The 101,825-nt window shown below is 42.9% G+C and overlaps 2 protein-coding genes and 1 pseudogene across 3 annotated transcripts; 1 reads left to right on the forward strand and 2 right to left on the reverse strand.

The window, feature by feature from the left end:
• The first annotated feature begins 4,435 nt into the window (after positions 1-4,435).
• Positions 4,436-46,564, forward strand: LOC135523989 (ETS translocation variant 4-like). 2 transcript variants are annotated; one of them, XM_064951061.1, is made up of 12 exons: positions 4,436-4,702; positions 5,417-5,507; positions 5,751-5,798; positions 13,348-13,401; positions 28,625-28,754; positions 30,658-30,858; positions 33,011-33,408; positions 35,731-35,799; positions 36,853-36,900; positions 40,684-40,856; positions 45,427-45,528; positions 45,785-46,564. In XM_064951061.1, exons 1-12 carry the CDS (start codon positions 4,646-4,648, stop codon positions 46,010-46,012), a joined length of 1,599 nt encoding a protein of 532 aa, XP_064807133.1. In that variant the 5' UTR covers positions 4,436-4,645; the 3' UTR covers positions 46,013-46,564. The 2 variants fall into 2 exon arrangements, with proteins under 2 accessions (XP_064807133.1, XP_064807134.1); XM_064951062.1 differs by lacking the exon at positions 13,348-13,401.
• A 2,523-nt stretch (positions 46,565-49,087) lies between these two features.
• Positions 49,088-78,750, reverse strand: LOC135523988 (ATP-dependent RNA helicase DHX8-like; annotated as a pseudogene).
• Positions 78,751-79,120: 370 nt separating this feature from the next.
• LOC135523991 (ATP-dependent RNA helicase DHX8) lies at positions 79,121-99,589 on the reverse strand. Its single transcript, XM_064951063.1, has 22 exons — positions 99,421-99,589; positions 95,206-95,291; positions 93,180-93,252; positions 91,597-91,688; positions 91,376-91,479; positions 90,926-91,282; positions 90,670-90,814; positions 86,464-86,667; positions 86,288-86,375; positions 83,796-83,893; positions 83,536-83,683; positions 83,024-83,205; positions 82,716-82,910; positions 82,429-82,614; positions 82,122-82,332; positions 81,624-81,946; positions 81,347-81,502; positions 81,081-81,218; positions 80,861-80,989; positions 80,452-80,648; positions 80,163-80,342; positions 79,121-80,027 (listed from the first exon to the last, which is right to left on the reverse strand). The coding sequence occupies exons 1-22, from the start codon at positions 99,527-99,529 to the stop codon at positions 79,808-79,810; spliced, it is 3,621 nt and encodes a 1,206-aa protein (XP_064807135.1). The 5' UTR covers positions 99,530-99,589; the 3' UTR covers positions 79,121-79,807.
• Between the last annotated feature and the right edge of the window lie 2,236 nt (positions 99,590-101,825).

Genomic DNA, 101,825 nt, shown 5'->3' on the forward strand with positions numbered 1-101,825 from the left:
GTTTATGCTTGAGTTATTTTCAGGTGAGCATTGTTTGCTGTTCAGGAGGATGGAGGAAGTCCTGAAATGAATGGAGATGCCATTGGCCCAGAGGAGGGCAAGGCAGCCTGGCACAAAAAGGATGTGTGATAAGTCCATGCCCAAATGTGTAGAGTGTATTTTTAGTAGCTATTTCACTGGAAACGTTTGTTTAGCGCACACACACACACAGAAAGACACACACGCGCACGCATGCACACACATACACTCCCTCTCTCACGCACACACACTCGCCCTGCACCTCTTTTCACACGGCAACTGTTTGGACTGGGAATCATCTTCCAGTTGACATGGCATGTGAGAGCAAGCTGCTCTTCCTCGAACGCCCGTCCCTATTGCAAACAGCCAGGGCTGCCTGTCTTGTCTGGCCTCTGCCCTTTGCCTGAGAGAGTATGTCCTGTTTGTTTTAATGGCCCAGAGATGCACCCTCTATGGATGAGAAACATGGATGTCATGCACGGGTCAATGAAATGAATGGACACCCTCATGGGCATTAATGTATTATATTACAGTGTTTAACAATCACTTTGGCACTAATTTCAGAACATTGTGATCATTTTTCAAAACTCTAGACACAAAACTCAAAACATCACTTGTAACACAGGCTGTCCAATGTTCAACACTTTGCATTGTGCTTTCATATCGTTAAAGAAACCTTGCACTTGCAGAATCATTGGTTCAAATAACTCATTTATCATGAAATACCATAGGAACATTCATTTAGATCACCCACACACAAGATCGTACAATCATTAAATATTGTATGTGATATATGTATGTGATACATGTTTCATTATGCTACTAGACTTAAATACATCACTGTAAAAGGACTAGTAGAGAGAATACTACAGACACAGTGGAATCATTGAACAAAATATGAAATTTATTGATGAAATACAATAAAATCACAACATGAATCAAAGCAAAAATAATTAGCTACAAAAAAAGAAAAAACAGAGGTCAACTGCAGTGTTCCTCTCCTGGCGTATTGTAAAAAGCAAAACAAAAGATTGATTACTGTACTTCTATATTTCCATCAACCCTGTGTTGTGGATTTGGCCACAGGTTCTCATCCACATCACCATGGATGTTTTCATTAGCCAAGAATCTTCGGGCGAATCCAGGCCTGGCACTGGTCTGCTGTGATGTCATTGCATGCGTCATCCATGGCCTGGAGAAGGGTGGCTTGTTTGTGAGGGCGCCTACCTTCCACCTCCATGTGGAAAAAAATTCCTCAATCGGGTTAATTAAGGAAAGGAGAGTATGGGGGTACAGGGTGGTAAATTGTGGATGGGCCTGAAACCAGGCTTGCACCATTTGAGCATGGTGGAACCTGACATTATGTGTGCAGAAGGGCATCTCTTAACGTACAACACTGTGAATAATTCAGGTTGTTGTGGAGGCAAAAGGGGGGTCCTACCCAGTACTAGATAGGTGTACCTAAAAAAGTGGCCGGTGAGTGTACAGTAATGTCAAATCTGAAAACATGGTCGGGAAAAGTGGTACATGGGACCATAAAAACTGTTTCTGATAGAGAATGATGATGAAATATTACATCCATAGATAATGAAGTCCACGGTAATTGATGTCAATGGATCTCGTTATCCTGAAACTTTCATGATCTAAACATGGAATATTGTTTGTCAGTTTCCGAAAAGCTATGCATTAAGAGTAACGCAACAGTTACTTATCATTTTGAGCAGTTGGATCAATTGATCGTTAGATCATTGTAATGAAATGAATAGACAGTCATTTCAGATATAATGTGTGAATTGCATTTTGAAATGGTAGTACTTTGATTTTAAGTTGTTTCATTTTGAACAGGTGATTTTAGTTCAATGAACAAATGATCTTAGTTTTATGTGTATTGTATCCAAGCAATTGGAAAAAGTGTTAGAGTTTTGAAAAATGTGCATTTTGATCATTGGTTGTGAGTTTTGTGTCTATAGTTTTGAAAAAGGACATCAACGTTCCGAAATTAGTGACAAAGTGATTGTAAAAAACTGTAAGCATTCTAAATGTAGCGTTAGAAATGTGTCACAATTTGGGGGAATGAAGATTAAAGAATGACAACTACATGGTTTATAAATTGTAAATGTTTAGTGTCAATTTAGGAATTATGAACATAGAATTCAGCGATATTATGGTTATTGTTACACAGTAACATAATACAATACTCTTTGAGATATGATCAAGGACAAGAGGATGTATATGGGGGTGGGAGGTGGGGTATTGGCAGAGATCTCTTGAGTTGCACACATGGTTTAGTTCTGGCATGGTCTGGTCTGGCATGGCTCGACTCTGGTATGGGAACTCATTAGATTCCCAGTGGGGATAATGGTATGTCCCGCCATGGAGCCACCGACTTGACCCAGGGCAAGCTGTCTCATAGACACAATAAAAACACATAGCCTGGCATTGCTCAAATGAATAAAATATTTGGTTGAAAATAAAATGAGCTGTAAAAATAACAGTTGCACAAGCACATCATTTCAGGACATAATCCAAATCAAATCCAACTTTATTCGTCACATGCACCGAATACAACAAGTGTAGACTTTACCGTGAAATGCTTACTTATCAATGTTCTATATCTCAATATGAGTGAGCATTTTATAAAATACTGGTGTGGTTGTGTTCTATGTTGTATTAAAAACAGCATCCCTTCTACAGAACGCTTTAAAGAGCCTCCTTTCGCTCTCTGTGGACTCTACTTAACCCTGCTGACACACATTGAGGTTTGCCTCAGACAAGCATACATGGCTATTGGTAAATGTTTTGGAAATGAGATAGACTATATGAGTACTTTTAAGATAATGAAACATATCCATTAGTTTGGGAAATGAACTACCACTATTAGCCACAGAAAGCTTTTTTTATACCACCCCCCCCCCCCTTTCATTTTCATTTTAGAGTGCATGTGGTAGAATTGAATTGAATAGAATATTTGTTTTCAAATGCATCATAAAACATAATAACACGATAGTGATATGTTCCTTCCAACTCGGTATGATGTTTGTTTAAACGCAATCTGTGACATTTCGTGGCATTTTTTTCAAAAGGTGTTCCAGATAGCTGACCTCTGACTCAGTCAGTGAGCAAAGTAATTTCTCGTTGTACATTACATACTGTAAAACGTGATATGTAGCCTAGTCATTAAAAGTGAGGAGAAGAAGTGTAAGAAGATAAACAAATTAACTTATTTGACAATGTCTGGGCAGGAGGAACATTCAAGCTCGGGCAGATTTTTATGAATGGAAGTTTTTTCCCAACTTTACCTCTTTTTTTTGTGAATGAAAAACAACAGGACTTTCTAGTATAAAGGCTCTCTGAGTCCCAAGCTCTGATTGGCTGCCACTCCTCTAACTCCACCCATGGTTGCTAGGGACCTGGACAGCCTCATAGCCGATTGGTTTAAAGAGGGAACCTAGTTTTAATTCAGAAATCAGGTCATTCATTAGGACAAAAGTAGAAATTCAACCCAATCACCTAAGTCATTTGGCGAGAGCAAGCGTCTGAAAGCAAGTCTATGTCGTCCAAATCAACACTCAAGTCTGGAAAGTAATCGACAACACCCTTGATTTTGGGGGCATTTCCGAGCCAACCTGATAATACACGCTTCAAGCTTCTAGTTTGATTATAGAGCAAGAGTTATTTAGTTAAGCCTGTTAAGTCGAGACCCGACATTTGTTTTTTATTCTTCGCATTATCCACAGTTCCATTTCCTCTTGCGTCGTTCGTGTAAATATAAAGTATAAGCTACTTTTTTTTTGTAAAAAAATACTATTTTTTGTAAGTGCATGGTCCTATAAAAATCCAATTACAAATGAAAATTCAACATTATTATGTAACACTTTATTTGGATAGTCCATCTGTAGATGCTCTACAGACTATCTACATTCTATCAGTAACATTTCAACTAAATATCTACTAACCCTAATCCTAGCTCTGAACATAACCTTAACCTTTATACTAACCCTTATTCCAAACCTAACCCTAACCGTAACCTTATAGCAAGCAGTTGCTTGTCAACTGATAGGTTGTTGATAGTATGATCCAAACTATCCAAATAAAGTGTGACCCATTATTTCCATAAATCCTATATAAGCCATTTATAAACAACAAATAACATTTTATAACTATAAGAGCAAAGAAGAGGCACATTGAATAGGCTTACTTTTGTGCGGTATCTGACGACTGTGCGAGATCTATCACGAACCAGCAGTAAAGGGTTTTTGTCTAGAAGGGATACAGCTTTTGTAAAAAAAATGTATTCGGAGAACTGGGTTAAGGTTATGAAAAGGCTTAGGGTTAACTAAAATACCCCCCCCCCCCCCCCCCCAAAACACTTTCGATGGCAATTTGACAAAGTTGTATTACATCTAGAGATGGCCGTTGTAAAGGGGGCAGCAGCTCCCTGAGTAAAAGCTCGCCATCGCTTCCCTCTGCATTTTATGTGAATGGAGCTCATTATGTATGCAGCTTTCTCGCAGCTTTCTCGCAGCTCCATTCACAACTATCGCTCCTCTTGTCCCTCTTCCCTCTCTCCCTGCAGGCTGCGTGGATCTCATTCAACTCAGCCTAAATGACCACAAACGGTTAACGGATGGATTATAAAATGGATGGATATTTGGACCAGCAAGTGCCTTACACTTTAGCAAATGTACGTATGGATAAAGTAATGTATTTGTAAATGCTGTGCTCAGTTTTTAGGACTTGGCTACCGGGCTTTCTCTCTGATCGCCCTTTGCATGAGATTTGGCTGAAGCAATTGTGTGCGCGAAGAAAACTGTTTTCATTCGCTTCTAAACTATCAAAAGTTCTGCATAATTGTTTTACTACATAAACTAAATGAAAGCTTTTATTTTACACTGTTCATTAACACATTGCTTGTCTCTAGACAGGACATGTTAACAGTGTCCCCTAGCAAATGGGTTAACAATTTGAGAGGGCAAATGGAACTGTAGAGCGCGTTTGTGTTGCAACACTGTTGCAGTTTACGGTGACAAGCTGCGTTGGTATTCTGTTGTGGTTGTATTGGGTTGATAATAGTTTATATGAGAGTAATTCTCAATGGTATTTGTAGGGACAATATTTGTTCATTCTGGAATGAAAACAAAAAAGAAAAACCCCAAAAGTTACAACTCTATAATAATAATTAGGATACAACTACTAATAAAAAGTAGAATTATATCATTTTAATATCCTTTAGATAATGTAATATGTGATTATTTTAGTATTGATTGCCATATTGACTAATTACCTAAACCAATTAGTGACCGAGGGAATGTTCTAGGTAGCCTATGACATCAAAGGTAGGCTACATGTCATGTTTGTGTGTATTTCCCACTTCTGTAATATTTCTGATGCTTTGCAGAAGTCACAAGGACATGGGCCCCTAAATAGACTGTTGATGGCTGCAAAAAGGAAATACATGGACACGGAATTACCCCCTCAGGAATCTGAAGGTAAAGTTAGAGCTCCAAAGGCGGCTCTCAATGTCCCCTTTAGGTGACACAAGTTTACCTCGTCAATGGTCTGCTTACCAAAGCATCATACAGATGTATGGCTCCTATTTATGGATTGATAAACATGACTTAACTTGCCTAAACTTGATCTAGCCGACATGACCAGACCATCTTGTGAGTGAATGCTCTTTGATCTTGTCGTTCTGTGGTAATCATGTCGTTTTCTTCTGCTTCTTCTTTCAGACCTCTTTCAGGATTTAAGCCAACTTCAGGAGACATGGCTCACAGAAGGTGAGACTGCCTGCAGCATTTACTTAAATTCTTCTTTTTTTTTTGATTAATTGCTATGTTTCAGTGAGAGTGGCAATGATAAATCATATCGCAACAGAGACTAGGGAAAGGTCAACAATATTTGAATGTGTTAGATAGTTATGTTTAAATATGCATGTGATCTGTTGAACATTAGTGATATTGATATCCTGGAGGACCACCCTTGGTCAGATATATTAATATGGAAATGATCCATTACAAAAGGAGTCTGTTGACATAGCTGTGAGTGTGTTTGATCTCAATTTCTCAGTTGATGACTGCTAGGTTGATGAGAACACATACCACCACCAATCAGTAATTAAATCCCTACAGACTTATTAATAAAGAGTGGGACTGAAAGAATGTACAGTATGATAATTACAATTAATCTGACTATTAGTCATGTGCAGGGGCACAACTTTGGTTTTAGAAGTGGGGGGATGTTTTTTTACGAGTTACAATTTTTTTGTTTTTTTTTCTAGTCGAATAAACACTCCAGTCGGATAACATAAGCACTGTTGCCTCGTTTTATATCACATGCCAATGCTAAAACTGGGGGAGACAAAAATGTAATTCCAGAATGTGGGGGGGGCCCGTCCCCGGTGAAATTTTCACCCCTGGTCATCTGTACCAAATATTTAGTTGACATCAGGAAAGGCCAATTTTACTTTACTGTGGTGGTATTCAAACTTTTTCAGCACAATGTTTTCGACCAGAATATTTGGGGACACCATTTTTTGGACAGGAATGTCTCGCAACCCCACCCCACCCAAATCTTACACAAACTTAAAATCGGTCAATTTCAATTTAATTGCATTTTCATCTCTTATCATAATGAAAATAAACCAATAAATACTCAATAAAATAATATTTTTTTAAATTATCTTTTTGAAAAACGTTTTTATATTGTCCCATTCAATAATCTGTACTCTTAATTTTTTGTTCCCCAAAAAATTGAAATAAAATATTATTATTTACCCACTAGGGGTCGTAACCCCGACTTTGAATACCACAGCTTTAGTGAGTGTCAGACACACAGTACACAGGGTTGAGTAGCAAAACGTAGTTTCCGTGAAAATGTAGGCAAACGTAAAAACGCAGACAGTAAAACAATGACCTTTTCACTTTAAGAGGTGAAGAAAGGCTCGAGGAGTTAAACATTATGTTGCAATACACATGGTCATTAGTGATATGTTTACGACAGAAACATTTCCTTGGTGAACATAGACAGGACATGATAAGCTGTAAACATTCCCTATTTGTGTCCTTGCGTGCCAATAATCCCAGCCAATGCAAACAAACAGCATGTTAGGCCCTTGTCACTAAAAGCACATAGCGATGAAATGGACCCAGGCAGGCATCATCAATTGTCAGCAGTGTGGAGTTTAAAGGTACAATATGATGTGCGCTCTAAAGAAGCAAGTATATGTTAGGACGGGACACCAACACTAAGGAATGACTCACGCATGTTTGGTAAATCTGGGGCCCAGAAGTGGAAGGGCAATATGTAACACTTAATCAACCTCTAAACAAGAAATGAAACCTGCTACAAAATGCCTGCCATCTTGAACCAGCCAAATTGATATCCTGTGATTTGTAGCAGACCTGGGTCAAATATACATGTATGTCAAATGCTTTCAAATACTTGTGCTTCGGTTGATTTTATTTGCATAATGGAGCCAATAGAAAAGTCCCAAAAGTGCAAACTCCAAGCTGAATCAAGTGCACCTCAAATCCTTTCAGACCCGAGACTGGTTTACATTATACATAATGTACATAACAAAACAACCAGATAACTTATGTAACATTATTTTGTTTGGCTCGAGAGGGTATCTTATTGCCTTGAATGAAAAGCAAAAAGCTCATCTCCATACCTACATGTACAGGAGTCTTGAATTGCCAGTGCTGTGTTCATTGTAAAAGAGTAGTGGGTACACTAGTGATTACATGGGAGGTGCTTCCAGACTGTTGTTGTGAGGAAAGGGGATTTCTAAAGTTATGCATTTTTTGCATGACTATCCCTAGACACAGCTTATCTGCTTATCTTGAAGTAACCATTTTTTTTTCATGGTAGAGGACAGTTCACAGTAGCATCCTTAGTATTGACCATGAGTCACACAAGATCAAAATCTATAACCAGATCCTGTGAGAAGTATTATCGACACAAACTACTTTAAGGAAGTTGTTGTGGATGCTTGAGTTGAGCTATACCTTTTTCACACTACTGAGCCGAGCTGTACTGTATTGGTCCGGTTACGCATCCACCATAATTGCTGGAACTGTGCTGGAAAGGCCAATGTGAAAAGAAAATACCCGAGCCAACACAGTACCGTTCGGGTCGGCACGCTAGCGTGAAAAGGGTTCAAGTCAATGAAATGGGCCTCGACTCTTATGAAAAATGATTGTTTATGATGCCCAGCAAACAATGCTCTCTTTGTATCTCGGCCTCGGGCACCTAATTCTCATGCAGCGTCAAACTGGCAAGTTCACACCACCACGCTCCACAGACAAAGACAGAGCCAGCACCAATAAAAGCGACAACAATGAGAACCATCCCAAAGTCTGATCCCTTTGACGGACATTCTATTTGTAGTTAGTCAACCATAAAGGTAACATCCATAGCAGAGCAGTAGATATGGTGTTCTGTTGTACTGCATCAACAGATTGCCAAGAGGAGGACTTGCTGGGCCATAGAGAGAATGAAAAAGCCCAAGCTGCCTGGGTGGAAGTCAGTGGCGTAACTATCGGTGTTATTTAACCCTAAATAGTAGCTTGTTTTTGAACGGTTCTGGCAGAACTCCTCTGTCTTGTTGCATTAATTAGAGGCCTATCATTGTGACTGATTGTGGTTGCAAGGGATTCACCCGCATTGTAAAAACTCGCTAGCTGGAGGGAGTTTTCTGCTGGAGAGTGTGGAAGAAATAAAGGAGACGGGAAGGTTGCGAGAGGGAGGGAGAGAGAGAGAGTTCAGGTTCTTATCACATCTTGTCATTGGCGTTTATGACAGAGTTCTATGCTCCTCCCAGGATCTCCCATTGAGGAAAAAAAAGTAATTCAAGGTGCCTGAAATAAATAACAAAACATTTAAAAGGACATTTGTCTTTGCTCATATAAACACATTTTCTGTCTTGTGCTGACTTGCATCTCAAAGCCTTTGACGAGGGTGTTCCTGGAAGCAAATCGGATACACACACGCACACACACACACACACACACACACACACACACACACACACACACACACACACACACACACACACACACACACACACACACACACACACACACACACACACACACACACACACACACACACACACACACACACACACACTCCCTCTGTCTCCCTAAGCACAGGGTTGTGCTCTTGTCTACGAGCCAGTCGCACTGACGCTCAGATATCCTTAATGTTTTCTTTCTTCTCTTCCCTTTCTGAGCTCGATCCAACGTGTTCCATTTTAGACATGTTGAAACGGGTGGAAATGATTTATTGTTTGATCTGGTGGACTAAATATTGGCCTCTGCTCTTTCTCATAAAGCAACTTTATCCTTCTCCTTAGGGCAAAAGTTAAAAGGAGTAATAGTATTACTGTATAGGAACAGGACACAGCATTATATAAGAAATCAATGTCATTTATCTGAACATGCTCCAAGACGCCATCATCCGGTTTCCTCCTCACAGGAAGCGGGGCAGAAATACGTGAAAGTGGATTTGAATTTCCTATTTCCTCTTTTCGCTCCGTTTTCCCTGCTTTGTTTTGTGGACTGTTAGCTGAAGTGAGAGAGGGGGCCTTTTGGCTAGGTTTGGCTCTTTAACTTGGCTGGGTGATGTCACAGGCGCTGGCACTTACTAACTTTCTCTTTGTGGGTTCTATGATGTTGCCCTTGCTCTGTGTTTGAAGAAAAAAGGGTTCTATGAAGTTGCCCTAGCTTTTTTTCCTTAAACAAAGCTGCTTTCCATAAACAAAGTGTTAAGTAAATTTGGTTATGCCACATTTGAGTTTCAATTTGAGAGACTTTTTAATGTTAGTAAATGAAACTTCAGATTTGGTTTCCTATAATACTATACTCTTTCACCTTCCTTATTCTCATTATTTTAAACCATTTTAGAGTGGAGAGGGGACATGTGCTTCCCATGTGGTGGCATTTTGTTTTCGTTCGTAAACCATCAACTTTTCCTATGAATTGACGTGTACCATTACGTAAGTGCAAGACCAAAGCAATTAAAAGGCTTATGAAAAAGCAGGAACCTTTCAAATTGGACTCGTGCCTGTTGTAAAGGTTTCCAGACTGGCTGCAGGCGAGGTTTAGGCCATTCAGCCACGGGTAGCGATTCAGATGCCAGTGTGCTCATGGCTCACTGGGTAAATTTGACCTTTTCACCCATTGGGACATTGGCAGTCCACTAATCTGGACTTCCTAACCTGTTTGTGTGGTTCAAAGTCCAGTGCTTGGGAGGACAATTGATATTGGAAATGTATTTGGATCTGAACATCTCAGCAAACAGAAAAGTACAATACTATCAAGCCCTGTTGCACCCATACATAATGGGCTGGTTTTACAAAACGACTGCGACAATTCAGTCAGATACGGCCTAGATGGTAGGATAAGGTTAATTTGACTATAATTTCAGTAATAATTTTGTAAATTGAACTGACTGCAAGTTAAAATCAAGTATGAATACATTAATATTTATTTCACCAGGTCCAGTGTTTCTGTAAATGTTGAACATTTTTAATGTTTTTATGACAGAATAATTCAACAAAACATCACTCATTCATGCTAGTGGCCTTGTGACCAAGATCTAAATAGTGCTAACCTAAACTTGCCCTCAGCTCCCCCTACTTCTCTCTCAGTTCCTCATCCTCCTACCACCTCTAGCTTGACCTTAAGAACAATATCTCAAAGGCTTCAAAGCAGGTGACGAATTCCAGAACACTTCACTAGCCGCAGAGCATCTAGATTGACCAAGAATGTCCTCTAGCTCCACTAGAGTGGGTAGGGTGTAAGACCGACAGAAGACATCTGATTTCCTTCCTTGTTTAAAAAGCTGTTTAGTCTGTCTGTGCTCTGTGATGGAAAGTACACAGACACAAGTAAACAACATGCACACATTTTACATGCCACTGACGTCTTGTCACAATTCACATCAATGAGGGCAAAAAATATCTCTGTGGATATTTGGCCAGGATTTACCAAGAGAATACGATTCCAACTGAATGTCTTGAAATGGGATCCATGGGTGGAGGAAAGGAAGGCAGCTCCACCTCTGTACTGATCCATTAATCACCACTTTGGTTCGATAGCTAGTCTGCGTGAGTGACAGTAACCCTGTCTCCGCTGTAAGTGCACCTCTTAAGGTCTTAAATCACCCTGTGCTGCCATCGTTAGGCCTCATGTCAGAGCCGGTGGCATGTGTTCATGGATGCCAAGGGAAGTCAGCCCCCCCCCCAATAAAATAATAATAATTTATCTTTATTAATTTTCCTTCAATTGGCAAGAGGCTGACTCTATCTCACCGGAGAAAGCATCCGAGCAAGCGAAACAGCACTCCTCTGTCTCTGTATGTGTAAGGCATCTATCTGATCCTGACTGGTCAAAAGAGTATACATTATTGCCACCCGTAGCATTTAATGCAAGGGAAGCCAGCGAGCATTTGGCCACCCTTGATCATTTTAAAATAAAATAATAGCCAGTTGAGTTGAATTGAGTGAGCTCAACTGTGAATGGTCCTAGCGCACCAAAATAAAATTGTGAAAGGAAGCCAGTTTGGATTTGGCTTCCCTCAAATCCCATCACATCGAGAGCAATACGTCATTGACAGAAACAACTTGAATTGTTGCATCTGGTGGCTAGCTACTTAGCTAGCTAAAATGGTCCCTCTCCTAAATTAGCCATGGATGGTGATAGGGACTTGGACTTGTGGTTTTACTTAATTCTCCCAGTGGCCAATGATTATAACGACAAATCTGATCCAACCATAAATTCATACATTGTGCCCCTAGCCTGAGAGGATGGAAGTTCAATATGTAGCTAGATGTAGAAGCTAATGTTTACTAGCTAACGTTGCCCATAAAAAGGAAGTTAGGCTAGCTAGAGCGAGCAAGCATTTTAGGCAGGTAGCCCAGGACAAAAAAAATAAAAATTGTACTGTATAACAGAATCATAGACGGTTTCGTCAACATGAAAGAGAGGAGGATGGAATTGGCATTTCTCTACAAATAGGGTGAGTTAACATGTTTTCTCTACTTGCACGCACACACACACACACACACAGACACACAGAAATCATAACCATGGACAGCCACATCTTATTTAGCTTAAGTTGATTGGACAAAATTGTTTTTGGTATCTTTTAGTTGTCAATGTATTAGACTAAGCATAGGTGATTAGAGGATATTGAAATATTGAAGTTGAAATAGTGCTGGAATAGTGGAGGCGGCTCTTGTTTTCTTTGCGACTTATTGTAACTCTCCGCGGTTCTAAATCAATAGTTGTTTAAAAGTCCAAAAATGTCGGAAACATTAACTTTCTTGACCATTCTGTAGGTCATGTAATGGTTTGTTACATGCAATATGCTTTGTGGACTTCACCAGAAAGAGTTTGCTCTCCGGTTTTGTGATGAAATTAAGGTGTGGTTGAATTTATTCTGCCACCATGTCTTCTTAGCTTTTAGGCTTATATATCACTGTAGCAAAGCATGTGAACTAACAGGTTATAGAGCAAACAACACAATTATCACAACACATAGGCTGTAATATGGCTTTTTTCTGGCTTGGCTTCGCCAGTTATTTTACCCACGCACCGCTACTGGTCAGGGCATCGTCCTTCATACCAAAATGAGTTATCAGAAGGGACCCAGAGTTTTTCCTGGTCAGGTCATGAGGTCAGGAAGAACTCCTGACACTAATTGAGGTCAGAACAAAAATTAGACACAGTCAATAGTCACAGTAACGATGCTTGACTGCGGTCAAGGCATAACTGAGGTTAAACCCTTCCAAGGCGCAGCTCGAAAAGTTAACAAATAAATCAGTGTTTGCACCATCAAGACGTTAAATGCCACATGAAATGAGGAGAGCGAGGTAGCATGTAGCTGTGACTGAGTCCAACAGCTAAGCTTCATTCCCCCCTTGACTATGTGGTATTGATCTGTCGCTCATGGAAAAGTGCTGGCTGGACCCAGGCAGTGACTCAGGTGTCATGGCCAAGGAAAGAGTCTGACGAGGCCCAGCACCATGACCGCCAAGGACCATTGGCAGGTTGAGCTGAGCTTCCACACTGGCAAAGCTGCTGGACAGCATGAAGCACTAAGACTGGCTCAGTTAATGGAGAGATGTAGCTAGCATCAGACAGGCTAAGCGTGCATGCTAACGTAGTGCTCACTCGCCTAGAAAGGCTAGCATAGCAGGCTAGCATAGTGCTCACTCTCTCTAGATAAATTGACAGACCGACCACCAAGGCTAGCAAGGCTAGCTACATTATGCTCAACCCATGACATGACTAACGGTTTCTCTTTCTTTTCTGATTTCAGCTCAAGTTCCTGACAGTGATGAGCAGTTTGTTCCTGATTTCCACTCCGAAAACTGTAAGAAAAAAATGCATGTGTCACTGCTAAGAATTCTGTGTGTGTGCGTGAGGGAGAGAGAGAGAAACTGAGATACGGGGTCAGCGTTGAGATGTTAAACTGTTCAAGGCTTGGGCGGAGCTACTGTACTTGTCAAAGTTACGGTAATCTTTGCCTGTGAAACAAAGCATTTCCAAGACACATACTTAATACGACCTACTCATCATGGGTGAATTTGGATGCTACTATTGTCCTCCTCCATCCATTTGCATAGTTATGAAAGCTGAATGGATCGGCCCAGGAAACCAGTAAAAGATCATTCAGAGTCAAGGTACAAAGATTCCCTTTTGTGTATGTCTGAGGTGTAAGCGGGGAAAGCAAATTCCCGTACTACACAATTACGTGGCTAGTATTTGAATGGGTTTCCCTTTTTGTTGTGTGTCTAGACAATGGGGATTCAGGATCTGTAGGGGAGTGTGCGCTTTACAAACAGCGTCCTCCGTGCCCTTTTCATTTAAAGCCATTCATAGAGGTAGGCCCTTTTTACATTGACGAAAGTTGGAGATTCTCGAGAGGAGATTCTCGAGAGGTATCATAATAAATTGTGAGACAGCTGTGCAACCAGAGACTCTGGGTTTGCGCCCAGGCTCTGTCGTAACCGGCCGCAACCGGGAGGTCTGTGGGGCTACACACAATTAGCCTAGCGGGAGGGGTTGGCCAGTAGGGATGTCCTTGTCTCATCGTGCACCAGCGACTCCTGTGGCGGGCCGGGCACAGTGCGCGCTAAACCAAGGTGGCCAGGTGCACGGTGTTTCCTCCGACACATTGGTGCGGCTGGCTTCCGGGTTGGATGCGTGCTGTGTTAAGAAGCAGTGCGGCTTGGTTGGGTTGTGTATCGGAGGACGCATGACTTTCAACCTTCGTCTCTCCCGAGTCCATACGGGAGTTGTAGAGATGAGACAAGATAGTAGCTACTAAAAACAATTGGATACCACAAAATTGGGGAGAAAACGGGGTAAAATTCCCATAAAAAAATAATAATAATAAATTGTGAGAATATATACTTATTAATAATGGAATTAAAAGCTGTGAATTGCTCACATCTCGACCGCTAGCTACCTTCAGGGGTATCGCACAAGCAGGGCAGTGTAAACAGAATTGTCTCATTGAGTCAAGCACTCCTACAGTAAAAATCATAATTGCAGAACAATGTTTTTGGAACAGCTGAAATGCATAGACATTTTCCTTATATTTGAGACTTGTATTATTGAGTTTTTACCTGAAATTGCAGTAACATCCTGTTATATTCTACATTTGTAGCCGCAGCTTTAAGAAAAGTAATCTCAACAGTGTACTCCCCCTTGCTTGGCTACCCTGCACTGAGCCACTTTCCAGGCAGGAAGCCATTTGATCTAGCTATGCAAGCAAGACCTGATCAGCTCCCGAGGAAATGATCAATGTTTTAGTCGCAATTTGTGTTTACCTCATATAATGACTTGGTGTTGATCAAATGAAGCCTGATTTGTTCTAAGGCAGGGTTATTCAACCATGGGGTCCACAAAAAAAATGTTTTTATGAATATCGATAGCAACAACAGAATAAACAAATGTAGAATTACATACATACAGCAGAAAACCAGAATATCTTCTTTCTACTGATGTGAACTTTTTTTCTTAACTCCTAATATTGAGCAAATTACACGGAGTTTCTACTGTCGTTGGTATTAAACTTACTGGAATATCTGACATAGGCTTTGAAAAACCACCCATGAACATGCTACCACTGCTGCAAGTGCTGCTGGTAAGCTTTCTTGACTTGGACATAAATGTTTGCCAACACATGGCCAAATTTCTTGTTTAACCAGCTAAACAGCTGCTCTTAGCAAAACCAGGTTTGGAGTTACCTTTCTAGCTAATAGGCTATGTTAAAGTTTACACTTCCTCTTCCAATTATAATGTGGGGAGGTCAGAACAATAAAAAAATATATATATGTTCCAAATCTATTAATTTTTAAATGTTGATTACCTCTCTCCTTGTCATTATCATTCTCACCTGAGGACAAGATGTGAAAATGATTTTTTGCAAACATATGATGGGGGACCCTGGGTCGCGGTTTTGCCTGGGGTGTGGGGTTCCCTGGGCAAGAGAAGGTTGAAGACCCCAGTTTTAAGGGAACTTTAATACGCTGATATTGTCATGTAGAACTAAGAGCTAGCAATCTAGCTATGGTTCAGCATTCAGCTAACTGGCTAACGTTAGTAGCTAGCTATTATGATGTAGATAGCTAATGAGAATACAGAAATTATTTTGTTTAGCTTGCTTCCTAGCAAGCTCTATACAATACTATGAATGACACTGTATGATAATGCTACTGTATTTTATATTCGTATGAGACAGGTAAACGTTCATGTTTGATATGCTAACATTACTAGCTAGTGGTAGCTTAGCTAACTGTGCTATTGTCTTATGTGCTAGGTACATTTAATGTGTGTATGAACAAGAAAATAAACCCTTTAATTGTCTGCACATGCTTGTGAATTGTTGCATTATTCAAGAGAGTAATATGCTCTGGTTGCATTATTGAAGAGTGTAATATGCCAGGGTTGCATTATTTAAGAGTGTAGCTAATATGTTTTAACTAAATGAAAAGTTGCTTGCATTGTTGAATAGTTTGCATGCTTACTGGCTAGTGTCTACTGTGATATTTATGGTAAATTTTAAGCTAAAAAGCAAGAATGTCACATTGCCAGCCATGTTGAAAGGTAAAGCAAGGATGTAATGTAAATTGAAAAATCTAAATACACTACATAGCCAGAAATATGTGGACACCCGCTCTTCGAACATCTCATTCGAAAATCATGGGCATTAATATGGTGTTGGTCCCCCCCCCTTTCTGCTATAACAGTCTCCACTCTTCTGGGAAGACTTTCCACTAGATGTTGGAACATTGCTGCAGGGACCTGCTTCCATTCAGCCACAAGAGCATTAGTGAGGTCGGGCACTGATGTTGGGCGATTAGGCCTGGCTCACTGTTGCTCTTCCAATTCATCCCAAAGGTATTCAATGGTGTGGAGGTCAGGGCTCAGTGCAGGCCAGTCAAGTCCTTCCACACCGACCTCAACAAACTAATTCTGTATGGACCTTGCTTTGTGCACGGGGGCATTGTCATTCTGAAACAGGAAAGGGCCTTCCCCAAACTGTTGCCACAAAGTTGGAAGTACAGAATTCATCTAGAATGGCTTTGTATGCTGTAGCGTTTCCCTCTACTGGAACTAAGAGTCCTAACCCGGACCATGAAAAAGAGCCCCAGATCATTATTCCTCCCCCACCAAACTTTAGTTGGCACTATGCATTTAACTACTTTGCGGCTGAGCCGTTGTTGCTCCTAGACGTTTCCAATTCAAAATAACAGCATTTACTGTTGACCGGGGCAGCTCTTTCAGGGCAGAAATTTGACTAACTGACTTGTTGGAAATGTGGCATCCTATGACTGTGCCACGTTGAAAGTCACTGAGCTCTTCAGTATGGACCATACTACTGCCAATGTTTGTCTATGGAGATTGTATGGCTGTGTGATTTTATACACCTATCAGGACCGGGTGTGGCTGAAATAGCCGAATCCACTGATTTGAAGGGGTGTCCACATGTTTTTGGCCATGTAGTGTATCTTCACCAGTCTCCTCAGACTCTCTTCCAATTTTTGTCAATTTGAATAGGCCCTTATGGGTGAGTCCGTTCAAAATGATGACGAAGAGGACATTGGTATATTTAACAGAATTTGTTTTTGCAGAATTAACATAGCAATTTCAATGGATAAAGTCTCAATTAAACATGTTTTGAACATAATTTAAACCTGAAAATAAGTCAGAAGTTGTATAGTGTGAAACTTAGCAACGGAGTTCCCCCTGGCCCTGCTCAAAACCCATTAGCCCCAGTGACACATGCCCAGTGAAACATATTGTTCCTGTCTGTGGAACAACAATGAGGAGGAGGAAGTGGTGATGAACCCTAGGGCACGCAAGGGTCATGTCTACTTAACCTTAGGCTAACCCAGCCAATCACTGCCAGCTTGCTGCCCATGGTTGACCCTGGTATGATCCGTAGGGTCATTGGGGATTCACTTTGACAGGCAGCTCACTTATATGCAGTAGTCTGAGCAGAGATGGGCTCAGGTTGACAGACAGCACTCCTGCTAGCTCCTGCTGTTCGTACTCAATGGCCAGAACACTCTTTTGGGCTTCTCTATTCAACATGACGTGATGGGAAGCTCCAAGTAGACAGGCTGCCATTGACATAAAGATAGATAGATTCTTCTACGTGTTTGTGGTTGCGACTTGTAGTGAGTCTATTGAAGCTCCCTGCGGGTTAAATGAATGCCTTGTCTGTTCCCATACCCGGTTATGCATTATTCCATTGAACTCATCACTCTTCAGCCTTGTAATATAGTTCTAAACAGGTGAGTCAGATGTTATGGTAACTCAGAGTACAGGGCGCAAAGCTGGCAAACAAAGTCCTAACGTTTTCTGGAGGCCGTATTGAAAAGGCGCCACAGCAAATCAAAAGTTGTTTTCTGAGTCGGGTTGTTACTGTATGGGTGTGGAAGATAGAGGGAAAGGGAGCGAGAATGACAGAGAGAGCGAAAAGGAGAGAGCGAGAGGGATGAAGAGAGTAAAAACAGAGCGCCAGGCTTTGGGACACTGGAATGCTAGATGAAGGAGATGGGAAGAGGGGGGGACAATAAGTTATTGTGCAATACCTGCACATCTGGTAAATCTATCTGTTCCCTTCTCCCTCAATAACAGATAACAAGCATGCTCTGTCTGCAGAATTCCACTGAGGGAAGGTTATGTAAACACATGTCCTTTACCTCTGAATTATACTGTGTATTTGATGGAAATTGACCTTCAAGCTTTAATACAATACATGTGTGTTCCTTAACATATGATTCACTGAATAGCGTTATGAAATTAAGTAAATTCGAAAGACGGGGATGACTTTCAGCGATAAAGTGATACCTAAAAGGGAGGAGGTATGTTGACTTTTGGGGGCTTGACAAATCCCCCTATCTGATCTGTAATGAGGCTGTTGGATACTGACAGGCCCATTTGTTTTCAATGTATCTGGCTGCAGGGAGGGAACTCAGTCGATTGTCAAACAAATCTTCCACACACTGACTGTTTACCTAGTTTCTACATTTGAAGGTTTTTAGAATTGTCAAAGAGAGAATAAATAAGCCATTGATAAATGTGTTGTTACTGAAATACAAATTGTATGGCAAGCAAGAGTTCTTTGGGTTCCATTAGATGGAGAGCAGCCCAACAGACACATCCCATTCATACATTTTCTCCTGAGTGTAAGAGGAAGCGTGTCTCCCCCTCTCCCCATTCATAAAAAAAGTGCTACAGTACTACGTTACCCCCTTTGTGACCCCCCTCTCTACGAGTGGATTCTCTGACCCCTCCCTCTTCCTGCCTCTGTACAAACTAAGCTGAGTTTTAAATCTGGACACCCCTAACTACCCCCCTCCCTCTCTCTCTCTCTCCTTTCCTCCCTTCTACCCTCTCTCTTTCTCTACACATTGAGTGTTCCAAGATGTGAGCTGATCCAGTCATTTCGGGGCTGTGTGGGCCGATTGTTTAGTTTTGGGCCTTGTAGTAATTATATAGGAAGTTGTGGCTGTAGATGCCGTTCCAGTCTTTTAGAGAGAAAAGGGGAAACAGAGAGAGAGAACGGAAAGAGAAAGAGAGAGATAGGGAGTGCAGTTGAGTGCGAACGCTCACAGCAGTTTGTCTCATCGGTAGGAAGCATTCTGCCTCGACATTCATTTTCAACCTTCTCTCTTGTTTGTGTTGTTGTGTTCCCGTGCTCACTCATTCGTTCAGAGCTGGCCCAATCAGTCCCCATTTGATGCAGTGGGAGAGTAAATTGGTGAGTCTCTCCCTCTGCTCTCTCTCCACTCAAACGAAAATAAATATGCATCCCAGTGTTCTCAACTTTCCAAAATACAGCTGCTATGCAACAAGTCTGCAAAAACATCCAGGTGACTGCCAGATATGCATGGATACCATTCGCCCCGGGAGGACGATTCCTCTTCAATGTGTATGCGTCCATGCGTGCGTGTGGTTATACGAGTGAATAGGTCATTTCTCTCTACAAACACACATGCATCCTGCCCACCTACACATGGTACGCACACACACATACACACTACGCACACACACATACACACTACGCACACACACATACACACTCTGCACACACTTCAGCCCCACAGTTTTATGAATGGGCTGGTTGTGAGAGACTGGCTGAAGCAGCACATTGGGTCAAGGAGAGGGAATCTCAATTCATGAATTGGAGGGCCGTTATTCTACGACTAACACTACAAAAAGAGAGGGAGAACAATGCTTTATCTCTTTACATTTGGTTTCTGCTAATGTAATCCCTTAAATATATTTTCCAAGAAGTGTCTTATGTCTTCTCGATGTAGGGATTTGAAAGAATCAATAGTTGTTTTCCCTCTTGTAATGCACACACTAGCATAATACTTTTGCCACATAATACTCACTAAAAACTCACTAAAGGCTTTTATGGATGGAGTAAATGTTGATTCAGACCAGTCCTGCAGACCAGGGACTGTATATGTAGAGATTTGAGCCAGCTCTAGCGGAGTGTCAGCTCAACCTTCTGAATGGGCAGTAGTGTGTTTTTTATTACAGAAGGGGGAGGGGGGGGTGCATGTACGGGGAGAGAAAGGGGGGACTCGAGGAACTGCTGTGCTTTAACGTTCTCCGCAGCTGGAATGTTTTCTCTTTCTAAGGTGAGAGCAGGGGAGAACAAGGAGGAGCAGATACAGGCAGGCATGAGGCCTAAAAATAACAGGTCAGTTAGTTCCATGTTGAGCAATAATACATGACTGAAGAGAAACAAGGAGGGCACGTCAGCAAACCACACATGGCATCACAAAATAGCACTAGCGTTAATTGGTGATGCCATAGTTTTTGCCAAGGCAGGCAACTAGAACTATGCCTCTATTTTCTCTTCTTGACTGAGTCAGTCATACCTGGGTCCTGTTCAATAGGTAGAAAACGCTTTGAAAAGAAGTGAAACTGGGACCTGCACCTGAACTTAAGAACACCAGTAAGAACACAGATCTTCTATGTGTCTTACTAAACATGACCCTGGTTTGCTCATTGTTTACAACCGCCACATGTGACTTTAAGACGGGATGGCTGATGGCTGAGGCTGTGGTCTTGCTATAGTGACTTGCTGACAGAGGACAGGACGTGTGTGTGGAGTGAACCTAGTAGCGCTGTATTGATCCTAAAGATTCCCCAGACGGGGGAGGAAGAGTGGGAGGCGGAGGGATAGATGAAAGGATAAAGTGTGGATAAATCAGGAAAGGGGAGAGAGAGAGGAAGAGAGATAGAGGAAGAAGTAGAGAGATTTAAGGGAGCGATAGGGCGAGAGGATCTGTGGACGTGGCATGTGCTCTGATAATTACAGGGAGGTGTCCGGCCAGGCTTTCTACTAGGACTTGATGGGAACAGTGCAGCACGTGTTATATATCTCCAGTCAAGATAAGCCTGGTCTGCCCCCATATCTCCTCCCCTCCCCATCCCCTCCCTCACTTCAGCACTAGACGGATATCAGCCAGGTCACTGGGAGCTCATTATATCATTTCGGTAATGGCAGGGGGGGGCGGGAATCGATTGGCACATTAAACATTAAGAGGGGGCAGCTATATTGGGGACTGAGGGATCGAGAGTGAAGAGTCAATATTGTGCCACATTAATCACACCCCTTGCTTTCTGCGATGGAACGTCCCGCTCGCTGCCCATGTCCTGGGATGGGGATGTATTGTATTGTGTCCACTAAACAGCAATGGGGGAGAAAGATTTATAGACGGTTCAATGGCCATTCATAAAATACCACCGCAACACACTGGGGATGAAATGGACAATGGATGAAGTGTGATTAATCTAAATGTTTAAAGAGATACAGGTCATGTTTTTTTGTCAATAGGAAGGCAATGGCCAACTTTGATTCAACTTAGATTTCGGTGTAGCCGCGTAAACTTTGATTCTGTATCACTGTACATGTTGTTATTTACCATGCTATTATCCACAACACGTCCTGTTGTCAGTGCTAATCGCTATTAGGTTCATTCATCGAGAAGTGGGGGAAGTAGGTTAAGGGATCATTCTGGTGGAAGAGCTGCCTTTTTCTAAATCCTGTGTCCACTCCTCCTTGTCTTGACCACAGGATGGACATGACAGTCACATGCACACACACATTCTGATTCACGGTACCGTCTCTTCACTAGCTACTCCTGAACTGTTCTAGTTTCTCATGCAGGTCCTACAGTCATATTGTCCTAAGGATATGTACAGTATGCTACAGTCATTGGTGGGTGACATCATTTCATTTACAATATTAAGCACGCAGGATATGAAAAAGGAATTTCCACGGTCAAAAAAGGCAACCTGACAAAATGTTAAAATGATCTAGAAGTAAGAAGTGAAACTTGATGATGATTGAACGTGTGACACTCCATACTCTGGTCACATGAACTGGGTTTCGTTCAAGTCCGCCACATCCTCTTACCCAAAACAACATCAAGCTACACCCAATAATATGAAACCAAAATACATCGAACACTTCCGTTTCTCTTAAAGCGTCTTGATATCTCTCACATAGTTAATCGGTTTTGAAGCCAACAAAGGGAGAGAAAGGGACCTGCCACTTCGCTTTACCTTCCAGTTGCTTCCTGTTGATACTTCAGGACTGTCCATCTATCGTGTCAGGCTCATTTGGCAGGTATCTGACAACAATACTTTAAATATTCAAGGAAGTCAAGTCGTAAAAACAATATCTGATCAGAATGGGGGACCCGTAAATCAGATAGGAGAAACAAATGGTTAAATGGACCAAGCGTTGGTTTTTAAAGATGCCGAGTTGTCAGTTTGCCCATGGCTCTCTCTGCTCTTTCTGATTGTGCATTGACCTGAGAAGCACACATGTCCAGCACATGTTTCCATGTGCCAGTGGAGTAGCTGCTGGATTGTCTCTCTAGTCTCTCTAATGATGTGGAACACATTGAATCGTCGTCGTTGACTCGCCATCCCACTGGATTTTCCACTGATGCACTATTACACTGAACAAAAATATAAACTCAACATGTAAAGTGTTGGTCCCAGGTTTCATGAGCTGAAATAAAAGATCCCAGAAATGTTCCATACGCACAAATTTCTCTCAAATGTTGGACACAAATTTGTTTACATCCTGTTAGTGAGCATTTCTCCTTTGCCCAGATAATCCATCCACCTGACAGGTGTGGCATATCAAGAAGCTGATTAAACAACATGATCATTACACAGATGCACCTTGTTCTGGGGACAATAACAGGCCAATCTGAAATGTGCAGTTTTGTCACACAACACAATGACACAGATATTTCAAGTTTTGAGGGAGAGTGCAATTGGCATGCTGACCGCAGGAATGTCCACGAGAGCTGTTGCCAGAAAACTGAATGCTGATTTCTCTACCATAAGCCACTTCCAATGTCGTTTTAGAGAATTTGTCAGTACGTCCAACAGGTCTCACAACCGCAGACAACGTGTATGGCATTGTGTGGGTGAGAGGTTTGGCGATGTCAGCTTTGTGAACAGAGTGCCCCATGGTGGCGGTGGGGTCATAGTATGGGCAGGCATAAGCTACGGACAATGAACACAATTGCATCTTATCGATGGCAATTTGAATGCTTAGAGATACCGTGACGAGATACTGAGGCCCATTGTCGTGCCATTCATCCTCTGCCATCACCACATGTTTCAGCTTGATAATGCACAGCCCCATGTTGCAAGGATCTGTACACAAATCCTGGAAGCTGAAAATGTCCAAGTTCTTCCATGGTCTGCATACTCACCAGACCTATTGAGCATGTTTAGGATGCTCTGGATTGATGTGTACAACAGTATGTTCCACTTCCGCCAGTATCGACCAACTTCACACAGCTATTGAAGAGGAGTGTGACAACAATCCACAGGCCACAATCAACAGCCTGATCAACTCTACGCAAAGTAAATGTGTTGCGCTGAATGAGACAAATGGTAGTCACACAAGATATGACTGATTTTCTGACCCACAAACCTATTTTTTTTTTTTGGGTATCTGTGACCAATAGATGTTTATCTGTATTCCCAGTCATATGCAATCCATAGATTAGGGCCTAATGAATGTATTTCAATTGACTGATTTACTTATATAAACTGTATCTCAGTCAAATCTTTGAAATTGTTGCATGTTGCGATTATATTTTTGTTCAGTATACAGTATACATTATACATTATACTTTCAATGTGTGGGCCAACATACTTGGAATTAAAATGTCAGCGTTTAAATTTCACCTAAATGTTTACAGTGAGTGAAATTGAGTGCCATTATTCTGTACTTGATAGGGTTGAAAGTTACAGCAGTGGCAACAAGCCCAGTTGAAAGTAAGAATCACTTCAACAAAAAAGGTGCCAGAATTAGGTGTAGGTGAAGCAGCATATGTTGATATATTTTGACCTTTGCCATCATAACATATTGTTGAGCCAGTCCACGAAGTCAGAGAGAAGAATGCTATATAACATATCTCAGAAATCCATTTAGTTCCTTTCAAAACCTTTAGAGCCATTGTGATATTATAATCCTTGTTGTTTTTATTGATCTGTCATCGTTGGGATCAATTGGCCAGTGGGGGACCAGGTCTCTCTCTCTCTCGGGCTTTTTAGAAAGAGTCATGCACTAATGCAAGAAATTACATATCATTAACATTCAAGGAAAAGTCCTGTGACAGTTGAAATACACCTACATTCATTCTCATGGTTTACTGCCATAGCAGTAGTTTGCAATACAATTCACCCTATTTGACATTGACCCCTCCCCCACCTCGCGGGCCAAACATTTTAGTGCTCCCCCCTCTTGACGGTGAAAATACAAATGTTTTAAAAGTAATTTCCTGCAATTCTACACATTTTACCATGACTTATACCATGTTAATTATATTTAGGTGAGAGGGACTAACCAAATCAATAGTGGCTCCCTAGAGGTCAGGGCCCCTGGGCATGTGACCAGTTGGTATTCAGCCATGATTGCAGCAAGTTTAGATAGCTGGCTAGACTAATTTACCAATCTAAAAATTGTTAGCTAAAATGGCTAATTGAGTGACTTCCAGTGACTGGCATTGCTGACTACTGGTGCACAACCAAATGTCGAACTTGTGTATTCTACTATTCTAACTCTCAACAGTAAGTTGAGTTTTGGGGGGGGGGCCCAAGCCGCCTGGGGACCTAAGTGACCGCTTATGTCGCTTGTGCCTGGAATCGGCCCTGAACCAGAATGTTAAGTCACTGGGAAGCTCACTGGCTGGCTGGCGGGTACAGAAGCTGTCACGGCCTGCAGACTTCCAGAGACTTCCCATCCTAGAGATAAACACCCCAATGTAAAGTTCTCCAGATCCTCTCTCACTTCAGGTTTAAATTCCCCTAGAGGAGAACCTTTAATGGTAGGAAATGCTCTGTATAAAATAAACGGAGAAGTTTACAGGGGAGGGGAGTTTCCTACCTGGCATTCAATCCTGGCTGCCACTTGTTTGATCATTGCCATTAGCTACTAAGTTATGATTGGAATCCTGAACAAACTCAAGATCACAAGAGGATAGTGAGACGAGATAGATACCCTATTTCTTTTATTCTTTCTTGATTCTTTACGTTTTCAACTTGATGATGCAACACTCTGAACCCTGAATTCCTCTTTGCGTTACACAATGTAGTAGCATGGCTATGACAAGGTATTTCTTTAGCACTTCTTGTCTTAAGCCTCAGAGCTATGTCCCATTTCAGACGAGCTGCGGGCGGCTCCTCAGTCCTGAGGAGTTCCTACTAGTACCCCCATGTGTTCCAGCTGAGCACCCTTTTGTGAGGGCGGGGAGGGGGTGTGGTGGAGTGTTGAAGGGGTTGGAGGTCTCCGGTCCTGACATTTTGTTTGTGGTGGGTGTTGACTGAATAGTGCCCCCCTTCCATAATAATCCCGCCACTTCCTGAAGCACTCAACCATGACCATCACCTTTCACCCTGCATCCTCCCCCAAGGCTTCACCATTTACATATGTAAAGTCCTCCTGCTCCTCCCTCCTCCCCCCACCCCAACCTACAGGGGTAGTCAGAATGAGAGTGAATGGTGAGACACGAAGAGAAAGCATAAATCGAAAGATTGGAAGAAAAAAAAACAAATCAGAAAGAGGAGGAAACATAAGATGAAAAAACGTTCAACTTTCGCCACAAGAAGAACGCTTTCCACATGCCCTGTAGCCCGACTCCGTTTATGTTGTGGGGAGAATAAGACAAGCGCATCAGCAATGAACGTCTCTAAGGTTACCGACCCCCAACACCCATTCCAAATATTAAGAGAGGACACACGCATCCCCTCTCTGCTTTAACACAGGGTACCTTATGTGTACAGTATCTGTCCAGAAAGATCTGAACACTTCTCTAGGCCATTATACAGTACATTACGTTTAAGTTCACCACACCCCCTTAGAAAAAAACTCCTTGAAGTAAAATATGAGGATCTTGGAGAAAAAGTGATGCAACTACTAACAGGGCTGGAGAGAGAGAAACCGGAGCTTGTAAACTGGGGTCAAATGTCCCAAAATGAAACCTGCAGGGAAGGGCAATGCTGTCCAAACTGTTTATATGACTGCCACTACTTTATAAACTTTGGCGGCAAATTTGATATAATTTGAACTGGATTAACCTCAATAATGTACGTTTTTTCCAAGATTTGTAAAACCGTCATTTGTTAAACCGTTTTGAAACCGCACATTTTAGGAATCAACCTTTTTCTATTTGAAATAAATCATAATTTTTCTGTCGTGTCATTAATTTAAGATACTCTTTGGAGAGGTCGAGTTTCAGAAGTTTTCTGAAAATGGGCAGGGACTCTGCTGTCCTAGCTTCAGGGGGAAGCTGGTGCCACCATTGCGCTGCCAGGCCAGAGAAGGTATCAAATACAACTGAAACAATTCATATGCTCGAATTTTGGGGTATTTCTATAAGCATCAAGGGATGGAGACTAATCCAATGTCTCCCATCCTTTGATCCTGGGCTTGATAAATCATTTGATTCATTAGGGCTTCGTTAACGGGGAAGTCAGCCAACTTCTGGTAATTGAGGAAGCGTGCCAGACAACAACAGCAGCAATCACACACACTCACAGCCATCCCGTGCTCATTTACAAGAGTAATTAATATTGTAGATCCTGACAGACAAATCTCCACCAATTCACTATTGAACAGTGCTGTGCTTCATTCTCAAACAGTGACCCATGCTCTTGGCTCGATGCTGTTCAGAGCAGTATGCAGGTTCTGAAATTAAACATGTTCTGAAGCTGTCCTCAGAAGTGGGGCCACATCAAAAGGCAATATGTCTGCCAATTATATTAGCTGCTCTACTTGGGCTGCATTGTGGCTGGACTTGTTTATAGTACACACTACACACCATGGATTGTTTGCCATTCATAAGTGTGGCACAAAGTGAGAGGGTCAATATGTGAGACAAACACATCCCACACTCTCATAGACGTATTCGAAAGTCAGTCAGTCATGTGCCGCCCTGGGTATAAAGAGAAGTGAAGAGAGCAGAGGGATTTGGAGTGCTGCAATCTTAATGTGTCTGTGTGGGAAATCTGGGTAAATACTTTCTAATCCTTTCTGATCGCACTCTAAAGCCAACACTTCCTCACCTGCCCGGGTTTGTCAAGGAGGGGAGACTAAAATAATAGGATTCCCTCTGTTCTACATGCTGTCTGCCTGCCTGTCTTTCTGTCTTTCTGTCTGTCTGCCTGCCTGTCTTTCTGTCTTTCTGTCTGTCTGCCTGCCTGTCTTTCTTTCTGTCTGTCTGTCTGCCTGTCTTTTTGTCTTTCTGTCTGTCTGCCTGCCTGTCTTTTTATCTTTCTTTCTGTCAGTCTGCCTGCCTGTCTTTCTTTCTTTCTGTCTGTCTGCCTGCCAGTCTTTTTGTCTTTCTTTCTGTCTGTCTGCCTGCCTGCCTTGCTGTGTGTCACATTCTCTCTTTCTCAGTCTCTTTCATTCTGTCTACATTTCTCCCCGATTGTCTCGTTATTTTGGCCTCTCTCCATTCCTCTCTAGCCTTCTATTCTACTGTGTTGCTCTCTTTGAATAGCTGTAGAAGTTCCTTTCGCAGCCTTTTACAGTCAGTCGCTGCATTTTTCTCCTCCCTTTTTGTGAATGGGATACAGACAGTACATAATTACCTGGTCTCGGGTTTCAGCAGGGCCTGTTCTGTCAGCACCACACCCACTGCAGTCACACACAGTGCGCACGCACACACACACACACACACACACACACACACACACACACACACGCACACACACACAGGCCTCACCAGCTGGAAGTGCACAGCTGCTGCTGTTTACCCTCTCAGGGCCAGAAAAACATCCTGTGCTGTACAGTCGGTGAAAACCTCCCCTCACATAATAAACACATTCTCGGCACAGTTTGAAGCCCCACTTTTGGTGATTTGTGTGGCCTTTTAGACAAAGGTCCCCACCAAGAGAGGAGCTTGATAGACAGTAGACATCTTAGGTGGAGTTTGGATTGGACACGAAAAAAAATATAGACTGTGCAGAAACAGCTCAGAATGTTTGCAAATGAAGAACTAAACCAAGACAAAACATTGTATCTAGCCATTTCCCTTTGGAAAAGAAAGTTCTTAACTGAAATACCAAAAATGATATAACATTGTCTGCCAAGGAAATATAGAATGTATTATGTCTCAGTCAAACATCATGCTGACCAAAGTTATACATTGCCTTTTGCTCATCTAAAGACAGTGTCTTGGCCAGTGTCGTTGTTTAGGTTTGGCTTGACTTTGTGTTGGTACATAGGATGTTATGGCTGGTGTTGTGTCTGGAGGAGAGGACAGAAAGTGGGCGAGGACACCAACGGCTTCCAAATGAACTGCGGGAATGTGTGTACGCACATGTTATACGTGTGTTTAGATGTGTCTGTCTGCATCCCTTGTTTTCAATTGACTGTCACTTGAGTGTTCTGGCTCGTATTAGAGATTCCTGTGTGGATCAGAAGTATTTGCTTAGCCTTTGAGCTTGACAACACCACAGAGGGGAAAAGAAAATGATCCATGTGCGCCAACCTCCTTTTCGGGTCTCTGTTTCTTCTACAGCAGTGGCATTCCACAGCCCGCCAGTCACCATCAAGAAGGAACCACAGAGCCCAGGTTCCGACCCCAGCCAATCCTGTAGCCACAAGCAGACCTTCACCTACCCCAATGGAGAGCAGTGCCCTTACGCCAGGTACCCATGTCAGCACAACGGTGGCAAGAAAAAGTATGTGAACCCTTTGGAATGATCTGGATTTCTGCATAAATTTGTCATAAAATTTGATCTGATCTTCATCCAAGTCACAACAACAGACAAACACAGTGTGCATAAACTAATAACACACAAATTATTATATTTTTCTTGTCTATTAATGAATACATAATTTAAACATTCACAGTGTAGGTTGGGCTAATGACTTAGGCTAATGACTTTTACAAAAGCTAATTGGAGTCAGGAGTCAGCTAACTTGGAGTCCAATCAATGAGACGAGATTGGAGATGTTGGTTAGAGCTGCCCTGCCCTATAAAAAACACTCACAACATTTGAGTTTGGCATTCACAAGAAGCATTGCCTCAAGTGAACCATGCCTCGAACAAAAGAGAACTCAGAAGACCTAAGATGAAGAATTGTTGACTTACATAAAGCTGGAAAGGGTTACAAAAGTATCTATAAAAGACTTAATGTTCATAAGTCCACGGTAAGACAAATTGTCTATAAATTGAGAAAGTTCAGCGCTGTTGCTACTCTCCCTAGGAGTGGCTTCAAGACCACAGAGCAGAATTCTCAATGAGGTTAAGTAGAATCCTAGAGTGTCAGCTAAAAGGAGTTACAGAAATCCCTGGAACATGCTAACATCTCTGTTGATGAGTCTAGGATACGTAAAACACTAAATAAGAATGGTGTTCATAGGAGAACACCATGGAAGAAGCCACTGCTGTCCAAAAAAACTATTGCTGCACATCTGAAGTTCGCAAAAGAGCACCTGGATGTTCCACAGCGCTACTGGCAACATATTCTGTGGACAGATGAAATTACAGTTGAGTTGTTTGGAAGGAAGGAACACACAACACTATGTGTGGAGTAAAAAAGGCACAGCACACCAACATCAAAACCTCATCCCAACAGTAAAGTATGGTGGAGGGACTATCATGGTTTAGGGCTGCAGGGCCTGGACAGCTTGCTATCATCGACAGAAAAAAAGAATTTCTAAATTTATCAAGACATTTTGCAGGTGAATGTAAGGCTATCTGTCTGCCAATTGAAGCTCAACAGAAGCTGTGTGATGCAACAGGACACTGCCTCAAAACATAGAAGTAAATCAACAACAGAATGGCTTCAACAGAAGAACATGTGCCTTCTGGAGTGGCCCAGTCAGAGTCCTAACCGCAACCTGATTTAAAATGCTGTGGCATGACCTCGAGAGCGGTTCACACGAGACATCCTAAGAATATTGCTGAACTGAAACAGTTTTGTAAAGATGAATGGTCCAAAATTCCTCCTGATTGTTGTACAGGTCTGATCCGCAACTACAGAAAACATTTGGTTGAGTTTATTGCTGCCAAAGGAGGGTCAACCAGTTATTAAATCCAAGGGCTCACATACTTTTCCCACCCTGCACTGTAAATGTTTAAATGATGTACTCAATATAGACAAGAAAAATAAAATAATGTGTGTGTTATTAGTTTAAGCATACTATGTTTGTCTATTGTTGTGACTTAGATGAAGATCAGATCAAATTTGATGACCAATTTATGCAAAAATCCAGGTAATTCCAAAGGTTTCACATAGTTTGTCTTGCCACTGTATAGTACACAGGTAATTATGGCCCGTTTACAAACATTTTAGAGTTAGACGGTCCATAGCAAGTCAATAGTCATCCAATTCCAGTCAATTATCAGGCATAAGTCAGTGCGGCAAAGAGAGTGACCGCAAGCTATTGACCACAACGCCAGTATCTACAAAACAGCCATCCTCCATAAGCCCAGTTTGGCTTACTGACCTGTATTATTAATGCTAGGGACTACTACTGATGCCATGGTAGTGCTCATAAACCACATTGGGATTCATAAACCATGTTTGTGTGTGTTTTTTCCAGTGCCTACGAGCAGAAGAGGGCTCCAGGACCAAATAAGAGCTCCTGCACCCAAGGGACACCCATGTCCCCCATGCAGCACCATTACTCCCCCAAGCAAGTCGGAGGCGCTGGTGGAAGGCCTGACAACATGGCCTACAACATGAACCACCCTGCTGCCTCCCAGCCACTGCCCAGCCACAACAACTACCCCATGAACACCAGGTATTACCCCCTGTACTGTACGAAATATTTAAACTTGTGCCACAAAAAGTGCATGCCTTTGGTGGGTGACAATGTGCTTTGGTGGGTAATAATGTCCTTTTGACGCGGATGCTACAAGACTGTTTTGCGAGCTACCATCATCCAATGGCATTGAGGAGAATACCACCTCAGTCATCGGCTTCATCAATAAGTGCAATGACAACGCCGTCCCCACAGTGACCATACGTACATATCCCAACCAGAAGCCATGGATTACAGGCAACATCCGCATCGAGCTAAAGGCTAGAGCAGCCGATTTCAAGGAGCAGGACACTAATCCAGACGCTTATAAGAAATCCCGCTAGGCCCTCAGACAAACCATCAAACAGGCAAAGCATCAATGCAGGATTAAGATTGAATCATAAACTTTTGCAGACTACAAAGGGAAACCAAGCCGCGAGCTGCCAGAGACGCGAGCCTACCAGATGAGTTAAATACCTTTTATGCTAGATTCAATGCTAGCAACACTAAAGTATGCATGAGAGCACCAGCTGTTCCGGACAACTGTGTGATAACGCTCTCGGTAGCCGATGTGAGCAATACCTTTAATAAACAGGTCAACATTCACAAAACCGCAGGGCCAGATGGATTACCAAGCATGCATGGACCAACTGGCAAGTGTCTTCACTGCCATGTTCAACCTCTCCCTGACTGAGTCTGTAATACCAGCATGTTTCAAGCAGACCACCATAGTCCCTGTGCCCAAGGTAGCGAAGGTAACCTGCCTAAATGATTACCGCCCTGAAGCACTCACATCATCTCTCACATCAACAGCATTATCCCAGATACACTAGACCCACTCCAATTCGCATACCTCCCTAACAGATCCATAGATGACGCAATCTTAATCACACTCCACACTGGCCTTTCCCACCTGGAAAAAAGGAACACCTATGTGAGAATGCTTTTCATTGACTACAGCTCAGCGTTCAACACAAACCCCTTAGCTTAGTGCCCACAAACTCATCACTAAGCTAAGGACCCTGGGACTAAACACCTTCCTCTGCAACTGGATTCAGGGCTCCCTGACGGGCCACCCCCAGGTGGTAAGGGTAGGCAACAACACATCTGCCACACTAATCCTCAATACTGGTGCCGCTCAGGGGTGTGTGCTTAGTCCCCTCCTGTACTCCCTGTTCACCCACGACTGCGTCGCCAAACACAACTCCAACACTATCATTAAGTTTGCTAATGACACAACCGTGGTAGCCTGATTACCGACAGCGATGAGACAGCCTATAGGGAGGATGTCAGAGACCTGGCAGTGTGGTGCCAGGACAACAACCACTCTCAATATGAGCAAGACCAATGAGCTGATCGTGGACTGCAGGAAAAGGCGGGCCGAACAAGCCCCCATTAACATCGACGGGGTTTTAGTGGAGCGAGTCGAGAGTTTCAAGTTCCTTAGTGTCCACATCACCAGTGAACTATCATGCCCCAAACACACCAAGACAGCTCGTGGTTGAGTTTCCCCCTCAGGAGAATAAAAAGTTTTGGCATGGGTTCCAGATCCTCAAAAAGTTCTACAGCTGTACCATCGAGAGCATCCGGACCAGTTGCATCACCGCCTGGTATGGCAACTGCTCGGCATCTGACCGTAAGGCGCTACAGAGGGTAGTGTGTACGGCCCAGTACATCACTGGGGCCAAGTTTCCTGCCATCCAGGACCTATAATCTAGGCAGTGTCATGGAAAGACCAAAAAATGGTCAAAGCCATAAGACTGCTGAACAATTAATCAAATGGCCACCCAGACTATTTACATTGACCCCCCACCCACACATTTGTGTTTACACTACTGCTACTCACTGTTTATTACCTATGCATAGTCACTTTACCCCTACCTACATGTACAAATTACTTTGACTAACCTGTACCTCCGCACATTGACTCGGTACTGGTACCCCCTGTATATAGCCTCGTTATTGTTATTTTATTGTGTTACTTTTTAATTATTTTTTACTTTAGCTTATTTGGTAAATATTTTCTTAACTCTTTCTTGAACTACATTGTTGGTTAAGGGCTTGTAAGTAAGCATTTTATATGGCGCATGTGACAAATAAAGTTTGATTTGATACTGATAGTTTTTCATTGCCCTCTCTTCCCTTCACTCAGTTCCAGGTATCAGGCCCCCTCAGCAGACATGAGCCCCCAAGGGTTCCCCCCCCAAGGGCAGGCCTTCCAGCGAATGCACGCTGCCCCAGCCGGAGGTGGTGGCGGTGGAGGAGGAGGTGGAGGACCGGGTGGAGGTGGTGGTGGTGGCAGGGGTGGCTACCATCGGCAGCACTCAGAACCCTGTCTGCCCTACCTGCAGCAGAGCTTCAAGCAGGAGTATCTGGACCCTCTGTATGAGAGGGCAGCCCACATGGCAGGACAAGGACACGGGCCTGGGCCAGGGCATGGATCAAGGCACCTACCTCACCAACCCCAAAACTCCCACCCCCATCCTCACAGGTTCCCCCCTGCCCACATGATGGTGAAGCAGGAGCCAACTGACTACACCTATGAGCCTGGTGAGTCATTCAATCATGGTGGGCCCGAGAGCAGAATGACAGAGATACAGTATGAGAATGTTTTGAATGGCAGCAATCTCTTTAGTATAAATAGTCTATCTATAATGAATAGATAATGGGTTTTTTTGGAGAGAAGCTAATCTCTAATGGAAGTCACTGAGCATCATTCCTCCCTGACAAATCACAACACACCGAACACTGTAAAACATACCCAAACTAATCCTATGTCACTCAAAAGAACATGTAGGCCTTCTGTAGGACGTAGGACGTATACAACCCAATTACCTACGCATTGAAATGTTATGTACATATTGCTTTGTGGCTTTTGCTCTCGGTCCTACAAAAGTTCCTTTGAGCCAACCTGTGTATGGCTAACCTTAGAACAAAATGTCCAAAAGCAGACACTTCTATATCTACAACAGACCATTCCCTACCCCCTCCCTACCTCCAAACTCCTCCTTTCAACTCCCTGACACTTTGCAAAAAAGGTATCGACTCGTCTGTAATTCTGTTTTTTCCCCTCCTTTACACTCCTCCCCACTCCCTCTCGCCGCTCGCTCGTCTCACCGAAAGGAAGGCAGAGGAATTTCATTGAGAAAATGGAGGGCACTGGAAAGACTAGAGTCCCCAGTGGAGCACTCTGGGGTGTTGGGTTGCAACAGCGGCTTTCTTTCTGCAGGCAGATGAACTCATAATGGAAAAATGAGCGTGGCCGCAGTAACCCGAACCTCTCACTGGCTGGGATGTGGAGGGGAGGGGGAAGGAGAGGGTGGGGGTAGCTATGGGCCTTGGCAACAACAAACTGAGAACCAGCCCTACCACCACAGCACAGCCCCAAAGCCCTGACGGTTCCCTTTAAGCAGTGCTAGGATGCAAACACAAGGGCTGGAAATGCAATACGGTGTATAAGCGACATGCGGCATGGATGTTGTGCATATAAGTGACAGTCAACTGGGAGCAGAGCTGTCTTTGTTGTGTTTCCCTTGGGTCTTATGGGCACAGTGGACAAACACAGCTACAAAGTGAGCCTCCCAGCGCTGAAACCAGAATACATCTCAATACAATAAGACCGACGATCTAAATTCTTTAGACTTTTTTATGTTTTGATAGAAGCCGGATAGTGCTCAGAAAGTTCAACTTGGTGCTTGAAGGAATCTGACAGAAAAAAAGGACATCTGTGGATAAACTGGACTCTGTTGGTAGGAGGAGGAGTTGAGGGGGCTGGTGGGCCTGCCTGAGTGTTGTGCCACAAATAAGAGCTGGCCAGCTATTTTGCCTGTTCAGAAATTCTATCACAAGGACCTCATAGTCCTAATATGACCAAATCAAATCAAAATGATAGATAAGTGCGCCACTAGGCCTTAGGCAGTTATGTGGTTCAGGCTTGCGAATAAAGTCTTTTTATCATTTACATTTCCGTTTCGTAAAATAATGTGTGCCTACTAAAGCTAGCTACACCAGCCAGCACACAATTGACACTGGTGCTATCGCCCCAAATCTCCCCATCACTGGCTGGCAGGGATATTATTTACAGTGTGATAGAGTGCTGGCCCGGGAATGAAGAGTCTGATTTCCCCCAGTGACATCTTATCAGAGCCACGGCACTGCAACTGAATTCCCCAGGAGTGAGTCACCAAACTCACCACACTGCTGAGGTGCAGGAGACTAGAGCTTTACCCACTTTTGCCTGCTCTTGCCCTTCGGCCACTCATACAAACAAACACACCGATGCATGCGCATGCACTCACTCACACAGGCACTCATTTACTATACTGTATATGAGATGAGACCAGGTCGTCACCAACCGGACCACAACCATTAGCAACAAGGAGAAACATCCACCACCCACCGGATGAGAGAGGTTTTCAATTTATACAACTTCCGGAAATAGAAATGTGATTAAACGATTTGATTAGGGATTGATAGACATACAAAGATCTCATCCATTTGCGGTGTGGCTGGTTATCAGGTTGTGTCCAGTTACTGACCTGGGTATTACTAATGCCAGGTGGATGGGCAGAGTGCCGACACCGCAGACTCACCATTCTCTACCACTGTACTACACTATACTGCTGCTCCCCACTAGGTGCTTACTCATGGCCTAAAAATGCTTTCGAGGACAAGTGATATTATGACAAATTAAGGTTTTGTCTTTGCAGGGCTAGAGGCGATCAAACCAAAAATATGCACATTAATACTCTCTCTCTCTCCCTGTGGATATTGGCCTGGTATTTATAACCTGAGGAAGAAAACCAATCTGTACATTGAAAAAGTTCACACTGCATTGAGCAATAGGTGTATACTTGTGTCTCTGTCCTATAGACGTGCCTGGATGTCCTTCAATGTACCACCACAACGAGGGGTACCCCAACCCACAGCACAACAATGAAGGTAAGCAAAAACTCTGGTAACTAGGTTATACGAATTATGACTTGTCAGAAGCACATATAAACCCTTCATAGATACTTCATAGACACGTATGACTAATGTTATAATGCATTATGGGGCGGCAGGGTAGCCTAGTGGTTAGAGCGTTGGACTAGTAACCGCAAGGTTGTAAATTCAAACCCCCGAGCTGACAAGGTACAAATCTGTCGTTCTGCCCTGAACAGGCAGTTAACCCAGTGTTCCTAGGCCGTCATTGAAAATAAGAATTTGTTCTTAACTGACTTGCCTAGTAAAATAAAATGTACAAAAAAAATTAGGATTGCAGCATGTTTTTTTTACATTCATGCCTTATTACCAAAAGTCTGTGCCCTCGGTTCATTGCACTGTACCGAATCTCACTCTCCCATTTTTTATTTATTTAAATGAGGCCTTGCTACTGGCTGTAGCATTGCGGTCATAGGCTAACCGGCCCAGTGTCCGTATTTCCATTGGCTAACCAGAGGTGTCGCTATGTTTCCATTGGCAGAGGCTCTTGCCCCTTTTCCTGCCTCAGGGATCTCTGAATAAACATTTCTACTGGAAAAAGCCTGTGTATTCTTCCTTGAGAAAAGAAAAACACTCCTCCTCTTCACTCCCTTTGTTTGTCACACCATTCTAGTTATTGTCCAGGATCATTTCTTAAACAAGTGAGAACTCAGGAACTGCCCTTGAACAGCCATTCCCAAGACAGACTGTGTTACTAAGTATCATCAGAGTATTAAACACTTCAAATGAAATATGAAAACAAAAGGAAGAAGGAAGATGGGGTCCTTTTGAGATATTTACATGAAGGAATCCTCCCCTTCTCACTAAGTACTCTACTCATTTGTGTTGAAGTGGATAAGCACATCCAATAAAGAGTGTTCTCTTCTCAACCACTTCAACATGTGTCATGGGCGAATTCACCGTTTTCATACTCATTCATTTTGCCACAATGTGATTCAAGATTTTGCATACAAGTTAAAGCCACACAGGACAACTTGAGAAACTAATTATAACACCTATCTTGTTTTACAGGCTATCTCTTTGAAAACGACTCCTGCGTCGTTCCGGAGAAATTTGAAGGTGAGCCTTACAACCTGCTATCGACCGTCCTGGAGTCAGCTCAAGACACAGAGCCTAAAACTTGCCCACTCCAATCCACTTCAATAGGTGTCACTGAGATCAGATAATGGTTATGGGTGATGGCACTGAGGGTGTCCACTGTCCGTTCTCCATAGGAGAGGAACAGAATCCATTCAATCACATCACGTGTCTCTCCGTTTGGTATCAGCACACTATAAGTGCCAATCGTATCAGATAGAGTGTCGCTGACTGAACAATAAGCTTTAGAGGTTTTTTTTTTGCGTGACAGGTTCTTGGTTGGAGCTGAGTTAGCGGGTTTTGTTTCCCCGTGCGTGAGGTAGGGACCAGGCTCCTGTGTCATGGAGAGCAAGGTGACAGTCGGTTTCCCATTGTGCGCTGGGGGTGATTGACGTGAGGGGAGAGCCTGAGGGCTACTGCACAGGTTGAACCGGCGAAACACACTGTGTTAGAGCACCATTTACTTACAGCGGCTTGCCCCAAGTTCCCACACATACGGTGCTTATCCAATTAGACTTACCCCCACACCAGTGGGTCACCACTGTTTTATGTTAATGGTGCCTCTAGTGTTACTGCGTTTCCATCAGGAGTGTGACACTTTTTTATTTAGTTTATTTAACCAGGCAAGTCAGTAAAGAACACTTTCTTATTTACAATGATGGCCTACCAAAAGGCCTCCTGCGGGGATGGGGGGGGGCTGGGATTAAAAATATATATATATACAATATAAATATAAGACGAAACAACACTACATAAAGAGAGACCTAAGACAACAACACAACAACACAGCAAGCAGCAACACAAGACAACACAGCATGGTAGCAACACAACATGGTAGCAGCACAAAACATGCAGCAAACATTATTGGGCACAGTCAACAGCACAGATGTCAATAAGGTAGAGACAACAATACATCACACAAAGCAGCCACAACTGTCAGTAAGAGTGTCCATGATTCAGTCTTTGAATGAAGAGATTGAGATAAAACTGTCCAGTTTGAGTGTTAGTTGCAGCTCATTCCAGTCGCTAGCGAACTGAAAAGATGAGCAACCCAGTGTGTGCTTCGGGGACCTTTAACGAATGTGATGGCAGAACGGGTGTTGTACAGTGGGGCAAAAAATTCTTTAGTCAGCCACCAATTGTGCAAGTTCTCCCACTTAAAAAGATGAGAGAGGCCTGTAATTTTCATCATAGGTACACTTCAAATATATCAGACAAAATTAGAAAAAAAATCCAGAAAATCACATTGTAGGATTTTTACTGAATTTATTTGGAAATTATGGTGGGAAATAAGTATTTGGTCACCTACAAACAAGCAAGTTTTCTGGCTCTCACAGACCTGTAACAACTTCTTTAAGAGGTTCCTCTGTCCTCCACTCGTTACCTGTATTAATGGCACCTGTTTGAACTTGTTATCAGTATAAAAGACACCTGTCCACAACCTCAAACAGTCACACTCCAAACTCCACTATGGCCAAGACCAAAGAGCTGTCAAAGGACACCAGTGTCAGGACCCGGTTACGAACCTGGGTCTCCGGAGTGAGAAACAGTCACTTAACCAACTGAGCCACGAATAGTCAGCAGAACCCAGAAGATGAGGCAGACACAGCAGTACTTAAGACGGTGTATTTAATAAAGTAAAAAGGAGAAGTCCTTAAATACAAAAATGGCAAATCCAAAAGGTGGTAGGAATAGCACAAAAAAGCCTCAAGAGACACTCAAAAACAAAAACAGAATTCCACAAGAGCATCCACCGGAATCGACAGGAAAACACAGAACACTAGGGCTGGGTGCTAACATACAAACACAGAGCACAGAACTGAGGGAAACTAAGGGTTTAAATACAATCAGGGAAAACGAGGTACAGGTGCAAATAATAATGGGGAACAAGGGAAAAAACACAAGGTCAAAAAGCACAATGGGGGCATCTAGTGACCAAAACCCGGAACAACCCTGGCCAAATCCTGACAACCAGAAACAAAATTGTAGACCTGCACCAGGCTGTGAAGACTGAATCTGCAATAGGTAAGCAGCTTGGTTTGAAGAAATCAACTGTGGGAGCAATTATTAGGAAATGGAAGACATACAAGACCACTGATAATCTCCCTCGATCTGGGGCTCCACACAAGATCTCACCCTGTGGGGTCAAAATGATCACAAGAACGGTGAGCAAAAATCCCAGAACCACACGGGGGGACCTAGTGAATGACCTGCAGAGAGCTGGGACCAAAGTAACAAAGCCGACCATCAGCAAGGGCATTGAAGATGAAACATGGCTGGGTCTTTCAGCATGACAATGATCCCAAACACACCGCCCAACGAAGGAGTGGCTTCGTAAGAAGCATTTCAAGGTCTTGGAGTGGCCTAACCAGTCTCCAGATCTCAACCCCATAGAAAATCTTTGGAGGGAGTTGAAAGTCCGTGTTGCCCAGCAACAGCCACAAAACATCACTGCTCTGGAGGAGATCTGCATGGAGGAATTGGCCAAAATACCAGCAACAGTTTGTGAAAACCTTGTGAAGACTTACAGAAAACGTTTGATCTCTGTCATTGCCAACAAAGGGTATATAACAAAGTATTGAGATAAACTTTTGTTATTGACCAAATACATATTTTTCCCCATAATTTGCAAATAAATTCACAAAAAATCATACAAATGTGATTTTCTGGATTTTTTTTCTCATTTTGTCTGTCATAGTTGAAGTGTACCTATGATGAAAATTACAGGCCTCTCTCATCTTTTTAAGTGGGAGAACTTGCACAATTGGTGGCTGACTAAATACTTTTTTGCCCCACTGTATGTGGAGGATGAGGGCTGCAGTAGATATCTCAGATAGGGGGGAGTGAGGCCTAAGAGGGTTTTATAAATAAGCATCAACCAGTGGGTCTTGCAACGGGTATACAGAGATGACCAGTTCACAGAGCAGTATAGAGTGCAGTGATGTGTCCTATAAGGAGCATTGGTGGCAAACTAAAGACTCGCGGCGAGCAGAAGCAAGGTGTTAAATAAAGTTCACAGTTAGCCGCTGCTATGTAAATGAAAGCTGAAAAGTACCCAGGGCCTTCCCTTGAAGTTAAAGCAGATCCGCCGGATCCGTGACCCAGTGAGACACGGGTACCGGACCGCATAGATGGAAACCCCCCCAAAAATAAGATAATTTTGGGTAAAACACTGGGGTAAATCCTCAGTGGAAATGCACCATCACCCTGACCATCAAGATAATCAACTCTCCCTCACATGGTTGCAGTTACTACAGTGTCTTAAGCATGGGGCGGCAGTGTAGCCGGCAGTGTAGCCGGCAGTGTAGCCGGCAATGTAGCCGGCAATGTAGCCGGCAATGTAGCCGGCAATGTAGCCGGCAATGTAGCCGGCAATGTAGCCGGCAATGTAGCCGGCAATGTAGCCTAGTAACCGAAAGGTTGCAAGTTCAAATCCCCGAGCTGACAAGGTACAAAATCTGTCGTTCTGCCCCTGAACAGGCAGTTAACCCACTGTTCCTAGGCCGTCATTGAAAATAAGAATTTGTTCTTAACTGACTTGCCTAGTAAAATAAAGGTAAAATAAAAAAATGTCAAGACAGCCATTGATTGGACTCAACCCAAAATGACAGTCTTATCCATATCCTATTAGTAATGGGAAACAAGCTTTGCCCACATTACCATGCTTGTTAGTAGAGGTCTTATGTCAATGGTAGCTGCCTATTTCCTTAAACCAGCCTGAGCCTACAGCCTAGTCCAACCTCCGGTGTCCCTATTCCTCTCCAGGTGAGGTGAAGCAGGAGGGGGGCAGCGTGTTCCGTGATGGGGCTCCCTACCAGCGCCGGGGATCCCTGCAGCTCTGGCAGTTCCTGGTGGCCCTGCTGGATGACCCGGGAAACGCGCACTTCATCGCCTGGACCGGCCGCGGCATGGAGTTCAAACTCATCGAGCCAGAGGAGGTAAGGCCCAACCTACAAGTCAAGATCTAGAGTAACTAGAACGACAGTAATGACATCTCTAGCGGAACTATATCTACTGTAAAACAAAATGTATCACATCCTCTTTGGAAAGAATTGTTAGAAGTAGGCTTAACCGTTAGAACAAGGCTAAGTTCGCTTGTTTGGGAGGTCAGAGACAGACATAAGAGGTATTTCATGCGGAGTGTGCCTTGTAATGTCATCTCCCAATTTGGGATCATTTCTCTTTGTTAAGAAACGTTATAGAAACGTTAAGTAGTTCCCCCTGCTATGTGTTGCAGGGTCAGACGTAAGAGGTATGTAAAGGGGCAATCTGCAGTTGCTACATTCCTTTCTGGGCTTATAAATGAATAATTATGGACCCATTGAGTCTTGAATCATTTAACTTACAAACGCCTCATGAACTTAGTTCAACTGTCGTACCACATCAGAACCCAAAATACAAGCTCGTTTTACTCCAATGTTTGTAAACAAAGTAATTGTAAAAAAAAATCTTAAAACACTACCCACATGAAAAGAAATGGATTGTATACTATGTTTAAATACTATAGTATTCACTGTAGTGTTTTTACAGACTTTACTGTAGTATTTGCAGTTTACTAGAATATATACTGAACAAACAAAATACACACAACATGCATCAGCTTCAATTGTTTTACTGAGTTACAGTTCATAAAGAAATCAGTCAATTGAAATAAACAAATTAGGCCCTAAACTATGGATTTCACATGACTGGGCAAGGGTGCAGCCATGGGTGGGCCTGGGAAGACATAGGCCCACTCACTTGGGAGCCAGGCCCAGCCAATCAGAATGAGTTATTACAGACAGAAATACTCCTCAGTTTCATTAGCTGTCCGGGTGGCTAGAGTCTCAGACGATCTCGCAGGTGAAGAAGCCGGATGTGGAGGTCCAGGGCTGGCTTGGTTACATGTGGTCTGCAGTTGTGAGGCCAGTTGGACGTACTGCCAAATTCGCTAAAACGGTGTTGGAGGAGGTTTATGGTAGAGAAATGAACATTAAATTCCTTTTGGTGTCCCCAGCACAAGGTGCACCTGTGTAATGATTAAGCTGTTTAATCACCTTCTTGATATGCCACACCTGTCAGGTGGATGGATTGTCTTGGCAAAGGAGAAATGCTCACTAACAGGAACGTAAAGAAATGCATGCACAAAATTTGAGAGAAATTAGCTTTTTGAGCATATGGAAAATTCTGGGATATTTTATTTCAGATCAAGAAACATGGGACCAACACTTTACATGCTGCATTTATATTTCTGTTCAGTATAAGTACTATAGTAAGAAAAAAACTGTAGTACAGCACATTCCAAAGGTATTCATATCACTTGACTTATTCCACAGTTTTGTTACAGCCTGAATTCAAAATGGATTAAAACAAATCTCACCCATCTACACACAATACCCCATAATGACAAAGTGAAAACATGTTTTTAGAAATGTTAGCAAATTTTCTCAAGCTCTGTTACATTAGATGGGGAGCGGTGGTGAACAGCAATTTTCAAGTCTTTCCACAGATTTTCAATGTGATTCAAGTCTGGGCCACTATAGGACTTTCACATTCTTGTCCTGAAGCCATTCCAGATTTGCTGGATGTATGCATGGGGTCATTGTCCTGTTGGAAAGTAAATCTTTGCCCCAGTCTAAGGTCATTTGCACTCTGAAGCAGGTTCTCATCCAGGGTTGACCTGTATTTGGCTCCATTTATTGTTCCCTCTATCCTTACCAGTCTCCCAGTCCTTGCAGTCAAAAAAAATCCCCATAGCATGATGCTGCAACCACCATGCTTCACAGTAGGGATGGTGTTAGGTGGGCGCTTTGCATTCAGACCACAGAATCTTTTAGCTTATACTCTCAGTCTTTCACGTGCCTTTTTGCAAACTCCAGGCGTGCTCATGTACCTTTTTCGCAGGAGTGGCATCCATCTGGCCGCTCTCCTATAAAGCCCAGATTGGTGAAGTGCTTTAGAGACCGTTTGCCTTCTGGCAAGTTCTCCCATCTCAGCCAATTCATTTTGTACGAAGGACCAAGGATATACAGTGTGCCTCCTCACAATTCTCTCTCGGAGATCTACGGACAGTTCCTTGGACTTCATGGTATAGGTTCTGCTCTGCCATGCACTGTCAACTATGGGACCTCATATAGAGACAGGTGTGTTTCTTTCTAAATCATTTCACAATTTAATTGGCCTCAGGTGAACTCCAAGTTGTAGTGACATCTCAAGGATGATCAAAGGACTTATGAGCATTAGAGCAAATGGGTATGAATATTTATATTTCTGTATTTCATTTTTAATAAATGAGCAAAAATGTATAAAAACATGTTCTCTGTCATTATGGGGTAAGGTGTGTAGATGGGGGACACATTTTTGGGGGAATTCAGGCTGTAACACCAAAAATGTGGAATAAGTCAAGGGGTATTATAGTGTATTATAGTATACTGTAGTACTTGTTGTAGAGTTTTTGCTGACATTACTGTAGTAATTACTATAGTGTTTTTGTTTTATTATCTTTGACAGCAAATTTTCCCAATCTGTAGCTGGGTAGAACTTAGGTCTAGACGGACAGTTCAGAGCTCCTGCTCTTTTGATAACCTGTAGGGAACACGATATATGGTCTATAATTGGCTTTTAGGTTTCTCACTTATGGGTGGCACAAATTTGGATATGGGGAGGGGAATGGGCAGGGTATATGCAAATTAAATACTGTAGTGTTTTTGCAGACATTTCTTTAGGATTTACTGTAGTGTTTCTGCAAACATTATGGTAGTGTTTTTGTGGTAAGTAGTATACTGTAGTATTTACTATAGTATTCTACAATATACTACAACATTCTCTAGTAAGTACTACACATGTTATAGGTATACTAGTGTTTAGTATAGTATTCTACAGTTTACTACATAATTCTATAGTAAGTACTGTAGTATTCTATAGTAAACTGTAGTATTTTTTAATGTGGGTCTATAGCCTCAAAACATGGCTAACACTATCATTTTGATATCATGGATGATAAGTCCATAGCTGTCGATGAATTTGAGAGTGGTTGGATTTCTCCAACCCCAGCTTTTTACCGAAACAGGGGAGAGGAGTACACTTTATGGTTTCAAGCACTGATTGCCCCTTTAACACTGATTGAGCTTTCTCTAGAAAAAGGTTTCAATGTTTGATATTGCTCCCCCCTCCACCCTTCTAAACCATCTCTGGGGCCGTGCACTGATCTAAACTGCCAGTTGCCCATTAACCTCCATGCATTATTTACCACACGTAATAACAGGAGATACACACACAAAATGGAAGATGAGCTCCATCACCTCATATTCACTACACATCACCTATAAGTAAATGGACTGGTTGAGAGATGCTTTTGAAGTTGAGCTGTTGACTTGAAGTTTACTCAAACAGATAACTGAATTTACAAGACATTTAGAAAACATTCTGATACAATGATACTTCCATTATCTGGCTACTGTACATAAATAATTCATACTACAAGAGCAGCTAAGGTTGAGTGTCCACTCAGGATCATAGAGAGTAGTCTGCTCAGGGTAATCAGCATTCCCTAATCCCCTAAGTCAGGAGTCGACTACGCCTTCTCAACGTGTCCTCTATCCACACTCGTCTTCCTATAGTGACCAGGCTGTTTGTCATCAACACACATCTCAGACGGCGCGGTTCCATTCTGGTCTCGTTTGGAGATGTGAGACATTTCGTAGGTATTGGAATTAGCAGGCTGTCAGTGGGGAGTTCAACTTGAGTTTGAGACAATATTTCACGATGCTGCCTCTATGACAACCTGGCACCAGGGTCATTTCACTGCGCACATTGTGGGACTCTGGTCGCATTAAAGTGGTGATGGGTTATATAAAAAGGAAGTGAATCCACATGTGGGGGCTTTTGATATGATGAGCCAGTTAACTCAGAGAGAAAGAGCCTCAAAACTGGTCACCGAGGATCCCCTAGTGGTGGCATTGGAGATTTGCAGGCAGAAGGAAGAAAAATTGTGTTGTTCCCTACAGGGCAAATTATTTGGAATTCATTCATATTGGCCCCAGCAGCTTTTCCCCTAGGATTTGTTTCTTCAGTGACGGCAGGGGAGGCTAAGATTACTACTAGCGTTAGCACAGTTATATGCTAGCTATTCCATTGCGCAACGACATGTTAGCTGTTCCCATAGTCTTCCAGTCATTGAGCCAACGACTATCCATTTGAAAGTGCGTCTCCGCAAAAATACATATATAGCCCCAAAAGAATTTGGGCAGAGGGGGCAACAATTAAGCCGTGGCGTGCCACCCCTGCTAAATAAATATAGAATATATGAATATATACACAGGTCCTCACTCCATCTGACCTCAATCCATAAAATAATATAATCGGAGTGTCCTTTGGCAGATGCTAAAAACTTTGTCTCCTTTAATGTGTGTTCATTCACCCGTGAAGAGCAGAGGGCCTGGAGCTGAACAGTCCCAGATGTAACCACCTCTTGCTCTCCCCCCCCCCCCACCCCTCTCTCGTTCCCTCTCTCGTTCCCTCTCTCCTCAGGTGGCCAGGCTCTGGGGCATGCAGAAGAACCGTCCAGCCATGAACTATGACAAGCTCAGTCGCTCCCTGCGTTATTACTACGAGAAGGGCATTATGCAAAAGGTACAAACTAAAGGCATTTATAAACCTAGCTGTACAATATGCTTTATTCAGTAGATCAAATGTGTCTCAGAGCGATGGGTCTGCCGATCATATGGTTGGTTCTTCCATTTCATTTAGAAGCAATGTTTTACATTAAATGGCTAATGTGTATATCAGATTTATTTGATTAGATTTGTTACACACACACTTGCATTAGTATAACGACACGACTAATGAACATATCTAACAAAGGAATTCCTTTCCTTCGTATTGGCAGGTGGCAGGGGAGCGCTATGTTTACAAGTTTGTGTGCGAGCCCGAGGCTCTCATCTCCCTGGCCTTCCCCGACAACCAGCGGCCCAGCCTGAAGGCAGAGTTTGAGCGCTACGTCAACGAGGAGGACACTGTGCCCCTGTCCCACATGGACGAGGGGGCCTCCTACCCCAGTGAACAAGCCCCACCAAACATGGGCGCCCAGCCCTACTCCAAAGGTTACATGTACTAATGCCACCACCCCACCCGCTATCCTCTCTGTCGGGGGTTGGCAACAGGCGGCCCGTGGGACGAAACCGACCGACAAGTGTTTTTTTGGCGGGGCGGGGCCTCCAAAAGTTTTTTGTTTTGTCAAAGACTAACATCACCTGGAATTCAGCCCAAAATGTGTTTAATTTAGGACATTTGTTCCCAAGTATTCCCACAAATAAAAAGAGGTGATAATGTCTCAATGTAATCAAGGTATGAAAGTTGTTTTTTTTTCAAATACAATCCCTTTTTTGGGCTTAGTTGTGGTCAATTTGCAGCGTACAAATGATTATGTTCCGGGACCCCCGACCATCCGCTCCGGAAAAAAAAGTCCCGCGTCTGAATCTAATCTAGTTGCCTACCCCGGCCCCGGCACCTATTGCACATGTCCACCCCATTCACTTGTATATAAAAAGGCTATGGTGTTTCTTTGAGTTTTTAACAGCTGCATTCCTCTCACTTCTGAGGCCTATTTAATCCATACACATGACTGTGGTTAAAGAGATTGCTTAATAAAGACACAATATTACTACTACTCTGTGCAAAGACATATATTATTTCTCTGATAACATTGTGACAGATTTGGAATGGCTACACAGAGGGAGAATGGGTGTTATTTCAACACATGGAGTAATTTACAGTATAGATCATGAGCATGAAAATCAGTTAATCTAACTTCAGTCTAAGGCAGACTCTCAATTGCATACTCCTCAAGTCCTCTCTCCTCTGGCTATCTCATCCAATGGGTTTTGAGGGGAGTACGCAATTGAGATTTTCCCAAAGTCGTTGACAAAAGAGCACATGCATTTCCGACCTCACATGCTGACATTATCAGCGGTCACACCTTATGTGAACTAGGAAACGTGATTACTATGAAGGTTCTTATAGGTCAGACTGTTCCACTCCTAATACAGTGCATTCGTAAAGTATTCAGACTCCTTCCCCTTTGTTACATTACAGCCTTAAATCTAAAATTACTTAAATGTTTTCCTCATTAATCTACACACTATACCCCATAATGACAAAGTGAAAACATGTTTGCAAATGTATTCACCTTTTTTTTTAAAGACACACTACTGGTCAAATGTTTTAGAACACCTACTCATTCAAGGGTTTTTCTTTATTTTGACTATTTTCAACATTATAGAATAATAGCAAAGACATGAAATAACATATGGAATCATGTAGTAAACAAAAAAAGTGTTAAATCAAATAGCCATCCTTTGCCTTGACAGCATTGCACTCTTGACATTCTCTCAACCAGCTTTTTATTTTATTTTATTTATTTCACCTTTATTTAACCAGGTAGGCAAGTTGAGAAGAAGTTCTAACTTCATTTATTTCATTTAAGTTGAGAACAAGTTCAAACTTCATGAGGTACTCACCTGGAATGCATTTTAATAAAACATGTGTGCCTTCTTAAACGTTAATTTGTGGAATTTCTTTCCTTCTTAATGCGTTTGAGCCAATCAGTTGTGTTGTGACAAGGTAGGGGTGATATACAGAAGATAGGGCTATTTGATAAAAGACCAAGTCCATATTATGGCAAGAACAGCTCAAATAAGCAAAGAGAAACGACAGTCCATCATTCCTTTAAGTCATGAAGGTCAGTCAATACGGAAAATGTGAAAGTTGAAAGTTTCTTCGAGTGCAGTCGCAGAAACCATCAAGCACTATGATGAAACTGGCACTCATGAGGACCACCACAGGAATGGAAGACCCAGAATTACCTCTGTTCATTAGAATTACCAGCCTCAGAAATGGCATCCCAAATAAATGCTTCACAGAGTTCAAGTAACAGACACATCTCAACATCAACTTTTCAGAGGAGACTGTGAATCAGGCCTTTTCAGGTCAAATTGCTGAAACCACTACTAAAAGGACACCAATAAGAAGAAGAGACTTGCTTGGGCCAAGAAACACAGGCAATGGACATTAGACAGGTGGAAATGTGTCCTTTGGTCTGATGTCCAAATTGGAGAATTTTGGTTCCAACCACCGCGTCTCAGTGAGATGCGGTCTGGGTGAACGGATGATCTCGGCATGTGTATTTCCCATCGTTAAGCATGGAGGAGCAGGTGTTATGGTGTGGGGGTGCTTTACTGGTGCTATAGGACTCTCAGACCATGATAAAAAAATATTTTCTGGTCTGATGAAACAAAGATTGAACTCTTTGGCCTGAATGCCATGCGTCATGTCACGTCTGGAGGAAAGCTGCCACCATCCCTATGGTGACGCATGGTGGTGGCAGCATCATGCTGTGGGGATGTTTTTCAGCGGCAGGGGAGATGAGTCAGGATCAAGGGAAAGATGAACGGAGCAAATGACAGCGAGATCCTTGATGAAAACCTGCTCCAGAGTTCTCAGTACCTCAGACTGGGTCAAAGGTTTACCTTCCAACAGGACAATGACCATAAGCACACAGTCAAGACAACACAGTCCGAGTGGCCCAGCCAGAGCCCAGACTTGAACCCAATCAAAAATATCTGGAGAGACCTGAAAATAGCTGTGCAGCGACGCTCCCCATCCAACCTGACAGAGCTTGAGAGGATCTGCAGAGAAGAATGGGATAAACTCCCCAAATACAGGTGTGCCAAGCTTGTAGCGTCATACCCAAGAAGACTTGAAACTGTAATCACTGCCAAAGGTTCTTCAACAAAGTGGTGAGTAAAGGGTCTGAATACGTATGCAAATGTTATTTCAGTTGCTTTTTGTTTTATATAAATGTGCAGACATTTCTAAAAACCTGTTTTTGCTTTGGCATTATGTGGTATTGTGCATAGATTGATGGGGAAAATACTATTTAATCCATTTTAGAATAAGGCTGTAACGTAACAAAATGTGGAAAAAGTCAAGGGGTTTGAATACTTTCCAAATGCACTGTATCTGCACACAGCTGTAATGGGACACCTGAACATTCATAAATTAAAATCAGTTGACTTTTGCTGGTAGTTCTGCAAGGGCCAATTCTGTAACTTGTCTGTACTATACTTACGATTCCCATCAATGGCGGACCAAGACAGTTTAATTATAACAGCAACAAGACAAAATCAGCAGACATGAGACCATCCAATATTTAATATGGAAAAATATGGTCATTTAGATATCACTCATTTCAGTTCGCTTACATTTCCGTCATCTTAATTAAACCACAGATCTGGTAATTGTTGACCACAATCAAAGTCCGATCCATTTCCCTAGATATAAACTATATTACATGAGACCTCTAGACTAAATGGACTCTGAGCATTGTGTCCTCATAAACAAACAGACTTCCACTGAATGATCAGATTACTGCCCACTTAAAGTGTCCAGTCTCCTTCCTAATCACTTAATGGTCATTTTCTTTGAGGGAATCCGTAATGTTCTGTTTTGAGATAATTTATACATTGGACAAAAAAAACCTTTTGGTAATATATGGGCACTTTTGATTATCTGTCTGATGGGAGGTAAGTTAACTGACATTGACCATGAAGCCAAATGACTTGGAAGGAACACAGCAAGGAACAATGGACGGGTATTTCTCAACCAGTTGTCAAGGACAGTCTCCCTCTCTCTCCTGCTGTGGTGTGAGCCTGTGTGTAAAGGTATAGGGATACACCTCTACTTCCTGCGAAAGGCGCGGGAGATTCTCCAAGCGTTGGGCTCCTCGTAACGGTTGTAGAGGGGCTCGAGGCGCTGCATCTTCTTCTGTTTGCTGAGACGCGTGGGATCGGCCACTTTGAAAAAGGCCGGCGAGAACTCTACCAGCCAGCGTGGGTCAATGGTGGTCACCTCCCTCATGTACTCCTTAGTGGTCAGCACCAACTCATGGTACACTAACCTGGCAATATGGGGATGAAAGGAGTGGGGGAAATTAGTGTACAGAAGAGCACGTTTTTAATCTTTCTGGAGCTCTATTGCCTGATCATATATATTTAAAAACTATCAGTCTATAAACTTATACAGTACTTTTTACTTTCCAAAAATGTTTGATCTATACAATGACTCTACTACATAGAGGCAAGGATGTCAAAAACTTTTACGAGTAACAATTGACGACAGTCAATGTAAACTTGAGACTATGCCTATAACCCCCATGGATATACTCACCACTCAGGCTGGCGGTTGAACAGGGAACTGGAGGGGTGGATGTACACCACCTGCTGGTCAATGAGGGTACGGTAGCCCTCCTGGGGATCTTTTTGGCTGCGTTCCGGAAGAAACCACTACAGATGGCCTTCTGTATCCGCACTGTGGCCTTGCCACAAGACACCATGTCCAGTTTATGCCTGATAAAACAGGTCAAAGTAAAGGTGAATTATTGGCGTCCTATGTCTGACATATTGATACAGTAAGGCCTGTAGATTTTCTATGAAGTAAACTGAACAAAAATATAAATGCTAAAAGTGTTGGTCCCATTTTTCATGAGCTGAAATAAAAAGATCCTAGAAATTTTCCATATGCACAAAATGCTAATTTCGCTTAAATTTTGTGCACATATTTGTTTAGATCACTGTTAGAGAGCATTTCTCCTTTGCCAATATAATCCATCCACCTGACAGCTGTGATTAAACAGCATGATCATTACACCTTGTGCTGGGCACAAAAAAAAAGGCCACTAAAATGTACAGTTTTGTCACAAAAACACAATGGCACAGATTTCTCAAGTTGAGGGAGTGCAGTACATCCAACTGGCCTCACAACCACAGCACACGTATAACCACGCCAGCCCAGGACCTCCGCATCAAACATCTTTACCTGCGGGATCATCTGAGACCAGCTACCCGGACAGCTGATGAAACTGAAGATTATTTCTGTCTGTAATAAAAGCACTTTTGTGGGGGAAAACTCATTCTGATTGGCTGAGCCTGGCTCACCAGTGGGTGGGCCTTCCCACGCCCACTCATGGCTGCACCCCTGTACAATCCATAGATTAGGGCATAATTAATTAATTTAAATTGACTGATTTCCTTATATGAACTGTAAATGAGTAAAAATTTTGAATTTGTCGCATGTTGCATTTATATTTTTGTACGTAATACAATTATTATTTTCCTTATCAATCTACACACAATACCCCATAATGACAAAGCAAAAACAGCTTTTTATAATTTTTTGAAAATGTATATAAAAAAAAAGAGAAATACCTTTGTTGTTGTTTCTACAACTTGGAGTCCACCTGTGGTAAAACTCAATTGACTGGACATTTGGAAAGGCACACATTTGTCTATACAAGGTCCCACATTTGACAGTGCATGTCAGAGAAAAAACCAAGCCATGAGGTGAAAGGAATTGTCCGTAGAGCTCCAAGACAGGATTGTGCGAGGCACAGATTTGGGGAAGTGTACCAAATAATTTCTGCAGCATTGAAGGTCCCCAAGAACAGTGGCCTCCATCATTCTTAAAAATCAAGTAGTTTGGAACCACGAAGAACCCGATGGTCACTCTGACAAAGCTTCAGAGTTCCTCAGTGGAGATGGCTGTCCTTCTGGAAGGTTCTCCCATCTCTGCATCAGTCCACCAATCAGGCCTTTATGGTAGAGTGGATGGAAACCACCCCTCGGTAAAAAGGCACATGACAGCTTGCTTAGAGTTGGCCAACAAGTTCCTAAAGGACTCTCAGACCATGAGAAACAAGATTCTCTGGTCTGATGAAACCAAGATTGAACTCTTTGGCCTGAATGCCAAGCGTCACATCTGGAGGAAACCTGGCACCATCCCTACCGTGAAGCATGGTGGTGGCAGCATCATGCTGTGGGAATGTTTTCAGTGTCAGGGAAACTACTCCGGATCGAGGGAAAGATGAACGGAGTAAAGTACAGAGAGAGATCCTTGATGAAAATCTGCACCAGCGCACTCAGGACCTCAGACGGGGTCGAAGGTTCACCTTCCAACAGGACAACGACCCTAAGCACACAGCCAAGACAATGAAAGAGTGGCTTTGGGACAAGTTTTGAAATGTCCTTGAGTGGCCCAGCAAGAGCCCCGACTTGAACCCGATCGAACATCTTTGGAGAGACCTGAAAATATGTGTAAATATGCCAATGTACTCAAGGCTGTAATTGCTGCCAAAGGTGCATCAAGAAAGTACTGAGTAAAGGCTCTGAATACTTATTGTAAATGTGATATTTCTGGTCTTTCTTTTTAATAAATCTGCTAAACATTCTAAAAACCTGTTTGTGCTTTGTCATTATGTGGTATTGTGTGAAGATTGACGAGGAAAAAACCCTAAATGGAATACATTTCATAATAAGATGTAACATAACAGAAGGTGGAAAAAGTCAAGGGGTCTGAATACTTTCCAAATGCACTGTAGATAAGGTTAAATTTAGGCCCTAGAGATTGCTTCTTTGAGTCACAGGATTAATATGACTCACAAGTAAAGCTACCATTTGAGAACTTTGCCGGATATAGAATTAATTACATATGCTTATGATGAGTGTCCTACCTGTCCATGATACCCAGCATCTGTTTGCGGATATCCTGGGCTCTGCGCAAGGAACGGGCCTGGATGAAGTTCTCGAAGCACCAGGGGTTGGAGAACTTGTTGTTCTTCCAGGAGTTATAGACAGCCAGCAGAGTAAGGTGGTCTCCCTCGGCCTGGTGGAACTTAGCCTTCTTCTGGTCAGCCATCTGCTGCTTGTCCTGGGGCACCAGAGAATACAATTACTATAAGGACTGGCCAACAACTGATCAACATTAAATCACACTAGGCTACAACTGTCTCATTATGGTTGGAGATTTCAAGCAACATATGACAAGTTAGGAAAGTCAGTCAACCATAATTCACCACCATCAACAAATGTGACAGCTGTGACAGCAGTTGATTCTTGTTGTAAACCCATAAACCACCCCCTGCCCAAGGGTATTCTAATCCTACAGAGGGTGCATGCGCACAATGGCCTCCCACTTCTCTTTCTATTCTGGTTAGGGACAGTTTGCGCTGTTCTGTAAAGGGAGTAGTACACAGTGTTGTACGAGATCTTCAGTTTCTTGGCAATTTCTCGCATGGAATAGCCTTCATTTCTCAGAACAAGAATAGACTGACGAGATTCAGAAGAAAGTTCTTTGTTTCTGGCGATTTTGAGTCTGTAATCGAACCCACAAATGCGGATGCTCCAGATACTCAACTAGTCTAAAGAAGGCCAGTTTTATTGCTTCTTTAATCAGAACAACAGTTTTCAGCTGTGCTAACATAATTGCAAAAGGGTTTTCTAATAACAAATTAGCCTTTTAAAATGATAAACTTGGATTAGCTAACACAACGTGCCATTGGAACACAGGAGTGATGGTTGCTGATAATGGGCCTCTGAAGATATTCCATAAATCAGCTGTTTCCAGCTACAATAGTCATTTACAATATTAACAATGTTATTTTAATGGACATTTAAAACAAATATTTCAAAAACAAGGACATTCCTAAGTGACCCCAAACTTCAACGGTAGTGTGTGTTATATATATATATATATATATATATATATATATACACACATACACACATATATACAGTTGAAGTCGAAAGTTTACATAGTCGTGGCCAAAAGTTGAGAATGACACAAATATATATTTTCACAAAGCCTGCTGCCTCTGTTTCTATGATGGCAATTTGCATATACTCCAGAATATTATGAAGAGTGATCAGATGAATTGCAATTAATTGCAAAGCCCCTCTTTGCCATGCAAATGAACTGAATCCCCCAAAAAATTCCACTGCATTTACAGCCCTGCCACAAATGGACCAGCTGACATCATTTCAGTGATTCTCTCGTTAACTTCTTGGTGACAGGGGGGCAGTAATTGAGTAGCTTGGATAAATAAGGTGCCCAGAGTAAACTGCCTGCTACTCAGTCCCAGATGCTAATATATGCATATTATTAGTAGTATTGGATAGAAAACTGTTTGAATGATGTCTGTGAGTAAAACAGAACTAATATGGCAGGTGAAAACCTGAGAAAAATCCAACCAGGAAGTGGGAAATCTGAGGCTTGTATTTTTATTTATTTTTAACTCTGCCCCTGTTGTAGATACAGTGGGATATTGGTTGTTGCCCTTCCTACGTCTTCCACTAGATGTCAACAGTCTAGAACTTTGAGGATTCTACTGTGAAGTGGGGGCTCATAAGGGCTGTTGGAGCCAGGTGTCTGGCAGATTGCCACAGGCTCTGAGGCGCGGTCACAAGAGAGTTAGCTCTCATTCCATTGCTTTTCTACAGACATAGGAATTCTCCGGTTGGAACATTATTGAAGATTTATGATAAAAAACATCCTAAAGATTGATTCTATACTTAGTTTGACAAGTTTCTACAGGCTGCAACGGAACCTTTTGAACTTTTCATCCGACGTTCGGCGGGACCTGAATGCGCTTTTGGATTTGTTTACCAAACGCCCTAACAAAAGAAGCTATTTGGACATAAATGATGGACATTATCGAACAAAACAAACATTTATTGTGGAACTGCGATTCCTGGGAGTCCATTCTGATGAAGATCATCAAAGGTAAGTGAATATTTATAATGCTATTTATGACTAATGTTGGCTACCCAATATAGCGGATATCTTTTTGGCTGCTTTGTTGTCTGAAAGCTGTACTCAGATTATTGCATGGTTTTCTTTTTCTGTAAAGTTTTTTTGAAATCTGACACAGTGGTTGCCTTTAGGGGAAGTATATCTCTACTTTCATGTATATTAGTTGTATTTTCAGCAACATTTATAATGAGTATTTCTGTAGATAGATGTGGCTCTCTGCACAATCGCATGCTTTAGAACTACTGAACGTAACGCGCCAATGTGAAATGAGATGTTTTTATATAAATATGCACTTTATCGAACAAAACATACATGTATTGTGTAACATGAAGTCCTATGAGTGTCATCTGATGAAGATCAAAGGTTAGTGATTCATTTTACCCCCAGCTTTTTGTGCCTCCTCTCTTTGGCAGGAAATATGGCTGTGTTTTTTTGTGAGTTGGTGGTGACCTAACGTAATCGTTTGTGGTGCTTTCGCTGTAAAGTATTTTGAAATCAGACACTGTGGCTGGATTAACGAGAATTTTATCTTTAAAATGGTGTAAAATACTTATATGATTGAGGAATTTTAATTTTGAGATTTTTGTTGTTTTGAATTTGGCCAAATTGTGCCAAACACACACTTTCACTGGCTGTTGGCGAGGTGGGATGCTACCGTCCCACATATCCCAGAGAGGTTAACACAGGTGTGAGTGTTGACAAGGACAAGGCTGGAGATCACTCTGTCATGCTGATTGAGTACGAATAACAGACTGGAAGCTTCAAAAGGAGGGTGGTGCTTGGAATCATTGTACTTTCTCTGTCAACCATGGTTACCTGCAAGGAAACATGTGCCATCATCCTTGCTTTGCACAAAAAGGGCTTCACAGGCAAGGATATTGCTGCCGGTAAGATTGCACCGAAATCAACCATTTATCGGATCATCATGAACTTCAAGGAGAGCGGTTCAATTGTTGTGAAGAAGGCTTCAGGGCGCCCAAGAAAGTCCAGCAAGCACCAGGACCATCTCCTAAAGTTGATTCAGCTGCAGGATCGGGGCACCACCAGTACAGATCTTGCTCAGGAATGGCAGCAGGCAGGTGTGAATGCATCTGCACGCATTGAGGCGATGACATTTGGGAGATGGTGTCAAGAAGGGCAGCAAAGAAGCCACTTCTCTCCAGGAAAAACATCAGGGACAGACTGATATTCTACAAAAGGTACAGGGATTGGACTGCTAAGGACTGAGGTCAAGTCATTTTCTCTGATGAATCCCCTTTCCGAATGTTTGGGGCATCCGGAAAAAAGCTTGCCCGGAGAAGACAGGGTGAGCGCTATCATCAGTCCTGTGTCATGCCAACAGTAAAGCATCCTGACACCATTCATGTGAGGGGTTGCTTCTCAGCCAAGGGAGTGGGCTCACTCACAAAAACACATCCTCCGAGAGCAACTTCTCCCAACCATCCAGGAACAGTTTGGTGACAAACAATGCCTTTTCCAGCATGACGGAGCGCCTTGCCATAAGGAAAAAGTGATAACTTAGTGGTTTGGGGAACAAAACATTGATATATTTTGGGTCCATGGCCAGGAAACTCCTCAAACCTTAATCCCATTGAGAACTTGTGGTCAATCCTCAAGAGGCGGGTGGACAAACAAAACCCCACAAATTCTGACAAACTGTGGCCCAGGAGTTAATTGACAGCATGCCAGGGCAAATTGCAAAGGTCTTGAAAAAGAAGGGTCAACACTGCAAAAATTGACTCTTCAACTTCATGTAATTGTCAATAAAAAGCCTTTGACACTCATGAAATGCTTGTATTATACTTCAGTATTCCATAGTAACAGCTGACAAAAATATCCAAAGACACTGAAGCAGCAAACTTTGTGGAAATTAATATGTGTCGTTCTCAAAACTTTTGGCTACGACTGTACACTTAGGTTGTAGTCATTAAAACTGGTTTTGCAACCACTCCACAAATTGCTTTTTAACAAACTATAGTTTTGGCAAGTCGGTTAAGACATCTACTTTGTGCATGACACAAGTAAGTTTTCCAACAATTGTTTACAGACAAATTATTTCACTGTATCACAATCCCAGTTGGTCAGAAGTTTACATACACTAAGGTGACTGTGCCTTTAAACAGCTTGGAAAAATCCAGATAATTCTGTCATGGCTTAAGATGCTTCTGATAGGCTAATTGACATCATTTGAGTCAATTGGAGGTGGACATGTGGATGTATTTCAAGGCCTACCTTCAAACTCAGTGCCTCTTTGCTTGACATCATGGGAAAATCTAAAGAAATCAGCCTCAGAAAAAAACGTGTAGACCTCCACAAGAGCAATTTCCAAATGCCTGAAGGTACCACGTTCATCTGTACAAACAATAGTACGCAAGTATAAACACCATGGGACCACCAGCCTCATACCGCTAAGGAAGGAGATGATTTCTGTCTCTTATTAGAGATGAACGTACTTTGGTGCGAAAAGTGCAAATCAATCCCAGAACAGCAGCAAAGGACCTTGTGAAGATGCTGGAGGAGGTCTCCTGGGTGGCGCAGTGGTTAAGGGTGCTGTACTGCAGCGCCAGCTGTGCCACCAGAGACCCTGGGTTCGCGCCCAGGCTCTGTCGTAACCAGCCGCGACCGGGAGGTCCGTGGGGCGACGCACAATTGGCCTAGCGTCGTCCGGGTTAGGGAGGGCTTGGGATATCCTTGTCTCATCGCGCACCAGCGACTCTTGTGGCAGGCCGGGCGCAGTGTGTGCTAACCAAGGTTGCCAGGTGCACGGTGTTTCCTCCGACACATTGGTGGGGCTGGCTTCCGGGTTGGATGTGCGCTGTGTTAAGAAGCAGTGCGGCTTGGTTGGGTTGTGTATCGGAGGACGCATGACCTTCAACCTTCGTCTCTCCCGAGCCCGTACGGGAGTTGTAGCGATGAGACAAGATGGTAGCTACTAACAATTGGATACCACGAAATTGGTAATCACAACAAAAAAAGATGCTGGAGGAAACAGGTACACCAGTCCCTCCTGCAGCAAAGCACCCCCACAACATGATACTGCCTCCCCCCATGCTTCATGGTTGGTATGGTGTTCTTCGGCTTGCAAGCCTCCCCCTTTTTCCCTCAAACATAACATGGCCAAACAGTTATATTTTTGTTACAGTGCAGTCTGGCTTTTTTATGGCAGTGAAATAATCTGTCTGTAAACTAGTGGCTTCGTCCTTGCTGAGTGTCCTTTCAGGTTGTTGATATAGCACTCGTTTTACTGTGGATATAGATACTTTTCTAGATACTTTTTTCTAGTATCTATATCCACAGTAAAACGAGTCCTACATCAACAACCTGAAAGGCCACTCAGCAAGGAAGAAGCCACTGCTCCAAAACTGCCATAAAAAAAGCCAGACTACAGTATTCTAATTTGAATAGCTACCATCATTGTCGAGCTGCAGAAGGTTATTTATTTTATCCGTGCATGGTTTTTATGTAATATTTCAGTTAACACACTGGCCTAGACATAGCCATGGTTACACAGTATTTATGGACCGGTGATTTGCCGTACCTTGGGCCTGTAGAAGACGTTCTGCACAGACAGCATGGAGACGATGGTGAGCATCTCCTCACTGCAGCCCAGGTGGACGGACATGATCAGCATCTTACACAGCATGGGCTCCAGAGGGAACTCCGCCATCTGATACAAACATAGAGACAGAGGGAGAGGAATGGAGAAGAGTGTATAACATTTAACCACATTCATTACAACAATATTGTGGTTGGGGGCAAGTCAATTTTAACTCAGACAATTCAATGACCATGAACTTCCAAATTTTAATACATGTTTTTCAATTTTTCATATTAACTACTGCATCAATTCAAATATAATTGCTTGCCAGATTTTCATCTTCAATACATTTAATAGATCGCTTGTTGTTCAATACTCCATCTTACCCTGCGTCCAAGGCGAGTGAGCAACCCCTCATCATCCAGAGCCCCTAAAGTGTAGAGCTGCTCCATGGCTGTGATCATTGTCTCCATGGGTGGAGCGTCCATGAAATCAAACGATAGCAGGTCATTGATGCCCATGGCCTGAAGGAAGTAAAGGGATGGCATTGGAAGAACAGAGTATTGTATTGTATATATCGATATATATACACACACACGAGGGTGGTTCAAATCCTGAATGCTGATTGGTTAAAACTGCATTCCAGCTGATGTCTATTCCACAAACTACCACTGGCTAAATTTCTGATGTTAAAATGCCTATTTACTCTGTTCCATCTGACTGCGCAACCCACTTTCTCATCAGCCCAGCCAGGCACTTTATAAACTTGATCTCCACTATAAAAAGCATCTAGACATTCTCAAATTTCTTTTAGACTAACATTTAGTTTTCAACAGCAAAGATTTGTATAAACTTTGGTGTCTGTCTCTCTGACATTTGTAAGACTGTTTCAATATTCAAATTCGATCTCCAGCTGTCCCATAGAAATGAACGTGTCCGGACGGGACAGGCAGGCAGACGGCGTTTCTCAGGCCAGAAGAAATGTCAAAACACAAAAGGTAAAACGAAGTGCAGCTAGTTTGCAGTCTTTCCAGCTTCGGTTTGAAGAGATTCTGTTAGTTGTGTTGTTGGCTAGCTCTTCTGAACAACAGTGTCTCGATAGTGCGCACATGATGAGTGCGCACATTTTCTATGCTAGGCAAAATTGCACCTCATTAGCTCATTGTATCTAAATAAATGTCACTAGAAAACCGCTTGAACAAATGCAAATGCAGCTACGTTGCTGTTATTCTGGCTTCACTTTAAAAATATATATATATTTTAAATTTGACCCCCTTTTCTCCCCAATTTCGTGGTATCCAATAGTTTTAGTAGCTACTATCTTGTCTCATCGCTACAACTCCCATACGGGCTCGGGAGAGACGAAGGTTGAAAGTCATGCGTCCTCCGATACCAAACCAAGCCGCACTGCTTCTTAATACAGCGCGCATCCAACCCGGAAGCCAGCCGCACCAATGTGTTGGAGGAAACACCGTGCACCTGGCAACCTTGGTTTAGATGAGACATCCCGGTCGCGGCCGGTTACGACAGAGCCTGGGCACGAACCCTGATGGCACAGCCGATGGCACAGCTGGCGCTGCAGTACAGCGCCCTTAACCACTGCGCCACCCGGGAGGTTCTGGCTGCACTTTTTGACGAGACTATGTTAGCCGTAGTTGGCTAGCTAGCAAGCAAGGGATAAGAACGTTGCCAGCCAGTATGGCAATGGAACCTTTAGAACGAATGACTGTTCTGTATCTATGGATGAGACCCAAAAACACTCTAGCAACCGAACCGATAGAATGAACGACTGGCTGGCTTGGGTAGCAACCCTAGATGTGTGTCGGGATTATATCTTGTGGAAGGATGAAATAGTATAAATAAATTCACCCAAATAATGTTTTAAAATGAAAATGTCAATCGTTACTTGAATATGTGAGTAACCAGTTGTATATAAGTGATAATGCCCTCGAAGCTGGTGTTGGTGGATATATTGGCATGGTTTGCTGGGCCGAGACAAAGTCGAGGGCCTAACACACGTGCCAATATATCCTCCAAACACCGGATTCGAGGGCATTATCACTTATACACACACATCTAAATAAATAAAATATATCACATACAGTGCATTCGGAAAGTATTCAGACCCTGGACTTTTTCCACATTGTTACATGAGAGCCTTATTCTAAAAATGTATTAAATAAAAAATGTTCCTCATCAATCTCCACACAATACCCCATAAAGAAAAAGTGAAGAGATTTTTTTGCCATGTATTATTAATTTTAAAAAAGAACTTATTTACATAAGTATTCAGACCCTTTGCTATGAGACTCGTGCAACCTGTTTCCATTGATCATCCTTGCGAGGTTTCTACAACTTGGAGTCCACCTGTGGTAAATTCAATTGATTCAACATGATTTGGAAAGGCACACACCTGTCTATATGAGGTCCCACAGTTGACAGTGCATGTCAGAGCAAAAACCAGGCCCTGAGGTTGAAGGAATTGTCTGTAGAGCACTGAGACAGGATTGTGTCGAGGCACCGATCTGGGGAAGGGTACCAAAACATTTCTGCAGCATTGAAGATTCCCAAGAACACAGTGGCCTCCATCATTCTTAAATGGAAGGAGTTTGGAACCACCAAGACCTTCCTAGAGCTGGCTGCCTGGCCAAACTGAGCAATCGGGGTAGAAGGGTCTTGGTCAGGGAGGTGACGAAGAACCCGATGGTCACTCTGACAGCGCTCCGATGTACCTTTGTTGAAATGAGAGAACCTTCCAGAAGGACAACCATCTCTGCAGCTCTCCAGCAATCAGGCCTTTACGCATGGCAATAGGCACCTAAACTCTCTGACCATGACAAACAAGATTCTCTGGTCTGATGAAACCAAGATTGAACTCTTTGACCTGAATGCCAAACGCCATGTCCAAGCATTCCATGTGAAGCTAGTTTAGAGAATGCCAAAAGTTTGCAAAGCTATCATCAAGGCAAAGGGTGGCTACTTTGAAGAATGTCAAATATATAATAGCTTTTGATTTATTTAACACTTCTTTGGTTACTACATGATTCCATGTGTGATCTTTCATAGTTTTGATGTCTTCACTATTATTCTACAATGTAGAAAATAGTAAAAAATAAAGAAAAACCCTGGAATGAGTAGTTGTCCAAACTTTTGACTGGTACTGTGTGTATATATAGAATAAGGCTGTAACGTAACAAAATGTGGAAAAAGGGAAGGGGAAAGTCTGAATACTTTCTGAATGCACTGTATATATTAACATTCAATACGTTTTCCATCTAGTCCTCCAAACAGTAGAGAGTGGGCTTGGGGCATAATACAAGAAAATATATATTAAAATATTTTAAGAAAAAGGGTGTTGCATTGTTATTGAGGGCCCATGGTTACAGAAACGTTGTAGGCCAGTCAGTGTCTGTCTGTCTGTGTTACGTACCTTGAGAGACAGCATGGTACTGGCTAGGTTTGTTCTCTGGATTTCAGGCACATTGCTGGTGAGCATCTCGTCTCTGTATGCTCTCTCTGTAAATAGCCGGTAGCATTTCCCAGGGCCAGTTCTTCCAGCCCTACCAGAACGCTGCTTGGCTTGGGCCTGAGAAATATAGAGAAAGCAATTCATTTAGATTGGATGTCAATGCTCTGGACTACACAAAGAACACGGAGTGTGAAAAACCCAGCAGCGTTGCAATTCTTGACACAAAACGGTGCGCCTGGCACCTACTACCCCGTTCAAAAGCACTTAAATCTTTTGTCTTGCCCACTCACCCTCTGAATGGCAAACACACAATCCATGTCTCAAATTGTCCCAAGGCTTAAAAATTCTTCTTTAACCTGTCTCCCCCCGTTTATCTACACTGATTGAAGTGGATTTAACAAAATAAATCAATAAGGGATCATAGCATTTCACATGGATTCACCTGGTCAGTCTATGTCATGGAAAGAGCAGGTGTTCAACGTTTTCAGTGTTCCTTCTCCATGTACGATAATGATATCTGTCTTATTCAACCTACCTGTGATATGGGGGTCACTACTAATTGGTCGACGCCAGTCTTGGAATTGTAGACATTCTGCTTCACAAAGCCTGGGTCCACCACATAGTAAATCCCATCAATAGTCAGAGACGTCTCAGCAATGTTAGTGGCAATGATTACCTGCAGAATCAAATAACACAAAATGATAAGGCTTAGTCCTACCTCCAATATCGGGCATGTGTGGCAGCAGGAGATTGTGTGTGTGTTTTTGGGACCGTTTTGGTTTGTGTTTGGGTGGGCACGACTGATACCTTCCTGCTGCCGGGGGGAGCAGGGTCAAAGATACGGGTCTGCATCTCGCTTGGCAGCGCAGAGTAGACAGGTAGAATGATGAGTTCAGGCACTTCAGGTCCCAGAGACTTCATCCGTTCATACAAGATCTCACAAGCGGTGTCAATCTCCTCCTGACCCGTCAGAAACACCAGGACATCCCCTGCAAACAAGGAGCGAGAGAGGACAATGAGTCACTGATCTCCGAATCCTTAACTACGGATGTCAATCAAGGAGTTCAGTCCTTGCGGAAGTATGCATAGTAACCGTGTTTGAACCATACCTGGAGGCTCGGTCAGGTGGATCTGCATGACGGTGATGAGACTGGCGTCCAGGTAGTCCGTCTCAGGCTCTTTGCAGTAGAGCACCTCCACTGGGAAAGTGCGTCCTGGGATGGTAAAGATGGGCGCCTCGAAAAAGTACTGGGAGAACTTGACGGCATCTAGTGTCGCTGAGGACACTATCAGCTTCATGTCTGGGCGTTTCTTTACTGTCTGAAATTGACAGAGAGAATTCAAAGGAATTAACACACAGTCAAGGAAATATTTTGACTGTTCTGTAATGAACAAGACCCTGGTATACCTTCTTGAGCAGACCAAAGAGCACATCAGTATGGATGGTTCTCTCGTGGGCCTCGTCCAACATGATGATGGTGTACTGACCCATGTCCGGATCTATCAGACATTCCCTCTGCAGCATACCATGTGTCATGTACTTGATCACTGTCTCAGGGCTGGTGCAGTCCTCAAAACGGATGGTGTAGCCCACCTGGTGTGGAAAATAATTGAGAGGTGAGAGGTCCCTCAAAAAAGGAAGTCATTGTCTATAAGCAAATTATAAGGAATACCAAGCTAAAACTGCTCACTCACCTCCTGGCCCAGACAGCAACCGTACTCTTCAGAGACTCTCTTGGCCACGGACATGGCTGCCACACGACGGGGCTGGGTGCAGCCGATCTTCCCCCGAGCGGAGTAGCCCGCCTCGGCCAGGTACTGGGTGATCTGGGTAGTTTTCCCAGAGCCAGTCTCACCAACCACAATCAGGATCTGATTATCGTGGACAGCCTAATAGTGGAAAAGAGAGGTGACTAAAGTCAGATAAAATGGATCATTGAAACTGTTGAGGTCACAATGAAGTAGGGTAACATTAGAAATAAAGCAATGTTGATAACTTTATTTCTCCCTATTGGGAAATTACTATTACAAACCTGTATAAGCTGCTCTTTGAGCTTGAAGATGGGCAGGCTCTCTCTCTGCTCCAGGATGGAAAGCACTGTCTTCTTGCCATAAGAGGCCTGGTTGCCTCCAAAGGCATGTTTCTTCCACTCCGGGACGCCGTCTGGCATCATGCCGATTCCTCTCATGTTGGCTGCAATCTGCCTTCCATCAACTGTGTAAGAGGGAAGCGTCTTTAATTGAGATGAACTGGCGTGATATTTAACCTCCACCCCTTCAGATGACTGGTGATCCAGACCCAGTCTAGGACCCTGGGAGGAACCTTTACACCCACAAAGCCTCCCCTGTAACCCTGGGCCATGGAGGATACGGCACACTACAGCGGGCCACTTTATCCGGCCTGTTAGGATGCTAACGGAAACCAGATAACTATTGATGTAGTGCTGTTCTTGTCTATTAATGGTCGGTATTATGTCAAGTTTCATGTGAACCCCAGGAAGAGTAGCCGAGGAGGAACACTGGACAGGACTGTGTTTTACTATGTGGTAGTGACCTTGTGGAGAGCAGAAAGGAAAGCATGATAAACCGCATGGTTGGAAAGCATAATGTATGTCTGGCATCCCTAATGCCCTGTTCGTGTGTGGTCCAGGTCCTTACAGTCAGGCAGGGGGTCTACCCAGTGCTTGTTGAGGCCAATAGGTATGCAGTCCATCTCAGCCATTCGCTGAGCCTGCTTCACCTCCCTCCTCTCCTTAGCCAAAGCACTCTGCATCATGGCTGCCTGGGACAGCGAGCCATCTGGATTCTGACAGAGGCAAACCGAGAGAACGGCATTTGTTCACACTACATGGGACAGGAGAAAACAGTTAGGCCTAAAAAAAGGTAGGGTGAAAGTAGCGTGGTGCAGAGGAATATAAAACATACCTTAACAATCTTGACAGGGCTCATGTCCATACTCTGTTTAGTGTGTCCTCTCAGGAATGGAGGCTCCTCCTCCACCAGCTCAATCTCCAGGTCCTGATCTGAATGAAATAAAATGTACACTTAGGACACTGCAGTCAATGTATGCTTTCTAGGGGTGTGCATCTTCCCTTTCAAAGATGGTTCAACACACATCTAGATACACGTGCTCCAATGCGATACAGAAACGATACGTTTTAGTTTGAAGCGATAGGAGGACGAAATTGATGCGATACGATTTTATTTGAACATTTATTGCATGAAAACATTAATTTTTCATTTGAAAATTAAAATCTGCTTCTGATGGAGCTCAGGAGCTGGTCGACTCTGAGCGGACTTCTCTGAGCGGACTTCTCTGAGCGGACTTCTCTGAGCGAGTGCGAGTGTGTATGGAACAGCCTGGATGTGGACATGGTTGCCAGTTTCTACTATCTGGTCATAAAAAAAAGCTACAAAAATGTTCATATTTGTTGTTGAAGAAACATTTTCCATTTCATGTCAATTCTTCCCTCCGTCCCCTAAATGGTAGGCAAATATTGTCATGAATCAATGTAATGTTCTTTCCAGCATAATGTCACTGCAGGTTAGTATAATTTGCAGCCAATCACCTGCATTCTTTTGCCACAAAAGGTCACAGCAGGTAGAGGTCAGGCGATAAAATTCACTTTTATTGTCTAAGTTGTAGCAATTTGACCAATTAAACCATTCTATCCATACAATGGAGACTTGACTGGTGAATATCTGTGAGTTAGTCCTGATTGTGTCTGTTGCCCCATAAGCTTAACAATATAGCCAAAGTTGTGCTTTCTAGTATGAGCAAATAGCTTACTGGGCAGTGGGCGGGGAGATGAGGAAATGTGACAAACAAGGCGTAACATTATCCGTTTAGAGTAATAAAAACTTTTGCTACGGTGAGCGACTAATGAATAGACCCCAGGTTGTTTCATTGGTTGCTGATTCTATTCATCCATAGGAACAAAAAAAAGAAAAAAGTCTGCAACTTTAAATGTATTATAATTGATCAATTTAAATGTTCTTTTAAGCATAATATCACTGCAGGTATAATTCTCAGTCAATCACCTGCATTCTAAAGCCACATTGACCATTGACAAGGTTAAAAAGGGGATACTGTTGAAATCCCCTTTTATCACCTAAATTGTAGCAATTTTACTAAATGAACCCATTCTACCCACACAATGGAGACTTGATTTCACAGTTGATGAAAACTTAGGTGTGTGTGCGTTATTTGTGGAAGCCTGTATGAGAATGCAGCATGGCTGTGGTTGCATACAGAACGGAATGTTCCCTGACTCAAGAGAGAACACCCAGTCTTAAAATGGAACAGGTAGTAATGAGGACAGGAGTGTGTGTTCAAAAGGACAGCGGCACGTCTAACCATAACTTTAAAGTGAAACCGCAACACGGTTCTTATACCAAAAAGCTGAAATGTGTTGTTCTTGAAGTCGAACATCTCAAGCAAATGTTTCACAGAGTGAGCTTCTCTTTTCCTCCAACAATGCAGTTGGGCAAAATGATTGCGGTCCTTTTTTACAAAATGAGCTGCCAACTTTGCCTATTCATGTAAAGATGACCATATACAACGACGGTTTAAAGTGGTAATCAGAATTTGAAACAATAACAAAGCATTCTCCCCACCCGTTTCAGTAAAAAGCTGGAGAAATGTAACCACTCAAATTCACGCACAGAGCATTGGATGCAAGGACTGACCATCCATGATATCAAAACTATAGTTTTAATCTTGTTTTGAGGCTATATTGTGTTTGTTTACGCTTACTTTGTTTTCAAGCTTATATTATGGGTTCTGATGGGGCACTAAACTCATGAGCCATTTATTAAGTTATATTCTTCAAGAATCCATTTCATAAATCATCCTAAAATGGATGAAGCATCTACAGATTGCACCTTTAAGGCAACACTACCAAAAGCTATTTCTTCTGATGGTGAAACTGAGCAATCAAATCACAACGACGTAAACCCCAAATCAGCAGGAAGATCAGAGATAGGCCTACCTTTTGTTGGACAGCGTGCACAAAGTTGTTATAGAGCTACTGATAGGCATTGAGGTTGCTCGGCATGCAATGACTTGTAGATCGACGATTGGCATACGCAGTTACAGTCGCAAGTGAAAGTCTACTTCCTTTGCAAACAATTCACATTTTTGCGGTCTTAAAATTCAATCTAAAAAGGGATTATAATTCGCTTTTTTCCCCCGAATATTCTACACATTTTCAAAGTGAAAAAGAAGTTAAGAACCTAAAAAAGTTAAGTCTGGATTGCATATGTTTTCGTACCCCAGAGTTAATTCTTGGTGGAAGCACTTTTTGGCAGCCATTACAGCTGGGAATCATTTTTTAAGGATTCTACCTACTTTGCACAACTCTTAGGGCAACATACAGTGGCTTCAGAAAGTGTTCATATCCCTTACATTTGTCCACATTTTGAGTTACAGCCTGAATTTAAAACTGAATACATTTAGATTTTTTCACTGGCCTACACACAATATCCCATAATGTCAAAGTGGAATTATGTTGAGACATTTTTACAAATTAATTTAAAAAATGAAAAGCTGAAATATCTTGAGTAAATAAGCATTCAACCCCTTTGATAAAATAAAATAAAAAAGCAGACATTGACTATCCTTTAGAGCATGGTGAAGTTATTACACTTTGGATAGTGTATCAATTCTAACAGTCACTACAAAGATAGATACAGGTGTCCTTCCTAACTCTGGAAAATTTAAAGAATTTTGAGAATAAACCCTCCTCGTCACAGCTGCCCATGTACCTTAATGTTGATGATGTGGCTGTCACTGACAAGGAGCACATGGCTGAGCTCTTCAATCACTACTTCATTAAGTCAGGATTCCTATTTGACTCAGCCATGCCTCCTACGCCCGTCCAACATTTCCTCATCTCCCACCCCAACATTTCCTCATCTCTCACCCCTTCTAATGCAACTAGCCCCAATGCTCCTCCCTCTTTTCCCCCTGCCCCTTCTAATAGTTTCTCCCTATCGGCAGTCACTGATTCCGAGGTGCTAAAGGAGCTCCTGAAACTTGACCACCCCCCCCCTCTGGGTCAGATGGTTTAGATCCTTTCTTCTTTATTTTTATTGACTTGGCCAAAGATTTTGATACGGTAGACCATTCCATTCTTGTGGGTCGGCTAAGGAGTATTGGTGTATCTGAGGGGTCTTTGGAATGGTTTGCTAATTACCTCTCTCAAAAGAGTGCAGTGTATTAAGTCAGAACATCTGCTGTCTCAGCCACTGCCTGTCAACAATGGAGTACCCCAAGGCTCGATCCTAGGCCCCACTCTCTTCTCAATTTACATCAACATAGCTCAGGCAGTAGGAAGCGCTCTCATCCATTTATATGCAGATGATACAGTCTTATACTCAGCAGATTTTGTGTTAAATGCTCCACAACAAATATTTCTTAGTGTTCAACATCTCTGCCCTTAACCTTGTTCGGGAACACCTCCAAAACAAAGTTAATGTGGTTTGGAAAGAAGAATGCCACTCTACCCACAGGTGTGATTACTACCGCTGAGGGTTTAGGGCTTGGGAATGGCTAGATGGTACACTGTCCTTCTCTCAGCACATATCGAAGCTGCAGGATAAAGATAAATCTAGAATATCCTCATCATAATCACTCCCTTTCCCCCAAGTTGCCAAACTAACCCCAATTCATATGACCATCCTAACCATGCTAGATTACGGAGATGTAATTTATAGATCAGCAGGTAAGGGTGCTCTTGAGCGGCTGGATCTTCTTTACCATTCGGCCATGAGATTTGCCACCAATGCTCCTTATAGGACACATCACTGCACTCTATACTCCACTGTAAACTGGTCATTTCTGAATACCCATCGCAAGACCCACTGGTTGATGCTTATTTATAAAACCCTCTAACGCCTCACCCCCCCTATCTGAAATACCTACTGCAGCCCTCATCCTCCACATCAAATCAAACTTTATTTGTCACAACGCTCGAACACAACATGTGTAGACCTTATTGTGAAATGCTTACTTACAAGTAGGGTTACAAGTAGCATTTTCCATGGGAAGTTAAGCCCAGGAATTTTGCTTAAATTCACCAAAAAGGTTGGCGTATAACAGTGAACCTTTTTTGTGGGATACACGTAAGGCAATTCTAGGTCTTGTGGCATATTTTGGATAAACTATCCCCAATTCAATTGAATTGCAACCCTCTACATGCACAGTGCATTCTTCCATTACATGTGCAGTGCACTCTTCCATCACATGTACAGCGGATTCTCAAGATCTTGCACACTGAGATGCTATTGAGCCAAAACTATGACACTGTCTGAGCCAAGAACTACATGCTTTCTGGTAAATTCATATTAAAATACTGGGTGGGGTGAATATATTTCATATGACATACATGATTTTTTGTTAACTAGTAAATAGTAGCCTACAGCAAAGTGTGTTTAAATAATTTATAACTTAACCATTTCTGCTAGATAGTTTTTGCTACCATGTGGGTTTTAGCTTGCTTGAGCCTGCAAACTGAGTGTTAATTCACCTGTTTCCATACATGTTTCATTTTAAAACATTTATCTTACAAAGGAGTTGTTTAATCTAACTGCTTAACTATTTATCGGTACAAGGAATTGTATTTGTTGTTTTTTTACTCGTTTTTTCTCATCTTTACAGGAAAATTCTACGGTCATTATCTGATGTGTGGAGACATTTCACTGCAGCTAATGTAGAAGGTAAAGCTATGTACATTTGCAAATAATGTGCCAAATCATGTGAAGAATGCAACAAAGATGTCGAATCTTCTATTCAAGGTGAAAATTATGAATCAGACACCTTATCGATAGCAACAGCTCATGGTCCTCCTGGAATCAGAAGTTGTTTTTGACTCAATGGAGGAACCTAGTCAGAGAGATGCTGATGAATGTCTTGCTCGAGCTGTGTATGAAACTGGTTCACCTCTGATGCTCACAGGCAATGAGTATTGGCAGAGACTTCTGAATGCTCTTCCCCCAGAATACCCCCCTCCAACCAGACATGCTTTATCTACTCATTTTCTGGATGCAGAGTTAAACAGAATTCAAGTGAAGGTTAAGCAAATCATAGAGAAAGCAGACTGCATTGCAATCATCTCTGATGGGTGGTTGAATGTTTGTGGGTAAGGAATAATTAACTACATCATCTCCACCTCTCAACCAGTATTCTACAAGAGCACAGACGCATGGGACAATAGACACACTGGTCTCTACATTGCAGATGAGCTGAAGGCAGTCATCAATGACCTTCGACCACAGAAGGTATTTCCACTGGTGACAGACAATGCTGCAAGCATGAAGGCTGCTTGGTCTAAAGAGTCCTAACCTCACATCACACCCATTGGCTGTGCTGCTCATGCATTGAATCTTCTCATCAAGGACATCATGGCACTGAAAACAATGGATACAATCTACAAGAGAGACAAGGAAATGGTAAGGTATGTGAAGGATCATCAAGTTATAGCAGCAATCTACCTCACCAAGCAAAGTGAGAATAAGAGCACCACATTGAAGCTAACCAGCAACACCCGTTGGGGTGGTGATGTCATCATGTTTGACAGTCTCCTGGAGATGAAGGACTCTCTACAAGAAATGGCCATATCACAGTCTTCCGATATGGACAGCCCCATCAAGAGGATCCTCCTGGATGATGTATTTTGGGAGAGAGTGGTAAGCAGCCTGAAACTCCTGAAACCTACAGCAGTAGCCATTGTATGGATTGTATGCTGGCAAGAGCATCCTGTCTGGTGCAGAGATCAACAAGGCCTATGGTGTCATCACTACCATGTCTCACCACCTTGACCTGGATGAGGGCAAGGTTATTGGCAGTCTGGCGAAGTACACTTCAAAGCAAGGGCTTTGGGATGGAGACTCAATATGGCAGTCGTGCCAACATATCTCATCAGCCACCTGGTGAAAGGGACTTTGTGGATCTGAGGCTCTTTCCCCTGTTGCCTCCATCATCATCCAAATCCCACTAACATCAACCATCTCAGAGCACAACTGGTCCTTGTTTGGGAACACACACACCAAAGCACGCAACAGGCTGACCAATATAAGGGTTGAAAAATTGGTAGCCACCCGGGCAAATTTGAGGCTTTTTGAGCCTGACAACGAGCCATCCTCAACAAGGTTGGAAAGTGACAGTGAAGATGAGGCCTCAGAGTCTGACGTTCAAGAGGTGGAGAAGACATGGAAGCCTGAGAGGAAGACAACCAAAGCTTTAGTTTCTAGACTATCATTTTACAGATGTATGTTGAAAACATTTTTGGGAGATACGATGGATCATTGGGGATCATTCAATATTCCCTTTTGTTGTTCAGTGAAATCCTCCCATGTGAAGAGTCACCTCGTTTAATTAAAGTTAAATTCGTAACTAAATTGTTATTTTTTATTTCTATTGGAATGATTTAATCATTTGCAATTATGTCTACTTATGATAAGGTAAAAGGTTTATGTTTCTGTCTCCATATGATATGGTAAATATAACCAATACAAAAAACATCATTGTTTGCATATATTTCCGTTAATTCCCATACATTCATGTTAATTCTCACAGAACGTTTCCACCTCTGAATATTACCCAAAATGTGCAATCCTGCTTACAAGCCCTCAACTATTTCTTGAACTGGGTTGCTCCTCTTTTCAGTTTGCTGCAGCTAGCGACTGGAACGAGGTGCAAAAAAAACACTCAAACCTGGACCGTTATCTCCATCTCTTCATTCAAAGACTCAATCATGGACACTCTTACTGACAGTTGTGGCTGCTTCGTGTGATGTATTGTTGTCTCTATCTTCTTGCCTTTGTGCTGTTGTCTGTGCCCAATAATGTTTGTACCATGTTTTGTGCTGCTACCAAGTTGTGCTGCTGTCATGTTGTGTTGCCACCATGTTGTTGTTATGTGGTGTTGCTACCATGTTGTTGTCATGTTGTGTTGCTACCATGCTGTGTTTTAATGTGTTGCTGTCTTAGGTCTCTCTTTATGAAGTGTTGTCTCTTGTCCTGATGTGTTTTTTCCCAATATATTTTTAAAAGAATCTCGGCCCCGTCCCCGCAGGAGGCCTTTTGCCTTTTGGTAGGCCATCAATGTAAATAAGAATTTGTTCTTAACTGACTTGCCTGGTTAAATAAAGGTTAAATAAAATAACTTAGTTGCGGGAGAGAAAGGAAACCGCTCAGGAATTTCAGCATGAAGCCAATTGAAACAGTTACAGAGTTTAATGGCTGTGATAGAAGAAAACTGAGGATGGATCAACAACATTGTAGTTACGCCACAATACTAACCAAATTGACAGAATGAAAAGGAAGCCTGTACATAATAAAAAATATTCCAAAACATGCATCCTGTTTGCAACAAGGCACTAAAGTAATATTGCAAAAAATGTGGCAATGCGATTAACTTTTTGTCCTGATTACAAAATGTTATGTTTGGGGCAAATCCAATTCAACACATTACTGAGTACGACTCTCCATATTTTCAAGCCTAGTGGTGGCTGCATCATGTTATGGGTATGCTTGTGATCGTTAAGGACTGAGGAGTTATTTTCAAGATAAAAAAGGTAACGGAATGGAGCTAAGCACAGACAAAATCCTAAAGGTATATCTGGTTCAGTCTGCTTTCCGCCAGACACAGGGAGATGAATTCACCTTTCAGCAGAACAATAATCTAAAACACAAGGTCAACTCAACACTGCACTTGCTTCTAAGAAGACAGTGAATGTTCCTGAGTGGCCGAGTTACAGTTTTTACTTAAATTTGCTTGAAGATGCATGGCAAGACTTGAAAATGGTTGTCTAGAATTGATCAACATCCAATTTGAAAGCACTTGAAGAATTTAGAAAATTACAATTTTTTTTTTTTTTTTTTTTTTTTTTTTTTTTTTAAATCGGCAAATGTCACACAATCCAGGTGTGGAAAGCTCTTAGACTTACCCAGAAAGACTCAGAGCTGTAAATCTCTGCCAAAGGTGCTTCTAGAAAGTATTGACTCAGGGGTGTAAATCAGTGGAAGATCCTCAGAGGAGGAAGGGGAGGATCATCCTCAGTGAATTTCATAAAAATAAAAATAGTAAAAGTTTAAAAAGTTATCAATTTTAGATAAAAGTATACTAAATATATTCATGTGACCAATAATTTATTAAAACACACTGTTTTGCAATGAAGGTCTACAGTACAAAATGTGGTGAGTAGTTGACTCAAAGAGAGAAAAAAAAATAGTTGAACAATTTTTAAAAAATGGAGAGGCCTAGCTATATATTTTGGGGGTTTTTCTTTTTGACTTTCACTTACTTAGCTAGTTTAGCCTACCCAAACAGAGAGGGATGCCATGTTAGCTTTGGCTATCCAAGGTAAGCTTTTGGTTTTAATAATTTATTGCCTCCAGGGCCCGCCGGAGTAACTGCTAAACTGCTTGCTAACTGTACATGTACTGCATGAAAACTAACACGTTAGTTCTAGTAGCTATGTTGACTGACGTCAGCTAATATGGTTACAACGATGTAAGCTGTGTGTAGTGTTTAGCGGTTATGATATGAAGGTTTGGCTTGGAAAGGTTTTTTCACCTGTTCACAGACAGCTGATGTGTAGTGCACTGAAGTGAAGGGAAAAGGTGAGAGGAGGAGAGCATGTAGATGCAAGAAGGAATTAACAAGCAAAGTGATCATGCTGTTTGTATGTGACTAGAATGAAAGTGAACTGTGAACTGAAAAACATTTCTTTGACAGAAGCAAACTGACAAAATGGGGATAAACATACCTGAATTTGTCCAATAGAAACTCTCATTTGCAACTGTTGGGCTAATGATTACACCCTTGATCAGCTAGATGCAGTGAAGAGTGTGATTAGGCTACTCAAACATTTCTCTCGACCTGTGTATCTACATTGAAGACTTTCATTCCTAGGCTACGTTAGCGCAACCTCATGATGGGTATTTGAGTATCATGTAATAACCTAAACCAGTTGATGTTACATTGAGCAGGGTAAATGGAATATTGACAGTCATCCAATAAATTAAGGCCATGCACCCCAAAAAGAATCGTCCTCCCTCATCTTAAACGGCACCGGCCACTGGTGTGTAAAACAGGATATTTTCAAAAAACATGTTTTTACTTTGTCGTTATTGTGCGATTATGTATTTAATCGATTTAGAATTTAGGCTGTAACAACAAAATGTGGAATAAGTCAAGGGTGAATCATTTCTGAAGGCACTGTTTATCCATTGCTTTTCTCAAAATTGTTCATGCAGTACATTTGGTAGGGAACAATTGATAGACAGCAAAATTCAAACCTTCTCTGATTTTCAAGGAAATTGATGTCAGAACTGAGACTGGACCACTCAATACCTCTTGAAAAGCCATTCTACTGTGTTCTTGGCATTAAGATGTGTCAAAAATTGTCCCGCTGAAAAATATAACTATCCCAGGGTTAGGTTTTCAGAAGACTGAGGTGATTTCTCCTCTACATTTTTACCTGAGCTTTCATATTTATTTTGATCCTGGAACTCCCCAGGCCCTGCTGGTGACAAGCATACCTATAACTTAATGCTGCCTTTACAATACTTAAAAAATTGAGAGGGTTTCATTCTGTGTTGTATTGGATTTGACCCAAACATTTTTAATTGATTTGCGGTGTTGTCTTGCAATATTAATAGCACTGAGCGACTAGTGCTTTTTGAGGTCAGTGTGATTATAAAAACAACCACGGTTTTCGATTTTGGTTTTGATTATTTGGGCTGAATGCTTGTAACACAGAACAAAACAATGAATAAAAGTCCCATAATGGTAGTGACTGCCCGTTACTGCTGATCACTTATTAACCATCATTTATTCACATTACTTTAAAAAATATATTTAAATTGTTATGTTTGTTGCATTTGTTTCATTTGATGACTTAATCATTTAATTCCAAGTCCTCTCATTTCTACAGAGCTACTGCCTATCCTGTCTGACAAAATCACTATTTTGAAGTAATTCAAAGTAAATAAAGCATACTTTTATGACTGCTGAATATCAACAGCTGCTCACTATATCCCCTCACGACCACGCCTTCTTTTCTCTTCCCGTAGCAGGCATAAAAGAAACAGACCGGACAGGTAGATGAGCAATGGATTATGGTCGTAGTTAATTACCATGTTTTATGCGCTAAACTATGTAGAATATTGGCCTGTTGGGAAACTACAACATCACACAGTTCAGGCTGGATCTGATTTATCTCTAGAGAAACCAAAGACAGTACAGCATGAAGACAGGCTGAAACGGCTTCTCCGATAGAGCACACATGTAGGTGATGTCATGGCGACGTTGGCAAGCTAAGCTCATGCATAGAAACATGACATCTGGTCACGCCTAACTGAGCATGTGCAGGCCGTCAAATCAAAGGCACTCCTTTAATATAAAGTTGTTTTTTGACAGTATTGAAAACATGTCAGTTTGTCACGAGGTTGGAGTAATAACATGTTCAACTACTTAAGACATAGAGCTTCGATGCCATACAACTCTCCTTCCATGGCCTCCAACTGCTCTTAAATACAAGTAAAATTAAATGCATGCTCTTCAACCAATCGCTGCCTGCACCTGCTCGCCCGTCCAGCATCACTACTCTGGACGGTTCTGACTTAGAATATGTGGACAACTAGAAATACCTCGGTGTTTGGTTAGAATGTAAACTCTCCTTCCAGACTCACATAAAACATCTCCAATCCAAAATTAAATCTAGAATTGGCTTCCGATTTCACAACAAAGCCTCCTTCACTCATGCTGCCAAACATACCCTCGTAAAACTGACCATCTTACCGATCCTCGACTTTGGCGATGTCATTTACAAAATAGCCTCCAACACCATACTCAACAAATTGGATGCAGTCTATCACAGTGCCATCCGTTTTGTCACCAAAGCCCCATATACTACCCACCATTGTGACCTGTACGCTCTCGTTGGCTGGCCCTCGCTTCATACTCGTTCGCCAAACCCATTGGCTCCAGGTCATCTACAAGACCCTGCTAGGTAAAGTCACGCCTTATCTCTGCTCGCTGGTCACCATAGCACGCGCTCCAGCAGGTATATCACACTTGTCACCCCCAAAGCCAATTCCTCCTTTGGCTGCCTCTGCTGCCAATGACTGGAACAAACTACAAAAATCTCTGAAACTGGAAACACATCTCCCTCACTAGCTTTAAGCACCAGCTGTCAGAGCAACTCACAGATCACTGCACCTGTACATAGCCCATCTATAAAATAGCCCAAACAACTACCTCTTCCCCTACTGTATTTATTTATTTTGCTCCTTTGCACCCCAGTATTTCTACTTTGCACACTCATCTACTGTTAAATCTATCATTCCAGTGTGTTACTTCCTATATTGTATTTACCACACCACCATGGCCTTTTTTACCTTTACCTCCCTTATCTCACCTCACATTGTATATAAACTTATTTTTCTACTGTATTACTGACTGTATGTTTGTTTTACTGCATGTGTAACTCTGTGTTGTTGTATGTGTCGAACTGCTTTGCTTTATCTTGGCCAGGTCGCAATTGTAAATGAGACTTGTTCTCAACTTGCCTACCTGGTTAAATAAAGGTGAAATAAAAATAAAGAAATAAACATTTGGATTGTTTTTGACTGAAGCATCTTAAACAATTGAACCGGATTCCAATCTGTATCGATGAATCATTACACCCCTAATCCTTTCAGGAGATTACTGTTCCCGACCCCCCAAAAAACATGCTAAAATGTTACCTTCTTCATCATCAATTTTTGGGAGGATACCCGTCTCCTCGTCAAAGTCGGGGAACTCCTCTTTAGAAAGAACATTAGCAGCAATCATCTGAGGACAGGAAAAATACCATGTATAGATCAACATCACACTACTAAAATGAGCAAAGATGTCTTGATGAACCCTACATATGTACACATACCTGGTTGATCTCCCACTTCTCAAGGTCAGATATCTTGGTCAGTCTCTTGCGTTCCAGTGTGTCATCCTCCAACTCAGGGGCGTGGCCCAGGTTGAGGTTGGTTGGGCGGTCGGGGTTCCTCATGATTTTCTCCTCCCCACCATCAGGGCCCTGGTTCCTCCTCCTGTTCGGGTTCAGGTCCTCCCCTGTTTCCTGGTCTACATCCTGGCAACCAAGAGTAGAGTATGAGTTTCAGTTATAATTTAATTTTGCTTCATGTCCTTCATCATGCTTACCAAAGGGCAGTAGGCTTTGAATTCATTCCTGCTCTGTGTTGCTGTCTTACCTTCATGCTGAGACTGGTCTTGGAGCCAGTAAAGGACAGCACCTTGATCTTGACTCGTTGACCTTTCTGGACCACATCAGCCACATTGGCAACACGTCCCTCTTTGCGTAGCTCAGAGATGTGGACCAACCCCTCCCAGCGTTTCCTACAATGAAAAACCAAAAAGGTTTTCAACATCGGGTTTTCAAAACATTGGATCACCGTAAGATACAGAACGTGTTGGACACATGCTTTCGATATTTTCCTATTCTCTTTTACTAACCTCAGTCCCTCCAGTTGCACGAAGCAGCCAAACTGCAGGATGCTGGTGACTTTGCCGTTGAATATGTCCCCTACAGCAGGCTCTTCTGGTGGGGGCCGGTCAATGTGTTTGTCCTTACAGCGGTCAGAACCAACCTCAATGTCTCGATCCCTGGAGGGGCTCGGACTGCGATCACTCCAGCGGGAAACACGTTTTCGACCGCGTTTGAAGTCTCTGTCCCTCTCACGGTCGCAAGACGGAGAGCGTGAGCGTCTCTTCCGGTCTCTGTCTTGGCTCCGACTTCTGCTTCGCTGCCTTTTGTTGTCCAACCTAAAACAAGAGCCATAATTTTTTTTAAATACCTATTTTTCATCCAATTCAGGGTTTTGCTATTCATAGTGCACCAGTAAAACTGCAAACCCTGAATTATCAAAATGTCTTTACCTGCTCGTTGAGTTTGTTCCACTAACACTGGACATGAACATCTCCAATTCTTTCATGGCAGCATCTGCTACCCTCACATCATCGTCTTCTAGCGGAATCTGTGGGTGTTGTTAGAGAGCATTGGTCTACTGTGGGACGTAATAGCAGCGCCTTGTTTAACCATACTTGTTTAGCCACTATGTATGTACTAATTTCTGAGAGACTTACGGGAGCTGGATTGTCTGGCCTGCACAATCCAGGAAACATCTCCTTCAGTTTGTCCTTCTCACTCTTCTGTTTGACCACAGGCTCAGAGGCTACCGCCATAAAATTAAAGAGATTCAGTATGACATTTTGAAATAATCAGATACAGTATATCCAATTCGACACTAACCAGAGTTATACACAGCATATGATCAACTAACCTTTGCTCGTAGATGCTTTCGACGGCCGCATAGTTTGAATAAGTCTGAGCAAATTGCTGATGAGAGAATCCTATGAAAGAGTGAAAGTGGATTCAAAACCAGACAGAAAGAGTATTGAATTGCCCGGGCTAATTTTAAACATATCAAACAGCTACATCACACTATAACACTTACTGTGAAGTCTGCTCCATTTTTCAGCAGAAGTGATTTGAAGCCATCAAATGTTGGTTGCTTTTCAGCAAGGCAGATGACAAACTCAGCTAAAAGAGACAGCAAGAATGATCAACTTCAGAAGAGAGAAAAAAATGGTAGGCTACTGTATTCGCTTAGGATAACTATGCCACTATCATAAATAACTGATCAGCAGCAAATTATTTTTTCTTGTTTTGCCAAGAATGCTCACATGAAACATGAACTAGCTAGCTTTTATAGAACTCAGGGAAATGTCACATGCTTAAACATGTTATGGGGTCCAGACCACCCACCACACTTTCAAGGCAAAGTAAACATCTCCTTTACAATAGATAACGTTATGACTAAATAAAATACGTTTTACAATCGGAATTCGGGAGTAAAATTAACGTTAGCTAAAACCAAAGGTAGCTAAGATAGCTAGCTTAGCAGCAAGCTAGTAAGATTATTCCAAATGTGGGGTGACAGAAGTAGTGTGTGACGATTCAACTTGCCAAGATCTTTCTCGCATATACCAAGATGGTTGTCAAGTTCTGTACACACTTTGGACACCAAAGACAGGTATTCAAGCCGCTTAAGCTCCTCAACTCCAAATTCTGCCATTGTGTCCAGTGTTTGTTTTGTTTTCAGAAAACGCAGGCATTGGTAACACGCACGTTACGTTACGAACTTTGAACTTAGACCACACTTCCGGGTAATTATTTTATTGGTCACCAGGTGGGGGTAAACTCATTGCCAATATGACAACCTAAACTCCAAGTTCATTTTTTTAACGAGGCAAGTCAGTTTAAGAACAAATTCTTGTTTACAATGACCACCTAACCCGGACGACGCTGGGCCAATTGTGCACCGCCCTATGGGACTGCAAATCACAGCTTGTGATACAGCCTGGAGTCGAACCAGGGTCTGTAGTGACACCTCTGGCACTGAGCAGTGCCTTAAACCACTGCGCCACTCAGGAGCCACAAAACTGACATTGTGGTCTCCAGTGTGGATGTCAATAAAACATTTCTAAATGAAACATTAGCAACAAAAAGTATGAGAACATGCATTTAATGAGTGCAGAAAATGTTAGGATTACACTAGCACAGTAAAGCAACCACACAAAGCTAAACCAAAGACAATGCCCAAGTATTAAGTTCCATCCTGGTATCGCCCTTCATTGTATAAAAATATAGCCTACTATAAAAGACAAAACTGTCTCAGAGCACTGTGCTTTTTAAACAAAGACGTTCACTGCCTTGTCAAACTACTGCCCAGTCCCCTTCCTTTTCAATTTATCATTTTTCAGAAGTTTACACAAAGGTCAGATGTGACATTCAAGTAAAACAAACATGTTTCGTTGTCCATGATACTCAAATATAAGATTGATTCTCCTCAGGGGGATGAGACATTTTTATTCATGTTACCCAGGTAAGCCTGTAAGGACAGGAGAGCAATGACCTCATTTTACTAGTTGACTGCTATACAGGTCAAGAGAAAGAATTCAGCCTACCAGAATTCAGCTCAAAATTATAGAATTGCAGTTAATAGAAAACAGCTGAGCACATATAACACATACTTTACACATGTCCAAAACAAGTAGATAATGACCCAGCTTTATCAAATCATATGTTACAGCTAAAAAGGCCTGTTGGCAGACAATGTCTCTCCATGGTATTTCTCAACCAGCTGATATAGGAATGTGTCCCTCTCTTTCTGTGTTGCGATACAAGATGCACATTCTAGCGCCGCCGAAAGGCGCGGGAGATTCTCCAAGCGTTGGGCTCCTCGTAACGGTTGTAGAGGGGCTCGAGGCGCTGCTGCTTCTTCTGTTTGCTGAGACGCGTGGGGTCGGAGACTTTGAAAAAGGCCGGCGAGAACTCTACCAGCCAGCGTGGGTCAATGGTGGTCACCTCCCTCATGTACTCCTTAGTGGTCAGCACCAACTCATGGTACACCACCCTGTGGAGAGAGGAATAAGAGTATCAGGCAAGAGGAAAAGAATGTCCAGGATGGCTCAGTAACAGTTGACATTCAATGTAAACTAGTGACTAATCCATTAGTCCCCATGGTAATCAGAAATGAGGGTCGACTCACCACTCAGGCTGGCGGTTGAACAGGGCACTGGAGGGGTGGATGTACACCACCTGCTGGTCAATGAGCGTACGGTAGCCCTCCTGGGGATCCTTTTTGGCTGCGTTCCGGAAGAAACCACTGCAGATGGCCTTCTGCACACGCACCGTGGCCTTTCCACAAGTGACCACATCCAGTTTATGTCTGAAAAGAGGTAAACGTTTTTGGATTTGTGTGAGAAGATTTCTAGTAAGTGAGGTTTCTTTACCAGACATACAATTACCTTGATCATCAAATGGACAGTGGAACCTACCTGTCCATGATACCCAGCATCTGTTTGCGGATATCCTGGGCTCTGCGCAAGGAACGGGCCTGGATGAAGTTCTCGTAGCACCAGGGGTTGGAGAACTTGTTGTTCTTCCAGGAGTTATAGACAGCCAGCAGAGTAAGGTGGTCTCCCTCGGCCTGGTGGAACTTGGCCTTCTTCTGGTCAGCCAGGGCCTGCTTGTCCTGAGACACAGAGAATAAAAGAACTGTTAGTCATCAAATGATCAACAATGGCACACCATATAATTGCCTCATTGAGGTGTCCAACCATAATGGTAAACCTCAACAACATTCAACTGTGCTGCAAAGGAAAAAAATAAAAAGATCTAATCAGGATACCCAGAGGAGTGATATGACCCTATTTCAGTGTTTATGAGTCTTGTGATTTGACGTGCCTTGGGCCTGTAGAAGACGTTCTGCACAGACAGCATGGAGACGATGGTGAGCATCTCCTCACTGCAGCCCAGGTGGACGGACATGATCAGCATCTTACACAGCATGGGCTCCAGAGGGAACTCCGCCATCTGACAGAGAGATGGAAATAATGAATTGGTAATTAATCCTCACTTTTGCCTTTCTTAACAATAGTCTCCGTTTTTTGGTATAAACTCTTACCCTGCGTCCGAGACGAGTGAGCAACCCTTCATCGTCCAGAGACCCCAGAGTGTAGAGCTGCTCCATGGCAGTGATCAGCGTCTCCATGGGTGGAGCGTCCATGAAATCAAACGATAGCAGGTCATTGATGCCCATGGCCTGAAGGAATATGGAGAAAGGAACGTCAGGGGATGATACGGGAGGAGTAGGTCTCGGCAGAGAAGTATAGATCACAGAAGCATGCACAGTGAAACAAGGTTTATCCCCTTTTGTGACTGTGTGCATACCTTGAGGGACAGCACAGTGCTGGCCAAGTTAGTTCTCTGGATCTCAGGCACGTTGGTGGTGAGCATCTCGTCTCTGTATGCTCTCTCGGTGTACAGCCTGTAGGTCTTCCCTGGGCCAGTTCTTCCAGCTCTACCAGCCCGCTGCTTGGCTTGGGCCTAACAGAAGTTACATTGAAGCCCTTAGCATACCAAATCGTAATTGCGTGAGAGAGACAGAGGGGTTACAATCTTGGTAGGTTTAGAAAATAAATATGAACTGAGTGATTAACCAGTCTACCTGTGAAATGGGAGTCACCACCAGCTGGTCAATTCCAGTCTTGGAGTTGTACACCTTTTGCTTCACAAATCCTGGGTCCACAACGTAGTAGATACCGTCAATGGTCAGAGACGTCTCAGCAATGTTAGTGGCAATGACAACCTTTCTGCTTCCGGGGGGAGCAGGGTCAAAGATACGGGTCTGCATCTCGCTTGGCAGCGCAGAGTAGACAGGTAGAATGATGAGTTCAGGCACTTCAGGTCCCAGAGACTTCATCCGTTCATACAAGATCTCACAAGCGGTGTCAATCTCCTCCTGACCCGTCAGAAACACCAGGACATCACCTGCAAACATGGAGCGAGAGAGGACATAAAGAAGGTTGATAACTCTTCACAATAAAGGGTGAATCTCAAACTGACATTTTATAGCAATGGATTTGCATTCATGCAGTGATTTAGGTCAATGACTATGAATTACAGTTAGACTATAGACTGGGTTTAACCTTTGTTAAAACCGTACCTGGAGGCTCGGTCAGGTGGATCTGCATGACGGTGATGAGACTGGCGTCCAGGTAGTCCGTCTCAGGCTCTTTGCAGTAGAGCACCTCCACTGGATAGGTACGTCCTGGGATGGTAAAGATGGGCGCTTCGTAGAAGTACTGGGAGAACTTGACGGCATCTAGCGTGGCTGAAGTGACAATCAGCTTCATGTCTGTGCGTTTCTGCACCGTCTGAAAAGGGGAGAGTGAGCTTAATACAAAACTTTTCTTTAAAATATTAGCAATGTTTAGACCCTGAAGTCAAGGGGAAACAAGACCCTGGTATACCTTCTTGAGCAGACCGAAGAGCACATCGGTATGGATGGTCCTCTCGTGGGCCTCATCCAACATGATGATGGCGTACTGGCCAAGGTCCGGATCTATCAAACACTCTCTCAGCAACATACCGTCTGTCATGTACTTGATCACAGTCTCAGGGCTGGTGCAGTCCTCAAAACGGATGGTGTAGCCCACCTGGTGTAGAAGAACGGAGACAAGTTAGAAATAACTAGGGCCAGACGTTTGAGATTGTTCTGCGATTCGGCATCGTCTCATGGTCACGTGGGATCACTCACCTCCTGGCCCAGACAGCAACCGTACTCTTCAGAGACTCTCTTGGCCACGGACATGGCTGCCACACGACGAGGCTGAGTGCAGCCGATCTTCCCCCGAGTGGTGTAGCCCGCCTCGGCCAGGTACTGGGTGATCTGGGTAGTTTTCCCAGAACCAGTCTCTCCAATAACAATCAAGATCTGGTTATCGTGGACAGCCTGTAATAGAGAAGCAGAGATGTGAGCAAAATGTTATGCCATAAATGGTCAAAAACAGCTGTTGAAATAGAAATAACTATAACGATATATAATTTGCAAGCTTTTGCACAAACCTGTATGAGCTGCTCTTTGAGCTTGTAGATGGGCAGGCTCTCTCTCTGCTCCAGGATGGACATTGCCGTCTTCTTGCCGTAAGAGGCCTTGTTGCCCCCAAAGGCATGTTTCTTCCACTCCGGGATGTCAGTTGGCATCATGCCAATTCCTCTCATGTTGGCTGCAATCTGCCTTCCATCAACTGTGTAAGAGGGAAGCGTCTTTAATTGAGATGAACTGGCGTGATATTTAACCTCCACCCCTTCAGATGACTGGTGATCCAGACCCAGTCTAGGACCCTGGGAGGAACCTTTACACCCACAAAGCCTCCCCTGTAACCCTGGGCCATGGAGGATACGGCACACTACAGCAGGCCACTCTATCCGGCCTGTTAGGATGCTAAAGGAAACCAGATAACCATCTCCAGCCCTGCAAACCCTGAGGGCTGCTGCTGCTACACTGGAGGAAGTCTGATGTAGTGGCTAAGACCGGACTGTGTTGTGGATTACTGTGTGCTTCCATACGGACTTACCATCAGGCAGAGGGTCTACCCAGTGTTTGTTCAGGCCCATGGGGATAGAGTCCATCTCAGCCTCTCGCTGACACTGCTTCACTTCCCTCCTCTCCTTAGCCAATGCACTCTGCATCATGGCAGCCTGGGACAGCGAGCCGTCTGGATTCTGACAGAGAGAAACAAAGTGAGCTGCAATTGTTCACACTCCTAAACAGGATGAAAACACTCAAACAAAATTGCCTTGAAAGTAGGTTGATCAAGAGGACATGGAAACATACCTTAACAATCTTGACAGGGCTCATGTCCATACTCTGTTTAGTGTGTCCTCTCAGGAACGGAGGCTCCTCCTCCACCAGCTCAATCTCCAGGTCCTCATCTGAAAGAAAGCGGTGGGCAAATCAGCATCTAATACTTCGATGTGAATCTAAACCGACAGTGGTTTTCTATGAAGAAAATGTACACGAGGGCGTGCTAAATTACTCTTTTAGCACGGCTGTGCTGCGGCCATAGGTACGAGGCGGAGCAGAGTACCGTAGATTAGCACAATCGTGCTAAAAAAAATATGTTTTTACACAACCGCAAGTATACAATTGTTTTTCTACAATGGGTTACGAGTCAAATTAATATATATATACACACATACACACGTGTATGTACATATATATACTGCTCAAAGGAATAAAGGGAACACTAAAATAACACATCCTAGATCTGAATGAATGAAATATTCTTATTAAATACCTTTTTCTTTACATAGTTGAATGTGCTGACAACAAAATCACACAAAAATTATCAATGGAAATCAAATTTATCAACCCATGGAGGTCTGGATTTGGAGTCAAAATTCAAGTGGAAAATCACACTACAGGCTGATCCAACTTTGATGTAATGTCCTTAAAAACAAGTCAAAATGAGGCTCAGTAGTGTGTGTGGCCTCCACGTGCCTGTATGACCTCCCTACAACGCCTGGGCATGCTCCTGATGAGGTGGCGGATGGTCTCTTGAGGGATCTCCTCCCAGACCTGGACTAAAGCATCCGCCAACTCCTGGACAGTCTGTGGTGCAACGTGGCGTTGGTGGATGGAACGAGACATGATGTCCCAGATGTGCTCAATTGGATTCAGGTCTGGAGAACGGGCGGGCCAGTCCATAGCATCAATGCCTTCCTCTTGCAGGAATTGCTGACACACTCCAGCCACATGAGGTCTAGCATTGTCTTGCATTAGGGGGAACCCAGGGCCAACCGCACCAGCATATGGTCTCACAAGGGGTCTGAGGATCTCATCTCGGTACCTAATGGCAGTCAGGCTACCTCTGGCAAGCACATGGAGGGCTGTGCGGCCCCCCAAAGAAATGCCACCCCACACCATGACTGACCCACCGCCAAACCGGTCATGCTGGAGGATGTTACAGGCAGCAAAACGTTCTCCACAGCGTCTCCAGACTGTCACAAGTGCTCAAGTGTGAACCTGCTTTCATCTGTGAAGAGCACAGGGCATCAGTGGCAAATTTGCCAATCTTGGTGTTCTCTGGCAAATGCCAAACGTCCTGCACGGTGTTGGGCTGTAAGCACAACCCCCACCTGTTGTCGTCGGGCCCTCATACCACCCCCATGGAGTCTGTTTCTGACCGTTTGAGCAGACATGCACATTTGTGGCCTGCTGGAGGTCATTTTGCAGTGCTCCTCCTGCTCCTCCTTGCACAAAGGCAGAGGTAGCGGTCCTGCTGCTGGGTTGTTGCCCTCCTAAGGCCTCCTCCACGTCTCCTGATGTACTGGCCTGTCTTCTGGTAGCGCCTCAATGCTCTGGACACTACGCTGACAGACACAGCAAACCTTCTTGCCACAGCTCGCATTGATGTGCCATCCTGGATGAGCTGCACTACCTGAGCCACTTGTGTGGGTTGTAGACTCCGTCTCATGCCATCACTAGAGTGAAAGCACCACCAGCATTCAAAAGTGACCAAAACATCAGCCAGGAAGCATAGGAACTGAGAAGTGGTCTGTGGTCACCACCTGCAGAACCACTCCTTTATTGGGGGTCTTGCTAATTGCCTATAATTTCCACCTGTTGTCTATTCCATTTGCACAACAGCATGTGCAATTTATTGTCAATCAGAGTTGCTTCCTAAGTGGACAGTTTGATTTCACAGAAGTGTGATTGACTTGGAGTTACATTGTGTTGTTTAAGTGTTCCCTTTATTTTTTTGCACATTTTCCAAAAAGTAGTAGCATTAGTCACGTAAACACAGAAATAAACAAATGGCACATTGGATTCCTAATTTTAAAAATAAGTGGTGCTTTTCTTACCGAGGAGACAAATATATATTTATATATTATGCCGATTCATGACTGACTGGCTGCGAAAAGGACATGTCGTTCTGACATGTTCATTCTCAATAAGACAGTGGAGATCGAATTTCAATATTGATACAATGTTGCAAATGTCGAGAGATTGGCAGCAACGTTTATACAAATCCCTGTTGTTGCAAACCAAATGATAGGCTAGAAGCAAGAGGAAATAACGTCGACATACTTTTTTTTTTTTTTACAGTGGAGATCAAGTTAATGAATTGGCTGGCTGGGCCGATGAGACAATGGATGGGCAGGGATTTCTCAGATGGAACAGAAAAAAAGATGCCCATTTTTGCATCATAGGCTTACCCATGCTAAACAGTTTTTAGTATGGCTTAGAACTCGTCTCAAGCAAATCACAAAGCTTGTTTTGACCAACCCGCTGTGGAACACACAATAACATAAGTCATGTTTTACCTTCTTCGTCATCAACTTTGGGGAGGATACCAGTCTCCTCGTCAAAGTCAGGGAACTCCTCTTTAGAAAGAACATTAGCAGCAATCATCTGAGAACAGAAGAAAATAGCATTATTAGATCAAAAATCACATTGATAACAGTCAAGGTCTTGATAAAAACCCTGTGTTCACACATACCTGTTTGATTTCCCACTTCTCTGGGTCAGATATCTTGGTCAGTCTCTTGCGTTCCAGTGTATCATCCTCCAACTCAGGGGCGTGGCCCAGGTTGAGGTTGGTTGGGCGGTCGGGGTTCCTCATGATTTTCTCCTCCTCACCATCAGGGCCCTGGTTCCTCCTTCTGTTGGGGTTCAGGTCCTCCCCAGTTTCCTGGTCCACATCCTGTCAACCAAGAGGAGAGCCAGTGTTTCAGTAATAATTAAAGATGTCTTTCATAGTGCTTTCCAAATGTTCCAAAGTCTTTAAAACTTAGTGGCACTCCAGTCTCCTTTTCACCTAATTTAACAGCTGATTTCTTAACAGAAAGGGTACATCTCAATATGTTTTACAAGGTAAGTCATGCCATAGCACCCAAGTGTGTGTGTGTGTGGGGGGGGGGAATGACAAAACAACTCCTTGAAGTTTGCAGTTGTCAAAAAATAAATATACATTTTTAGGATAATAAATATAAAATTGAAAATACATTTTTTCAACAGGAAAATTACTTTAAATGCCCATATTTTTACCAACATGATTACAGGGATGAAAACTGGTGAGCGCCCAAAAAGGTGATGCAAATTTCCATGTGAAAAATATCTATTTTCAGTGTGTTTGTCACAACACCAACATTTACTAATGATGTGATACCAAGTAGTATCGTGATACCATAGGGTTTGCCCTGTGGTATCACATTTTGGTCTATTGGGACCAAAATTGAACTCTTTAGCCTGAATGAAATGCACTATGTGCGGAGAAAACCAGGCACAGCTCATCACCCGTCTAACACCATCCCTACTGTGAAGCATGGCGGCGGCAGAATCATGCTATGGGGGTGCTTGTCAGCAGCAGGGACTGGGAGACTGGTAAGGATAGGGAGAACGATGAATGGCGCCAAATACAGGCAAATCCTTCATGAGAACTTGCTTCAGAATGTAAATGAACTTAGACTGGGGTGAAGATTTACATTCCAACAGTACAATGACACCAAGGATACAGCCAAAGCAAAGCTGGAATGGATCAGAACAAGAATGTGAAGTCTGAGTGTCCCACCAAAGCCTAGACTTGAATCCCATTAAATCTGTGGAAAGACTTGAAGACTGCTGTTCACCACCACTCTCCATCTATTGTACCTTAACAGAGCTTGAGAATATAATAGATTTTTTTTTTTTTTTTATGTATCATTTCTTACATTGTTAGCCCAGAAAATGTTGTTATTACATACAGCCGGGAAGAACTATTGGATATCAAAGCGCCGGTAACTCATTAGCACTACCAGGAATACGACTTTCCTGAAGCAGATCAATTGTTCGCACCCCCCAGGGCAAATTAACGGATTCCAGAACCCAAAACAACGAAGGAAGGAGGTACTCGGCGTGGTCTTTTAGTCCAACTTAAGAGGCGCACACGCCACCCACCGCTTCCAAGCATATTACTATCTGGAAAATAAAGTTGAGGAGCTCATGGAGGGGGTCTCTTTCCAGAGAGACAGGGATTGTAACATACTCTGCTTCACAGAAACATCTCTCTCGGGATATACTGTTCGAATCAGTCCAGCCAGTTGGAATCTCAGTTCATCTCAGGATTAAATATCTCTCTGGGAAGGAGGAGGGTGGGGGTGTGTTTCATGACTCATGGTGTAATTGTGTTAACATACAGGAACTCAAGTCCTTTTGATCACCCGATCTAGAATACCTCAAATCAAATGCAGACCGTATTATCTCCCAAGAGAATTGTCATTGGTTATAGTCACGGCCGTGTATACTTCCTCCTCAAGTTGATACTGCGACAGCCCTCAAAGAACTCCAGTTGACTTTATGCAAACCGGAAACCATATGTCCTGAGGCTGCATTTATTGAAGCTGGAGATTTTAACAAAGCAAATTTGAGAAAAAAGATGCCAAAATTCTAGCAACATATCGACTGTAGGACCTGCGCTGCCAAAACTCGACCACTGTTACTCCAACTTCCAGGATACCTATAAGCCCCCCCGCCCTCCTTTCCTCCCTTCCTGTAGGCAGAAACTCAAACAGGTAGTACCCGCGCTAAGGACTATTCACCGCTGGTCTGACCAATCGGAATCCACGCATCAAGATTGTTTTGATCACGCGGACTGGGATATGTTGCGGGTAGCCTCCCAGAACAACATAGACGAATAGACTGACTCACTTTAGCAGGAATTGTATAGGAGATGTACTCAATACCTACCCTAAACAGAAACCGTAGTTATATGGCAGCATTTGCGCAAAACTGAAAGTGCGAATCACTGCATTTAACCATGGCAAGGTGACTGGGAATATGGCAGTATACAAACAGTGTAGTTATTTCCAAACAGGCAAAATATAGAGACAAAGTGGAGTCACAATTCAACGACTCAGACAGCAGACCTATGTGGCAGGGTCTACAGATAATCACGGACTACAAAAGGAAAACCAGCCATGTCGTTCTTTGCTTGCTTTGAGGATAACAGTGCCACAGACGTAGCCCGCTGCCAAGGACTGTGGGCTCTCCTTCTCAGTGGCAGATGTATGACATTTAAGCGTGTTAACCCTCGCAAGGCTGCCGGCCCAGACGGCATCCCTAGCCACGTCATCAGAGCATGCGCAGACCAGCTGGCTGGTGTGTTAACAGACATATTCAATCTCTCCCTATCCCAGTCTGCTGTCCCCGCATGCTTCATGATGGCCACCATTGTTCCTGTACCCAAGCAAGCAAAGGTAACTGAACCAAATTACTTTCGCCCCGCAAAACTCACTTCTGTCATCATGAAGTGCTTTGAAAGACTCGTCAAGGATCATATCACCTCTACCTTACCCGTTACCCTAAACCCACTTCAATTTGCTTACTGTCTCAGTTAGATCCACAGACGCCGCAATCGCCATCACACTGCCCTATCCCATCTAGACAAGAGGAATACATATGTAAGAATGCTGTTCAATGACTATAGCTTAGCATTCAACACCATAGTACCCTCCAAGCTCATCATTAAGCTCGAGGCCCTGGGACTGAACCCCGCCCTGTGCAACTGGGTCCTGGACTTCATGATGGGCCACCCCGAGGTGGTGAAGGTAGGAAAAACCTCCACTAGATTGATCCTCAACACAGGGGCCCGTCAGGGGTACGTGCTTACTCCCCTCCTGTACTCCCTGTTCACCCATGACTGCGTGGCCAAGCACACCTCCAACTCAATCATCAAGTTTGCAGATGACAACAGTAGTAGGCTTGATTACCAACAATGACGAGACCCTCTATAGGGAGGAGACGAGGGCTCTTGGAGTGTGGTGCCAGGAAAATAACACTCACTCATCAAAACAAAGGAGATGATCGTAGACTTCAGGAAACAGCAGATGGAGCGCCCCCCCATCCACATTTGCAGTCTCGCAATGGAGAAGGTGGAAAGCTTCAAGTTCCTCAGCGTAGACATCACTGACAAACTGAAATGGTTCACTCACACAGACTGTGTGGTGAAGTCACAACAGCGCCTCTTCAACCCCAGGAGGCTGAAGAAATTTGGCTTGTCACCTAAAACCCCCAAACCTTTACAGATGCACATTTGAGAGCATCCTGACGGGCTGTATCACTGCTTGGTATGGCAACTACATCGCCCACAACAGCAGGGCTCTCCAGAGGGTGGTGCAGTCTTCCCAACGCATCACAGGGTGAAAACTACCTGTCCTCCAGGGCACCTACAGCACCCGATGTCACAGGAAGGCCAAAAAGATCATCAAGGACAACAACCACCCCGCTATCATCCATAAGGCGAGATCAGTACAAGTGCATTATAGATGGGACCGAGAGACTGAACAAGGCCATAAGACTGTGCTAGTGATGGCTATTTTAACAGAGGCTGCTGCCTATATACACATAGACCTGAAATCACTGGCCACTAATAAATGCAACACTAGTCACTCAAAAATATCTACATATCTTGCATTACCCATCTCATATGTATATACTGTATCCTATTCTATGCTGCTCTGACATTGCTCGTCCATATATTTTTATATTCTTAATTCCATTCCTTCCTGTGCTAGTATCGGGTATATGTTGTGTAATTTGTTAGATATTAGTGCACTGTCTGTCGGGGCTAGAAGCATAAGCATTTTGCTACACCCGCATTAACATCTGCTAAACACGCATGTGACCAATACAATTTGATGGGGTATGAATACTTCCTGAAGGCACATACCTTCATGCTGAGACTGGTCTTGGAGCCAGTAAAGGACAGCACCTTGATCTTGACTCGTTGACCTTTCTGGACCACATCAGCCACATTGGCAACACGTCCCTCTCTGCGTAGCTCAGAGATGTGCACCAACCCCTCCCAGCGTTTCCTACAATGCAAAACAGATAAGGCTTTCAACATTGCACAATCAAACGCAAACCAAGTTCATCACTATTGAATGAATGACTTTTGCCGAGGCATTAACAACTCTTTTACTGACCTCAGCCCCTCCAGTTGCACGAAGCAGCCAAACTGCATGATGCTGGTGATTTTGCCGTTGAATATGTCTCCCACGGTAGGCTCCTCTGGTGGTGGGCGGTCCACGTGTTTGTCCTTCCACCGGTCAGAACCTTCCTTTGTGTCCCTGTCTCGGTCTCTGTGGGGGCTGGGGGTGCGACTGCGCTCACTCCAGCGAGACGCACGTTTCTTACCACGGTCGCGGTCCCTCTCACGGTCTCGGTCTCTCTGACGATCACGGTCCCTAGATCGAGATCTAGATCTAGAGCGAGACCGATGACGCCTCCTCCTGTCCCTGTCTCTGCTCCGGCTTCTGCTGTGCCGCCTCTTTTTGTCCGACCTGAGGAATGCAAATCTATGAGCTCCAATCTATGTAACTGAGGAAAATGTACACTTGAAGCCAATAAGAGTTTAATTGGGGAAATCTCTTTACCTGCTCTTGCTCTTTGACTCTGATCTACTCACACTGGGCATGAACATCTCCAACTCCTTCATGGCGGCGTCTGCGATTTTCACGTCGTCTTCGTCTAGTATGGCCTTGGGGGGGGGTCAGAAATGGTAGGCCAAATATCAGTAGGTCACACAGTCAACCAAAGTAGTCTATAATGTATATTTTACCTGCAAATGAACTACGTTAAAAGCACAAAGACTTACCATAGGAGCCGGATCGTCTGGCCTGCATAACGCAGGAAACAACTCCTTCAGTTTGTCCTTCTCACTCTTCTGCTTGACCACAGGCTCAAAAGCTAGAATCATAGAGTAAAGAGTCAGCAAGTCTACAACATGGTAACAATCGCATAAACAGTGCATTCGGAAAGTATTCAGACGCCATTATATTTTCCACATGGATTAAATTGTTGTTTTCCCATCAATATAGAATAATACTGGTACGTAACAATCTACACACAATAACCCCATAATGACAAAGCAAAAACATGTAAAATGTTTTGCAAATGTACAAAAAAACAAAAAAATTAAACGATGAAAAAAACAAAATTAGTATTCAGACTCTTTACTTTGTTGAAGCACCTTTGGCAGCGATTACAGCCGAGACTTCTTGGGTATGACGCTTCAAGCTTGGCACACCTGTATTTGGGGAGTTTCTCCCATTCTTCTCTGCAGATCCTCTCAAGCTCTGTCAGGTTGAATGGGGACCATTGCTGCGCTGCTATTTTCACATCTCTCCAGAGATGTTTGATCGGGTTCATGTCCGGGCTCTGACTGGGCCACTCAAGGATATTCAGAGACTTGTCCCGAAGCCACTCCTGTGTTGTCTTGGCTGTGTGCTTAGGGTTGTTGTTCTGTTCGCTCCCAGTCGCAGGCCCTGAGCGCTCTGGAGCAGGTTTTCATCAAGGATCGCCCTGTACCTTGTTCGGGTTATCTTTCCCTCAATCCTGCTGCCACCATGCTTCACCATAGGGATGGTACCAGGTTTCCTCCAGATGTGACGCTTGGCATTCAGGCCAAAGAGTTCATTCCTGGTTTCATCAGACCAGAGAATCTTGTGTCTCACTGTCTGGGGGTCCTTTAGGTGTCTTTTGGCAAATCCCAACGGGCTGTCATTGCCTTTTACTGAGCACTCCACCAATAAAGTCCTGATAGCTGGAGTTCTGCGGAGATGGTTGCCCATCTCCAAAGAGGAACTCTGGAGCTCTATCAGTGACTATCAGGTTCTTGGTCACCTTCCTGACCATCTGCCCTGATTGCTCAGTTTGGGAACGTCAATGCTGCAGAATGTTTCTGGTACCCTTCCCCAGCTTTGTGCCTCGACACAATCCTGTCTCGGAGCTCTGCGGGCAATTCCTTCGACCTCATGACTTGTTTTTTTTCTCTGACATGCACCATCAACTGTGGGACCTTATATAGACAGGTGTGTGCCTTTCCAAATCATGTCCAACCAATTGAATTTACCACAGGTGGACGTCAATCAAGACGCAGAAACATCAAGAATAAACAATGGAAAAAGGATGCAACTGAGCTCAATTTCAAGTCTCATTGCAAAGGGCCTGAAAATGACATAAGGTATGTGTACATTTTTTATATTGTGTAGATTGAAGAAAAATGTACTTAATCCATTTTAGAATAAGGCTGTAAAGTAATAAAATGTGGAAAAAGTCAAGGGCAGGGGTCTGAATACTTCCCGAATGCACTGCACAAAGCCCATAGCTTTGCAATTGTAAGTGAAAAGCATACATCACCATAAATCAGACGATATAGGTGGAATATAGCTAACATACCTTTGTTTGTAGATGTCTTTGATGGAGGCCGCATCGTTTGAATAAGTCTGAGCAAATTGCCAACAAGTGAATCCTGAAAGATCGAAAATAAATTGAACACATAGTTAAAGTCGAGTCATTAAGACTCGTTTTTCAACCACTATACACATTTCTTGTTAACAAACTATAGTTTTGGCAAGTCAGCTAGGAAAATCTACTTTGTGCATGACAAGTAATTTTTCCAACAATTGTTTACAGACGGGTTTCACTTAATCACAATTCTAGTGGATCAGAAGTTTACATACACTAAGTTGATTGTGCCTTTAAACAGCAGAAAATTCCAGAAAATGATTTCATGGCTTTAGAAGCTTCTGTTAGGCTAATTGACATCATTTGAGTCAATTGGAGATGTACCTGGATGTATTTCAAGGCCTACCTTCAAACTCAGTGCCTCTTTGCTTGACATCATGGGAAAATCAAATGAAATTAGCCAAGCCCTAAGAAAAACAAATTGTAGACCTCCACAAGTCTGGTTCATCCTTGGGAGCAATTTCCAAATGCCTGAAGGTACCACGTTAATCTGTACAAACAATAGTATGCAAGTATAAACACCATGGGACCATGCAGCCGTCATACCGCGCAGGAAGGAGACACGTTCTGTCTCCTAGAGATGAATGTACTTGGAGCTGGAGGAAACAGGTACAAAAGTATCTATATCCACAGTAAAACAAGTCTTAAATCGACATAACTTGAAAGGCCGCTCAGCAAGGAAGAAGCCACTGCTCCAAAGCCATCATAAAAAAAGCCAGACTACGGTTTGCAACTGCACATGGGGACAAAGATCGTAATTTTTGGAGAAATGTCCCCTGGTCTGATGGAACAAAAATAAAACTGTTTGGCCATAATGACCATTGTTATGTTAGGAGGAAAAGGGGAGGCTTGCAAGCCAAAGAACACTATCCCAACCGTGAAGCATGGGGGTGGCAGCATCATGTTGTGGGAGTGCTTTGCTACAGAAGGGACTGGTGCACTTCACAAAATAGATGTCATCATGAGGCAGGAAATTATGTGGATATATTGAAGCAAAATCAAGACATCAGTCAGGAAGTTAAAGCTTGGTCGCGAATGGGTCTTCCAAATGGACAATGACCCCAAGTATGATACCAAAGTTGTGGCAAAATGGCATAAGGACAACAAAGTTAAGGTATCGGAGTGGCCATTACAAAGCCCTGACCTCAATCCTATAGAAAATGTGTAGGCAGAACTGAAAAAGCGTGTGCAAGCAAGGAGGCCTTACAAACCTGAATCAGTTACACCAGTTCTGTCAGGAGGAATGGGCCAAAATTCACCCAACTTATTGTGGGAATCTTGTGGTTAAAAGTTAAAAAATGTAAAGGCAATACACTCAATTAGTATTTAGTAGCATGTAAACTTCTGACCCACTGGGAATGTGATGAAAGAAATAAAAGCTGAAATAAATCACTCTACTATTATTCTGACATTTCACATTCTAAAAATAAAGTGGTGATCCTACCTGACCTAAAACAGGGAATTTTTACTAGGATTATATATCAGGAATTGTGGAAAAACTGAGTTTAAATGTATTTGGCTAAGGTATATGTAAACTTCCGACTTCAACTGTAGCCATCAGATCATACCCGCTTGCTTACAGCTGCACTAGGGTCGGTCAGACGTTCTGTGTAGATTAAGACACCACGGAGCCAGCGTGAGATATGGCTTGGAAAACGTACCTCAATTCAGGGATGAGAATGTGTTGTACTCCCGACTTGTTCCATTATCCCAACTGTTACACAGAGAAGATTGAATGGCTGCTGTTGGCTGGTAGTTCAATCTTCTCGGTGTAACAGCACAAACATTTCTTATCCATGGATTGATGTGCTTTTTCCAAACCTTAACATCTTGCGCAGGCTCCACAGTGTCTAATCTACACAGAAAGTCCGTACAACCCTAGTACAGCTGTACACAAGTGGGTCAGATCTGCTGGCTATCTAGCTAGTGACAGTAGATAGCAGTGGACAGTACTTACTGTGAATTCTGCGCCATTTTTCAATAGTAGTGATTTAAAGCCATCAAACGTTGGTTGCTTTTCAGCAAGACTGATGACAAACTCGGCTGTGTGGCAAAGAAACGACACATTAGTTCAGGGTTAACCTGATTAGCCAAGTAATGTTACTCCTAAACATTAAGAATGTACTTGTTTGCTTGTTAATAGCCATCATCATTGTCACATCCTTAGAAAGCATGAGCTCTTGAGTTGGGAAAATCTTGTGCAATACACCGACGCATGTCTTGTATTCAAGATCCTTAATGGCTTGACTCCCCCTCCACTCAATATTTTTGTTAAACAGAAAACCCAGACATATGGCAGCAGATCCACAAGGTCTGCCATGAGAGGTGACTGTATAGTTCCCCTAAGGAAAAGCACCTTTAGTAAATCTGCATTCTCTGTGAGAGCTTCCCATGTCTGGAATACACTGCCATCAGACACACATAACTGCACCACATATCACACTTTCACAAAATGCTTGAAGACATGGCTAAAGGTCAATCAGATTTGTGAACATGGTCCCTAGCTGTGTGTTGCCGCTTTCCATGTTGTCTGTAGCTTGTGAGGTGTGGAAATACTTTGTTGCTTTTATGAATTTTGTCTTGCTGCTTTTTGTCCTATGTTGCTCTGTCTGTATGCTACGCCTTGCTTGTCCTATGTTGCTCTGTCTGTATGCTATGTCTTGCTTGTCCTATGTTGCTATGTCTTGCTTGTTCTATGTTGCTATTGTCTATATTGTAATTGTTTTTAATAACCTGCCCAGGGACTGCGGTTGAAAATTAGCCGGCTGGCTAAAACCGGCACTTTTACTGAAACGTTGATTAATGTGCACTGTCCCTGTAAAAATAAAAATTAAAACTCAACTCAAACAGGGCTATCACGCCAGCTGGCTAGCCAACTTTAAGGTCAGACATAGCCCTTGAGCATGACTCAGTTCCATTACACATAAGAGTCATTGAATGAAGAGATCCTCTTTCAGGGACGTTTTGTTAAGACCATTAACACTCGTTGCTTGTGGTAGGGTATCGGAAGCATAAGGACCTCATCACATATAGAACAATGAGCCAGATCGTTCACTGGATATATAAAATGTGAAGCTTCCAGGTGGCGTTTCCACTCACTACCAAATATTGTGATGAGGAAGCCAAGTGACCGGCAGTGGGAGAACATGGATTTTGGCCAACATTCTGCAAATTTACTCATCGATGAAACATTTTGATGTCGATACAGTTCTCTTTCAGAAACTAGAATCTGTAACAGAGTGTTTTGTAGACTTCACCCTTTGCTAAAGTTTCAAAACATTGTGTTGTTTAGAAGGAGTGCAAGGGCGAATTGAGTTTTTGCACACATCAGGGTAGGCGTTCCCTCGCAAAAATATGCAAATAAATGCTAGAACGTGCCAATGGGAACTCACTAGCTTGTGCTTGGCTGGGCCCACCTCCTTGCTTGTTCTGCCCACTATGATTAATTTGCTCCCATTGGAAATGGTGATATATTAGTGATAAAAATCCTTGACCTCATCTTCCATAAATATACACACACACTACCGGTCAAAAGTTTAACTATTTTCTACATTTTAGAATGATAGTGAAGACAAAACTATGAAATAACACATGTAGTAACCAAAAAAAAGTCTAAATAGATTTTATATTTGAGATTCTTCAAAGTAGCCACCCTTTGCCTCGTTGACTGCTTTGCACACTCTTGGCATTCTCTCAACCAGCCTCACCTGGAAGTGTATGTGATTTGGAATGCTTTTCCAACAGTCTTGAAGGAGTTCCCACATATGCTGAGCACTTGTTGGCTGCTTTTCCTTCACTCTGCGGCCCGACTCATCACAAAATCCTTCATTATGTGGCCTGACTCATCCTAAACCATCTCAGTTTGGTTGAGGTCAGGGGATTGTGGAGGCCAGGTCATCTGATGCAGCACTCCATCACTCTCCTTATTGGTAAAATAGTCTTTAAACAGCCTGGAGGTTTGTTGGGTCATTGTGCTGTTGAAACACGAATGATAGTGCCACTAAGCCCAAACCAGATGGGATGACATATCGCTGCATAATGCTGTGGTAGCCATATTGGTCAAGTGTGCCTTGAATTCTAAATAAAATGATAGTGTTCAGACAACTGTAGTAGGCTTGATTACCAACAATGACGAGACAGCCTGCAGGGAGGAGGTGAGGGCTCTGGGAGTGTGGTGCCTTGTAAACCTCTCACTCAATGTAAAAAAAAAAAAAAAAGGAGATGATTGTGGACTTCAGGAAACAGCAGAAGGAGCACCCCCCTAGCCACATCGACGGGACCGCAATGGAGAAGATGGAAAGATTCAAGTTCCTCTGTGTACACGTCACTGACAAACTGAAATGGTCCACTCACACAGATAGTGTGGTTAAGAAGGCGCAACAGCGCCTCTTCAACCTGAGGAGCCTGAAGAAATTTGGCTTGTCACCTAAAACCCTCAAACTTTTACAGATGCGCAATCAAAAAGCAACAATGTTAGATATTACTAGTTAGATATTACTGCACTGTCAGAGCTAGAAGCACAAGCATTTCGCTACACCCAAAATAACATCTGCTATACACATTATGTGACCAATAAAATTTGATTTGAACTCTTGGTATTCCATTCCCGTGGCGGTCCTCATGAGAGCCAGTTTCATTATAGAGCTTGATGGTTTTTGCAACTGTGCTTGACGAAACTATAAAAGTTCTTGAAATGTTCCGTTGGCAGAGTTGCAAAGAAAGAGCCAAATCTCAGACTGGCCAATAAAAATAAAAGATTAAGATGGGCAAAAGAACACAGACACTGGAACTCTGCCTATAAAGCCAGCATCCCAGAGTTGCATCTTCACTGTTGACCTTGAGATTGGTGTTTTGCGGGTACTATTGAATGAAGCTGCCAGTTGAGGACTCGTGAGGCATCTGTTTATCAAACTAGACACTAATGTACTTGTCCTCTTCCTCAGTTGTGCACCGGGGCCTCCCACTCCTCTTTCTATTCTGGTTAGAGTCCGTTTGCGCTGTTCTGTGAAGGAAGTAGTACACATCGTTGTACGAGATCTTGGAATAGCCTTCATTTCTCAGAACAAGAATAAACTGATGAGTTTCCAAATAAACTTGTGTTTGTTTTGAAACTGGCCATTTTGAGCCTGTAATCAAACCCACAAATGCTGATGCTCCAGATACTCAACTAGTCTAAATGCCAGCTTTATTGCTTCTTTAATAAGCAGTTTTCAGCTGCGCTAACATAATTGCAAAAGGTTTTTCTAATTATCAATTAGCCTTTTAAAATTATAAACTTGAATTAGCTAACACAATGTGCCATTCAAACACAGGAGTGAATGTTGCTGATAATGGGCCTCTGTACACCTATGTGGATATTCCATTAAAAATCTGCCGTTTCCAGCTACAATAGTAATTTACAACATTAACAATGTCTACACAGTATCTGATCAATTTGGTGTTATTTTAAATGGACCAAAAATGTGCTTCTTTCAAAAACAAGGACATTTCTAAGTGACCCAAACTTTTGAACGGTAGTGTATATACATAAATAAATGATTACATTGATGCACACCTTGATATAGTTAGTGTTCCCACACTGCCATATCCATGTTACATTATTTAAAAAAGAAAACAGACAGAAGACAAGAGGCGACCACTTGTGCTAATTGTCCATCTAGCATTCGCATAACACCTGTGTGTAAGTGTAGCAGAAGTGTTTTGTAGATTGAGTCACCCATAGTTATAACGTTATGGATCTGTCCCAAACGGATACCGTAAGTGTATATATTTTTATTTGAGAATTCTTCATCGCTTATGGAAGACAAGTGCCAATGATGATTGAAGTTCCTAAACGTTAAAACAACGTCGGGATTGCAGTTCACATGAGGCAGCCGTGGGCGAAGCTAATTTTGGCTCAGAACTGTAGCCAGGGAGAAGCCAGAATGCCGCCTTGAGATTGAGAACTAATTTAGCTAGCAAGGTCAGACAGATGTCAATGCTGTGTTAATTAGCTAACTAACGTTAGTCCGGATACGTTTGTATTGACAACAAGACAACCACAACAGTGCCAAGCGAGTTACTGGGACTCATTTGGGGTATAAGACCGTAGACAGTTAACTTAGGTAGCTAGCTATCGTTGGATAACATGTAGCTGGTTAGTTCGCTGCTAAACAACTTGCGGTTTTCATACCTAGATCTTTATCGCTTATCCCCAGATGGTTGTCGAGTTCTGTGCACACTTTGGATACTAACGAAAGGTATTCGAGCTGTTCTAGCTCGTTATCTCCGATGTTTGCCATTCTCCACGAGATTGTTTTGTTTTCAGAAGAAACCAGCAGCAGACATATTTGATGGAGTATGACACCATTTCCGGTTCTGCCGGAAATTAGTGTGTGTGGTGTAGTTCTTCAATTTTGTCACCTGGTGGTGCTAAAACCATTCCCAAAAGGGGACTCCCTAAAAACACTCCAGTTCGATACAAGACACTTTGTAGCAGGTAAAATTAGCAGAGAATTTTCGCTAGTCCTAATCTTAACCTAATTATCCTAATTTATTGCGTAAATCCTCCTAATATGCTACGAAAAGACGTAACTGTATCGAAGGGGCGTGTTTTTAGGGCTCTCCCAAGATGGACACGGTCTCTATGGACACTGACCGGATGTTATGACTGCCACAGTGACAGACATACACGGGTTAGAGTGTTGGACGAGTAATCGAAAGGTTGCTAGATCGAATCCCTGAGCTGGCTATGTAAACATCTGTCGTTCTGCCCCTGAACAAGGCAGTTAAGCCACTGTTCCTAGGCCATTATGGAAAATAAGAATTTGTTCTTAATTAACTGACTTGCCTAGTTAAATAAAGGTTAAAAAAAAGAGGGAAAGTAATCAGATTACATAAATGAGTTTGGGTAATCCAAAAATTGTTACTAATTAAGATTCTGGACAGGTAACTGTAACGGATTACATTTAGAAAGCAACCTGCCCAACCCTGAACATGCAGTTGCACTGAACCACTGCTATCTAGGAAGAGCTGCTGCCACAAGTGCATCATCTCTCTTACGACACACTCTTTTAATGGGTTTTTATAACCCTAGAGATAATGGAATAGGTTTCCTTGTCTTTATGTATAATGAGTTACCCAACTGCCCTGAATTTCAAACTTTTTCTTTGCACTGCCGTCTCTGAGAACCATCTCCTTCCCTTCAAGAGACACACTTGCTCCCCCTCCTCTTCTAAAGTATCTTTCTTCTCCTCCTTCATTAAAGATTGGTGTATCCTTTATCCCCTTTCATTCTCTACCCCCTGGCTCACTGCTTAGGTCCCAGCCAAGGGCTTGTATAATCATCCCCCACTTCCCTCTTCACTTTTCCAGCATGGTGTAGCCTACAGATTCCTATGTGTTTTGAAATGGATCTGTGGGGGTGGGGGGTGCAGCTGAGGCCCCCTCTCTTGTCCTTACCTGACCCAGCAGAGTGGAGACTCTTTCACAATGGACTTATACCTGTGTGGGTTTAGCCTGTGTGTGTGTGTGTGTGTGTGTGAGAGAGAGAGAGTGAGAGAGAGAGAACCCTGTCAAGAGTACATTCTTTCGTGATTGTTTACAACCAACTCGGGGGGGTGGGCGACAGGCAGCAACCTCTGTGTCTGTTTTTACATTTCCCTGTTTAACCATCATGGGAAAAGATCCCCGCACTCATACATTAAAAAAAGTTTGATGGAATGTAGGTTCCCCCCCCTCCTCGTGTTTATGTTTATTTCTTGTCACTTCATCCGAGCTCTTTGCTACATTAGTGAGCGTGGAGCAAAAAAAGAGCGGCAAGATGGGGTTCCAAACAAATGTGCTGTTGACCTACAGGCAGGAAGTGAATTCACAGTGGCGCTATATGTTCAGTATGGCAATGTGTTTGTGTCAGAACGAGCGGGTGAGAGAGGGGAGGAGTGTACGAGAGAGGTGAAGCCTCTGTATGCACGTACACATGCATGCATATACTTGAATTGACAGCACAGCTGGCTGAGATGTTTGCCTGCCGCTGAGTGGAAAATTCCTGCTACAACTGAGGATGGAGAGAGGGAAAATAGGGAAGAGAGGAGGAGGGAGCCGCTGAGGGGGCCGTGCCAGGGTCCGAAAAGCAAGGGAGGGATTGGTTGGCGGAAAAGCTGCCTTTGTGAGATCACAGCCCCCACAACAGCTTCCCACCCACATGACAAGTGAGCGGTCTCCCTATTAAAGATTCTGAGACAAGAAAAGTATCAATGAGAAAACGCTGCGCATCTTATTATGTGACTCATTCATATTTATTGGCTAATGGACTGACATTCACATTGATGAACATGTGTTTATGTAGAGCTAGGCCTTGTAAAAAAAAAAAAAATTTAATTAAAGAGAAGGAACATTTCATCATATATTGTCCACCCACTTCTGATTGTTTTTCAGTCATGTCAGGTGTATATGTGTGCAAAGGTGATAGCTTGCCCATACTCTTTTTTTTAAATGTTCTTGCACATGCTGACCTGAAGCTGTCAAGCTTGGGTAATGCAGTATTTTCACCACCAGAGGGTGACAGAGTCAGGCTGGCCATGTCCTCACCTGAGGGAC

Source organism: Oncorhynchus masou, chromosome 31 (genome assembly GCF_036934945.1).
Source record: "Oncorhynchus masou masou isolate Uvic2021 chromosome 31, UVic_Omas_1.1, whole genome shotgun sequence".
NCBI classification, from domain to species: domain Eukaryota; kingdom Metazoa; phylum Chordata; class Actinopteri; order Salmoniformes; family Salmonidae; genus Oncorhynchus; species Oncorhynchus masou.

What these genes read in the sequence shown, in the direction of transcription:
- LOC135523989 (XM_064951061.1), top strand. Translation starts at nt 4,646, where the DNA reads ATGGATTATAAAATGGATGGATATTTGGACCAGCAAGTGCCTTACACT. An exon ending in TGATTTCCACTCCGAAAACT is followed by an intron (nt 13,402 to 28,624) that starts GTAAGAAAAAAA and finishes TTTCTTCTACAG; the next exon opens with CAGTGGCATTCCACAGCCCG. An exon ending in AACTCATCGAGCCAGAGGAG is followed by an intron (nt 40,857 to 45,426) that starts GTAAGGCCCAAC and finishes CTCTCTCCTCAG; the next exon opens with GTGGCCAGGCTCTGGGGCAT.
- LOC135523991 (XM_064951063.1), bottom strand. Translation starts at nt 99,529, where the DNA reads ATGGCAAACATCGGAGATAACGAGCTAGAACAGCTCGAATACCTTTCG. An exon ending in TCTTCGGTCTGCTCAAGAAG is followed by an intron (nt 82,333 to 82,428) that starts GTATACCAGGGT and finishes TCCCCTTTTCAG; the next exon opens with ACGGTGCAGAAACGCACAGA. An exon ending in GCACTGTGCTGTCCCTCAAG is followed by an intron (nt 81,219 to 81,346) that starts GTATGCACACAG and finishes ATATTCCTTCAG; the next exon opens with GCCATGGGCATCAATGACCT.